The sequence below is a fragment of the Geotrypetes seraphini genome, chromosome 4 (genome assembly GCF_902459505.1).
Source record: "Geotrypetes seraphini chromosome 4, aGeoSer1.1, whole genome shotgun sequence".
NCBI lineage: Eukaryota > Metazoa > Chordata > Amphibia > Gymnophiona > Dermophiidae > Geotrypetes > Geotrypetes seraphini.
The window spans coordinates 87680051-87821366 of record NC_047087.1 but is presented as its reverse complement, the minus strand read 5'-3'; the positions used below and the strand labels follow the sequence as shown (position 1 = coordinate 87821366).

Below are 141316 nucleotides of genomic sequence, written 5' to 3'. Positions count from 1 at the left end.
TTAAACCCCAATATCGTACTCTGCCCTATTACGTCCTCTGGAAGCGCATTCCAGGTGTCTACCACACGGTGGGTAAAGAAGAACTTCCTAGCATTTGTTTTGAATCTGTCCCCTTTCAGATTTTCCGAATGCCCTCTTGTTCTTTTATTTTTTTGAAAGTTGGAAAAATCTGTCCCTCTCTATGCCCCTCATGATCTTATAAGTCTCTATTATATTCCCTCTAAGTCTCCTCTTCTCCAGGGAAAAGAGACCCAGTTTCTCCAATCTCTCAGCGTATGAAAGGTTTTCCATCCCTTTTATCAGACGTGTCGCTCTCCTCTGAACCCTCTCGAGTAACGCCATATCTTTCTTAAGGTACGGCGACCAATATTGGACGCAGTATTCCAGATGCGGGCACACTATCGCCCGATACAACTGCAGGATAACTTCTTTCGTCCTGGTTGTAATACCCTTCTTGATTATACCTAGCATTCTATTCACTCTCTTAGCAGCCGCTGCGCACTGTGCCGTCGGCTTCATTGTCATGTCCACCATTACCCCCAAGTCCCTTTCTTGGTTACTCTCATTCACTCCCATTTTATAGTTGTACCTCGGGTTTCTGCTTCCCAGGTGCAATACTTTACATTTCTCAACGTTGAACTTCATCTGCCATCTCGTCGCCCATTCCCCTAGTTTGTTCAAGTCCCTTTGCAATTCTTCGCAGTCCTCTTTAGTCCGAGCTCCACTAAATAGTTTGGTGTCATCTGCAAATTTTATTATCTCACACTTTGTCCCTGTTTCTAGATCATTTATGAACATATTAAATAGCAGTAGCCCGAGCACCGAGCCCTGCGGAACACCACTCGTGACTCTCCTCCAGTCCGAATAGTGACCCTTCACCCCTACCCTCTGTTTCCTACCCGCCAACCAGTTTCTGATCCATCTACGTACGTCTCTGTCCACCCCATGGTTCTTCAATTTCCGGAGTAGACGCTCGTGAGGCACCTTGTCAAAGGCTTTTTGGAAATCCAGGTATATGTCTATGAGGTCTCCTCTGTCCATCTTTTTGTTAATTCCTTCGAAGAAGTGCAATAAGTTAGTTAGGCACGATCTCCCCCTGCAGAAACCATGTTGGCTTGTTTTCAGAAGTTCGTTTCTTTCCAAATGTTCATCGATGTTTTCTTTTATCAGTGCTTCCGCCATTTTCCCCGGAACCGAGGTGAGACTCACCGGTCTGTAGTTTCCCGGGTCACCTCTTGATCCCTTTTTAAAGATGGGCGTGATGTTGGCTATCTTCCAATCCTCCGGAATCACTCCTGTTTTCAGGGATAGGTTGCAAATTTGCTGCAGTAGTTCCGCTGTCTCCTCCTTTAAGCTCAGTAGGAACACTATCAACCAAGATCATTCTACAAATGTTTCAAAATGATTAGGTGCTAAACACAAACCACTTCTCCCTGGGTAAAGTAAATGCACTTGCTCAAAATTAGGGGTACCCAGCAGCCACAGAGCCAACATCTATGAATTTCAAAATCATTCCTTTCATTGACTTAAGGGGGAGTCACACTTAACTACCAACGCGATTTAATTCCTGAAAACAAACGGTTAGTTTTGCAAATATCTGCTATTCTTCATCCTTGAGAATTCATCCTTTATTTCAAGAGCCCAGTCATAGATATTTACGGAAAGAAACCCCGCATTCGATAAAGAGGAGAAAGCTACAGACCATAGCAATCAACCCCCCCTCCCCAAAGAGCTACACACGAAAGCTCAATAAAAATGAACTACATCCCGGCTCCCCACCGCCTACAGACGTCCTTTTTCTGTACCCAAATTTCCCACCTGGTCCCTCCACAACCTACCATTGTTGTCTCCCTCCCTCCGTGCTGTGCCTTGCCTTCTGGCTTACCCCTGGCATTGTCTTCGGGCCGACTCCCTCTTCCTGAGTGCTGCAATGCACAAAGCTATGGGCAGCGGCTCCTCACGCGTCCCGCTCCTCATCTGGAAGCCTTCCCTCTGATGTCGCGATGCAGGACGCGCGTAGGCACCTCTTCCCACGGCTTTGTGCACTGCAGCACTCAGGAAGAGGGAGCCGGCCCAAAGACAACCCCGTGATGATCGCATCGTGGACCGGTGGCTGAAGAGCACTGAATGGGGATCAATGCACGTGCCGGCCCTTGCGGACTGGCGGTTGAAGAACACTGATTCAGTGGCGTACCAAGGGGGGGGGCGGGGGGGGCAGTCCTCCCCGGGTGCACAGCTGGCCACCCACTGGGGAATAGGCTGCCGCCAGGGAAAGGCTTCCACTGCCGTCATCGGGAACAAGCCGGCCGAGTTCTCCCTTCTTTTCATCCCTGCAGGTCTGACCAACTCTCGCTGCCCGACATCAATTCTGACGTCGGAGAGGACGTTATGGGCCAGCCAATCGCTGCCTGGCTGGCCCGGAACGTCCTCTCTGACATTAGAATTGACGTCGGGCGACGAGAGTTGGTCGGCCCCACAGGGAAGAGAAGCAGGGCGAACTCGGAGCCAGCCTGTTCCCGATTGCGGCAGTGGCAGCCTATTCCCCAGCGGCGGTGGCAGCATTTTCCCAAAGGCGGTGGCATGGGGGAGGTGAGGGGAGGGGAGGGAGAAAGAAAGAAACGGGGAGGGGGTACAAGGAGCCAGAAAGAAAGGGGGCAGGGTGAAACAAAGAAAAAGAAAAAAATGGGGCACGGAGTGAGAGAGAGAAAGACAGACAGAGAGAAAGAAAGAGGGCATGGAGAGAGAAAGAAAGAAGGGGGCAGGGTGAAACAAAGAAAGAAATGGGGCACGAAGAGAGAGAGAGAAAGACAGACATACATACAGAAAGAAAGGGGGCATGGGGAGAGAAAGAAAGAAGGGGGCAGGGTGAAATAAAGAAAAAGTTTGGGGAGGGAATGAGGTCTGGAGGAGAGGAAGCATACAGGAGGCTGAAAGAAGGGAAGAAATATTGGCTGCACAGTCAGAAGAATAAAGTCCAACCAGAGCCTGATGAAATTACCAAATTGAGTGATCAAAATGTGTCCATTTTGAGAATTTATATCTGCTGTCTATATTTTGCACTATGGCCCCCTGTTACTAAACCGCAATAGCGGTTATTAGCGCAGGGAGCCTATGAGCGTTGAGAGCAGCATGGGACATTCAGCCCAGCTCCCTGTGCTAAAAACCGCTATTGCGGTTTAGTAAAAAGGGAGGGGGTATATTTGTCTATTTTTGTATAGTTGTTACTGAGGTGACTGCATAAAGTCATCTGCCTTGACCTCTTTGAAAACCCGCGGAATATAAATGATAATTAACATTTTCTCTGCGTACAGTGTGCTTTGTGTTTTTACAATTTTATTGTTGGTAGATCATTTTGACTTGGCCACAAAGGTAAGGGGGAGGGAGGGAGGGAAGCTGCTGAAAGACATCTAGTAATCCTTGCAGGCTTGACTGTGCAGGGAATTATTTTTGTAAAATCATGTTTTGTTATGTGACTGGCATTATTTAGACTTTAATTTCTATGAATGAATAGAATGAAAATGATATAAAATTACTTGCTTGTTTTTATGTGCATGCGCTGAAGGAAAGTGGAGAGAGAGAGTGGACTGAGGACGCTGAAGGGAAATGGGGAAGAGAGAGTGGGGAGAAGACGCTGATATAAATTGACAATTGTACAGAATATTGTTTCTTTTTATATTTTAATATAATAAGTTCAATATAAAACAATTCAAGGCTTGTGTGGATGGAATCAGGTGGTTTGCGGGGATGTGGACCTAGCTTACGGGGATTAATCCAATAAAATGGTATTTTCTTATTTCTCATTATTTGTTTTATTTTTATTTGTTAATTTGTAAAGTGGTGATTGTTATGTATCAGTTTTTTCAAATTTACATCTACTGTCTTTATATTTTGCACAGTATTAGAGGACATGTATTACTGTTTTTGTGGTGTTGTAGTGTTGCATTGTATGCAGAGTCTGGTTTCTTGGCGGTTCAGTTTAACTTTTGTCTACATATTTCTATTTTTAGTTTGTGATTACCGGTATTCCATATTGGCCGAGGGTGTATCTGTCTGTGTGTATGAAAGGGACATGGATTTCTGATAGCATCGACTGAACAGGATCAATTAACTGTGCAGGATCTGGCTTGTTTAGTTTTACAATGTATGTGTTGGTGTTCTAGTGCTCACTGCAGTGTTTAAGATGCTGCCTTTTCCTAGGTACACTCTTGTTGTGCGATATGTGGATTGTTACTAAAAATCATATTTTTCATATAGATGGGGGGGGGGTCAAAAAATGATGGGCCCCGAGTGTCACATATGCTAGGTACGCCACTGCATTGATTTAGAGTGCAATTTGTCATCAATTTTTGTATGGTACAATTCCAGAGTATTTCAAAGATAGGATGACTGTTTATCACCCCAAAAGATCTTTGCACTCTGAAAATTCAGTTTTGCTAAGGGGCAAAATTAATCTGAAATATGTAGAAACTTGTGTAATGACCTTTTGTTGTGTTGGGGTAAAGCTATGGAATTCGCTGGTAGGACAGTTAAGGACATGTGCCAACAGAGGAACTTTTAGAAAATTCTTAAAAACACAATTGTTCGTTACTGCTTTTTTATAAGGTCTTGACTCACCTTGATTGAAGCTTTACTGAGAATTTAATCCTAATGTTTTGTCTATTTCTTTGCATTGTTTTTAAGCATGTATGTTTATGTATGTTTAATTTTATGTAAACCGCCTAGAGCTAGACGGTATAGAAATTTTAAAAATAAATAAATAAATATTATTAATCACTCCAAATAAAATCATCATAGCAATATAAAATATATTATAACCCTCCACCTCCCCCCTCCCACCCCAAAAGATAAGCTTTGTCTAAATGGGAGAAAGTCTGAAGAGTTTTTCTTTCACACTGCCCTCCATAAGTTATATTGTATTCATTAGGTGCCATTATGGCGTTTGTGCCTGTTTCATCCAAGCTGATGTGTGTGTGATGTGAGGCAGGGGAGGACATACAGACTTTAAAAAGTTTATATGTTAGAGGTGAGCATTCTCTCAACAGTTTATTACAAAGGTTTATTTGTTTGTTTAACACTTGAGCAGAGATAAACCTATGTTCCTGGCACTGTGTTTGTATTTTCATATTTTGTACATGCTGTTAAATAAAGACCTCTATAAAAAAAGGAGCCTAACCATGTTGAGAGACAGATGAAAGCAGTGTGCAAATTTAAGGCCTGATTTACAAAACCCTTTCCCATTCTGTGTCTTTGGGAAGAGAGCTTGGTATATTTTAGCATTAAAATATTTGCCTTGGCCAGCCTGGTGGCTTAGAGTGAGTGACCTAAGTTGGCTCTCTCTCTTTCTGGATCAGCTGGAGTTGCTGCACAGGTGATGCTCACAGTCTCCACAGGGGATGGACTCATAGGGCTAAATGCACTAAAGTCTCAAATCGCCTAATGGTCGTCGCTACACTAGTTTGACTGGTTTAGTGACCAATCGTATTTGCCAACCTGATGCATAAAATGGCTCACCGCATGGTTTTCCACATGATTGCTCATTCTCCAACTCAGCCATGCAAACTAGCCAACTGATGTGATTCACACATCCACCGACTCAAAAAACTGACAGATCTGCCTGGTTATTTTCATTTTTTTTTCTATGGGTACAGATGTAACACACACAATATTTGACCCATAAAAAAAAAATGTTGTGCTGGTTTTGGCTGGTGCAGGGGGAGTTCTGGGTAGTAAGGCTAGAATTTTTAAGTGTTTTGTAAAGTCCAATGACTGTAGTTTTATCTAATAATATTATGAATGTGAGTTTGTGAGTTGCTTAGTTCAGTGTTCTTCAACCTTTTGACACCTATGAACCAGTGGAAATAAAATAATTATTTTGTGGACTGGCACCGGTCTGCGGACCGGCAGTTGAAGAACACTGGGCTAAGTCATGCCCATCTCCACCCAATCTCCGCCCCAGACCCCGCCCCCATAATAGTACTCACATTTTTTCCATTCATTTTTCATATACACACACACACACAATATAATCGTATTAACAACACATAATGATTAACTACAAAATTAAAATACACAAAGCACACTGTATGCTTTTCAACATTCATTTCTACCAGAAAACAGATAATCCCATGCAAATGCAGGACCAAAAACTAAAAGTACTAATATTTACAAACAAACCCTAAGATGCAAGACTCTGCAAGCAGTACAACCCCAGAGGAAAAGAAACAAATGCATTTCTTCCTGAACAGACAGTTTCCGGTTCAGGCGCAGGATATGTGTAGGAGCCTTTTCACAAGGCTTTGTGCACTCTAGCACTCAGGGAGCCGGTCCAAAGACGTCGCATTGATCGCACCATGAACCTGCGGCTGAACACTATCTTGGGCCCAATGGAGGTGCCAGCCCTGTGGACCAGCAGAAAATTTCTGCGGACCAGCACCAATCCACGAACCAGCGGTTGAAGAACACTGACTTAGTTTATTAAGTGGATTAATGTATATATATTTTAAACTAGTATTTAAGCCCGTTACATTAACGGGTGCTAGAATAGATGTGTCTGTCTGTCTTTCTTTGTTTCTGTCTCTCTCCTTGGCTGCTATCTGTCTGCTGTCTCTCTTCCTGCCCCCTGCCTGTCTTTTTATCGTGCCCCTTCTCCCACTTAACTGTCTTTCTGTGTGTGTGTCTTTATTTCTGTCTGTCTGTCTATCTCTGTGCCCCCTGCCTGTCTTTTTATCATGGCCCTTCTCCACGTACCTTTTTTTTGTTTAAAGTGCAAAGGGCAACTGGCGCACAGAAACCGCCACTGGCTCAGCTGTAGGAAGTATAGGAAAGCGCTGAAAACTGCCACCCGCACCGCTACTACCATGTCTCTGTCTACTGTGCCACAGAGCGACGGATCACGGAGGCAGAGATCACAGAGATTGGAGTGCACATGCACGCTTAGGGTTTTAGTATTATTGATAAGTAAAATAAAAAAATAGCAGTATTCAAATCTAAGCTAAAAGCCCATTTTTTTGAGGCTGCTATCAATCCTAACTCACACTCACCATATATGTCCATCCTATCAGTCTCTCTGTGAGAAACTCCCTAACCCCTATCTGTCCCATTTGTTCTGTCTAATCTAATTAGATTGTAAGCTCTTCTGAGCAGTGACCATCTATTACATGTTAAATGTACAGTGCTGCGTCCACCTTTCAGCGCTTCAGAAATGATACATAGTAGGAGTAGTAATAATAGGAAACAACTTAAGGAACAGCAAATCACTGAAAAGGAAGACAAAGAGATACTCTGAAAAGAAATTTGCCTCAGAGGGAAAAACATATAGGGGTACTTTTACGAAGGTGCGCGCACAAAATTACCGCGCACTATAGTGTGCGGTAGCCGAAAATCTACCGCCTCCTTTTTAGCGCACTCGGAAATTTAATGCGTGCTATTGCGTGCATTAAGGCCCTAGCGCACCTTTGTAAAAGGAGCCCATAATCACAGGTATATTTATATTACATTACATTACAGATTTCTATTCTGCCTTTACCTTTCGGTTCAAAGCGGATTACAATAAGAGTTGTGGAGGGAAGGGTTACAAAGTTAGATCAGAGGTAGTTTCTGAGAGAGGGAAAGATAGGATCAGGGGTAGGGGAGGTGTTCATGGTATTAGGCTTTACTCAGGAATTTCTTGAAGTGTATAGTTTTTATATCCTTTCTGAACCTCTTGTAGTCAGGGGTAGATGTCAGTAGGATGGAGATTTGGTTATCTAGTCTTGCTGCTTGAGTGGCTAGTAGGCCGTCGTAAAGTTTTTTCTGTTTTACTTCTTTGATTGTGGGGTGAGTGAAAGGGGTGTGTGTTTTTCTATGCCTGGTAGAGGTAGTTTGGATAAAGCGGTTGTTTAGGTAGGATGGGCTTATTTGAAGCAAGTAGCCGGTAAACAGAGAAACTTGATACAGCCTAAGGAAGGGAGAGGACTGTCATGCTCTAACATAGGGGTAGGGAATTCCGGTCCTCGAGAGCCGTATTCCAGTCTGGTTTCCAGGATTTCCCCAATGAATATGCATGAGATCTATGTGCAAGCATATTCATTGGGGAAATCCTGAAAACCAGACTGGAATACGGCTCTCGAGGACTGGAGTTCTCTACTCCTGCTCTAACACATAGATATGGCCAGTGAGTAGGGAAAGGAGTAAAGGAGAGGACAGTTTCTTTAATCAGGGCAACCATGACCAGTTAATAGACAGGGAAAAAAATTTCTCTTAACTGATAAATCCCATGAAACCGGCAGACTTAGAGGGGCTAGTTACCTTTAACCTAGTAGTGAAAACAATGCTCAAGAACTCTAGTGTACCAAGGGTAAGGGGGGTCCACCCTGGATGCAGGGAGCTAGGGATGCATGGAGTGGTCATGGGATCATGGTCCACATGCGTGCGGCTATTGGCTCCCCTGGCCTCTGCCCACTCTGATGACAACTTCCTGTTCTGGAGCAGGAGTATGGCAGAGCCAATGGCCATGTGCAACTGCTCCATGCATCTCCTATTGCCTAGAGGAGGAAGAGTGCTCAAGAATCCTGGGAGTTGGAGTCCATAACCCTGTCCTCCAGTCTAGGTACATTAGATAGTGGGAGCATGCCAGGACAGTTAGGGAATAAAGCTTGAGTACCTGAATAATTTGTAATCTGCATAGATTTGTAGGATATGTGGAATTTAAATTATTCAAAAATAAAATAATGGGAAGGGCTGAACCAATCAAAAGGTCTAGAGTGGTACTCTGGAAACCTAGGAGCCTTCCTAGCTTATTAAAAAAGAAAGCCAAACAAACACCTTCCTTAAAGAAAAAGGATGAAAGGAAAAATAGATAAAGTGACATCCAAGGCTAGAAGCCGCTGAAGCACCTGCACACTAGAAACCTCAGCCAGGTTAGAGGCTGGAATTCCCAGGAAGAGGGTCCCTGAAAGAAAAGGAACTAAAGGAAATGGAAGCATTTCTTGAAAAGCTCCAGCGCTGAAACCATCTTAAGTCAAGGAGACTGAGCAACTGCATCTGCACATTACTTCTCCTGTATTCTCATTGCCTGTATCTTATGATTATGCCTTCGTTCTGTAACTTGACCCAAATCTCCTCGCCCCACATTACTTCTCCTGTATTCTCTTTGCCTGTATCTTCTTGCAACCGCCCATTCAGTTGTCCCTTTCATATGTACCCTGTTCCAAGCCTATGTATCTGAGATATCTTATTCCAAAGATTATGTATCCAAGTCTTCTGACTCCAAAGCTTGTATCCTATTTCTAGCTCCAAACATATGTATCTTGTTGTAAACATATGCCTCCTTTTGTAAACACTGCTTGCTCTCTCAGCAATGCTCTCATTGTAAACCGCTTTGAACTTAGGGTATAGCGGTATATAAGAAATAAAATTATTATTATTATTATTAGTATGAGGTCTGATAAAACAATGCACAATGTGGAATTGTCTGGAGCTAGCACTGCTCTTCTTGAGAGAGTCAAGACAAAAGTAGCCAACGAGTGGGGTCTTCTCTATGAGTCAGTCTGGAACCCAATTGGTGAAAAGGGCTCAGAAGTGAAATGAAATGTCTTGATTTATACTGCTAAGAAGCCATATACCACAGATGATATTTTATTTTGTATGTGACTAGTGTTATTATTTTATTTTAAACCTTTGGAGTTGCCAGTTGGAGCTGTGTAAGAGAAAATAATAAAAGACCTTTTATTGTGGTTGAATGGAAATTCTGACCCGGAATATTCTATTGCTATGCACTGAACTTAAGGCCCCTTTTTACTAAGCTGATTACTGCAGTGATCTGTAGTAATCGCTCCGAAGCCCATTGGGAATTAATGGGCTTCGGTGCTGTTGCTGTGCAGCTTTGTAAAAGGGGGGAAAGTCTTTCTAATCTGTGGGAATATAAAGCTTTTAAGGTGGAAAAGGTTCCAGATCATCATAAATGTTGATAAGGATCATCACAAGATCTATTTATTATTCATTTATAACCTATATTTAAAATCAAGTGTGGTACCTGAAGATTGGAGGGTAGCCACCAACAAAACACCTGGGGTTTTGTTTTTTTGTTGTTTTTTTAAAAAAAAAGGTTTCAGAAATTATAGTGAGCCTAATAATAACTTTATTCTTCTATACCACCATAGTCAGATGACTTCTAGGCGGTTCACATCGAAGAGGGCTGGACAATCAGCGAATTACAAAATACAAGAAGTAAGGGTACAACTTATTACACAAGAAATAGATAAGAGTTAAATATGGATCTCAAATATGCAACCCAGGGAATAAAGCTGGGCAATCAGCGAATTACAGAATGCAAAAAGTGAGGAACAGGGCAAAATGGTACAGACTATAGGGGGTGCTGAAAAGTGCTCAGTCCAACTAAGAAGAGAATGGCGTGGATATAGTTCAAACAATGTCAAAATATAGAATTTTGTTTCTGCAAAAAACGCACTTAACGAAATACACTGGCAAAATAATGCTCAGAATTTAGGAAGTTGGTAGTTGGGCTGAGCACTTTTCAGCACCCCCCACCCCTCTTATTATACGAACAAAATTACTAAGCATATGCAGTACATAGACATAGATTAATGGAACAAAACCAACATGGATTTAGTCCAGGGAAATCTTGCCTCACCAATCTGTAATTTATTTTTTTTTTTTTTTGAAGGAGTGAATAAATATGCGGATAAAGGTAAGCCAGTTGATATTGTGTTCCAGAATGCATTTTACAAAGTACCTCTTGAAAGACCCATGAGGAAATTAAAATGTCATTGGATAAGAAGAAATGTCCTAATTTGGATTATTAACTGGATAAAAGATTTTTTAAAAAAGGAGATTAAGGTTAAAAGATCATAATTCTCAATGGAGGAGGATGAAGAGTGAGGTTTCCAGGGATCTGTGCTGGGACTACTGCTTTTTAACATATTTATAAATGACCTGGAAAACAGGAATAACAAGTGAGATAATCAAATTTGCTGATAACACAAAGATATTCAAAGTTGTTAAATTTACGAGAGAAATGTAGGAAACTGCAAGAGGACCTTAGGCGACTGGGTATCCAAATGGCAGATAAAATTTAATGTGAGAAAGGCCAAAGTGATACAGGTTGGGAAGAGCAGTTCAAACTATAGCTACATGATGCAAGGTTCCACATCAGGATTCACCACCCAGGAAAAGGATTTAAGGGCTAGATTTATTAACCTGCCCAATCACATCCGATCCGTGGCAGGCCGACCAATTCAATACAGGTCCATATTCAAATGGGGGCAATCAGAGGAACGCCCCCCCACCGACGACACAGATCACTGAAGAGCGATCCTGACGCTTGCGGAGACCATCTTTGCCTGTAGATGGTCTGAGCATGTTTGCCCTCCGTAGCAATTTTTATTTTTTAACTTCTATTTTTGTGCTTTTTTTTTTTTTTTTGCTTTGACACTACTGTACCTGGACAGGACAGTACGAGCTCATCCTACCCCTCCTTGAGCTTTGGAGGCCTTGGAACCTTCCCCAGGTTGTGTTTCCCGACGTTCAGCCTGGCACCCCCTCCTCCAGCATGGGAGCATGCAGCCCATGGCAGCCAGCAAAAAGTGCAGTGACAGTCGTGAAGAGGACCATGCCTCACCTGGGCCTAGAGATTCACCCTGAGTCTCCTGCAAATGCCGCCCATGCAATTGCGGCATGTTCTGTAGTGCACCCCCGCTTTAAACCCGCAGGTTAAAACCACAGGCTCGCACTGAAGTCGGGGCAGCAAGAGCAGGAGAGCTGTCAGCAGTGTTGTTCTGACCCTCCGATCCGTGTCCGATCCTTGGGCGATTGGAGGCAGGCCGACCGATTTGCCAACCATCTGCATGCAAATGGGGGCAATTGGAGGCATGCCCCCAACTGAGCCCTGACAGTAGTGACAGGGGAAGCAGCCTCCTGTCACTGCAGTCAGGCCTCTGCCGGGTTTTTTTTTTTTTCTTCTTTTTTTAATAGGCCACAAAATATCAGGACTATTTAAAAAAAAGCCTTCCCTGTGCTGAACACCCCATGTATGCCCAAACCGGCACACACACCTAAGGAAGTCTGATTGGCTGTGGCGCCCCAGGCCCCTCCCAAGGGAGAAGCCCGAGGCGGCCTCAGCCAATCAGGGCCTTAGGCCCCACCCTGTGCATCACGCACTGGGGCATGGCCTAAGGCCTCACACTCATCGAGGGAGGCATTGGAGCAGGAGGGGTTTAGCACCCCTCCTGCTCCATGAAAGGTACGGGGAGGGGACTTGGAAAGGGAAGGGGGCATCCGGGGGGGTTGGCAGAAGGAAGTTGGCATTCATCCTGCTGTTAGTTTTTGGGTGGGTGGGACTGATGGCAGGAGGAAGTGGGAACCCTCCTGCCATAATTTTTTTAAACGCGGCAGCGGGTCAATTTGGGGGGGGGGGGGTTCGGGGAGGGAGGGGAGTTAGGGACACTTGTTGGGAGGGGGTGTTAGTAGTAGTAGATATGGCAGGGGGGAGTGAGAACCCTCCTGCCATAATTTTAAGAGCCTGGAGTAAGGTATAGAGAGGGGTGGTCCAGGCCCGGCCGATGGCGGTTTTGTGATGGCAGGAGGGAGTTGGCATCCCTCCTACCATATTTGCGGGGACGGGGAGGGTAGCATCAGACCTGATGGCAGCGGCAAAGGCAGATTTTGGGTTAAAACCACGGGCTTGCTCTGCTAAAAAGCATTGCGAGCCCGTGGTTTTAAAGGGCAGAAGAGGGTAGGAGGGTTGGCCAGGATAGAAGCGACTGGTCTTCAGCAGTCACTTCTTTTCTGATCGGCAGGCCCAATCGGTGTTAGCTAAAGTGTTTAGTGAATCGCTGCCCTCCCCAATTTGCATGCCATTTTCCTCATTTGCATGCACAGATCGGTAGGGTATCGCTAAACACTTTAGTGAATCGGGTCGGAGGGAAATCGGGTCGCAAAGGGCTCGCAAACCAATTGGTATACGATCGGTTTGCTTTGTGAATCTAGCACTTAGTCATTACAAAAAGAATGCAAATAAAGTCTGCAGCCGCTCACTGGAAGCTCAGAGAGTTAATATATAGAAAGCAGCCAGACAGGAAGATCAAGGGAGGTTGGGTTACGTTTCAGGGTGAATCAGTAACCATGGCCTCCTGTATTCTCAGCAGGCATATTAACATTTTTTTACATCTTATACACCTTTTTCCCAACCTTGATTAGTGTGCAAGCTGTGCCAGCCACTCCTTTTACAGGAACGCTGTACTACCTACCAACGTCAGCATTGTAGGGAAGGCACTGTATCTGTATGTAAATAAACCAGATGCTCAGGATATCAGGAAACAGTGCTGCCATTCCCTACTCAAAAGTTAATTCCACAGTCAATAAGATTACCACCTAGAGAAGACTGTGCTGTTGGGTTGTGTAATGGTGGAAGAAAAGACCAGCGCAGACGGATGGCAGACCATGGAGCTGACAGAACATGGAGAGAGATCAGAGGTTGAAATTGTTGTCAGTGAGCCTTTACTCAATACTACTGAGGAGGTAAGATTCTAAGAAATTGTGTTCCCTATACTGAGTATGTAATAGAAACATTTCTAATATCATCTTTCTATCAAGAAAGAACTTAATTCTAGAAAATATGTATTGAAAGATCAGTTAAATGTATCAAAGGTTTTCTCTTCAGCATTGCGATAGTTAACAAAGTCTGGGGGAGGACAGAAACAGGGCATATGAAAAATCTTGGCACTCAATAAATATGTAATTCTGTGTCTAGAAAAATTCACACTTGAATTAGCCTACCGTCTGATTCAGAGAGTTTTCATGTGTCTCAAGATAAGTTCAGAGAGTTGAACTAACTAACTAGTTGGACTGTTTCAGTAAGGGAACCCTATAAATCCAATATAAGAGGCCAACAAGGGTTTCATCCTCATTTCTAAATCCGTAAAAGAAACATTTTTATTACTAGAGCCTTTGATTTCTCTGGCCAACTGTAAACTTTCTATAAGCAAGGGCACTGCCTTCACTTCCTGTTTTCAGACACCCTGAAATGAAAAGGAGCAAAACAGAAAGGTCATTCCAGTTACATCGCAGACAAAAGCAAAATCCTTCTAGGAATGTGTGTCCATGGAAAATATAAACCTCTCTCCCAAAGGTCTTTTTTTTCTCATGCTTCCGTGATCTCTACAGCTTTTTGTCCCCTCCCTCTGTACCTCTCACTTGTTCACAGTATTTATGAAGGTCTCTTTTTCTTTATCCGTAACTCATTTCTCTCTCTCTTCTCTCTACCCCCAACCCAAATTCTACAAGTTTTCTCACTGACTTTTTTTATAGCTGTCCAAATTTCTTTCTGATGGCTGAACTGAATGCATGTGAATGTACTTGTGGATAAATTAAGACTAGAATTAATTCATTAATTGATTTCCTTTGTACAATCATATGTATGAAGTGGAGGCACAAAAAAACACTTCTGCATCAGGGTGATAGTGATGTGATTTTGATACCAAGAGAACACTAAAAACATATAAATTCTAAACTTCAGCATTTTGCTATAAGTTACTTTTGTACTGTGCATATTAAGAGATTCCTCATGGTCCTGGGTGTAGAACAGAAGTACTTACAGAAATTGTTTACGAGTTGGCTCTGTGGCTCAATTCTAGTGATGTGCACAGCCATGTGGAAAGATTTGGGTTCACCTCCCAGATCAAGTCTTCCACTTTCCAGGTTGGACAAGAGAGCTCCAGTCAATGAACAAGTGACATCTTGAAAACAGAATTAAGGCCCATTATTAGATTCTTTATATACCACTTTTCTGTTGTACAACCAAAGCAATTTAAATAATATTGTATCTCGCAAACTTTGTGATTCGCGGCGGGCTAGAGAGCACCTGAAAGTGTGCAGACATCGATGCGATGACATCACATGCATGCATGATATCATCCCATTGACGTCCGCGCATGTGCGGAGGCCTTCCAGATGGGGCACTGAGCCGCCAGTGCGGGATGCAGAAAAAGAAGAGGCCTGGAGAGTAGGAGAGTTGCCAGAGAGGAGGAGAGGCACTGACTGACAGGCTACAGGATGTGCCTTTCGCCGTGAGAGGCATATCCTGTAGGCAGTCAGCAGGCGCCTCTCCTGCTCCCCAGCATTTGGCGGCACACCTGAAATCTCGTTCGACACACAGTTTGTGAAACACTGAAATAATACATACAGATACCATTTCTGACCCTAGTGGGTTCACAATCTAAGTTTTGTACCTGGGGGGAAAGGGGGAGTTGGGTGTCGCCCAGGGTTACAAGGAGCCACAGTGGGAACTGAACCCAGTTCCCCCAATTATCAACCCACTGTACTAACCATTAGACTGCTCCTAATTGAAGAAGCCCAGGTGTACAGCCTCAGCCCAGGACAATCATTGATGACTAGACCAAGAAAGCTAGGAAGAGATAAATCCCTGAGCAATTGGGAGTGAAGGTTCATGTCCATGTCTCACCCTATTTCTGACTGATCTGGATGATGGGCTCCAAAAAACAGCTCAAACAATAAATTGTTCTCTTTTATTTTGAAAGAAGAAGAAAATGACTTGGAGAGACTCGTGCACGCAAATTGTTGTCTGGAAGTGCCAGCTGTGGATGGTCATAGTATCCATTTTTTTATTTATTATCATATTAACCACAATTAGTTTAGTTCTGTATTCAGGTATGTACTGTTCAATTTTGATTTACTTTATGCATTAAATATACACCAAGATAAACCCCCCTCTTTTACTAAGGTGCGTTAACCAATTAGCGCGCGCTAATCGAATTAGCACGCGCTAAACGCTAATGCATCCAGACCAACATGCACACGTTAGCGTTTAGCGCACACTAAATTGATTAGCGCACCATAGTAAAAGAGGGCCAAAGTGTTTCCTTCTATGCTACAATTCATGTTTATATACCATCAATGAAGCAATTTCTAGGCGCTAGGAATTCTTTTTATATCTAAGAAACAAACTCCTACAGTTTGTTTCTTTTCTCTAGATCACTGTATATCAATAACTGCTGCCTCTTTCAAGCATAAGAACATAAGAAATGCCCTCACCGAATCAGACCTTTGGTCCATCCAGTCCGGTGACCCGCACACGCGGAGGCCAATCTAGGTGTTCCTTGATGGAGACCTAGGTGTTCCCTTATGATGACCATATTTAGCCGTATCCCTCAATGTGATTTGCAAGGAGGTGTGCATCCAACTTGCACTTGAATCCCAGGAGGAGTGTGTGGCGCAGTGGTTGGAGCTACAGCCTCAGCACCCTGGGGTTGTGGGTTCAAATCCAGCGCTGCTACTTGTGACCCTGGGCAAGTCACTTAATCCTCCATAGCCCCAGGTACATGTTCTCTGTTATTGCTCCTCAGTCTTGGAATCTCTTACCGCAACACATTAGGGAATTAAAAGATTTATCCATTTTTAAAAAAACACTAAAAACATTCTTCTTTAAAGATGCATATGATTCTTAATAGTTTATCATGCTTTTTTATTTATCTATAAACTTACTTCCCCTTCCTATTTGTTTTTTCCTTTGTTATTACTCTTCCTTTCCTATCCAATTATTGTAATTTCTTTCCTATTTATCCTCACAATTCAAGTATGTCTCTATACCCTAACTAACATTTTAATATACGTATGTAATTAAGTATGTTTAGTATTTAAAAATTTTTTATTTTATATTGCCAATAATATTTAATTTGTAAGTGTTAAGGTATTAATCTGTATGTATTAAGGCTTTGTACATCGCTTAGTGATTTAAAATAGGTGATTCATTAAGAATAATTAAACTTGAAACTTGTACATTAGATAGATTGTGAGTCCACCGGGACAGATAGGGAAAATGCTTGAGTACCTGATTGCAAAACTGCTTAGATAACCTTGATAGGCGGTACATAAAAAAAACCTAATAATAATAATGGAGGTTTCCATCAAACCTCCTCCGGGAGAGCATTCCAAACGTCCACCACTCACTGTGTGAAACAGAACTTCCTGACATTCGTCCTGGGCCTGTCACCCCTCAATTTCAGCCCGTGCCCTCTTGTCCAAGTCTCATTTGACAACGTGAATAACGATTCTTCCTGTTCTATTTTGTCGAGTCCTTTTAGTATTTTGAAAGTCTCTATCATATCCCCTCACAGTCTTCTCACTCTTATTTTTTGTTCACTTTCCTGTTAACATCTGTAAGATGTATTTTAGCTCTGATTACTTTTATGACCATTAGTTGATAAATACGAATAAACTATGCCTTCCACTGGCCTGAAAATAAATTATATGGCATATTTTTGCCACAGTTCCACAATGGTCAAATGCACACTGCCTGATGGTATGTTGAAAATCGCGGTGCAGATTGAGAAATCAATTCTCAGCGGAGGAAAAAGCCTCAGACAAGGGCCCCCTCCCCCCACCTCCACAATGATGGAATAGCGGTGGTAGGGCGTTCACCTCACCGGCTAAAAAACCTTCTTTAATTAAAAAGACACTGCACTGCTTTAAACAAAAATGAATATACTGTATGATAGATGAAAAAATTCAACTTATCTTGACTGATTGATCGGTCAAGATCAGTCAAGATAAGTTGAATTTTTTCATCTATCATAGAGTATATTCATTTTTGTTTATACCTTAAAGCAGAGCAGTGTCTTTTTAATTAAAGGAGGTTTTTTAGCCTGTGAGGTGAACGCCCTACCACCGCTATTCCACCATTGTGGAGGTGGGGGGGGGCCCTTGTCTGAGGCTTTTTCCTCTGCTGAGAATTGATTTCTCAATCTGCACCGCGATTTTCAACATACCATCAGGCAGTGTGCATTCGACCATTGTGGAAGTGTTATTTACTATAGTTGGTTTTTCACAGTATCCAAGTCTTTTTGGATATTTTTGCCACAGTACCACAATGTAATCACTGCCTATGGCATGACATTTTAAGCAGCACTAAAAAACCACCATCATTCATGTGCCTCAATCAGAGCTTGTCACTATAAAATGACCAGCTCTACCCTGCTGAAGAATTTCTACAAAGAAAATTCAGCATAGGCTTGCAAGTTCTTGTGCCCTGGAAGACCCTGAAGTTCTCTGTCCCAACTGCAAATTTTTGATTTATTTATTTGGATTAATTAACCGCCTTTTTTTCATGAAGAGATTCACCCAAAGTGGTTTACAATACATTGAATACAATGCATTGAATAGTAATCAGGTACTCTTTAAAATATTGTCCCTATCTGTCCTGGCAGGCTCACAATCTAACTGTGGTACCTGGGGTAGAGAATGTGGTAAAACGCAGTTAATCCATGAGAATGGGAAAAATTGCAGCTGGTTAACAGTGAGAACAGGAGCAAGGCCTTTTATTGCCCCATGGGAGCAGTAAAAAGTATTTAAAAATTGCATCTCTAAACCTTCCTCCCCAGCTCCCTTCTCATCCAGCACCTATTTTACTTTCAGGAGCCTCAGCCATGCCATGAAGAAGAATCTTCAGAAGCCTGATCTGAGGCCTTCCTTCTGCCGTGTCCCAAGGGACTTGGCAGATGGAAAGCCCCAGAGCAGGCCTCTGAAGATTCTTTTCCGTGGTATTACTGAGGCTCCTGAAGGTAAAATAGGCACTCAGCGAAAGGGGAGCAAGGCATAGAGATGCCAACCCTTGTGAGGGGTTACCACTGCTGATGTACCTGCATGGGGGGGGGCAATTAGACTCGTGAGGGAGGAAATTCTGCTGCTATGACCCATAGGGGCGGGAGGGGGTACTGGCTGTCTGGCTGGTTACAGAGCTAAAGGGAAGGGGAGAGAGAGGTGCTTGACATGGGCTGGAGGGAAAGGGAGATAGGGGTTGTAGCTGGAGAGAAGAGACAAAGAGGATGTTGAACCTGCAAGGGGGGGGTGGCTAGAGCTAAAAAGAATGCAGAGTTGCTGGACATGTGGGGGGAAGGGTGTAGGGCTGGACCTGCAGGGGGGGGTGACAAGCTGAAGGGAAGGGAGAGAGGTGCTGGACCTGCAGGGAGGAGAAGAGAGAAGGGAAGAGAAAGAGAGTTGCTGAACCTAGGGGATGAAGGAAGAGGAAGTGAAATACTGAACACAGTGAAGGGAAGAAGGAGAGAGGGCAAGGGACACATTGGTGTAAGTAGGGTTACCAGTTGCTCGGATTTCCCCGGACATGTCCTCCTTTTGAGGACATGTCTGGGGTCCGGACGGCTTTTCAAAACCCAGCATTTTGTCTGGGTTTTGAAAAGCCTCCTATCAATTGCGTTGGACAGGAGGCAATCCGCGCTTGCGAGGATTGCCTCCTGCCCAATCAAAGCAGGCTGCAGGGGTTAGAGATGGACAGGCCTGGGGGTGGGTCCAGGGCAGTGGTCACTAGTGCTGCCTGATTCATGATTCGAATCGATTCAAAACAAAAAACAATCGGCTTCCCGATTCGCCTGACCCTCCCCCCTCGCCCCCTAAAGCAGAAGCAGCAGCGCTGCTCTTGCTGGCCGGCAGCTGCCGCACCTGCTTTAGAGTGGAGAGGGGAGGGTCAGTCAGGAAGTGCTGTTGTCGGCTCCCCCCACCCCAGCATCTGGATTCCACCCCCCTGGCCTCCCCGCACTGTTTACCTTCGAGGAACAGCCTGCAAACAAGATCGCGGTGCTAACGATCTTTGTTCTGCTTCAGAGTTGTGTCCTCTGTCGCGGTCCCACCCCTCCTCTGACATCAGATGAGGGGCGGGACCGCGACAGAGGAAATAGCTCTGAAGCAGTACAAAGATTGCTAGCACCGCAATCTTGTTTGCAGGCTGTTCCTCGAAGGTAAACAGTGCAGGGAGGCCGAGGGGGGTGAGAGGCCAGGGGGAACACGCAGGCCTTCTGGGGGGGAGTAAGCAGTCCTTCGGGGTGGGACAGGCAGGCAGGCCTTCAGGGGGAACAGGCAAACAGGTCTTCAAGGGGGGGACAGGCCTTTAGGGGGGGACAGGCAGGCCTTCAAGGGAAGGGACAGACCTTCAAGGGGGTAAGGCAGGCCTTCAAAAGTGGTGGAGAGGAAAACGGTGACTGAGTTCAAAGAAGCGTGGGATGAACAGAGGATGTAGAATCAGAAAATAAAATTAAATATTGAACTAAGGCCAGTACTGGGCAGATTTGCACGGTCTGTGTCTGTATATGGCTGTTTGGGGGAGGATGGGCTGGAGAGGGCTTCAATGGCTGGGAGGGTGTAGATGGGCTGGAGTAGGTTTTGACGGAGATTTCAGCAGTTGGAACCCAAGCACAGTACCGGGTAGAGCTTTGGATTGTTGCCCAGAAATAGCTAAGAAGAAAAAATTTAAAAAAATTAAATTGAATCAGGTTGGGCAGACTGGATGGACCATTCGGGTCTTTATCTGCCGTCATCTATTATGTTACTATGTTACTAAAGAAAGTAAACAGACACAAGAGGAGGCCTAGGTTACAATGTAAATAGAGTAAAAAGAGTAAATAGAGTAAAAAGTAAAACGAAGTTAATGTAATACACAACTTTTTCTTGATAAATCATATATTATGATAGGATAGAGTAGGGAGAGAGAGAATGCAATGTAAATAAGTCTATGGTAATTTAAAGCATAGGAAGCTGCTAGCAGGGTTGCTGGAACTAAGCAAGGTAATGCTTCAAAAGCATTGAAGAGAAGAATTTGGCCTTGGTCTGACCATGCTGTCCCACTAATGGACCTCTCTTTTTCTTTTCTTTACAGCGGTTTACATAGATGAAGATGAAATATTAACTCTTGATTCACCATTCAGTCAAAATTACACAGGAACAATAAGAGTAATTAATCTGTGTATTCCATCCGAAATACTCTTATCTGAACCAGAGGAAAATAACTCAGTGTCTGACAAAATAAATGAAAGGGTAAGAGCCGATGTCACTTGCTGGTTTCCTATGCAAAATAGATTGTATTCACTGAGGACTCACAGGAACAACATGGGCTGTAATACCACCAACACTGTACAGCAGAAAATCAATGAAGATGGTAACAAGCATACATACAATATGAGGTACAAAAAATATCTTATGAATTCACTGCCAAAAATGCATTTTTTCCCTTATAATCAACCAGAAAAACATACCAACAAATGTTATCTTACTGTAAATCTATGAAAGAAGTATTTCTCCATAAGAGATCTTTATATGGCAAAAACATGACTCAACAATAAGATTATGCAGTGACCAATGGATTCAATAATAAGATTATACAGTGACCAATGGAGAAAAGCCTGATGAATCTCTATCTTCAATAAAAAATTGTAAATCCATCTGGTACCATGATGAAATCCAAGAAGTTTCTAACTCTCACATCCAAAGAATAGTCCCCATAAACTGAATGAAAACAAAATGCTTTCCTCCAATTACTCCTTCTGCAGGGTCAAAGATAAATATCTTAAATCCTAATGAAGAAGGGAAGAGTTACCCAAATTGTACAACATGGATTCACGTAACTAGAGGCAGGTTTTGTCAGACAAATCTGATCAATTTCTTTGACTGGGTGACCAGAGAATTGAATAGAGAGTGCGCTAGGTGTGGTGTATTTAGATTTTAGCAAAGCCTTTGATAGTATTCACATGTGTCTAATAAATAAACTGAGTGCCCTTGGTATGGACCCAAAAATGACGAACTGGGTCAGAAACTGGTTCAGTGGAAGGCGACAGTGGGTAGTGGTCAATGAAGATTGCTCTGAGGAAAGGGATGTTACCAGTGGTGTGCCTCAAGGTTCAGTTCTGTATAAGACTGATGAGACCTCATCTACTATAATAAAATGCTAAGCGCGCATGCGCACTCTTACCGGCCGTGTTCCCTGATCCATGATCTATAGGTCCTTGGTCGGCAGAGTGCGTATGCGCGCTTAGCTTTCCAGTGGCCGCCAGATAAATTGGAAAGCGCTGGCTTTCCTGCTCGCACAGACCTCAGGAAAAACTGCACTCCAGTTTATTTTTAAGTTAAAGGCTTCCGACACAGGCGGCGATCGTGAGAGGAGCCGCCGCGGCACCTTTACACTTAAAAATAACCTTCGCTAGAGAGAACCCTGGAGCTGGCAGGAGGGGGAAGAGGCACATGTGGCCTACACCATTACCCGGGCGCCCTGGATCACCATCTCGGCGGTGGCTTTTTTTTTGTTTCCGCCTTGACTCCTTCCCGGCGAATGGAGGGCTGTTCCACAGCATGGATGGAGGAGCAAGCGAGGCTGGGGTGGGAGGGGGAGCGGCGAACGGAGAGTTCAAATCCGCCCCTTCTATCGTCCGGACTCGGAGGACGCCTCTGAAGGTAATTTCCAGCTGGGGAGGGGAAGCGGATGGTTGGGGCTCAGGCTGCTCGGTCCGTGCGGCCACCGTCAGGCATGGGAAGGGAAAGGAGCTGCCAGCGGGTACCCATCGCCTCCGGACCCATGGAAACTGGACGAGACTTTTCCATAACTTAATTTATTTCATATACTGTATATCTATGTGGGTTTTGAGTAGGGGGTTTTCATAAATACAAAGACACATACAGAAAGAAAGACAGGGGGCCAGGAAAATAGAAGGGGCAAGGGAGAGAAACAGACTGAAAAAAAGACAAACAGACAGGGTGCCAGAGAGACAGACAGAAAAAAAACACATAGCCAGCAGCCAAGGAGAGAGAGGCAAAAAAACCCCAAAACATCCAGTGGCCAAGGAGAGAGAGAAAAAGAAAGAATGACAAATAGATAGGGGGCCAAGGAGACAGACAGAAAGAGACAGACAGACAGCCAGCGTCCAAAGAGAGAGAGAGAGAGAGAAAAAAAAAAGACAGACAGAGCCAAATGAGAGAGAGAAAAAAAACCCCCAGATAGAAAGACAGCGGCCAAGGAGAAAGAGATAAAGAAAACAGACAGCGTACAAGGAGAGAGAGAAAGGAAAAAAAACAAAACAACCAGACAGCGGCCAAGGAGAGAGACAGACAGACGGACAGACAGAAAGACATACAGACAGACATCTATTCTAGCACTCGTTAATGTAACGGGCTTAAAAACTAGTTTAGAATATTGTATACGATTCTGGAGACCATACCTTCAAAAAGATATGAAACCCCACCTTTTTCAAAACCTTAACACGGTTTTTAGCGCCGGCCGCGGTAGTAACAGTTCCAATGCTCATAGGAATTGAGATCTGCAAGTGAAGTCTTTTAAGAATAGTATGTCCTTGAATACAGTGTTATTATTTAAATTACTATAAGGAGTATTCTACTTGATTGCTACCATTTACTTTGTTTTTATATTTATGTCAGTCACTTTGGATCTTTATAGGGAGTAAATGATTTATATTACTACTATTATTTATCATTTCTATAGTGATAAATACTGAGATAAAATTAGCCCCCACTAGCGTTTTTTTAGTGCCGGGAGCCGCACTGAATGCTGCGCGCTGCTCCCGTTACTCATAGGAACTCTATTAGCATCGGGAGCAGCACAGAGCATTCAGCGCAGTTCCATGCACCAGAAACTGCTAGTGTAAATTAGATAGAAAATAAAAGCAGTGGGTGACCATTTTCTTTGCTCAGTATAGAAATAGATTACCGTATATACTAGAGGTCTGCACAGGAATGGGGATCGTGGGAATCCCGCGGGTCCCGTGGGGGTCCCGCAGGAATCCCCCCCTAACCCATGGGACTCCCATGGGGACCCCCCTCTAGCCCACGGGACTCCCACGGGACTCCCCTTTAGCCAACGGGACTCCCACGGGGCTGGAAGGCTTTGGAAGCAGGGTTCATCCATATAATATAATGGACATATCAGCCTTAGTAAAAGAAGGGGTTTATAAGTTAATTACCTGAACAGAAAACAAAAAAAGGGTTCCACCAAAGAGATTCTACAAGGAAAACAGCAGCGCAAACACAAAAGAAACTGTGGAATTGATGATCCTGTCAGAAGTAATTGCTGCTTTTTATGGGAACGGGCGGGGATTAAGGTAATTCCTTGTGGGGATAGGTGGGGACGGAGAGGATCCTGACGGGGACAGGTGGGGACGGAGAGGATCCTGGCGGGGATGGGTGGGATTTCTATCCCCATGCAACTCTCTAGTATATACTTGAATATAAACCAGGATTTGGGGGCCAAAAAAATGGGGGTCCGTTTATATTTGGACCAGCACCCCTCTCCCCCTCCCAGACTTATTGCAGGCCTCCACTGGGCCGCCAGGCCCTGAATGCTGTCCCCCCTCCCTGCCCTGCCTATCGTACCTCCTCTGCTGCTGGAATCCCTGGTGGTCCAGAGGTGTAACAGGCAGGAGCAAACTTTCCACGCTCCTGCCCTACTGCTAACCTGGTCGGTCGCTGCTGTGAGTTCTAGCTTCAGCCGCTGAGCAGTACCAAACAGGAGCACGCTTAGGTGCTGCTGCTTGGTGTAAAGCGGCTTCCTGAATGGTGCCTCCGAATTGTTGCGAAAATTCATGGGAGCCATTCAGGAAGTTGCTCAGCGCCGAGCAGCAGCACCAAAACGCGCTCCTGCTCGGTAGTGCTCAGCGGCTGAAGCCAGAACTCACAGCAGCGACCGACCAGGTTAGTAGTAGGGCAGGAGCGTGGAAAGTTTGCTCCTACCTATTACACCTCTGGACCACCAGGGATTCCAGCAGCAGAGGAGGTATGATGGACAGGGCAGGGAGGGGGGACAGGGAGGGAGGGAAGGGAAGAGGGCTGTGTGCATGACAGGGAGGGGCCCGACAGGGCAGGGCATTTGAATATTAAGCCGCCCAACTTATATTCGAGTCAACCATTTTTCCTCCTTTTGGAGGGAAAATGGGCAGGGCCGCCCTCAGGGCAGTACTACCAGTCCTGCATTCAGGGGCCCGGAGCTGACAGGGGGCCTGGGCTCCCCCAGGGTCCTAGGCAGTGTTCTAAGACAGGGGCGCCAGTAGCTTGCCAAGGCAAAGTGAGTCGATCATCCAGGACTCACTTTGTCTTGGCGATCTAATCTATCAGGCCGATCAGTCTTCCTATCCCCGACGTCAATTCTGCAGTCGGAGAGGAAGTTCGGGCCAGCTAATCGCTGCCTGGCTGGGCGGAACTTCCTCTCCGACGGCAGAATTGACGTCGGGGAGAGGAATGTTGGTCGGCCCGAAGCAGGGAGAGCATGCGTCGGCGTCGCTTTGGGGCCTGTTATCCATTGGTGGGTCCTGTTCCCCGATGGCAGCGGCAGTGGCAGTGGCTTGGGGAACGGCAGGGAGAAAGAAAAAAAGGGGGCAGGCAGGAAAACAGAAGGAAAGAAGAGAAACAGAAAAAAAATAAAGGGGGCATGAAGAGAGGAAGAAAAAGTTGGGGAAGGGAATGAGGTGTTGAGGAGAGGAAGCATACAGGCTGAAAGAAGGGAAGAAAGATTGGATGCACAGTCAGAAGAAGAAAGTGCAACCAGAGACTCATGAAATCACCAAAGATAGGAAAAATGATTTTATTTTAAATTTAGCAAAGTGGAGGCAGTATTACCACAGTTTTCAAAGGAATTTGCCCAAATAACTTAATAGTTAACTGGGTAAATTCCCAGAGATGAAAACTTCCCTTCACTTACTATGCACAGTTCTGAATTTATATCTGCTGTCTATATTTTACAATATGGTCACCTTTTACTAAACCGCAATAGTGGTTTTTAGCGCAGGGAGCCTATGAGCGTCAAGAGCAGCGCTGGGCATTCAGCGCAGCTCCCTGCGCTAAAAACTGCTATTGTGGTTTAATAAAAAGGATGGAGGGTATATTTGTCTATTTTTGTATGGTTGTTACTGAGGTGACAATGCATAGAGTCATCTGCCTTGACCTCTTTAAAAAAACCAGAAAAGGAATGATAATTAACATTTTCTCAGCGTATAGTGTGCTTTGTGTTTTTTAATTTTATTGTTGGTAGATCATTTTGACTTGGTCATTTTAAAGTAGCTCACAAGCTCAAAAAGTTTGGGCAACTCTGAGCTAGAGCGTTGAAACTGTGTATTTCTATTTTATCCCCCCTTTTACAAAACTGCGGAGCGTATTTTAGCGCCAGCCGTGGTGGTAGCAGCTCTGATGCTCAGAATTCTATGAGCATCAGGGCTGTTACCACTGTGGCTAAAATCCACACTACAGTTTTGTAAAAGAGTGACGGGTTAGTTTGTGATGACATATTCCATACTAGGCGAAGGTGTTTTCTGTGTTCTATGTGTTCGAAAGACATGGTTTTCTGTTAGGATTGACGGTGTAGAATTGATCTGTGCTGGTCTGGCTTGTTTAGTTTTACAATGGGTGTATTGATGTATTGCTCACTGCAATATGTAAGATGCTGCCTTTTCCTAGGTACTCATGTGTGACGTGTGGTTTGTTACTAAAAATCATGTTTTTCTTACAGATGGGGGGGTGCCAAAAAATGATGGGCCCCGGGTGTTACATATGCTACGTACGCCACTGTATGTAAAGCAGTGGCGTACCTAGGGTATGTGGCACCCGGGGCCCATCATTTTTTGACACCCCCCCCCCCCCCCCCCCCCATGTAAAAATTTTTTTTTTTTTTTTTTTTTGCAATAACCATGAAATGGAATAAATGGTCAGAATAGAAACAGGCAGTGAAAATTTTCTTTTATTGAACCTCATATATGTAACCATTATTCCAAACATAACAAAACATAAATTATGTCTAAATTGTCATGACATTAGAAGTACATATGGAGTAGTTGCAGGCAGTGGCGTACTTAGGGTATGTGGCACCCAGGGCCCATCATTTTTTGACACCCCCCCCATCTATATGAAAAATATGATTTTTAGTACCAATCTACATATCGCACCACAAGAGTGTACCTAGGAAAAGGCTGCATCTTAAACACTGCAGTGAGCACTAGAACACCAACACATACATTGTAAAACTAAACAAGCCAGATCCCGCACAGTCAATTGGTCCTGTAGTCAATGCCAACTGAAAACTATGTCTTTTTCATACACACAGAACAGAGATACACCCTCGCCCAAAATGGAATAATCACAAACTAAAAATAGAAATATGTAGACAAAAGTTAAACTGATCCGCCAAGAAACCAGACCCTGGATACAATGCAACACCACAAAAAACAGTAACACATGTCCTCTAATACAGTGCAAAATATAAAGACAGTAGATGTAAATTTGAAAAAACTGATACATAACAATCACCACTTTATAAATTAACAAATAAAAATAAAACAAATAATGAGATATAAAAAAATACAATTTTATTGGACTAATCCCCGTAAGCTCGGTCCCCATCCCCGCAAACCACCTGATTCCATCCACACAAGCCTTGAATTGTTTATATTAAAGTATAAAAAGAAACAATATTCTGTACAATTGTCAATTTATAAATCAGCGTCTTCTCCCCACTCTCTTCCCCATTTCCCTTCAGCATCCTCAGCCCACTCTCTCTCCACTTTCCTTCAGCGCACGCACATAAAAACAAGCAAGTAATTTTATATCATTTTCATTCTATTCATTCATAGAAATTAAAGTCTAGATAATGCCAGTCACATAACAAAACATGATTTTACAAAAATAATTCCCTGCAGTCAAGCCTGCAAGGATTATTAGATGTCTTTCAGCAGTTCCCCTCCCTCCCTCCCCCTTACCTTTGTGGCCAAGTCAAAATGATCTACCAACAATAAAATTTTAAAAACACAAAGCACGCTGTACGCAGAGAAAATGTTAATTATCATTTATATTCCGCGGGTTTTCAAAGAGGTCAAGGCAGATGACTTTATGCAATGTCACCTCAGTAACAACTATACAAAAATAGACAAATATTCCCCCTCCCTTTTTACTAAACTGCGATAGCGGTTTTTAGCGTAGGGAGCTGCGCTGAATGCCCCACGCTGCTCTCGACGCTCATAGGCTCCCTGCGCTAAAAAACTCTATTGCGGTTTAGTAAAAGGGGGCCATAGTGCAAAATATAGACAGCAGATATAAATTTTCAAAACGGACACATTTTGATCACTAAGTTGAAAATAAAATCATTTTTCCTACTTTTTTGTCTGGTGATTTCATGAGTCTCTGGTCCTTCTTCTGATCCTTCTTCTTTCTCTCTCCCCCTGGCTCCCCTCTTTATTTCTGCCTTTCTTTCTCTCTCCTCCTGGCCCCCCTCTTTCTTTCTGCCTTTCTTTCTCTCCCCCTTGACCCCCCTCTTTATTTCTGCCTTTCTTTCTCTCCCCTTGGTCCCCCTCTTTCTTTCTGCCTTTCTTTCTCTCTCCCCCTGGCCCTCCTCTTTCTTTCTGCCTTTCTTTCTCTCCCCCTTGACCCCCTCTTTATTTCTGCCTTTCTTTCTCTCCCCTTGGTCCCCCTCTTTATTTCTGCCTTTCTTTCTCTCCCCTTGGTCCCCCTCTTTCTTTCTGCCTTTCTTTCTCTCTCCCCCTGGCCCCCCCTCTTTATTTTTTCCTTTCTTTCTCTCTCCCCCTAGCCTGCACAAAGCCATCGTGCCGATTTCTCCACTTCCACGATTCTTTCCCTACCCTCACCCCCAAGCCAGCAGCCGATTTCTCCCTGCTCCTTCCCCGATGTCCTGAACTTCATCGGGCAGCAGCAGCATTCACAATTCACTGATGTTGCCCGCTTCAGGCCTTCCTCTCTGTCGGGTCCTGTCTTCATGAAAACTGGAAGTAGGCAGGACCCGGCAGAGAACAAGGCCTGAAGCCGGCAACAGCAGCGAATTGTAAACGCTGCTGCTGCCCGAAGAAGGTAATGGAGCACCGAGGCAGTCCGCTTCTCCCCCCTCCCAGCCGAACCCCCGCTGACCCTCCTATCTCCCCCCCCCCTCCCGTGAACCTTTCCGACCTTCCCAGCGAGAGCAGCAAACCTCCTTCGCGGCTTTCTCCTCCCTCTGCCGCGTTACTGATGACGTCATCAGTGATGCGGCAGAGGGAGGATAAAGCCGACGCTACTGGAGGGAGGTTTGCTGCTTTCGCTGGGAGGGTCAGAAAGGTTCACTTGGGGGGGGGGAGAGAGATAGGATGGTCAGCGGGGTTTCGGCTGGGAGGGGGGAGAATCGGTCTGCCTTGGTGCTCCAAGGCCTGGCGCCATTACCTTTTTCGATAATGGCGCCGATGCTGCTTTCGCTGGGAGGGTAGGAGCGCGATAGGGACCGGGCCAGCTGTGCACCCCCCCCTAAGGCGGCACCCGGGATGGACCTCCCCCTCGCCCCCCTTGGTACGCTACTGCCCTGGGGAAACAGCCTGCAACAAGATCGCGCGATGCCAGAGATTTTTGCCTGCTTCGGCTGTTTCCTCCGCCGCGGTCCCGCCCCTCCTCTGACATCAGAAGAGGGGCAGGACCGTGGCGGAGGAAACAGTCGAAGCATGCAAAGATCTCTGGCATCGCGATCTTGCTGCAGGCTGTTTCCAGACGCGACACCCGGCGCAGGGGGGGGGTAACTGGACCGGACCGGGAGCACCCCCTCAGGGCTTGGTACCCGGGGCGGACCGCCCCCCCCGCCCCCCCCTTGGTACGCCACTGATGTAAAGATACCAGAAAGCTGGCGTAGCAAAAACTTTAAGTAAATTGTTATTCTTCTAAGTTTTGAGTATTTAACCCTCCCACAATCTCACGGGCACTCGTTTCAAGTTTCAAGTTTATTGAGATTTTGATTTAAACGCAATATCAAATATTTTCAATGCATATGACAAAAATAAATTTTGGGAAATAAATAAAACCATTTGAACAATAAACATACAAACATATCCATAGATGATTAAAATTACATAAGGAGTAAAAGGATAAACTACATTTGTTTAAAAATACGTTCTCCGCACCTGCTCATAAATTTGTTGACGAAGGATCCAACAATGTGGCCAGATGTCATTCAGGCAAAGACAGAGAAAGAATTGTGCAATTTGGATTAATGATGGAAGATGATTTAAAGCAAATGGCACAGTCTATGAGTAAAGATCTTGACGGACAATTCTTTTTATGAATATCTCCTCTATGCCAAATCACCCAATGGACGTGAGAAGATTTTAAGGGACTGGCTTAGGTGGAGCATTAGCAGAAAAGTATGTGTGTATTCGGCCCATGGAAGAAGGGGGGGGGGGAAAGGGTGCATGGGGGGCCCAATAGGATTGCTCAGTAAGGGGCCCAGAAATTTCTGATGGCGGCCCTGAAAATGGGGGTCTTGACTTATATTCGAGTATACTGTATATGGTAATAAACATTCATGTTTCTTCATGAAGAAAACATTTAATCTTTTTCTTTGTCAGATTACAGAAGTCTACAAATCCTCCCCAGCCCTGAAACACTACTTCAAATCTGCCAATGTGATTTCTTTCAGGTAAGAATCAATAGCATGACATGCATAAGAATTAGGTTAATTCTTGCTAAAATCACAGAGCAGGTTATCTTGGCAAGGCCATCCTCTTTCTTTGGAGATCAAGGGGTGGTTTGGACATTTTCCATTCTAAAGTTCATAGCAATCATAGTACTGAAACATTGTTGATTTCACTGACGGATAATGTGTTTCATCAAATGAATGGTGTAGATTTGCCATTGCTGGCGTTTCTTGCCTTTTCTGCTCCCTTTATTATAATAGATCATTCTATTTTTGTGAAAAGGGCAAAAGTGCCTGGCTTGAATGAGGTAGATGCTGATTGGATTTTATTTTTTCTTACTGACCATTATCAGTAATTAAAAACAGGTAATGAATTATTCTAATCCAGATTACATCCCTGGAGTGTTTATTATTTTACAACATTTTATATATGTCACATCTCTTATTCCAAAATCCATCCAGCACAGTTTAGACATCAAACAAGTCTACAAAATGTTTTTCAGAAATTACTAAAAGAGAAGGAAAGTCAGAGGTGGAATCATAATGCTGAAAAATGCCAAAGACTAGTATGTGGTAAGTGATGAGGAAAAGGTAGAACTGCTAAACAAATATTTAATATTTAGTGTAGGTAGAAGAAAACCTTGAATAACGTAAGAGCATAAAAATATAAGAATAGCCATAGTGGGTCAGACCAATGGTCTATCTAGCTTAGTATCCTGCTTCCAGCAATGGCCAATGCTCACGTGTGCCTTATAAGCAATGTGTGTAAGTCACATGTGAACAATCCTTCAGGTGACACTGCTAATGAAGTCCTGTTGTATTGCATTATGATAGTTCCACACTGAGCACTCTTTTCTGAATTTTGAAGTTACCCTAATTTCATGCCTTGGTTATTGCAATACCATTTATTCTGGCCTCACACAAATGCTTTATGCCACTTGCAATCAGTCCAAAACACAGCTTTAGGGATTTTTTTTCTCATGCCAGAAAGTTTGATCACATTACCCCCTTTTTCATTCAGCATCAACATAAAATTCTCACTCTTCCTCACAAAACTTTACACATAGGTATCCCTTCCTATCTGTTTTCTGTCGTTGTGCCATACATTCTGTCCAGACCACCACCTGCACATCCCATCAGTGTTTTCTGCAAAACTAGATTCGACAAGACACACTGCCTTTTACTGTGTGGCTCCTGCTTTAAGAGCGCGCTTCCAGTGACCCTTCGCCTTGAGCTTTCCATCCCTAAATTCAAGGCTGCCACTTGCATAATCCCCTTGCAATTTTTAGCAAGCTTGCATGATTTTGAAGCTTAGCATAAGTTTTTGGTGGATATGGATTTTGGACAGGTATTAGTGACCTGAATTGGCCACCGTGAGAATGGGCTACTGGGCATGATCATGTGACCCACTACTGAAAAAGTTTAGATACCCTTGCTCTACTGTACTTTATACTGAATTTCCCCCTCCAAAATTAAAAAAGGGACTCCTGCCTGTCTATGCCTGAGAGGTAAATCCACAGATTTTTCTACAAATGCTGCAATATTTGGCAGCAATTTTAATATTCACTATTCAGTTAAGAAATGTGACCAAACAGAAAGAAGAAAATGATCTGGCTGTGCTTTTGCTAATGACACTATTGTGGCTGTTTCTTTCAGTGAAGAAAATACAACTGCTTCTTATAGATTAGAGTTTTCAGTACCCACAGAAGATAGTTTTCTGAAGTACACCATGAGTGAAGAGTTTGTGAGTGGGGTTTTGCGCCAAGATATCTATGATCAAGAAGAATCTGACTGCAAATCAGTGATGCTTGATGCATCCTCCCTGACGCTCTCTTGTAAGTATGTTCTGCATGCATCATCTTTAAATTTTTAAGTTTCATTTAAACTTTGTTCTGCATGCATCATCTTTAAATTTTTAAGTTTTATTTAAAATTTGATATAATGCCTTAAATAAATTGTCTAAGCGGTGTACAATGTTAAGACTATTAAAATCCAGGGGAAGACATTAGACAATAAGGGGCTCATAATTTAAAAAAAAAAAAACCCGTCTACAAAGTGGCAACCAAAGCTGGTTTTAGATGTATCTAAAACCAACTTAGGTCTTTCCTCTGCCTCTAAACGCATAGAGCGAAAAGAGGTGTTTTTAGAGGAGGGGAAAGGGCGGGAGGTGGGCCAATCTAGACATAGTGGTACAGCAGGTATAACCAAAACATTTGACAGGTTGCCTAGTTGGCACTTATACGTTTTGACTTAGACCAAGTCAAAATAGGTATAAGTGCCGAAAAAGGAGCCGCTGAGCTGATCGCAGCTGCCGTGATCAGCTCAGCAGCCCCAGCAACCTGCACACCCTCCACCACAACCATCGCAGCAGGAGAGATGGCTCATCTCCCCTGCCGCGATAATGATCCTGAAGTGCCGCCAACTGCGGCACTTGGGATCACTATCGCAGCAAGAGAGATAGCCAATCTCTCCTGCTGTAATCCACCCCCCCTCCTTGATTGGGCAGGAGGGAGCCCAGGCCATTCTGACCCGGCGAGCCACCCCCCCCCCCCCCGACAACATTGGGGCAGGAGGGAGCCCAAGCCCTCCTGCACCAGCAAAACCCCCTACCCCCTCTAAGATATGGGCAGGAGGAATCCCAGGCCCTCCTCGCATCCCCCCACAATCGCCCCCGAACCCTCGCTCGATCCCTCGAACCCTATGGACCCCCTCGGTACCTTAAGAAAGTTGGACGGACGGATGGGTCCCAAGCCCATCCGTCCAGCAAGTCCACCATCCTCAGAATGTGGGCGGGGCCTTAGGTACATGGGCCCAACCCAAGCAGGGGTTTGGGGGCAATCATGGGGGGGGGGCACGACGAGGGCAGGAGGGCCTGGGATCCCTCCTGCCTGTATCTTAGAGGGGGTGGAGGGTAGGGGGTATCACCGGGGCAGGAGGGCAGGAATGCAGGAACCAGCAGTTGCGGTTTTGTGAAGAGAAGTGCCACTGGGAAGAGAGAGCTGGCCAGAGAAGGTAAACACCAGCAGGAGACATGAAGGGTCAGGCTGCCAGATCAGCCATGTGCAGGAACCGCGGCTACGACTTTGCAAAGAGAACTGCGATGGAAAGGGGGAGCTGGCCAGAGAAGGTAAACAACCGCAGGAGGCATGAATTTGGTACGCATAACGGAGGGAAAGATGATGAGGGGCATGTTGGGACATGGAAGGTAGGCGGAGGGTCACGTTTGGACAGGAAGGGAGCAAGAAGAGTCATGGTGCCACAGGAAGGGAGATGCAGTCCCTGGTTTAAGAACGCCCAACGTCAAACTCGTACTTATGAACCAGGGTCCTGCCTCTCCCTTCCTGTGGCAACGTGACTCTTCTTCTTCCCTTCCTGTCCAAACGCAACCCTCCTCCTCCCTTCCATGTCCCAATGTGCCCCTCATCATCTGTATATTTATAGCTACACACCTCCTAAAGAGGTTTGCCATTTCAACTAAATATAATCTATTTACACGCATCCCTGATAGTTCTAGTTTCCTCTCTCTGTCAACTTCATAATTTCAGTTGAAGTAGTCTTAGAAAAGGAAAAGAACCTTTTTGGAAATAGATGTGCATTCCATTTCTGAAATTTGGACTGAACGCTGATTTTTTGGCCTGACCCAAGTCCTGTTCAGACCACACATCCTTGACATATGCACATGCTTGAGATTTAGGCACATATATCCTGGCATTGAAAAATCAGGATTTACAAATGTATGCCATATATACATCTAAAGTTTCAAGTTTCAAGTTTCAAGTTTATTTAACTCTTGATATATCGCCTATTTAAATATTCTAAGCGATGTACATAATATCGTAAAACATAGAAACATTAATAAACATTTAAAAACAGTGAATTTCAATTTTCAATAATGACTAACAGGAAAGCGAGGGAAAGGGGGCAAAGTTACAATAAGGGTTTAAGAAAAAAGGGAAAAAAACGAAAGGTTGGGTAATTTGTTACAAGGCACTCAAAGAGAAAATTAATTTTAACAAAGTAAATCCATTAGGGCTTTAAAGATCGTAGGCATCCCTAAACAAATAGGATTTTAAAAGTTTTTTAAAAGCTGAGATGTCGTGTTCCATTCTGATGTACTGAGGAAGGGAGTTCCACGCTTGTGGACCCGCTACAGTAAAGATGTCTGCTCTCCGTGTACCGATGATTTTTAGAGATGGGATAGTTAGTAAGTTTGATTCTGATGAACGTAAGGATCGTTGTGGTTTGTAAGGAATCAGAGATTTTGAAATGAATTGTGGCTCGCTAGATGTTAAAGTCTTAAAAATTAGAAATATAATTTTGTACAATATCCTATGATTTATTGGTAGCCAGTGTGCGTCAATCATCAGAGGGGATACGTGGTCAAATTTTTTAGCATTATAGATAAGTTTGATAGCCGTATTCTGAATGATTTGGAGTCGCCTTCTTTCCTTCTGAGTGATATTGATGAATAGAGCGTTGCAATAATCGATTTTTGCAATGATAAATGAGTGTATTAAGATTTTTATGGATGAAGGGTTTAGAAATTTTGAGATGGCTCTTATCTGACGAAGTTTGAAAAAACAGTTTTTGACTATGGAAGAGATATGATCATGGTAGGATAAACTGTCGTCAAGTATAACCCCAAGAATTTTAATTGATGCTTCAGTACTAATAGGAAGATTGTTAAGAAGAAATGATTTTGCAAGGCGTATGTCTTTTTTCCAGTTGAATAATATGGATTTGGTTTTGTTAATATTTAATGACAATTTGTTTGAGTTCAACCAATTGTGTACTTGTTCTAATTTATGGTTTATGGAGGCAATGTCTGTGACATTTTCGGGATCTAGAGGATGGATTAATTGGATATCGTCAGCGTAAGCATATGGAATAAAACCTATGGCCTGACAAGTTTCTAATAAAGGCGATAAAAAGATGTTAAATAAAAGTGGAGATAAAATGGATCCTTGAGGGATTCCAAATGTTGAAGTAAAAGTAGTAGAGTCTTCATTGTTAAAATTTACAGAAGAAGTACGATTATTAAGATAAGACTTAAACCAATCTAAAACTGCGCCGCTTAAACCTTTTTCTTCTAGTCTATTTAAAAGTAAGTCGTGGGTTGTGGATTTCTAAAATGTGTATAGAGCTTCTAAGATAAGTACCCAAATGTCTACATTTCTTTCTTAATTATAATACATTTTTTGAACCAAGAAACTGAGAAGATAAAGTGAGCATGTCAAAACACAAATAAGTGTAGAATTTCCCACACATCGCTCCTTGGTGTTCATAGATTAAAATAACAAAGTTACCCTAACCATTAAATTATTGGATTTTTATTGCAGCTTTATGAAGAGAAGATGAACACCGATTTTTCAGCCACTTCAAAAATAAAGTAAATTTTACATACGAGTATGACAGAGCTTATAGTTGTGTGCAAAGTTTAGGCACCTTTGGTAAATTGTTTGTTTCACTGAATCCCAAAGTGAACAGAAATTGACACAGTCTGTACATGATAGGCGCCTTTATAGATGGGACTTGAATGGTGTTCTTTGTAGGCACCTACATTTTTTTAAAATTACTTTTTAATTGGTTTTTATCAACATGGTCAATTACCACGCTGTTTATCACCAATTAAGTAGGGCACCTACCACTGCAGTTTTGAGAAGCAAGCCCAGAGGATCCCTATATAACAAGAGGATGGAATTAAGAGAAAACAAATGATTTTCACACATCAAAAAAGGCATAGATGAATGTAACCTGCAAGGAGCTGCAGGCACAATCCTAAGCAAAGGTAAAGAGGAGGCAAAATGCATGTTTTACACAGGCAGCAGGTACAACTCTAACCACCTTACAGGGCAGATCAGATGGACCATGCTGGTTTTTATCTGTCATCTGTTACTATGATACTATAATCTATGAAATTATAGACTGTAGAGCATAAAGTCAGTACAGATACAAAATTATGTTAAAAAAACAGTTTTGTTTTGTTTTTAAAGAAGCATTCGGACAAGATTTGAATCAATCTGATATTACTCATATCTTCTAAATGTTCTGGATCCTCAGTCAGCAATCCTGTGAAATCTTAATATTATTATTTTATTTAGGAGTGAATGTTTTCTGGTATGTTTGCTGTTTGTATGGGTTAGGTCTATCCTATTTAACAATGGAGTTCCTTCATATATATATATATAATTTTTTTAAAAAAATATTTAATAGTACTTTGTAAACCGCTTGGACCAGTAAAATGAACGAGCGGTATGACAAGATTAATAAACCATAACTATACAAGATCTTTTGTACAAAATTCTGAAAACCAAAATTTGACACTTCATTTCTGTTTGAAGGTATTGCTCCAGTCCCAATAGTTTGGAATATGCTTGTGTTTGAAGTGCTTTAAGTGTTTAATGTTTGCCTTGTTTTGAAATAAAAAAAAAAGTCTGGTGGCAATTTTACAGTCTGTCTTTTTCTAACTTAACATTATTATTCCAAAATCTGAAAAATTCCAAAAACCAAAATATGCCTGGTCCTAAGGATTTTGAATAAAGGATCTTGTACCTGTGAAAGGCAAAAAGTGGAAACTTCACTATTATAAAGCACAAAATTACTGAACATATTGATACTCATAGGGCTCCTTTTAGAAAGGTGCGCTAGTGTTTTTAGCGCATGCACCGGATTAGCGCACGCTAGCTGTAAAACTACCGCCTGCTCAAAAGGAGGTGGTGGCAGCTAGCGTGCGGGGCATTTTAGCGCGCGTTATTCCACACATTAGGGCCCTTACGCGTCTTCGTAAAAGGAGCCCATAGTCTACTAAGACAAACCCCCTCTTTTACAAACGCATAGCGTAGGTTTTAGTGCTGGCAGTGGCGGAAACTGCTCCGACACTCATAGAATCCCTATGAGCGTCGGAGCAGTTACCGCCACTGCCGACGCTAAAACCCGTACTATGCGATTGTAAAAGAGGGTGGTAAGTCAGTATGCATTTAGCCAAGGTCTCTTTTCACCAATCCACTACTACATTTTTTTGAAGGTGTGAATCAGGTGACATGGAAGGGCATTTTCAAAGGATGTCTGACTTTCGACATTTTGAGAAAAACGTCCAAAAATTGGATGGAGAAAATGTCCATTTTCAAACTCACAAGACTTCTTTTTTTCCTCAAAATGGCCCAGCTAGATGTTTTGTCCAGCTAGACATCCAATTCTTTTTTTTGCCATTATTGAAAAATAAAGTCCAAATTAAAAACATCCAAAACAAGCCATTTGCATGTAGGAGGGGGGTCTTCCTTTTTAATGGACTGGCCACACAGACATGTCAGCAGAGCAGTAGGACACTCTAGGGGGCATTGCTGTGAACTTCACATTAAGGGTGCCAGGTACAAACATCACCATAAGCCCCCCCCCTGTATATTATATGGTGAGCCCTCCGAAACTCACCCAAAACCTGCTGTACCCATTTGTCTCCCACTCCAATAGCCCTTATGCCTGCAGGTGTCACCTGTATAGCAATACAGTGGGGTTTTGGTGGGCTCACACTTTTCACCAAAAGTGTACTAATTAGGGTGGCACATGGACCTGGGTCCCCTTATCTGCAGTTCACTGCACTGCCCACCAGGCTACTCCAGAGACCAGCTTGCAGCTCTACTAGGACTGGCCATAGTATTTGCAGTTGTCATAGAGACAGATATATACTGTTTCATGCAGATATTTAAGGGGTGGGAAGGGGTCAGTGACCACTATGGGAATGTATGGAGCCATATTTTCATCCCTCCAGTGGCCATCTGTTCAGTTCGGGTACCTTTTTGGCCCTTGTTTTAAAAACAGGTCTAGCCGAAAACATCCAAATTGTGCCCTGGAAGTTTTGCAAAATGTTTTATTACTGTAAAACGTCCAAATGTTAATCCCACCCAAAACACACCTCAAGATTTAGACGCACTGGAGACAAAATGACCAGAAAGACATCTAAAAAATCAGTTTCAAAAATGCCCACATGGATGTTTTGACTATGCAGTCTTTTGGATGTCTATCTTTTTTGACAATAAGCCCCATAGGATATCTAGATTTTCAGTAAGTGTTTGACAAAACCCCTCATAAGAAGATCTTCAAGAAATTAAAAAGCCACGGGATATGAAACAATGCCCTATTGTAGACTGGAAACTGGTTAAAATACGTATATAAAACTGAAAGGCTAAATACCTGTAGTCAGTTTTCTCACTGGAAAAGGTGAATAGTTGGGTACCGCAGGAATATGTACAGGGACCAGTGCTTTGCATCATATTTATTAAATGATCTGGGAATGGGAATAACAAGTGAGGTGATCAGATTTACAGATGATACAAAAGTAATCACTTAAGCAAGTCACTTAATCCTCCATAGCCCCAGGTACGTTAGATAGATTGTGAGCCCACCGGGACAGAGAGGGAAAAATGCTTGAGTACCTGATTGTAACAACCGCTTAGATAACCTTGATAGGCGGTATATAAAAATCCTAATAATAATAATAATCAGCTATTAAATCACTAGTGAGAAATTGCAGGACCTTGTGAGACTGGGCATCCAATGCCAAATGAAACTGAATGTGAATAAGTGCAAAGTAATGCGTGTAGGGAAGAGAAATCCAAACTAAAACTTGCTCGGTCTGTGTCTGTATATGGCCGTTTGGTGGAGGATGGGCTGGGGAGGGCTTCAATGGCTGAGAGGGTGTAGATGGACTGGAGTGAGTTTTGATGTAGACTTCAGTAGTTGGAACCTAAGAACAGTAGCGGGCAGAGCTATGGATTCTTGCCCAGAAATAGCTAAGAAAATTTTTGGATTGAATCAGGTTGGGCAGACTAGATGGACCATTCAGGTCTTTATCTGCCGTCATCTACTATGTACAGGGTTTCACGTTACAAGTCAGCACCCAAGAAAAGGTCTAGGTGACACTATGGATATGCTAAAATCCTCTGCTCAATGAGCAGCAGCAACCAAAAAAGCAAACAGAATTTGCGCTAAAGAATGACACGGGGACAAATTTGTCCCCATCCACACCCCATTTCTGTAAGCTCTGTCTTAACCACACAAGCCTTGATTTTAAAGTGTTTGAGGCTTGTGCAGATGAGTACAGAGCTTGTAGGGATGGGACAGGGGCAGGAAAAGAACTCATGGGGACGGGATGGGAAAATGAGTTCTAGATGGGACAGGGAAAAAACTTGTCCCCGTGTCATTCTCTAGTTTGTGCACCCTGAGCCAAATTCTATAAACGACCATGATGTATGATGTGGAAAGGGGGAGAAGTGAAGTTGCAGACAGTGCCCTGAGTGCCCCAAAGGACCTCTATTGATGCCTAATAGTCTACGCTCAAATTGCTGATTAAGTCAAGGAAGTGAGTTATGTGCTGAGGGCCTGGAACCCTGAGCTCCACAAATCTTCAGCAGGCTGGCTATACAGATCCCGGAGGGATATACCTGCTAGCTACAAACTAGAGAATGACACGGTGAAAAAATTGGTCCCCGTCACCGCCCCGTCCCCGTCTCACCATCCTCTGCACCGCCCCGTCACCGCCATTCCCTTCACCGCCCCGTCACCGCCACTGCCACCCCATTCACCGCCCCGTCACCGCCACTGCAACCCCATTCACCGCCCCGTCACCGTCACCGCTGCATACATAAAAGCCTCAAACGGGTACGATTTTATATACTTTTCTTTATTTACGTATAAAGGAAACATTCTTTAAAACTTTAAAACTTAGTTAAATATTAGTTAATAACTATACAAAAACAAAACACGCAGAGAAAAAATTAATTAATATAAATTCTCAAAACTGACACATTTTGATCACTAAATTTAAAATAGTTATTTTTCATACAGTTTTTCAATCACTAATCTTCCACCACCCCTGGGGCTAGCAATGCAAAAACAAACACGACATGTACTTTAAATGCTTACAATGTTAGCCTACATGGTAAGTAGACGCGGCCGCTGTACCTAATCGCGGCAAAGATCTCCCTGCCGTGATTAGCATAGTGACCGCGGCTACGGCTGCAAGTCTCCCCTCCCCCCAGCGATCACGGCAGGAGGGCACCCAACCCCTCCTGTAGACCCCCCCCCAACGGCCCTCCCGACAATCGCAGCAGAAGGGTACCCAACCCCTCCTGCCGGTCCTCCCAATGGCCTCCCCTAAGATCGCCGGCAGGAGGGTACCCAACCCCTCCTGCTGGACCCCCCCCCAACGAACCCTCCCACCCCGGAACCCCCTTAGTCTTACTTTCCAAGTTGGACCGGACGGCTCCTCACACGTATGGCCAGCAGGCTTGCCTCCGTCCAAATGAGGCGGGCCCGCCCCTACCCTGCCCAACCCACAGGATCCTAGGGCCTGATTGGTCTAGGCACCTAAAGCCACTCCCGCTATAGGAGGGGCCTTAGGTGCTTGGGCCAATCAGGCCCTAGGATCCTGTGGGTTAGGCAGGGGAGGGGAGGGGCGGGCCCGCCTCATTTGGACGGAGGCAGGCCTGCTGGCCAGACGAGCGAGGAGCTGTCCGGTCCAACTTGGAAAGTAAGACTAAGGGTGGTGTTTCGGGATGGCGGGGTTTGTTGGGGGAGGGTCCGGCAGGAGGGGTTGGGCACCCTCCTATTGGCGATATAGGGGGCCGTTGGGGGTGCCGGCAGGAGGGGTTGGGCACCCTCCTACCAGTGATCATAGGGGGGCTGTTGGGGAGCTGGCAGGAGGGGTTGGATATCCTCCTGCTGCGATCGTCGGGGGGGCTGTTGGGGTAGGCAGGAGGGAATGGGTACCCTCCTGCCGCGATCGTTGGGGAGGGCTGGTTCTGTCGGCATGAAGGGCTGAGGGCGATCGTCGGGGGGGGGGGGGCGGGTTCTATTGGCAGGAAGGGTTGATCTGACAAATGAGGAGCACGGTGAAACACAGGTAAATAGCGGTTCCTAGAAGGGGGGACATTGGCCTGCGGGGACAAATCTATTCACCGTTTTTGCGGTCGGTGAAAGGATTTGTCCCCGCGTCTGCGGCGATTTGCTAATGAGGTCACCATAACCCGCAGCCAAACCGCAGCCACGCAGCGGTTCGCTGCGGGGATCGCTCCCCGTGTCATTCTCTACTACAAACTTAAACGTCTGCTCCTCTCCGAACAGGCAGAGCAGTCCCTTTCAACCAGGATATCCGGTCGGGTGCCAAATATCCTAGGTATGCTACTACATACAATTTCAGTATTTGCTTCTTATTTGGCGTAAAATATTTTTGATTTAAAAAAATGTCTGGTAAAACAAGAGCTGCCAAACTTTAACCAATTCCATATAAACCACCAATGGAACAACTCGCAAACCCTTGACAGTCTTACTACACAGATGTTGGCTGTGAGTGCCCAGCACCTGCCCAGGGAGAGTAGTTTGTATTCAGTTCCATTCAGCACCCCCAAATTGAAAGTCTGCGCTTCTATTCTGTGTCCTCCTTATTAAGAAAACAAAACAAAAAAAAAAAGCAAAGTCTGATTTCTACTGTGTTTCCCCGAAAATAAGCCCTAGCATGATTTTCGGGGTAGGTCTTAATATAAGCCCTACCCCCGAAAATAAGCCCTAGTCGTAGGCAGCCGCACTTCCCTCCGCGTGCAACTGAACCACCTGACCTTCCATCCTTCCCAACCAACCGATTTCCACCGACCGTGACCATAAATACCTTCCGGCAGAAGAGCGTCAGGCTAGCAGCACTCACAGGCTGCTTCGGGCCTTCTCGCTGGCGGCCTTCTGTGTACTGATGACATCATCAGTAATGTGGCCCAAACGAGAAGGCCGCGCAACAGCCTGTGAGTGCTGCTGGCCTGATGCTCCTCTGCCGAAAGGTATATACGGTTGTGGTTGGGCATCGGTTGGGAGGAAAGGATGAAGGGTCAGCAGCGGTTCGGCTGCGCAACAGCAGTTGCTCAAGGGTTCTGCTGCACGAGGGATGGGAAGGATGGAAGATGGGCAAAGATTCTGCTGATAATAAAGACCAACGATTTCCCACTACTATGAAAAAGTGCATAAACAATACACTATATAACTGGAAAGGCCTCAGTCACGGAGCCTACGCAAGTCATAGACACTGACTACAAAAGTCCGCGTAGTTTTCCAGCTCCTTAGCTCCAATCATTGGCCATATTCCAGTCACTAAACTATTTATTACAGTCACTTATATTTTTATTTTATTTAATCTTTTTTTCTTTTTAAATAATTTAGCACCTATCAATAACTTATTCTAAAAGAATTGCTAGCTAAAAATTTTTTATCTTACAATCTTATACATATCATGCACTAATTCAACGTTATGAGACTTTGTTTCAGCATTCTTAATTATAATGATTTCGTTTATATTTTTCAATAAAATTACTTAACTTTGCATTGAATTGATATTCGTGGTATATGCACTCAGCGCTATGTTTCAAATCATGCCAACGTGGCCAGCGTTTCATGGAGTATTATTCATAACCACTGCCTCAGGGCCAACTTATGAAACAAGCTGCTGAAAATAAAATACAAAATCAGTAAAGTGTATTCCTTACCATATTACAAATTATCTATTAAGAAATTTCCTTACTTACTATGTAGTGCAAATTCTACAACAGTCTCCAAACAGCAGACAAAATGGCGACAGCCTCATTTTAAAGAGTTTTAGCAGCGTACTGACGTCAGTACATATATCAAATTTCGTTAAAGGTACAGATAACCAAAAGCCCTAAAGGATACTACAACTCCCCATATATCCTAATCAGCAAACTCTTAGAAGGACATAGTCATAAAAACCAAATCCAGCTGGATTTTTTAGTAAGGTATTTTAGTAGAAATGTTGCCACTCCATGTGCTTATTCAAGCCGCTTGGATACAAAGTCTGCAAACGACTGATCCAACGTTGCTCATGTTGTGCTAAGATGTGTGGCAGTTGTCAAATGTGCACCCTGATGGAGTGCACTAGGACATTCAAGAACCCAAAAGATGACAAAGAATACACTCTAAATCATAAATCCAACTGTAAAACGCAGGGTGTTGTATATGTATTAAGGTGCCCTTGTGCTCTCATTTATGTAGGGCAAACTTCACGTAAACTTAATGTCCGTCTGACCGAACATAAAAGTAACATCAAGAACCATAATATGGGTGCCCCTTTGGCTAAACACTGTATTGAGAAGAAACATGATTTTGACTCTCTACGGGCTGTTATTATAGAAATAGTTAAACCAGATAAAAGGGGTGGTAATTTTCGTCGGATCTTAGCACAACATGAGCAACGTTGGATCAGTCGTTTGCAGACTTTGTATCCAAGCGGCTTGAATAAGCACATGGAGTGGCAACATTTCTACTAAAATACCTTACTAAAAAATCCAGCTGGATTTGGTTTTTATGACTATGTCCTTCTAAGAGTTTGCTGATTAGGATATATGGGGAGTTGTAGTATCCTTTAGGGCTTTTGGTTATCTGTACCTTTAACGAAATTTGATATATGTACTGACGTCAGTACGCTGCTAAAACTCTTTAAAATGAGGCTGTCGCCATTTTGTCTGCTGTTTGGAGACTGTTGTAGAATTTGCACTACATAGTAAGTAAGGAAATTTCTTAATAGATAATTTATAATATGGTAAGGAATACACTTTACTGATTTTGTATTTTATTTTCAGCAGCTTGTTTCATAAGTTGGCCCTGAGGCAGTGGTTATGAATAATACTCCATGAAACGCTGGCCACGTTGGCATGATTTGAAACATAGCGCTGAGTGCATATACCACGAATATCAATTCAATGCAAAGTTAAGTAATTTTATTGAAAAATATAAACGAAATCATTATAATTAAGAATGCTGAAACAAAGTCTCATAACGTTGAATTAGTGCATGATATGTATAAGATTGTAAGATAAAAAATTTTTAGCTAGCAATTCTTTTAGAATAAGTTATTGATAGGTGCTAAATTATTTAAAAAGAAAAAAAGATTAAATAAAATAAAAATATAAGTGACTGTAATAAATAATTTAGTGACTGGAATATGGCCAATGATTGGAGCTAAGGAGCTGGAAAACTACGCGGACTTTTGTAGTCAGTGTCTATGACTTGCGTAGGCTCCGTGACTGAGGCCTTTCCAGTTATATAGTGTATTGTTTATGCACTTTTTCATAGTAGTGGGAAATCGTTGGTCTTTATTATTTGTAGTATCTTCCCACTAAGGGAGTCTAGTGTAGTGTGTTAACAAAGATTCTGCTGCACAGGGGGATGGGAGGGATAGAAAGATGCTATAGAGGGAAGGCACAAGGGGATGGGCGAAAGGGGAGGAAAGATGTTGCACATGTGGGGGAAAGGAAAGAGGGAGAGATGATCATGTACATGAAAAAAATAAGCCCTACCCGAAAATAAGACCTAGTGCCTTTTCTGGGCCCCAAATGAATTTAAGACAGTCTTATTTTAGGGGAAACATGGTATTGTACCGCTGATCCCCTAATACTATAATTAAGAGTAGAACTATCGCTGAAGGGAATTTATTCTTTTTACAGCAGTTCTGGAAACAAGATAGAAAATAGATCCCATGAGATCCTGCTACATCTATATATATAAAAAAGGAGGTATGTATGTGTGTGTGTATGTGCCGCGATCACGCAAAAACGGCTTGACCGATTTGAACGAAACTTGGTATGCAGATCCCTCACTACCTGGGGTGATATGTTCTGGGGGTCTCGCGGCCCACCTGCACACGTGGGCGGAGCTACAAACATAAAATCAGATTTCACCCATTCATGTCAATGGAAAAAATGTAAAAAGCTGCCATTCTCACAGTAATTCAAAAACGGCTTGACCGATTTGAACGAAACTTGGTATGCAGATCCCTCACTACCTGGGGTGATATGTTCTGGGGGTCTCGCGGCCCACCTGCACACGTGGGCGGAGCTTCAAACAGTAAATCAGATTTCACCCATTCATGTCAATGGAAAAAATGTAAAAAGCTGCCATTCTCACAGTAATTCAAAAACGGCTTGACTGATTTGAACGAAACTTGGTATGCAGATCCCTCACTACCTGGGGTGATATGTTCTGGGGGTCTCGCGGCCCACCTGCACACGTGGGCGGAGCTACAAACATAAATTCAGATTTCACCCATTCATGTCAATGGAAAAAATGTAAAAAGCTGCCATTCTCACAGTTATTCAAAAACGGCTTGACCGATTTGAACGAAACTTGGTATGCAGATCCCTCACTACCTGGGGTGATATGTTCTGGGGGTCTCGCGGCCCACCTGCACACATGGGCGGAGCTACAAACATAAAATCGGATTTCACCCATTCATGTCAATGGAAAAAATGTAAAAAGCTGCCATTCTCACATTAATTCAAAAACGGCTTGACCGATTTGAACGAAACTTGGTATGCAGATCCCTCACTACCTGGGGTGATATGTTCTGGGGGTCTCGCGGCCCACAACTCGATGTTGCTTGCTCAAGGGTGGGTTCACCCAAGAATTTATATGTTCTTGCTCCAGGCGGTGAAACTAAAAATTTTGTATTGTATTCATTTTGTCAAATATTTCACATTATAATTTGAATATTGTACTTTTTATTAAGCTGTAAAAAAATAATTTCATTCACCACTATAAAGTATCTTTATTTGAATCAATTTACAGTGTTATTGCTATAATTAAATACCCGTGCAACGCCGGGCCATCAGCTAGTTACAATATAAATTTTCGTTTGAGGTCATCTTTATCTATCCAAACCAGAATTCTATCCTCTACTTCTATCCTCTACTTCAGCAATAAAGTGTCCGTTTCCAGTTCACTTCAGCCTCGGTCATTTGCATAGTAAAAACCACACACACAACAAAACAACATAACCGCCACCCACGATGACAGCTTTGGGCCTTTGTAGCACCCACAGCGTGCGAAAGTTTCAAACCTGGCCAAGACCGCCGCTTCCGCATCACTCAGGAAACGCTTTCTTGGGAGATGTAGTTCACCTGTTTTTCCTGACACCGAACGAGTGAGGTCTGTGAACTACCACTCCCAGAATGCCTTGAATACAGAGCCCCACCTACAGGCTTCTCTGAGAGAGGAAACTGTGCTAGACTTTAGAGTCAGTTAGCTTTGCACAGTTGAGGTTATGTGGGTTCGGGTTGACGGCGCGTTACTAGAGTGTCAGTGACTTGTTAGTGCTCTGTTTATTACCGGGCACATGTCGCTGCTTGTTTTCCCCGGTGATTCTGTGCATATACCTTGTCTGTTTGTCATCTGTACTACTGATTATTGTTGTGCGTGTAGTCCCTCTTGCTGTGCGCGTGAGTTCTGTCCCTAGTCGCGCGTCTACGTGAGCTACCCTCGCGCTCAGTTTTGGGTCTGCGCGCGCGTGTAATCATCCCTGCTTCTGCCCCCCCTTCGCCGCGGCACGTCTTCTCGCAGCCGCCGCTATGTCCCTGCTGCTGAGGTGTGGGTTGCGGAAGGGCTGCAGCCGGGCTCTTCAAATGCTCTCTTCCTCCTCCTGTCTTCCTTCCGCAGTGCCTGGTGCCCGGCCCCTTCACTGGCTCTCTATGGCTGGGGGTCGGCGGGACGGGAGAAAGCAACGAAGGCTGCGGGGGAAAGTGTTGCCCTGGGCGGCCGCAGGGGCGGCGCTGCTGGCCGCTGGCCTGAGCCACTTGCAGCGGGCGGAGGCTGCCCGGAGGGTGCCGCAAGTGGAGGAGAAGACGGAGCTGGCGCTGCGATGCCAGGGCTTCATGGCGCGCCCAGTAAGCCCACTGGCCGAGCTGGACCTGGAGCTGAGTCGCGGCAGTATGAGAGCCCGCATGGAGCTGCTCATCCTGGACACCCAGGCGCGGGTCTGCCGAGCGCTGGCAGCGGCTGACGGTGGTGCTGTTTTCACGGTGGACCGATGGGAGAGGAGCGAAGGTGAGGAATTGGACGGAGGTCAAAACGTATGATCCAAAGCCCTGGAGGCCCCAGAGTTTTAATTTAATGGGCAGTAACACAGAGTTGACCTAAAAATTAAAAGTTATGTTCTAGTTAGGGGCAGACTTGCTTATAGGCAGTGCTGTATAGTAACTAAGTAAAAGTTTTGTCACTACTACTATTATTTATCATTTCTATAGCGCTGAAAGGTGGAATGTAATAGACTGTCCCTGTTCAGAAGCGTACAGTTTAACATTTGTTAGTTTTACTGAAGCAATAATCTCATCAATTTTTAATACGTTTACTCAGTTACATCTATCTGATGTTTGCAGTTAAAAGTGGAAGTGAGCAGGGCTGGCATAGCCTATATATCAGACGAAGGCTCTGCACCAAATGCCCAGTGCTGCGATGTCACCAGCCCATAAGTTAACCTATGAGATGGCTTGAACACTCTCCATTGGGAAGGGGTAAAATGTGGACCTTACGGACCTCGCAGATCTAAAACCGTACGTCCTTAAAAATCTGAAGTCCGCGCCACTTTTAGTCTCTGGCTCTGACAGACCTCTATGACATTTTAGTCGCTGACAGATCCTAATGCTTTTCCCTCCCTATGCTGAGACTAGCGGCAAAACTTTTGCCCTGAGGTCGATGCCACTTTTAATCTCAGCATAGGGAGGGAAAAGCATTAGGATCCGTCAGCGACTAAAATGTCATAGAGGTCTGTCGGAGCCAGAGACTAAGACTAAAAGTGGCGCGGACCTCAGATTTTTAAGGACATGCGGTTTTAGATCCGTGAGGCCCGCGTTTTACCCCTTCCCCTCTCCAATTCCTCTCTCCTCTGATGCTGCTGCTGGTTTTGACAAGATGTGGCCAGCTGCCACAAGGGGGGAGAGCCCTCCTCCCTCCTGATGCTGCTGCTTGATACTGACCCAGGTCTTCTGTCCTCGAGGCAGCTGGACAATGAAGCCGCATCTTGGGACTAGACGGCAGCATCAGAGCTATGAGGCGGGAACTGAAAGTTAGATATAAATGACAATCCCTCAACAAACCAAATGAAACGGCAACACTGGGAACAGGATTTAGGTATTGCAAAACCTCATAATGCAAGCAGTGAATTATCTCATCTTAAATTTTGCTGTTCAGTGAATGGACTATAAGAACACTGGAGTTGCTTGTTCATGTGGAATTGATTACTGATCTCCAGACAATCCAAACATTGATGAGTTGGGTCACTTTACAAATGAGATAAAACTGAAGCTTTTAACAATTCTTGGGAAGCAGACACATGTCTCTATCAGAACAGACTGCCGATCATCCCATGAAAATTTTATATTGGGTGACTGCCAACTGGACTGATAGGTCTAGATTCACAAAAAATAGCGACTCAATTGCTATTGGCCGATTCTCTGGCCAATTTTCAAACAGCAATTGATTCACTATTAATTTTGCATGCAAATGATTTGCACAGAGGTGCAAATCATTTGCATGTAAACTCCTGACTCAATTGCTCAGTGAGCGATTGATTGAGGCAGAGCCCTGACAGTAGTGACAAGAAGCTGTCAGGGCTCCCTTCCTCCTCCCACCGCTTAAAAAAAATGGCAGGTGGGGGGGTTTCTAGAGGAGCCGGGCACGATGGCAGGAGGGAGTCGTCATCCCTCCTGCCATATTTTGGGGGGGGAGCGCTGATAGCAGGAGGGAGTCGGTATCTCTCCTGCCTTTTTTTTCGGGGGGGGGGGGCTTTTTTTCATTTTTTTAAATTGGCCAGATATTTTGCGTGTATAATACACGTAAAATATCAGTGCCATTAAAAAAAATGAACAAAAAACAGGGAGACCTGTTGGTAACTGTGTTATCAACAGGTCTGCAGCAGTCAGGTTTCAGGATAGTAAAACCCGATTCAAAATAGCCAAGCAATTGTTAGTGAATCAATCGCTTGGCTATTTTGCATGGGGTTTTACTAATTTGCATAGGTGGATCAGAGAGGAGATTAATCGGGCAGCAGTTTAGTGAATTGGGTCGGGGGCAGGGAACGATCGCAAAACCAGTACTGCTATCCTGCCACCCCCAAAATGACTCATGCCGTTGCCCTCTATGTGCACCCCCTTCCCCCCAGCCGACATCATGCTTACCCATCAGCACTGGAAGAAAAAAGCTGCCTCCACCATTGCTCTGTGTTGTTCCGATGCGGGGCCTTGAGCATCTGTGCATGCTCAAAGCCTGCTAGTTCCTGACCCTTCTAAGATGCTCAGAGCTTCTCAGAGGGGGCGGGAGCTGGCAGGCCTTGAGTATCCGCAGATGATCAAGGCCCTGAACCGGATCAACACCTAGCATTAGCAGCGGCAACCTTTTTCTTCAAGAGCTGATGAATAAGTGAGATGTCGGCTTTGGGGGGGGGGGGTGCGCAGGGAAGGCAACGGCATGGGTTATCTTAGGGGTGGAAGGATAGCGGCGCCCGTGTTCTTCGAGGAGGGAGGGCGTGTGACAGCACTGGTGGGGGTGCACATGGAGGGCAATGGCACGGGTCATTTTGGGGGTGGTAGGATAGCAGTATTGGTGTTCTTGTTCTTTGGTGGGGGGGTAGGTGTGTGACTACAGCACTGGTTGTGGTTATCAGGGATTGAAGAGAGGACAGCAGCACCAGTGGTTGGGTGGTGGCTCGAATATAAACCAAAATCATTATTTTTGGGCCATTTTGTTGGCCCAAAAATCTCAGTTTATATTTGTGTATATACGGCATTTGTAATTCATAGTCAGTTTGTTCCTATGTGCCTTTATAAGGTATGATTTTCTCTGTCTTGGTAACCTAAAGGTCATGGCTTGTTTTCGGGAGCTACTCTCTAGCAGGTCAGACCAAAAGGAGCAGATTAGAGGAAAACATGATGCTGTTGAGTATCAGGTATACAATGGCATGAAGTACTCCTGGCAGGATTCTGCACAAAAATTTGAAAATTCTGCGCACAATATTTAAAAAATCTGCAAAGTTTATTTGTAGTATTTGTGCATAGAATTATCTTATCCTGAGGCCTCAAATTCCTTCCTGCCTTTTCTTTTCGCCGGTTCCAGCCTCCTCCGTTCCTGCTCTCACTCCAACTGCAGTTCTTTCTTCCTCTAAATCCCACTTGTCTCTCACTTGCACCAGAGCAGCAGTAGTGGCGGCAGGTAGCCAGCAGAGGCAGCACTGTGAAAGGGCTGTTTGCGGCCGGCCCCACCAGGGCCTTTTCTCTGCGACATCATCCACCTACAGAAAGGAAGGTGGGAGACCGGATGGGGACAGGGGCGGAACGGAAGGTTTGCGCAGAATTCTGAACAGCATGAGCAGAATTCTGCCAGGAGTAATGAAGGGGGAATAAGAAGTGTGAGATAAAGCCAGAGAGAAAGAGAGTGACACTGTGTCTGATAGTTTAAAAAAATGTAATTCTGTTTGTGTCTGGCTTGTTTAATTCTGTAAGGGCTCCATTTGCAAAGGTGCGCTAGCATTTTTAGCGCACGCACTGGATTAGCGCGTGCTAGCTGAAAAACTACCGCCTGCTCAAGAGGAGGTGGTAGCGGCTAGCGCACGTGGCATTTTAGCGCGCGCTATTCCGCGCGTTAAGGCCCTAACGCACCTTTGTAAAAGGAGCCCTGAATGTTTTAAGGATGTTGCATAAAGCATAGAGTTTATTTTAAACTAGGAATTCCTTTTGTTGCCATTATTGATGGGTCCAGAATCAGGGTGGATTTGATTAAAATCACAATTTAAATTACTAGTCAGAAAGACTTGATTTAAATCATACCAGTGACATTATGAATGGATTAATGGAATTCATTTACCAGAAAATTTAAACATTGCATGAATATACAGCCTCTTGCTAAATAATTACAAACTAATCCTTATTTTATGATGAATAACTTTTGGACTATAATGTGTCTTAATCTTTAGATAGATTTTTCCTCAAAAAAAAGCATTTTATGTTAAAAAAAAACAACAAAACACCCTGATTTAAATTTTTTTTTAAATCAATTTTTTTAAATATTTTTTTTAAATCATTGATTTTTATCCACCCTGTCCAGAATCCTTAAGTGCAAACTAAGGAGCATAGGTGGTAATTGTCTTCCTGCTTCTGAGGAAAGGGGGAGAGACAAAAAGTGAGGAAGTCATATTGGCAGTAGGGGGTGGAGGAACAATTTAACATTAGTACCCACAACTTCCCCTCATGCCCACCCAAAACTACTCCTATCCCATGGAACATATATGCTAAGCATTTTTCTCATAGAAACAAACTAAAAATACCTTTGGTATATGGCCCATGATCTTGCCTGGGCTAAAGGATTCTAGGACTGTATTTCATATTCAAAAGAAAAAAAACACTGTTACTACAAATGTGTCTAAAGTTCAAATTAGATTGCATTTTTTAATTTGAGTACACTTCTCCCTCGTTATTCACGGGGGATAGGGGCAGATCCGGACTGCAAATGGTGAAAAACCGCGAATATCCGGCTTTGACCCACCCCCGCCTCCCTTCCGCCTTCCCCCGGCATCCCAGCCTTACCTGGTGGTCTAGCTGGTTTTCGGGGCAGGAGCGATTTTCCTACGCTCCTGCCCCGTGCAGATAGCCATTAAGAAATGGCTGTGGGGAGTTCCCGTAGTCTCTCTCGAGGTTTCCCTCTCCCCCCAAAAAAAAAAATCGCGATTATGTGAAACCGCGAGTAGGGAAACCGCGAATGGGGAGGGGGAAGTGTATGTTTAATTCACAGATCGGTTGTGAGCAAATTTCATCTCACTTTTAACTAGCAACCTTCATTCAGAGTTAGAAATAGATATACAGTATGTTGTGTGGGTGACTTTTCTTTCATTGACTATGACCAGCTGATAGAGGAAGATATTTTATAATGGAGGATCACTTCCCCATCTTAAGTCTTGCTGCTGAAAGGATCGCGTTCCCAGGCCACTAGTTAAATGATCAACTTTTGAAAAGTGACATTTTTTCTGTCTCCTAATAATCTGGTCCTCGGTCTGAAAAGAATGCATTTGTGTATTAATTTTAAGCTTGCTCTGAGCTTTTGCTGTATCCAGACATTTCTATACAACTTTTTATATTTGATATGAAATATATACCCAGCAAGGACTGGATATCTCTACTTATGATGTAGTTGGTTCTAAAGTTTTGCACAGAGCTGGTCTTCCAGATGTCTGTCTTTTCTATTTTTTTCAAGGTGGGGGTGGCATTAGCTGTGTACTCCAGGATGGTAACATCTTCGAGAAAGCAGGAGTGAATATCTCTGTGGTACATGGTTCCCTTTCTGAGCAAGCCATAAAGCAGATGAACAGCCGAGGCAAATCACTGGAGGTCAAGGATGGTAAAGCGCCTCATTAATAAACCTTCACCCCACCCTAAGACAGCGTTATGTACTATATTTAGGCAGTCCAGTGTCAAGTCTTCCTGTCATTTTGTCTATCTGTCTTAATCCCCTCAATGTTGCACATCACGATTCAGTTTTATTTTAAAATCACAGGCATGTGTTCAACAATATTAATCTTGTTTTGTGCATATGGGATTACTGTTTTAGTGCATCTGACCCTTTACATAGGATTTGCAAAGGATTTTTAAGATGTTTATGACCAGTGAAACACCTCCTTCTATGAAAATAGGAAGGCATGTGATAATTCCTTTCTCCATGGACAAGCAGTCTAAGTCAGCCACACTTTGGTGACGTCATCTACGTTCCCAATTCGGAATTGCTCTCCCAGAGCTCAAGTGAGGCTTTTGGGAGCCTCATCTGAGCATGTGCAGGTAGCCCTATATATACCTGTGCTGGCCCTCACTAATCCAGTTTAGTTCATCCGCTCTCCCAAACGGATGGATCACGCTCTTAGGAAGGCATGTGATAATTCCTGATTTGTAGGTTGGTCCATGATGAGCATTATTTTTTATTTAACATTTTTAACTTTCTGCTTGGCTCAGTGCATACAGTCTTCCCTGCAAGCTGTCTCTTAGATGTGACTGGGGATGATTCTGAGGTCGGTATGATTGAGTTTTCTGCCACTGTGGCCAATGTAAAAAGTTTGTGTTAGAACTATGTTGCAAGTGTAATGCCTGATTTCTGCCTTCTGATTCATTACATTATATGCAAATAGAATGTGCTTAATTTGCGCACTAGTTTCTACTCTTAAGGGTACCTAGCGCTGTGCACATGAAATGTTTGTTTGCAGTGTTGATATTTATGCTCAAAATAGCATTCCAGCACCTCCACAGATTTGGGCTGATATAATTTTTTTTTTTTTTTTTTTTTTCGGCTTTTACCTACAGCTGCACTTAGCAAAGAACTGTCACCTTCCGTTCTTTTATTCTTTAACCTATGCTATTCATGGAGGCCATGAAAAAAGTTAGCAGGAGAGGAAGTGACGTCATCGTGGCTGATGGCAGCCTAGAGCGATAGCTCCGCGGACCCCCGGGCTAAATTTGGCGATCTTCGCGCGATCTCGAGTGCCTGCACTGTCTGCCTTCCTCAACTTGTCTGTGAATCTACACTGCTGCGTCTCGATGGCGACGCGGAAAAAACAGACAGATATAAAAACGTTCTCCTCCCCAATCCCGAATGGGCCTCCTAAATCTGGTCCGAAAATGGCGCCCGATCCGACCGCGGCTGCGGAGGGCCCACCTGATGCTGCAACGTTGCCGAATCTGCAACTGGAAATGCGTGGCTGGTTCCAGGAATTAAAAACTGAGATTACAGCAGTTCGAGCTGATATACATGCAGTAGTTGCAGAACTAAAACGAGAGGTGGGTGACCTCGGGAGTCGGGTGGGGGAGACGGAAGCTGTAGTGGAGACACATGGCTCTGAATTAACACAGCTGAGAAACAAAATTGCAGCGCTGGAGGAAAAAGCTGATGTGAGCACCCTAAAACTGGAGGATCTGGAGAACCGCTCCAGACGGTGCAACCTTCGCTTTCGGGGAGTGCCTGACACTGTTTCTGACCCACGATGTATGGAGGTGATTGATCATATATGTATACTGGCACTAGAGACTGCTGGCTTGCCTGTGGAAGTGGGTAAACCATTGCTGGATAGGGCTCACCGCATCCCTGGCCCTCGTGATGTGAACCGTCCTCGTGATGTTGTGGCTTGCTTCCATCGATATATGGATAAGGAGCATGTGCTTAGGGCGGTGAGGCGCTCGGGGGGTACCGTTAAATGGGAAGAAGCGGACATTGATGTCTATCCTGATATAGCCCCAGCAACCCTGGCCCGCCGTCGCACGTATAGAGACTGCACCCGTATACTGCAGGAGCGCAGTATTCGCTATAGATGGATTTATCCCATCGGACTGGCTTTTACACATGCAGGCAAGACCTACACTGCAATAACGGTGGCGGATGTTCAGGCTCGAATGGTGGAAGCAGGTTTGATGGCAGCTTCAGAATTGGCTCCACTTCCTCAGAGGTCCCCTGTGCCCAAATCAGGAAGAGGGCTGGGATGGCAGAGAGTGGCTAGATCGGCTGCAGCTCGTCGCCCTTTGGAGGCGGCTACAACCTCACCCACTTGAACATTTGTATTAGTGCACTGTGATTCAGACATTTTGTGCTGTGACTGTTTTTTCTTTTCTTTTCTTCTCTTTGCTGAGCGGTATATGTCGCGAAGATTGTTTATTGGGCTTGTTCTGGGGGTCCCTTTGTGAACTGTTTCTCTACACTTCCTGTACCATGGTTACCAGGTGCTTTGGTGGCTGGACCATGTGGGGTATGGTTGGGGGGTTGGGGGGAGGGGGGGGTGTTGGTGCTGGGGAAAGTAATGACCGAGTGCTTTCTTGTATGATTGTATGGAAGGGTGTTTGTATACTGTTTCTCTTAAGGTTACGATTGCAGGGGTTGGTTGATTTGACTGCTTTGGAACTGATGGTTGATTTGGTAATGATGTGCTTTTTCTTTTCTGGTACAAATGGATAAACTCACTTTGCTATCTTATAATGTACATGGACTGAATTCTCCACAAAAACGACGCTTGTTATTTAAAGAAATGAGCCGCCTGAATAGTGCGGTTGGATTTATTCAGGAGACCCATTTTCAATCTCATTATGAGAAATTGCTTACACACCACAACTACCCACACGTTTTTCTTTCATCTAATAAGGTCCGGAAAAAGACCCAGGGGGTGGGCATCTTAATACATAAACGTGTCCAGGTGGTATTGAGAGAGGTGGTGCGGGATGTTGAGGGCCGCTACATATTGGTCAAGGCTGAGCTGGATGGAACCTTGTATAGTTTGCTGAATGTCTATGCCCCAAACGCTGGTCAGGGGGCCTTCTTTACACTGCTAGAACGTGTACTGTTGGATCATGTAGAAGGTACTCTCCTTGTGGGTGGGGATTTTAACCTTACTTGCTATCCTCAGGAGGATAATTCAAATTCTTCCATCCGCTACGCTAGAAGCGACAGAAAAGCTTTGCTGCGCTTCCTGCGTAGGCATGATTTAATAGATGTGTGGCGCTATTTACATCCAGGCACGCGAGACTACACATTTTACTCATCGAAACATAATTCATATACTAGAATTGATATGTGGATGCTCCCTCGCATTGTTTTGCCTCGAGTCCTGGCCTCCAGTATTGAGCCCCGGGTGTGGTCAGATCATGCTCCTTTGACTCTGGAGTTACAGATTGGACAGGTTAGAGGCGGCCGTCGCTTGTGGCGTTTGAATGACTCTTTGTTAAAAGATCCCAATACCTTGACTCTTTAGAGACTGATGTCGAGGAATTTTTTGCATTCAATGACATAGCTGGCATTAATGTTGCAATTCTTTGGGAAAGCTTTAAAGCTACCCTTCGGGGTTGTTGTATCTCGAGGGGGTCGTACAGAAATCAGTGTCGAGTGGCACGCAGATTAGAATTAGTGTCTCGCCTTCGACGCCTAGAGAATGCTCACAAGAGAGCCCCGTCGGTGGCTGGGGGGGTTGCGTTGACGGAGTGCAGGAGAGATCTACAAGAACTTGATTTAGAGGGCATGGCTTGGGCCCTGCAGAGGCGGAAACAACGGTATTTTGAATGGGGTGGTAGGGCAGGTCGCTTGTTAGCTGCACAGATCAAGCAAACTCAAGCACAACATTCCATAACTCGGATTCGTAATGATTCGGGTCAGATTTGTGCAGATGATGGGGACATCCATCAGGCTTTTTTATCCTTCTATCAGACTCTGTACACTCCGGAAATTGAAGCCACAGAGGGGGAGATAGATGCTTTTCTATCTAATGTCACCTTGCCTTGTTTGGCGGAAGTTGATGCGGAGTGGCTATCTTCCCCTATTCAACCCGCTGAGGTGGTGGCGGCTATACGTCATCTGGCTGCTTCCAAGGCACCGGGTGTTGATGGCTTTTCCCCCCCTGTTTTATAAGAAAATGGAGGCCCATATAGTCAATCCTCTGACTAGGTTGTTTAATTCTTTTTTGGAGGGGGATTGTCTGCCGTATTCGTTTCGTCAGGCAGCGGTCTCCCTTCTGCTTAAACCTGGGAAGGACCCCCTCCTTTGTGGATCTTACCGCCCTATCTCATTGTTAGGAGTTGACTATAAGCTGTTTACCCGTATTTTAGCAGTCCGGTTGCAACGTTTTCTGCCTTACCTAGTTCATGGAGATCAATGTGGCTTTATTTCAGGGAGGCAACCTGGTGATAATATCCGAAGAGTGTTGGATCTCATTGGAGTGGCCCATCAAACTTCTGTTCCGGCAGTCCTGTTATCAGTTGACGCTGAAAAAGCCTTTGATAGGGTTTATTGGCCGTTTATGTTAGCGGCCTTGAAGAAAATGGGCATTTCGGGTGCTTTTCTACACTGGGTGACTTTATTATATGCGGCCCCGGAGGCTTGTTTAAGAGTTAATGGAAGATATACTGCTAATTTTATGATCCATAGAGGAACTAGGCAAGGGTGCCCTTTATCACCGCTGATTTTCGCGCTGGTCATGGAACCTTTAGCAGCCTCTATACGTGCGAATGCTGACATTCAGGGAATTGTGGTGGGTGGTGAAGAGCATAAAATTTTATTATATGCTGATGATATTTTGTTTACCTTGTCCCACCCCCTTCGTTCTCTGACGGAGGCGCTTCGTGATTTGACTACATTTGGTGTGGTGGCTGGCTTTAAAATTAACATCGAAAAATCTGAATTGCTTAACGTTTCCCTTCCGGACTTGTTGGTGACGGACTTACGTGCTAGGTTTTCGTTTCGTTGGGCGGCTAAATCCATTAAATACCTTGGTGTGCGTATATCTCGAAGACTTCCTGACCTTTTTGAACTGAATTACCCTCCGTTGCTAAGAACTGTATTTGCTGATCTGGACCGATGGGAGGGATTGAGATTGTCTTGGATGGGTAGGATTAGTGCTTTGCGTATGAATGTGTTGCCTCGTTTTTTGTATCTGTTCTCCTGCCTACCTCTCTCAATTCCTAAACGGTTCTTGCTTAGGCTACAAAGGCGGGCCTTTGCATATATCTGGACACGCAAGCCCCCTAGGGTGCGGAGGGAACGTATGTACTGGGACAGATTACATGGGGGAATGGGTGTTCCTGATTTTTCTACATATTACTATGCATCCCAACTGCAGGGATTGTTTCATTGGGCATATCCCTCCCAGCGCTGGGTCTCTCTAGAACAGGCCTTACAACCTACTTACCCTTTAGCAGCAGTGCCCTGGCTGTCTTTTGATATCCTTCGGGATCTGCAGATTGGGACATCTTATGGGATGGAATGTACTTTGAATGCGTGGAGCCGGGTTCGACGAGCTTGGTTCCCACGTCAGCGCTATTTTTATGCTACTCCCATTAGATTTGCCCCTGATTTTCTTCCTGCTAAAGATACTGGGATTTTTCGGCGTTGGGAAATGGAGGGTCTTAGGGTCCTAGGTCAGCTGGTGGTGGGTGGACAACTGGTACCCTTTGCTGCCTTACAATCTATGTATGATCTCCCTCCGACTGATTTTTTCGCCTATGTCCAACTTCGAGATTTTATGGTGAAGAGGGTGATCCCGGAGTGGGAAGGGGCAGACTCTGCTTTCTTACAAGTTTTTAGGATGGGATCTGGGGTGGGCCTTATTTCCCGTCTTTATAGGGCCCTTTTATACACTCGACCACAGGCCCACACATATGAACATCGTTGGGAACTCTTGCTGGGGAGGGCTTTGGATTATCGACAATGGGACTGTCTTTATGGTACACTGCTGAGAGTCTCTTTGGCATCTCCCTTAGTGGAGCAGGGGTATAAAATGCTATTTCAGTGGTACCTCACGCCAGAAAAGGTGCATCGTTTCTATCACTGTGGGAACGGGCACTGTTGGCGCAATTGTGGGTCTCTGGGCTCCTTTGGGCATGTGTGGTGGGATTGTGTTAAGATTGTACCTTTTTGGAAGATGGTTCAACGACTGCTGATTGATGTGTTACGCTTACCCATCCTATTGCGTATGGAAACATTTTTACTTAACTATCCTTTGGGAAGTTTGGATGTGGATCAGAATCATTTTGTGGCCCTGGTAGCTACGGCAGCCAGACTTTTAGTGGCTACATATTGGAAGCGGGACTCTTTGCCTTCTCGTACTGAACTGTTGCATAAGGTTGACCAAATTTACTTGATGTCCAAATTGACTGCTTTAAATAATGATTCCTGTGGAACGTTTCATCGACAGTGGTCTCGTTATAGCTCCTGGCGAGGTCTACTTTGACACTTTTCTTAATTTTCTTTTGCATCTTCCTTTGTTCTAGGCTTACAATGTATCACTCGGTGGGGGGGGTGGGGGGGTTCTGTTGTTTCCTATGGGCGATGTACTTTTGCTGTTGGCACACTGCCTGTGTACTGTTTTCATTTTGTTTAATAAAAAACTTTTAAACTTCAAAAAAAAAAAAAAAAAAAAAAAGTTAGCAGGTCTCATATACTTACAGGAAAAAGAAAATGCATTAAATTTATATATTTTTAAAATTTCTATACCATCTAATTCCTAGGCAGTTCACAGTATATCCTCACAGATGCTACTAGTAAGCGAACCAACTTCCCAATAGCATAGCCAGACTTGCTATTTTGAATGGGCCCAGACTCAGAATTAACTTGGATGGGTCCTTCCTAAATCCCTGCCTCTCCAATAGATACATCAAGTACAGGAATGTTTAGGTGTTTTTTTTTTTTAACCTTCCATTCCGCTGCTGCATCCAACAACTCTCCTTCTCTGTTCTCTCCCATGTACTCTGATCCCAATATGGCTGCATCTCTCCATCCTCCCCAGTGTACCTTGGTTTTGTTAGTGGCAGCACAATTCATGTTTTCCACTTGCCCTGACTCCACAGACTTCTCTTTTTCTATTTCCTCACTAGTGGAATGTAGTAGAGAGAAAGCCTGCCCGGCTGGCACAGACAGTGGATGTGAATCGCTGCTGCCAGTGACGCTTCAGAAGTACACCAGAGAGGGATGAGGAGGAGGAGGTTCTGTACAGTGGCATTATGACTTCAGGTTTACGGCTGACGAAGCTTCTATTGATACATCCCATCATCCGCCTTGCCTTGGATGAGGCCTTCTCTACTTGTTTGGCAGCCTTCATGTCCGCACTGATGATTACTCCCAAGTCCCGTTCTTCTGAGGTCGTAGCTAGTGTTTCTCCATTCAAGGTGTATGTTCTGCATCACCTTACACTTCTTTGCGTTGAAGCCCAGCTGCCATGTCGAGGACCAGTTTTCCAACTTGATCAGATCCTGCGCCATAGCATCCGTGAGATCGCTTTCACCTACTATATTACACAGTTTGGCGTCGTCGGCGAACAGCGCTACTTTTCCCTGAAGCCCTCGGGTCAAGTTCTTTATGAATATGTTAAAAAGGGATGGTCCCAGGACTGAGCCCTGCGGCACTCCGTGAGTCACCTCCGATGTTTTAGAGAGGAGGTATATGCTGGGCCACTGGTAAAGGAGGAGAGAGGTGCTGTCATTGAGTGGGCTTGTGCCCAGCCATAGCTATGCCAGTCTACACCTCCTCAAACTTGGTGGTAAAGTCCAATGTTTTGTTCAGCATTTTTTTTTCGGCCCACTTCTCAGCAACAGCCCAGAACAATTAATTAGTATATTAGCATGCTTTAAAATATGTGTGCTTTAGTGTTCAAAGCCAGGCTTTACACATAGGTAGCTTGTGCACCAAAGCTGCACACTTTATTATATTAGCCCTACAGTATGAATGGATAGTTAACTTTTCTGGACTCCAGTGGATTGCAGGACCCAAGGCAATATGATCAGATTCGTCCGACAAGACCTGCCTTTAGTGAATTCAATTTATTTGACTGGGTGACCAAGAGAATTGGATAGAGGGAGTGCACTAGATGCAATGTATTTAGATTTTAGCAAAACCTTTGGCAGTTCCACACAGGCATCTAATAAATTGGTATGAGCCCTAAAATGACAGACACTGTGAGGAACTGGTTAAGTGGAAAGGGATGTTACCAGTGGTGTATCTCAAGGTTCAGTTCTTGGGCCTGTTCTTTTTAACATTAACATTTTCGTAAGCGGTATTGCTGAAGAGCTGTCTGGTAAGATTTGCCTCTTTGCAGATGATACCAAAATCCACAAAACAGTAGACACACCTGATGGTGTGAATAATATGAGGAAGGATCCAGCAAAGCTTGAAGAATGGTCTGAAATTTGACAACTAATGATAATAGCTTTATTTATATCCTGTCATACCTTTTAATTTCAAATGCAAGCTCATTCATTTGGGCTGCAAAAACTTGGGAGAACTTTGTGCACAAAAAAGGAGCAGGACTTGGATGTGATAGTATATGATGATCGTAAAGTGGCCATACGGGTTGAAAAGGTGATGATGAAAGCTAGAAAGATACTTGGGTGCATAGGGAGAGGTATGGCCAGTAGAAAAAAAGGTATTGATGCCCCTGTATAAGACTGGTGAGACCTCATTTAGAATATTGTTTACAATTCTGGAGACTGCATCTTCAAAAAGATATAAACAGTATGGAGTCAGTCCAAAGGAAGGCTACAAAAATGGTTAATGGTTTTTGTCATAAGGCGTATAGGGATAGACTTAAAGATCTCAATATGTATACTTTGGTGGAAAGATGGGAGAGGGGAGATATGATAGAGATGTTTAAATACCTACATGGCATAAATGCACATGAGGTGAGTCTCTTTCAATTGAAAGGAAACATAGAATATGACGGCAGAAAAGGGCCACTGGCCCAACAAGTCTGCCCACTCTAAGGACCCTCCCCCCTAAGCACTTCCACAAATTGAACCCACATGCTTATCCCATTTTTTCTTAAAATCGAGCACGTTGCTTGCCTCGATTACCTGAAGTGGAAGATCATTCCAACGATCAACCACCCTTTCAGTGAAGAAATACTTCCTAGTGTTGCTATGAAATCTCCCACCCCTGAGTTTCAACGGATGCCCTCTTGTTGCCGTTGGTCCCGTAAGGAAAAAGATATCTTCCTCTACCTCAATACGGCCAGTTACATATTTGAACATCTATCATATCTCCCCTCTCTCTGCGTTCCTCGAGAGAGTATAGCTGCAACTTACCTAGACGTTCCTCATATCCTTGAATCCTGAGACCATCCTGGTGGCCATTCGCTGAACCGACTCCACTCAAAATTGAACACAATATTCCAGATGAGGTCTCACCATGGACCTGTACAATGGCATTACAACTTCGGGCTTCCGGCTGACAAAACTTCTTCGGATGCATCCCAGCATTTGCCTAGCCTTGGATGAAGCTTTCGCTCCAGAATGAAGTTAAGAGGTGATAGATTCAGATGTAATCTAAGGAAATACTTTTTTATGGAAAGATTGGTAGTTGAGTAGAATAATCTTATGGTGGAGGCAAAGTCTATGTCTGAATTCAAGAAAGCATGGGACAGACATATGGGATCTTTTTGGGAGAGGAGGAGATAGAGAATGCTGAGGATGGGCCATTTGGCCTTTATCTGCTATCATGTTTCTGTGTTACTAATTCATTCACATAATCTTAAAATACACCAATGCTCTGTGGATTTAAAAGTCTGGTGATTGAGAGGGCTGAAGATGATGGAAGGAGGGGATACACTTTAATAGTACAGAATGTTAACTGAGATTGGGATTACAGAATAAGAATGTGGGTATAAAGCTGGTATGATGCTGCTTTGAATCAATTTTCTTATTGCCCCTTGGGTAATTTTTGCTTTTTCATTTTTATTTCTTGCTGATGCTGATTTTTATTTTTTTATTATTGTAGCATTGCTCTCTGGTTTTATTAAATCTCTCAGATTCAAACCACTCGGTGAATAATTCAAAGTCCCTAAGGTCTTCTTTTCCTTTGGTTTTTGTTGCCCAGGTAAATTGCCATTTTGCGCAATGGGAGTGAGCTCTGTTATCCATCCCAAGAACCCACATATCCCCACCATCCACTTCAACTATAGATACTTTGAAATAGAGGAAGCAGATGGTAAGTAAAGTGTCTGTTGAGGACTAAAGATTATAATTTGGGTTTTCCTAAAACATTCATCCAAACATGTTTCAGAAGAGAGACCTTGTAAACCGTTTCTACAACCTCCAGTGAGCTGAATGGTCTGGCTGCACATTTCCAGACTGGAAGCCACTATAGAAGCACTTATAATAGAAATGTTTTTTGTTTTCACCACCTGGACCTTTCTTTTAAGCTTCTTAGTTTGCACAAGGAAGAATTCCATTACTTATACAAATGTATTAGTAATTAATACATACCTTAATGTTTGTATTTCTGATGCCTTCCTTTCTGATTTTGGCTTTATTTTTTATTTTATGGCACAGCAAATGTTTCTCCTCTTGAAACTATCATTTATAAAGTTCTAGGTTGTAGGAATGCAGGAACGTAGCCAGGTGCAACCCATTACAGGACCAAAAAATAAACCACCCAAAATATATTAAATGGAGAAATTTTCAAAGTTTCAGAACTGATGAATAATTTTGGCAGATGATCCTATAAAGCATGTGGTGTTCTCAGGAAGAAAGTAATTAATATCCTTTATTTTTCAGGGAATAAGAGGTGGTGGTTTGGGGGTGGCACCGACCTTACACCCACGTACCTAAATGAGGACGATGCTGTCCATTTCCACAAAACTTTAAAGGAGGCCTGTGATAAGCATGACCCCAAGCTCTATCCAAAGTTTAAGAAGTGGTATGTGGACAAGTGCCATGCTTTTGGGGAAACAAAGCTGTAAAGCTGGGCAGGTTTACAGCATGCTACAGTTGCAGTGTTTTCTGGAGCAAAAGATGCAGCCACCTCTGTGATCTTTATCTTTCTTTATATTAGAAGCTTCTGTACCACTACTAATGACTAGAGTGTCAATTCAGAGCGGTTTTCAAAGACATCTGTAATGGATTTTAAATACAGATTCAGATACTGTGATTATTGTCGGCCTCCTACCTGCTTGGCTAGGGTATCATGTTTGCATTTGCATTATAAGCCAAAGAAAAACACCAAAATCTTCCACAGTGAAACAGGGGAAGCCAAGCAAAAGAATCAGGACTGTAGAATCGATGATCTTGATTAAGACTTTATTGAAAGTCTTCAGAATAATGTGATGCAGATCAGTGGATCATTCCATATATATCACAGTACAGATATGTGGTGTGGACCCGACACGGTCCGTGTTTCAGAAATGACAGCTATCTTCGGGAGTCCAATCTGATGATGCCGTGAAGAAAGATATGCTGAGAAGCATCCAAAAATATAACTGAGCTAAAATCTGGAGCGCTGGCAAAGCGTAAGATACTCTGCGTGAGAGCGAGCAGTGGTTTTTAGCGGCAGTAATGGTTCTGACACTCATAGAATTCCTATGAGCGTTGAAGCTGTTACCGCTGTGGCCGGCGCTAAAGACCACGCTACGGTTTTGTAAAAGGGAGATTAATGTAGTTTATGATTAGCTTTGAAAGCTAAACTGCATTGTTAGTCCTTATATTTTTCCTTTTTGTTTTATTTCTACATAATTACCTTGTTTCTCTTGAAAACCACATACAGTGATGCAGTTTAAAGGGGAGCAATTTTATTTTGTGTGGTAGCAGATTTTTCTTTCCCACATGTTTGGTTGTGCATGGAATGGAGCCCATCCCTTTTTTTGTATCTCCTGTATTTCTGAGAAGGGTTCATGGGTATTTTTCCATGTACATTCAGCTACACTTTTCTTGTACGCTCACACATAATTGCAGTTTCTGGCTGTTGATTTTAAGAGAACAGTTGAATTGGTCTCTTCAGGAAAAGAGGAAGACCTGTATAATGGATTTTGTTGGTGCTGCCTGTTGGCTGGTTTATCTTGGGCTAGCCATTGTGTCCTGACCATCAAAGGATAACGTTTCTGGAACAGAATTCCAGCTGCTCACTTAGACCTTTTTTCTGCGTGTAGGAGATAAAAAGGGTGGTGTGCAGTAGCCTGGGACAGAAAGGGCTTGCCTTTTTTTGTGTTATCTAGGGGAGCACATTTCTTTTGTCCTGACAAGAGAAATTTTGCAAGCTATATTCTGCCTTTAAGTACTTTGTGACCAAGCAATTCAAGCACATAACCATCTCAAGCCCTTGGTTTAAAATGTGTTATTTAGGAGTTGCGAGTTAGTTACCATGGTGAGCTAGTTGTGAAACTCCTCTTCTGTGCTGTAATGTAGATTTATAAAATTATTACGCTGGGAATGAATCAGGAATCTGCTTTGATGGCCTGGGGAGCTGTGATGATGAGCAGGATTGGACATCGTAGTCCTTTTTCCTAAGGGCTCCTTTACAAAGCTAGCAGTTTAATGCGCTAGCGCTAGCGGTTTAATGCGAGTAATAGCGTGCGCTAAACCGTCGGCTGCGCTAGCCGCTACCACCTCCTCTTAAGTAGGCGGTAGTTTTTTGGCCAGCATGGGGGTTAGCGGGTGATGAAAAGTCACGTGCGTTAAATCCGCTAGCGTGGCTTTGTAAAAGGAGCCCTAAGGTGTGGTAGCCGATTTAGCATGCATTAAAAATTAGCGCATGCTAACGTGCGCTAACGTGTCCATAGGATGTAATGGACGCGTTAGCGGTTAGGGCGCGTTAAAATGGCTAGCGCATCTTAGTAAAAGGACCCCACAGTGAGCATGTGGCTGGGATACTCTAAGAAGAGAGGGTGCTACAGGTAGTAGTGCTGAAGAGCCTTATTGAAATGGTACCTTTAGTGTCGGTAATGATAGGGGTAGTATGTTGCTGAGAGTGGTTTATTTTTTTGGATGAAAAGTATTAAACCAAGATCTCATGTGTTTTGTTGGCATGATCTGGTATGCTGATCTCAATGTCCTGGGTAGATCCAAACCAGTATACAGTTTGGCCTGCTTGAACTTTCTTCTGTAGAAGAACCTAATTTAAGGACATGAGTCCCTTTCATAGTATCTGCATTTCTCAGTGAAAACCTTACTGGGCCTTGGATAAATAAACGTAGAAGAGGTTATAAGTCAGGTAGCAAGGATAGTTTTCTTTCATGGAAATTATTTGCTCTCCTTTTTCTGTTGTCTAGTGTACTAGGTGAAATCACCAGATATTTGGCCAAATGTTGGACTTCTCCTGGCCTTCTTCCCCATTCCCTACCTTGATCTTGTATCTCTTTCATTTCTGATTAGAAAGCTAGCATCGTAGTTCAGCACAGGGTGTCTGTCCGATACTTTCCACAACGCTAGACAAGAAAGACAGTGGGTGTGGCCAAAGAGCTTACCACAAGAGCCAGCCGGGTGAAGTCAAAGATATTTATTTCAGTCTTATTACTGTGTACTTTCGGAAGAGTCCTTATTACTGTGGACTGAAATAAACATTTTTGACTTTATCCGGCTGGCTCTTGTGGAAAGCTGTTTGTCCACACTTACTGTCCTCCTTGTCTACATTGCACTTGTGGGTTTTCTCTTCTGTGGACTTCGTGTGGTACTTTCCACATCACTGCCATCCTTTTGACCTAATCGTAAGAGAGTTTTTCACATTCCTCTCATCATGTTCTGGTTTCTGGTACGCTGGGATCTCTTTTAAGAGGCAATTTTATCTGGTTAATGTCCTCTTGTATCCTTTTCGCTTTGCCTACAGGTTTGGAGGGGGAGAACTGTAATTGAAACCTCAGTACGCTCCCAAAGGGTAATGCTTAGGAGCAGTAATAGTTTTAAATCTGTGCCTGTGTGCTGCCTCTCTGCAGATAAGTTTGCTTCCAGAGGGAATAGAACATGTGGTGCAGAAATGGTATTACAGAGTGATTTTCATTAGGAGCCCCTTAAGGTCACAGTCGGATTTGCAAAAGGCAGGCATGTTAGTAATAGGTCTGTGGCAGGAAGTTTTAAGTATAATTTAGTTCAGCTAACTTTTCTCCTTGTTTCTTCTAATTTTTAAAGGCATGAGAGAACAGAAATGATTTTTATTGGTGCAGTGCAAACCTTTGCTTCATTTTCCCTAAGATTAGTTTTTCATGATTCCTTTTGAGTTTGACACTTGCACTCAGATGTTTGTAATTCAGATGGGAGAACTAAACCCCTCTTTTACTAAGGTGCGCTAACCTTAGCATGCGCTAAATGCTAACGTGTCTATAGACTAACATGCACGCATTAGCGTTTATCGGGCACTAACACATCTTAGTAAAAGAGGGCCTAAGGTCCTGTATAGTAATTATTTAACAGAAAGTATGTGAGTTTCTTGCTCCATGAAAGAGAATTTCTTCCCTGCTGAAAAGGGTGGAGTGGAGAAGAAGGGCTAAATGACCTCTAATCTGATTGTACTGTCCTCTTACTGTGGATACTCTACGCAGGTGTGATGACTACTTCTTCATTCAGCACCGTGGAGAACGCCGGGGTGTTGGTGGAATATTCTTTGATGACCTTGACTCGCCCTCTAAAGAAGAAGCGTTCCAGTTTGTGCAGAGCTGTACCCAAGCGATTGTGCCCTGCTATCTTCCTATCATAGAGAAACACCGCAATGATCCATTCACGCCCGAGGAGAAACTGTGGCAGCAGCTGCGAAGAGGCAGGTGAGAGGTCCTCAGACATGTTCACAATACAGTGGCATGTTCATGTCTAGGTTATTCCCTTGTGATGGGCCATTCATACTACAGGAGAAAGAGAAGGGAGGTGAATGTCCTGACATGTGGATCCTGGTGGAATTTAGGTCAGGCACAGTTCAGCTTTAGAGATTTCATATTTTTAGTTAGGTGACTGAACGTGGGTGAGAAATTTATCATACTTATTAATGTGGAACTGTGGTTGAATTCTGCTTGCAGTTGGTTAGTCATGGTTTGGATGAAGATCTTGACAGTTTTGAGCTAGATCAGCTAGAGATGGTATTCTGAAGCTTTTGAGAGGGGGAGGCTGAAAGAGATGATGTGGTGGAAATGGAATGTCACTCTAAACAGAACTGAGCTACAAGGGAGCATCACTGTGACATGTTCTTGAAAGAACTCTAGACAAATGCAGAGTGATGCATCTAGAGAAGAATAACTTAATTTATAGCTATATAATGCTAGGTTCTACATTAGGAGTCCCAGCTGGGAAAAGGATCTAGATGTCATTGTGGACAGCACATTGAAATCTTCTCAGTGTGTGACAATGGCCATAAAATTAAATAGAATATTAGGAAAGGAATAGAAAATACATTTCAAAATAGTATAATGCCATGGTGAGATTGCATTTTGAGTATTGTGCACATTTCTGGTCACCGTGTGGAGTCTTCCTGGTTCACTGGCTTTGTATTTCAGCCTAACCCCCCCCTGTACCTTGCCCCGGTCCCCCCCTTAAAAGATTTGCTGCCTCTGCACTGCTAGGCCTGCCAAAATAAAGGTGCGCTCCTGCACTTCCACCTGGCCTGGACCCTCTCAATCGCAAATGCATGGCTTTCAGCACATGCGCCTCCAATACTTCCCTGTGCCTCTTTCCCTGGTGGCTGGCTCACAGCGCTACGAAGTGCCACTGTTGCCAAGTAAACATTTGCCTGGTCCTCCCCTGCTGGATCCCACCTGTGTTTCCGGTAGGACCTGCGATTCTGCTTCAGCCTGCACCTGCAGATCCCAGCATCAGAGCCCTGTCCAATCAGACTCCAGCACCACAGATCACTGCTGACCCACTCCGGTCACAACTGTATCTGAAAAAAAGATATAATGTCACTGGAAAAAGTACAGAGAATGGCTACCAATATGATTGATGGGATGGAATGATTCTCATATGAGGAAAGGTTAAAAAGGTTATATCTCTTCAGCTTGAGATAGAGACATTTGAGGGACAACAGATATGTACAAAATACTGAGTGGAGTGGATTGAGTAAATGCAAGTTGATTATTTTTTCAAAAAGTGCAAAGACTAGGCAACATGACAAGAAATTAAAAAGTATTACAATTAAAAAAAAAAGTGAAAAAATATTTTCTTCTAAAGCATAGGTTCTGGAATTCCTTTTCAGATGATGTAAAAAGCAGTTAGCAGAGCTGGGTATAAAAAGGGTTTGGACAAATTCCTCGAGGAAAAGGCCATAAACTGTTAAGGTAGAACTGATGAAAGCAGCTTGGAAAATGTAAGAGTAAATAGGGTGTAATTAGTGTGCAGGGTCAGTCTACAAGTAGCTACTTCTGATTGGAGACAGTGCAGGGAAACAAATGTGTGTGTAAATGTGAGGAAACAGGAAGTATGTCAGAGAGGTGGGCCATGGTAGACAGAAGAGGCCAGGGCTAGCGGGAAGGCATCATTTGGGAATCGCTGTTGCCACCGACTTTTGGAAAGCCAAAAGGGAGGTTAGATTTGGGGAAAGCTGTTGAAGATGGAAGAGGGAGATGCCAGACTATGGTCAGGGGTAGGGAAGTGGAGAAAGAGAGTGTGTGTGTGAGTGAGGAGAACTGGAGGCAGAAGGAAGAGATTTTGGACTGTGGATGAGAGCTAGAAAGAAGGGAGGGAGGGAGAAATGTCATTGGGGATAGGGTAATGGAAGAGGAGGAGGGGGAGTTGTCAGATTAGGGGAGGATAGGATGAAATGAATTGAGGAGCAGAAGGAAGAGAGGGAGAGGGTTTGGCTGCTCTAGGGGCAGAGCCATAGATAGTGATCCTTCTGCAAAGATTGCCCTGCATGAATACCGGTACATTTTTTCCTACAAAAAATACACAGAGCTACAAAATTCAGAAACACAGTGAATGTATTTATTATTACTATGAAGATTGATAGATTTTATTTTATTTTTGGAGGAGGATAATAACTACCCCTTCCCAATGCATGTTTGTTTTGTTAGTCTGACTTGCATGAATTGTTAGGTGCTAAAATTTACTGTTACAAGACTGTTTTCCACTTTTCTTTTTTAAACTTTTTATATATATTTATTCCACAGTAAATTACAAAACAGTGAATTACAAAACAGGAGAAATTATAGTCCCTATGAAAAATAAAATTCATTCATCCACAATTATAAGGAAATACTGATCCAAGAAACCCAGCAAATCTTTAGGGAAAAAAATAAAATTCAAAGCCTAAACAGCAAAATTATAGGATTATACTTGGACACTCAATTCTTCTCTTGCATTTAAAAAATCATCAGCTGTTTTAGGTCCAAAAATTGAAACAACTTAATCTCATAGGAAATTAAACATACATATGGAAATCTTAACAAAAAGGTAGAACCCAGGGCCAAAACCCTAAAAATTCCTGGCGCCGTTTTTGAGGCAATCAGGAAAATTTTTGATCCTCAAAACATTTCATTGATATGGTGGAAATAAAGTTGAAGAACAGTATTTATGATTAGGTTCCAAAGCAAATGTGACAATCAGAATGACTCTCTGAGTAATGAGTTCTAAAGAAGTTTTCCAAAAATTCTGTTACATTCATGACATCATCTTCTCCCAAGACATAGAAAGCCTTACCAGAGGCAGAGATTCTGATGGTATTTTCTGTACATCAACCAAGTACTTTTCAACCATGTCAACTGGGCTATCTGAGAAGATTTTGGGAAATTGAGGAATCTTACACTTCCTCACATGATTTTCCAAATATTCCAACTTTTTATGCAAGTAACTACTATCTTTATAACAACTGCTAGTCCAAGATTTTGGACCTCCAAACCCTAATGCTAAGAGCTTCAATCCTGTCAACCGGTTGGTCCAATGCCTGGGCATGAACGACACTGCTTGAGAAATATTAGTCAACAGAAACCCCTGCAGTGATTTCTTTCGCTGACTCCATAATCACAATGGCAGGCACTTTCACTGCATAGAAACGACTGTCTGTCTGCATTTATAAATTGTATCACTCAGTTTGAAGCACTGGAGAGGCTAGGGCAGGATTCCAAGTCTGACCTCGATCAGGGAGATGAAACAGTTGCAGGAGTTCCCTCCAAAGTACCTGAAGCTGACATTCAGGACTCTGCAGACACTGTTTCTCTGTTGATGAAACATTTCTGGTTTGGGGAAGCACCATCCTTTTGATGGGTCTCAGTGCTGCTACCCGATGAAGATTCAGTGGGAATGGCTGAAGTACAAGCCATGCCTTTTCCTGATTTTGTCTGTTAATAGATATTCATCTGCCAGATTGCTATGAGGCTCCAGGTACTGAGGGATTCCCCTGGACTTTCGCTCTCCTTTTCCCCATACTGGATAAGAGAAGCACTTGCCAGCAGTTGCCAAAAACCAGTGGTCTGACAAGTGATCTTTTTTTTTTTTTTTAATATCCATTTTATTAGAGTCAACTAGAGAAACAGATGCCAATAGAAACAGCTGGTAATAGTGCCATACAATCAATAACAGCAGATAAGACAGTTGGCACCTAGCATAATCAGAATTATTTTTAATCTCATCTGTTGATTTACCAGATTTGAACAGCAGGTGGCGATGTATGGTACCTTGCAACAAGTTTTCTGTAGTGCTTTTGCTAATCCCCCTTTTCCATAGCAAAGCAGCAGATGAATCCAGAGACTAGTGGGTATAGCTCACATCGACTAGCAGGTGGAGATAGAGAACTGATTAACAGTTGGCCTTAAAGCCTGGTGTTCTTTCTGTTGATTCAGTTTTGCTCTATCTCCCAGCAGGGTTGGAGCTATACTTCTAGCTCCTGGTCTCTGCCTGCTGCAGGATAGATTGAAGTGGTGTTCCGGTAGGATTCCTCTGTTGAGACTAGTTCTCTTCAGTAGGTGGGGGTGCCTGGCTGTTTGGTGCCGGCTTTGGGAGGTACACCTGGGCCCTCCCAGGTCCCTACTCCACCCTCCCCTCCGTTGGATAGAGGGGTTCCTTTCCAGGTGCAGGAGTGGCTGGCTTCTTCATTCCAGTTTAAAAAAAAAAAAAAAAAAGGGAGGCCTTCCTGCTTGTACTGAGCCGTGCTGTGCTTCACTCGGCATACAGTACACTTACCAATGATTGCCTGGCTTCGGGGGTAAGCGGCTGACCGGGTGAGTGTTTTCTTTTCTTCTCAAGTGGGGTCGCGTTTTCCCGTGTGCCGGGCGTCTTGGGGGGCGGAGTCGTCATTCGGCGGCGTTCGCCGCGTGTGTAAAAAAAAAAAAAAGTAAAACCGCGTCGGAGCTGTTTGATTCGGCCGAGGGGGGATGGCTGCAGAAGTTAGTCAGCTGTGTTCGCGCTGTGGGAAGCGCCGAACACGGGCGGGTCTTTGCTCTGCCGGGTGCTTGGAAGCACAGGCAGACGACCCGTTTTTGGCGGCTTGCGAGGCGGCCATGTCCCGGGTGCGGGAGTCTTGCGCAATGTCCCCGCCGCTCGGAGCCGATGCAGGGTTGCTGCAGGACTCGGCCACGGAGGACAAGAGTGAGGCGGCGGGGGAACAGGCGTCAGCGCTGGAGGCCGGCACGGCCCCTCCCCTCGGCTCGGAGCAGGGCGGGGGAGTGCCTCTTAGTTGGGGGGCATTTTCGCCCGACTTTGTGCTGTTGCTCCATCAGGCCTTTCAGTTACAGCGCGCGCAGCCTACCCAGCCGGGGCTGGGGGCCGTGCGGTCCCTTCCGGTGCCCTCTACCTCTACGGGGGGGGAGGGGACAGCGGCTAGACCCACGGCAGGGGCAGCAGGCTCCCCGGGGCAGTCGCAGGGGGCTAAGAAGCGCAGGCTAGTGGCTGCGGAGGCAGTGGATATTTTGCCCAGATCTCCTTTCTCCCTGCCTGAGTCATTGGAGGAAGGGGAGCTATTGGAGTGGGACACGGAGAGTATCCCGGGTAGGGAGGGGGATGACCCTACGGCTATCCGGTTGTTCCATAGAGAGGAGCTTTCTTCTTTTATTTCAAACGCTTTGCAGAGTTTGAACATTGCTCAGGAAGATGCCACGGGGTCCGGTAACCCCTTGATGGCAGGTACCCGTAGGCCGTCTAAGGCCTTTCCGGTACATGAGGCCATGCAGGAGCTGATCTCGGCGCAATGGGAGGCGCCGGAGGCCAGTTTGCGGGTGGCAAGGGCCATGAGGCTCTTGTATCCGGTCGAACCGTCCGAACTGGACAGGTTTAAATTGCCTAAGGTAGACGCGCTGGTGGCGGCGGTGACTAAGAGAACTACCTTGCCGGTAGAAGGGGGCGTGACACTCAAAGATGCACAGGATAGAAAGATTGAAGCGTCCCTAAAGATGAACTTTGAAGTGGCTGCAGTTACCTTACAGGCCGCAATCTGCAGTTCTTACGCGGCGCGGGCGTGTCTGCAGTGGTCACAAGGGATGACCGATTTATTGCTGGAGTCTGGAGGTACTATCCCTTCGGAACTGGCTAATTTGGAGTCCGGCTTGGCTTATTTGGCGGACTCCTTGTATGATATTGTTCGGGCGTCGGCGAAACAGATGTCTCTGTCTGTGGTTTCCCGCAGGTCCTTGTGGCTCCGTCATTGGGCGGCCGATGCAGCGTCCAAGCTCCGGCTGGTGAGGCTCCCGTTTAGAGGGGGTTTATTGTTTGGAGCGGAGTTGGATAAACTGGTAAAAGATTTTGGGGATACCAAAACGCAGCGTTTACCGGAGGACAGGGCTAGACCCCCGGTAAGGGCCGCGTCGTCTAGACCGCGTTTCCGGGATGTTAGGCGGGCCAGGGCTGGTAAACCTTTTTCCAGGTCTGCATCTGGCCCGTTCTCTGCTTCGAGACCTCGGTTTCAGCAGAGAAGTTCCTTTCGGGCGGCGAGACCCTCTGCAGGGCAGTCAGCCCGTACCCCAGCCAGTCGCCCTCCACAATGACGGGGGCTTGGCTCCCTCCGCCCTTCCCTTAGGGGGTCGGCTTTCGGCATTCCGGGCGGAGTGGGCCACTGTTACGTCCGACCAATGGGTATTGGACATTGTTCACGAAGGGTACAAATTAGAGTTCGCCGCTCCCGTCGTAGATTCTTTCTTGGTGTCCCCGTGCCGTGGCAGGGCCAAGGGATCCGAGGTCCGCAGGACTCTTCAGGGGCTGCTCGATCTGGGGGCGGTGGTACCGGTGCCCCCGGAGGAGGTAGGCCGCGGGATCTATTCCCTATACTTCATTGTACCAAAGAAGGGGGGGTCCTTCAGACCAGTGCTGGATCTCAAAGGGGTCAACAGATTCCTCAGTGTGCGCCATTTCCGAATGGAAACGGTGCGCTCAGTTATTGCGGCGGTAAGACCAGGAGAGTTCCTCACGTCTCTCGATCTCAAGGAGGCGTACCTCCATATTCCGATATGGCCTCCGCACCAGCGGTATCTGCGGTTTGCGATTCTGGGCCAACATTTTCAGTTTCGGGCAATGCCCTTTGGCCTGGCGACGGCTCCCCGCACGTTTTCCAAAGTCATGGTGGTGGTAGCCGCTTTTCTCCGCAAGGAAGGGATTCGGGTACACCCTTACTTGGACGATTGGTTGATCCGCGCCTCGTCCCGGCAGGAGAGTTTGTCGGTGACGCAAAGAGTGATCTCTCTCCTTCAGTCGTTGGGGTGGATTGTCAACTTTCCCAAGAGTGTTTTGTCCCCATCGCAGTCTTTGGTGCATCTGGGGGTGCGGTTCGATACGGCTCTGGGGAAGGTGTTTCTACCCCGAGATCGGGGGGAGAAATTGCAGGCGCAAATTCGCCTCCTTCTCGGGTCGCCCAGACCTCGAGTTTGGGATTATGTGCAGGTGCTGGGCTCCATGGTGGCGACTCTGGAGGTGGTTCCCTGGGCCCGGAGCCACATGAGACCCTTACAGCAGTCTCTGCTCTCTCGCTGGTCTCCAGCTTCTCTGAACTACAATGTGCGTCTCCAGTGGAGTCCTCGTGCGGCTCAAAGCATGCGCTGGTGGCTCCAGGACGGGCATCTTTGGAGGGGCATGCCGTTGGCCACACCGGATTGGGTGGTGGTTACAACGGATGCCAGCCTGCAGGGTTGGGGAGCCCAGTGCATGCACACGTCGGTGCAGGGAAGGTGGTCTTCCCTGGAAGCTCAATGGCCCATAAACTTACTGGAATTAAGAGCGATCCGGTTGGCGCTGCGGGCTTTTCAGACCCTGGTTCAAGACAGACCGACCAGGATCTTTTCGGACAGTGTCACGGTGGTCGCGTATGTCAATCGTCAGGGGGGTACCCGGAGCCCGCAGTTAGCCGAAGAGGCAAGACTTTTGTTTCGGTGGGCAGAGGGGCAGATTCCGCTTCTGTCGGCGGCCCACATTGCAGGGCACGAAAACGTGCAAGCGGACTTCCTCAGCAGAACTCTTCTCGATCCGGGAGAATGGGAGTTGTCGGCTCGAGCGTTCAGCCTGCTAGTCCGTCGATGGGGGTTGCCAGAGATGGATCTCATGGCCTCTTCCCGCAATGCGAAGGTGCCTCGGTTCTTCAGCAGACGCAAGGAACAGGGATCGGAAGGGGTGGACGCGTTAGCTCTCCCGTGGCCTCCGAATTCCCTTCTGTATGTATTCCCGCCGTGGCCCATGATAGGGCGGGTGTTGCAACGCATCGCTCGCTTTCGAGGCAGAGTAATCCTGGTGGCTCCGGATTGGCCACGGCGGCCATGGTACGCGGATCTGATGCTGCTGTCGGTAGGCGAGCAGGTAGCGTTCCAGGTAACTCCGGACTTGCTAACTCAGGGTCCAATATTAATGGAAGATCCGGGCCGCTTTGGTCTTACGGCCTGGCTATTGAAAGGTCACGGCTGAAAAAGAAGGGTTATTCAGAACGGGTGATTTCCACCCTGCTTAAGGCTAAGAGGATTTCAACGTCAGCCTCCTATGCGAGGGTCTGGAGGATCTTTGAGGCATGGTGCGGAAGACACGGAATTGCGCCTTTCCATGCTTCTCTGCCGGCTATTCTGGCGTTCCTGCAGGAGGGCGTAGAGAAAGGGTTAGCATATAACTCTTTAAAGGTCCAGGTATCGGCCATTGCCTGTTACAGGGGCCGGGTGGCTCGCTCGGCTCTCGCATCACAGCCGGACGTGGTACGTTTCCTCAAGGGGGTTCAACATATCCGGCCGCCGGTTCAGCGAATTTGTCCAACTTGGAACCTTAAACTCGTCCTTGGGAAATTGCAGGGGGCACCTTTTGAGCCCCTATCAGCGGCCACTTTGAAAGATGTCACACTAAAAACAGTTTTTTTTGGTGGCGATGGCTTCAGCAAGGCGAGTATCAGAGCTGCAAGCGTTTTCTTGCAGGGAACCCTTTTTGCGTTTCTCGGAGGCTGGGGTGACGGTGCGTACGGTACCGTCCTTCCTGCCTAAGGTTATTTCGTCCTTTCATGTGAACCAGAGTCTGTTTCTGCCATCCTTCAGGAAGGAGGATTGGGGGAAGCGTTTTTTGTCGGTACGGCTCCTGGATGTCCGCCGTATGCTTCTCCATTATTTGGAGGTGACGAATGCTTTTCGCCGGTCGGACCATCTCTTTGTCGCGTTCGCGGGTAAAAACAAAGGGATGGCGGCGTCTAAAGCGTCCATTGTGCGTTGGGTCAAGGACGCTATTGCTTCGGCATATGTGTTGTCAGGGAAGAAGGTACCGGAGCACCTTCATGCTCATTCCACTCGGGCTTTGGCTACATCTTGGGCGGAGTCCGGGGGGATGTCATTAGAGGAGATTTGCCGGGCGGCCACTTGGTCGTCAGGGAATACTTTTTCAAAGCATTATCGGTTAGATGTAGCAGCCCGTTCAGAGGCGAGTTTTGGCGCGGCAGTGCTGGCAGAGGCGGCATTGGCGTCCCACCCAGTTTGAGTTTGCTTTGCTACATCCCACTAGTCTCTGGATTCATCTGCTGCTTTGCTATGGAAGGTAAAATTATGGTCATACCTGTTAATTTTCTTTCCTTTAGAAGCAGCAGATGAATCCAGAGCCCCTCCCCAAGTGCACGGGCTGTGTGTAGGGTGTTTAGGTCATTAGGTTAGCCGGGGCTATGGTTGGTAAGTGTATTATTTCATGTCTGAAAAAAAAAAAAAAAACAACAACAAACACAAGAAACGTCAAACGAGAAAATATCAATGGGATTCAGAAGAGAAAGACACATTTTTTACTGGAATGGAGTTTGTGGCTGCTCATTCTCCTTTCGGGATGCTTGGGCAAAGTGCATAACTGAATCAACAGAAAGAACACCAGGCTTTAAGGCCAACTGTTAATCAGTTCTCTATCTCCACCTGCTGGTCGATGTGAGCTATACCCACTAGTCTCTGGATTCATCTGCTGCTTCTAAAGGAAAGAAAATTAACAGGTATGACCATAATTTTACCATTTTGGTTTCAGTTCTTTAGGTTATTATGGGGCAAATAATTATTTCTTACTACCCCACAGCATTACGAGTGATCACACACTTACAATTAGAGGAAGGCTGAATGCTTGAAGTCTCATGAGGAATGGTTGGCATGAAAGTTAGATTGTGGCCTACCACACAGCTGCCAACAAGGAAGTTAATTCCGTAAGACAATGTGGGTATTATTTCTCCTCTTTTCTTCACAGATATGTGGAGTTCAATTTGGTATATGACAGAGGCACAAAGTTTGGCCTTGCAACACCAGGCTCGAGGATTGAGAGCATTCTCATGTCCCTTCCCTTGACTGCTAGGTAAGAATTTACTGTTGCCCGACACTGAAACTAATACGTATCTGGTTGAAGTGAATGATATGAACTCTCTTGAGTGTAAAGATGTCCTGGTCATAACAACTTTATTCAAAATTTCCTGACCCCCCAAACAACAGTTTAAAATGAACATTGGAGAATTTGGAAGTGGGCTGCTTTTGGAAGATGTCTCAGATCAGTGCTCCCTGAGAAGCTGATGGAAATGCAGGGTCAAATTGCTGGATACCAGCTTTCAAAATCCCTTACGCTGTGGTTCAAGACCTCTTTGTCAGTCCTATCCTGCAATGTTACACTTTAATATTTCAGTCTCATGGCTTCCACTTGCAAAACTGGGAGTCTAACACTAAAGGATCAGTTCTCTTGGCTGCACTAATGAAAAAAAAAATCTAATTTTCCACCAATAATTCACTGCAGTGAAATATTAATCAGAGAGAGAGAAAGAGAAGTTCCACTGTACAGAATGTACCAGTTTTCCAGTGCTGATTAAAGACCAGATATGCGCGTAGACTGCCTTTGCAGTGCAGCTTTTCCGTGTGTCCAGGCTAAAGAGTTGCACTGAGACAGAAATTTCACCCATACCTGCAGGAGTTGACGCTAGTATTTACTTGCTCACAGCCCTCTGTTTCCTCACAACCTATGTTCCCTCTAAGCGGAGCACATGAGCAATCGCTCATACATTTCCATGGTCACTTACAAAAATACAGACCTGACTTCCAAACAAAGTATACTGTGAACGTTCTCTTGTAACCCATTCTGGACTCCTTTGGGAGGACGGGCTAAATAAATGAATAAATAAGCTATAAAAAAAATTACTTAAACTAAATCAATTACCATATGTGTGATGGCCTTTTATCCTATATACAGAAATTTCCTCCAGGAACATGTGGAAACCCTTTTTAAACTCTACGTTAATGTAATGTAATGTAATTTATTTCTTATATACCGCTACATCCGTTAGGTTCTAAGCGGTTTACAGAAAATATACATTAAGATTAGAAATAAGAAAGGTACTTGAAAAATTCCCTTACTGTCCCGAAGGCTCACAATCTAACTAAAGTACCTGGAGGGTAATAGAGAAGAGAGGAGAGAAAGGAATAGAAGCAGAAGGGGGAGCCGTTGAACAGTAGAATTCTGGAGAAATTTAAATGATAGAAATAGAACAAAACAAAGACAAAAGGCAAAACAATAGATAAGATTAAAGATAAATCATAAGCTGGAAAGAAAAATAAAATAAAACTTTGTCTTCAATCCACGGTTTCAGCGTCAGTGATGAAGTGGAGCAAGTAAGTTTAGGAGGAGCGATTGACGTTTCCAGAAAGGGCTTCTTCAGGGAAGAGACTTGGCAGACAGTCCCAGGATGCCTATGTCTCCTCCCCTGCGATGTTCTCCCATCCATGCATTCCCTCCCAGACACACTGCCCGTGCCCCAGCTGTTATCACATCCTCTGGTAACGTGTTCCAGAGCTTAACTATTCTTTGAGTGAAAAAATATTTCCTCCTAATGGTTTTAAAAGTATTTCCCTGTAACTTCATTGAATGTCCCCTAGTCTTTTTGTAACTTTTGATGGAGTAAAAAATCGATTCACTTGTACCTTTTTTATACCATTCAAGATTTTATAGACTTCAATCATATCTCCTCTCAGCTGTCTCTTTTCTGGGCTGAAGATCCCTAACCTCTTTAGTGTTTCCTCATATGAAAGGAGTTCCATCCCCTCTATCATCTTAGTCGATCTTCTTTGAACCTTTTCTAATTCTGCTATATCTTTTTTGAGATATGGCGACCTTTTCTAATAGTTCCTAGCATCTTGTTTGCTTTTTTGGCTGCCACCATACATTAGACAGAAGGGTTCAGTGTATTGTTTGCAATGATACCTAGATCTTTGTCCTGGGCACTGACCCCTAAGGTGGTCCCTAGCACCTGGTAATTATGATTTGGATTATTCTTCCCAATGTGCATCACTTGATTTTGTTCAGATTAAATTCCATCTGCCATTTAGATGCCTAGTCCTAAGGTCTGCCTGTAATTTTTCACAGTCTGCAAGTGTTTTAACAACTTTGAACAGTTTAATTTAATCTGTAAATTTAATCACCTCACCCATCATTCCAATTTCCTTGTTCTCTAAACCTCACCAATTGTAAAACTCCAAAAAATAACAAGATCAGAGGCCAGTGGGTTCTTATACCCTCTGAATTAATAGAAAGACAATGATCCCATCCCACCCTAGATCAATACAAAAACCAGGCATCACAGAGTATCAGGAATTGAGTAAGGAAAAAAAAGAAAAGAAATCCACCCAAAGTCATGGGGTATATTCATAATAAAACTCCTACCCTTTGGGGTCATATGTTGCAAATAGATATCACAAATACTCCCTGCGTGAGCGGAGTGCTGGGCATGATGGACCGCTGGTCTGACCCAGCAGCAGCAGCAATTCTTATGTTCTTAAATTAACCCAGAAACTTTGTGCATACTGAAGTGCAAGTATAAATGTGTGAAAATTATCCCAGGAAATGTATGTGCTAATTGGAAGTATGTGCGTACAATCACTTTGAAAATTCAGGAAAGACAGAAAACAAGTATTCACATACGCTTTATGAATATGTTGTTTTAAAACTATTCCCTTAGTCTAGGGATAGGGAACTCCGGTCCTCGAGAGCTGTATTCCAGTCGGGTTTTCAGGATTTCCCCAATGAATATGCATTGAAAGCAGTGCATGCACATAGATCTCATGCATATTCATTGGGGAAATCCTGAAAACCCGACTGGACTAAGGCTCTCGAGGACCAGAGTTCCCTACCCCTGCCTTAGTCCCATATTCTATAAACGACGCCAGTAGGTACTGTACCAGTGCCTATGTTAAGTGAAAAACGCTGTTTAAAACACCTTTTAAAATGATTTTCAAGGCACCTAAAAAATGCCGCTGGAATCACACCTAGGTAAGTGCTTTATGGCAGTGGTATTCAACTGAGTCCTCAGGGACCACCTGGCCAGTCGGGTTTTCAGGATATCCACAATGAATGTGGCTGACAGAGACTTTGAAACCCCAACTGGCCAGGTGGTACCTGATGACTGGGTTGAGTACCACTTAATGCCATTGTAGACGTGGCTTAATGCCAGAAGTAGTGTTAGGCACTGTAAAGCACTTACGTAGGTGTGATTCATGTCAAAAGTAAGCACCCTGATAACCCTGGTCTACATTCCTGCCTTTCCCAAAGGTCTGATTCTTTAAATGGCATCATTGCATGATTGACACGCAATTGGCAGCCACTGAAAAGCGCCGTTTAGAGATTCCAGGCCTTAATGCCTGGTCTGCCTCCTACCAACAGGGCTGCCATTAGATGCCTTGCGCATAGGCGTAAACAAATTTTGGTTAAGCAAGTGTTAAGTTCACTTCATACAAGTAATTCCAAACTGTATGTAGTAGTGATCAATATTCTCTTTGTTCAGGTGGGAGTATATGCACACACCGTCAAGAAATTCCAAGGAAGCAGAGATCCTGGAAGTCCTACGGCACCCCAAGGACTGGGTGCATTGATGTGCTACAACCAAAGCACCTTGGAAATTTTGAACCTTGCTGCTCGATGTCCATGCAAGGTCCTTTCTTCTGTGAGCCAACTATATGTACCTTGCAAGTTTGCCCCAAGCTGTGAATGTACCCTTTTTCAGTGGTGTTGGGACTCTGAATTTTATTGAAGGCTGACCTCTTCATTTACCGGATCCACTAATCAGGCTATCACTGCCCATGACTGGTGTGTTTTGTATTTAGGGACTGATTCATGAATAATCAAGAAAATAATTTTATTATTTCAGGTGAGATCTCCATGTATAATGTGACAACTAGAAATCAGGGATTTTCCTTTTTTAAAAATAAATAAATCTTCTAAACAATGTGAATCAATACTGAAAGTTCTCTGGTTTTAGGAAACTTAAGAGCAGGTATCACTGAATGACGCCCCGTTCCAATGGCTTGTTTTTTTCTTTTCATTCTAAGATCAATATTACTGTGTAGAACAGTTTTGATGACATATTATTTCTGTGCTATATGCCATTTGTTTTGCATGTGCAAATTGATTCTTTGCAGGTTAGGGTGCCCTTTAATTAGTTTGAGATATCTGTTTATTGACAGTTCACATTGGGTCAGACCTCCAAAGCTGGTGCATTTACAATTTCAGAATCATTCTTAGTTTATATCCCATATAAGGCATTGAAACCTGTGAAGAATTGCTTGGCAGTGGCGTACCTAGCATGTGTGAAACCCGGGGCCCATCATTTTTTTGGAAACCCCCCCCCCCCAATCTGTACGAAAAACATGATTTTTAGTGACAAGCCACACATCACACATGAGTACCTAGGAAAAGGCAGCATCTTACATACTGCAGTGAGCAGTACAACAGCAATACACCCATTGTAAAACTAAACAAGCCAGACTAGTACAGATCAATCCTACACCGTCAATCCTAACAGAAAACCATGTCCTTCGAACACAGAAAACACCTTCGCCTAGTATGGAATGTCATCACAAACTAACCCCTCCCCTTTTATAAAACTGTAGTGTAGATTTTAGCCACGGAGGTAACAGCTCTGACGCTCATAGCACCACGGCTGGTGCTAAAAAACGCTCCACAGTTTTGTAAAAGGGGGGAAAATAGAAATACATAGACAAAGGTTAAATTAAACCAGCAAGAAGCTGGGCTCTGCATACAATGCAACACCACAGAAACAGTGACACATGTCTCCTAAAGCAATAAATAAATAGAAAATTTTTTTCTACCTTTGTCTTCTCTGGTTTCTGCTTTCCTCATCTTCTTGTTACTCTCTTCCATCCACTGTCTGCCATCTCTCTGTCCCTATATGGCATCTGCTCTCCTTCTATGCCCCTTCCAGAAACTGTATGTGTCCCCCTTCCTTCTCTCCTTTCACCCCCCATTGGTCTGGTATCTGTCTCCTCTCCTTCCCCCCTGCTCTGGCATCTCTCTCTCTGCTCCCTTCCTCCTGTTCTTCCCTGGTCTTCCTTCTCAATTTGTTTTCTGCCTCTGTCTAAATTCTTTTTTACTATTCAGTCCTCAATTTCCCTCTTTCACTGTGTCTACCTATAGCTTGCCACCTCTTTCCCTCACCCCTTCCAGCAACTAACTCTATCCTCTTCCCTCAATCCTGCATGTGCCCTTTTTTCTCTCTCCTCCCCACTTCCTTCCAGCATCTGCTCCCCCTTTCCCTCACACTTCCATTCAGCAGCTGTCCCTCCCCTCCCGCACACTTCCATTCGGTGTCTGTTTCCCTCTCTCTACCCCTTCCATCTACTGTTCACCCTCTATCTCGCCCCTTCCATTCACTGCCCTCTGTGCTCTTTCCATCCAGTGCCCACCCTCTCTCTCTCTCTTCCATATGGCATCTTCCCTCTTTCTATGCTCCTTCCATAAACTATCCCGTGCCCCTTCTCTTCTTTGTCCATGATTGATTTCAACTCTGTCACCTCTCTGATTTTCTCTCTCTGTCACCACCCCCTCCCCTATGCTCTGGCATCTCTCTCTTCTCCTTTCTTTTCTTCCCACCCCACGGTCTAGCATCATCCCTTCCCTGAATCCCGGCATCTCTCTCCATTCCTTTTCTTTCATCTCTACCTCCCCCTCCATGCTCTGACATCTCCTCCTTCCTTTCCCCCTTCCTTTTCCCTTGGTCTGGCATACCTTCCTCCTTCCCTCCATGCCCTGGCATCTCTTCTTCCCTCCAAGCCCTGGCATCTCCTTTCATTCCCTCCCTCATCTTCCTATTCCCTCCAGTTGGGTACAGCAACACTCTCCCCAATTCTCTCCCCCTCTGCTCCCTTTCCTCTTGTCATCCAAGGCCTGGTGTCCTGAACTTCATCGGGCAGCAGCAGCAGCATTCACAATTCACTGCTGTTGCTGGCTTCAGGCCTTCCTCTCTGTCGGGTCCTGTCTTCATGAAAACAGGAAGTAGGCAGGACCTGCCAGAGAGCAAGGCCTGAAGCTGGCAACGGCAACGAACTGTAAACGCTGCTGCTGCCCGAAGAAGGTAATGGCGCCAGGCCTTGGAGCACCGAGGCAGACCGCTTCTCCCGCCTCCCAGACGAACCCCTGCTGACCCTCCTATCTCTCCCCCCAAGTGAACCCTTCTGACCCTCCCAACGACATGACCGAGCAGCAAACCTCCCTCCAGTAACGTCGGCAGCCACAGCACACTAAACAGGCTGCTTCGCGGCTTTCTCCAGCCGGTGAAGCGTCACTGATGACGTCATCAGTGACGCAGCAGAAGGACTCACCGGCAGGAGAAAGCCGCGAAGCAGCCTGTTTAGTGTGCTGCGGCTGCCGACGCTACTGGAGGGAGGTTTGCTGCTCGGTCATCTCGCTGGTCACCTTAAGTAAGGAGGGAGGGAGCGCGATAGGGACCGGGCCGGGGCGGACTGCCCCCCCCCCTTGGTACGCCACTGTTGCTTGGCCAGTAGAATTTCAAAGTACACAATGTAAGTGGGAAGAATTTGGTTTTATTACTAAATATTGTAATCGAAATTGAAAAGCACCTGTGTGGTCAGCCAGTGCTGACTGTGTAAATGGAGGTTGGTTTGTTTTTTTTTAATACTGGGCCACCAAGCAAACCCCTTTTACAAAACCGTAGCACATTGAAGCTGTTACCGCCGCGACTAGTGCTAAAAACTGAGGTACAGTTTTGCAAAAGGGGGGAGGGGGGAGTTTGTCAGATGAGTCGATATACAGTATAGCCAAAATTTGCCTAAACAGTTCAGGATGTTCTGTGCATTATGGACCCAGATTCTGTAAATGTTGCTATTTGGAGCATGGTTGTCAATCAAAAAAATGGTGCCATTTATAGAATAATCACGGCAGACTTAGGCATCCTAGACATAGGTGTCCCTCCGTCAGGCCTGCTTTTCACTTGCCTAATTTGACGGCACCTATGTCGGACGCCTAACAGCACTGAAGTCAACCATGCCTGTTCTCTGCCCATAACCATGCCTGTTTTTTAACATAGGTGTCCCTAAGCGTTGGATGGCGCCTCCACTTAGGTGTTACTAAGTGTCTGAACTCTTGAATTGCTTAATTTTTATATTTTTTTATTGGCTGAAAAGTGACATGGTTGATTAACATGCCAATTAAAAAAAAATTTAACTTTGCTGCAGATCCCGAATTTAAGCGTCACTCAGTGGCTGTGATTAGGGTGCCGTTATAGAATATGGCCGTATCTGTATAACTGCAATATTCAGCTGCTGTACAATTAAATTTATCCATATAAAAGGACTGTAAAAATAACTTGTCTGTACAGTAGAGTCTCGATTATATGATTTAATTGGGACTGACAGGTTGCTGGATAATACAAGACCCACTGCATCCACCTGACAGCCATACTCAGAAACTTTGCCCCTCCTTTCAAATTGCCTCTATTTGGCTACCTGACTAAAGGTAGCTGTTCCTTCTCCCCTGTCCCCAGTCTACCATTAGAAACCCTAGTAGTCCTACGGTTAGTTAAGAACAGGAGCGTTGGCTTTTGCTAATGCCCGTACAGACTCTTTTTTGAAAATGGCTGCTGCAAACTCTGGCAGTCATTTCAAAATGAAACCTATGCAGGCAGGAGCAAAAGGGACCACTAGAGCTTCTAAAGGTAAACTCCATGATGGAAGAAGCTAATTTTGTCAAATTACCAGGGGGAGGTCTGAGATCAAGGAGGTGGAGTGAGGCAGCTGATGTTCAGGGATAAATAGGCAGAGAAAGAGGTACCTTGAGGAAGAGAGTGGGTGGAGCCTAGTGAACCGCCAGTCAGTTAATCTGGAGCATCGAAACCGATGTTCAATTAACCAGGACTTTACTGTAACCCGTTCTAAGCTCTTTGGGGAAGACAGGATAGAAAATGAATTAAATAAAGTTAAGACCATATGTTCAGCCGTCTGGCTTATATTCATAAGAGAGTTGAATATCTGAATAAAGATATAGGGATAACTTTATATCTTTGCAGATAGACCTCAGCAACATCGGCCCATTTAGTGGCCTCTTGAAATGATGGAAACTATGAATGAATATCCTACTGATTTTGGTTATGCATCCAATAACTGTACAAAGCTCAAAGGCTTAGGAGTCCTTTTATCAAGGCACGGTAGGGGTTTATATATATATCTCCCTGTACTGTAGTTCTCTTTACTTTGTTCCTTTTTTCCGATCTAGCAGCAATCCAGACAGGCAGCTTGGGCAGCATAAAGGTTCTTTCCTCTGTTGCAGACACAGGAAGTTGTATGACAGAGGTGGAGCACGCTGGAGGAAAGATCTGCTGATGCCACCCAAGTTGTGTCTGGATTGCAGAGGACGGTGGGAAAACTATGCAAGCCTCAGAAATGTAGTTGAGTCCTTAGGGCAAGTGGAAAGCTTTACAGGATATAGACAATGCTGAACCCGATCCAGCAGGTCAACGAGGATACCTGCAGCGTGGGAGAGGGCTGGTGAAATTTCTTCAGGAATAAGCAGGAGTAGTGGTCTGTGGGGAAGTGGGGGAGAGGAGGAAAGTCCTCTGTAGATGTTCACTTATATATTACACTTGATATATTTGTGGGCATATGAAGATGGTTGGTTGTGGGAGGTTTTGTTTTGGGGGTTTTTATTTTTTTTTGGGGGGGGGATTATATCACTTGGCAGTTTCTGCGCGTTATGGGTGAAAATATAATAATAACAATAATAGTTTATTTTTATATACCGCCATACCCGGGAGTTCTAGGCGGTTCACATCAATCAATCATTATACATACAGTACAAATAGATATTTAAAATTGAAATCATCAAAAATTTTGACAAAGTTAAAAGCTTATAGTGGGAAGATACAAACAATTTTAAATGAGATAAAAGTTATTAAGTAAGTAAGGTTGCCAGTCTATTGAATAATTGAGTTTTTATCTGTTTTCTAAAATCAAGATAAGAGGAAGCTTGTAACGCAATTTTGGCAAGCCATGTATTCAGTGTGGCCGCCTGAAAAGAAAAGGTTCTGTCAAGGAACCTTTTGTAATGACAGGATTTTATTGAGGGATATGCAAACAAGTGTACTCTTCGAGAGCTCTTATTAATTTAACCCAGGATAAAATGAGGGGTAGCATGTCAAACACTGCTTTGTAGCAGATACATGAGAACTTAAATAAGACTATGGATTCCAATGGTAGCCAACGAAGCTTTTGATAGAATGGAGTAATATGCTCCCATTTTTTTAAACCAAAAATAAGACGAACAACCGTATTCTGAACTACTCTAAACTTTTTGATACACACAAGCCACATCCCTAAATGTGGGTCTCAGCATGCCTTTTCATCCAATAGAGGAGTAGCCTTACAGTTAGTGCAGAGAACCAGGGGAACTGGATTCAATTCCTCCTGCAGCGCCTTGTGATTCTGGGCAAGTCACTTAACCCTCTATTGCCCAGGTACAAAATAAGTACCTGTATATTATATGTATTCTGCTTTAATTGCAACCACAAAAAAGCAGTATCCAATCTCATCCCCTTAAACCAAGAAATGATGTAAGAGATTTGTGGTGTATCTTGCTTTTAACCATGCTGTGGATGTTTTATAGTAAAAATTAAGACAAAACGTTGAAGGCACATCAATAAATATATTTTGCTACCAAGAATAATTCCTGTTTAGAATATTTCAAAAGTAATTTAAATAGAAATATTATCTTTTCAATCTGTTATTAGATTGTACAGATTTGCTATATCAAAATTGAATTTTAAAAAATTATTTTTATATAGCTATTTATTCTAAGCACATGGCTGTATTAAGATTCTTATGAATAAAGATATGACATTATAAATCTTACAGATGTTTTGTACACTATTCTATTATTTTTTTTCTCTTCAGCTCAGTAGTTCCTTCTTTGTCCTTTTCCTTCTAACTTGGTCAGAAGCAGTACTTTTCCTGTTTAATAAATCCTCCATATCATAGTTACGGGCTCATTGCGGCAGCAACAGCAGTCCTGAAGCCAAAGCCCAGGGCCAGTGCAACAGTATTAGATGTCCAAGGTGAATCTTCAGCCTTTTGAACCCCTCATTAAATTTCAGGTCTTTAGTCTGCCCCACACCCCACTACATCATGTTCTAAAACATTAAATTTTGTTTCGTATGTATGTACTGGGACCGGTGCTATTTAACTTATTTATAAATGATTTGGAAATTGGAACGACAAGTGAGATGATTAAATTTGCAGATGACACTAAATTGTTCAAAGTTGTTAAAACGCATGTGGATTGTGAAATATTGCAGGCGGACCTTAGGAAATTGGAAGGCTGGGCGTCCAAATGGCAGATGAAATTTAATATGGACAAATGCAAAGTGATGTATTTGGGAAGAATAACCTGAATCACAGTTAGCGGATGCTAGGGTTCACCTTGGGGGTTAGTGCTGAAAAAAATTATCTGGGTATCATCGTAGATAATGCGATGAAACCTTCTGCCCAATGTGTGGCAACGGCTAAAAAAGCAAACAGGATACTAGGAATTATTTAAAAAGGGATGGTTAACAAGTCTAAGAATGTTATAATGCCCCTGTAGCGCTTCATGGTGTATTGCGTTCAATTCTAGTGTCCTTATCTCAAGAAAGATATAGTGGTTTTAGAAAAGGTTCAAAGATCAGCGAACAAGATGATAAAGGGGATGGAATGCCTCTCATATGAAGAAAGACTAAAACGATTAGGACTCCAGCTTGGAAAAGATCTGAGGGAAGATATGATTGAAGTCTACAAAATTCTGAGTGGAGTAGAATGGGTACAAGTGGATTGATTTTTCATCCTGTCAAAAATTACAAAGACTAGGGAACACTCGATGAAGTTACAGGAAAATACTTTTAAAACCAATAGGAGGAAAAAATTTTTCACTCAGAATAGTTAAGCTCTGGAATGCATTGCAAGAGGTTGTGGTAAGAGTGGATAGCGTAGCTGGTTTTAAGAAAGGTTTGGACAAGTTCCTGGAGGAAAATTCCATAGTCTATTATTGAGAAATACATGGGGGAAGCCACTGCTTGCCCTGGATCGGTAGCATGGAATATTGCTACTCCTTAGGTTTTGGCCAGATACTAGTGACCTGGATTGGCCACCATGAGAACAGGCTACTGAGCTTGATGGACCATTGGTCTGACCCAGTAAGGCTATTCTTATGTATGTACAAATAAGGGCAATTTTCAAACGTCATTTTATTCAGTATGGATTATTTGAAAATTGCCCACTTTTCTTGCAATTTGTTTATTTATTTATATCCCACCCTTACCCAGGGCGGGTTACAAACTTGCATACAAAATGATAACATAACATCAAAAATACATACATCATCAACAATACTCCAACCATACAAAACAAAAATACAACCATAAAATGCACAGGCGACTAGCACCTTATTATCATTTTTGCCTTTTCATTAATTAACAGTCTCAGACCTTATATTTCATCTGGCAGAAAATATACCACTTCAACAGTTTTTCGAAGTTTTGTATATTCTGTTGCCATTTAATATACTCGGGAAGATTATTCCATTCAGTTAAATTAGTCAATTTTTTTTTTTAAAGTTTGTAGCTATCAGGACCTATTTGCTTTGACTGTAGCTGCTTTTTACTGGCCCCCAGAAGCTGCTGCATTACACAACTGCTTGTTTTTGCCTAATGATGGGACCCTGCCAAAGCATACCTTCTAGAATATTATCTAATGAGATCTAAATCCAATTAGTAGGCCTTTCACCCTTTGACTGCCTCATTCTTTTAGATCTTGTGACCATCACCTTTATTCAGCATGTTAATCCACTCTGAGAATAACACTGTGCCCCCTCTGAATACCACCCAGGTTTTACCATTAATTTTGAGCAAAGTATTAATCTTTAACTTGTGAGTCCACTTAAGGCCTCTTCTATCAAACTGTGCTAGCAGTTTTTAGCGCAGAGAGCCACGCTGAATGGCCCGCACTGCTCCTGATGTTCATAAGAACTCTATGAGTGTTGGGAACAGCACGGCCATTCAGTGCAGCTCACCACACTACAAACTGCTAGCGCAGTTTGATAGAAGAGGCCCTTAAATACAGAAAGAGAGTCAACAAATATACTCGGATCTTTTTTTAATCAATTTTCAAATAAAGACAATTCTTGAATACAGATTGAAAAATAATAATCCCCAGAAAATTATGTGGTGACAAAATTCACCAATTTTAAGAAATAATATTAATTATTTAGTCCACAACTTATAGGACCCAAGAAAGGAAAAATTATTGAAAGAATTAAAATATAACTAAGAGGACAAAGTCAGCAGCTGGTTCGTTTTAAACTGTGGGTAGAGCTGTCATTCCTATCATTACTCTCCCCCCCTTCTTTAGCCACAATAAAGTCCAACAATTGCTTTGGTTCAAAAAAGAAAAAAAAATTCCTCCTAGTGATACCTAACATTTTGCAGGAGATTTCAAAATAAAAAATGCACCTAAAGCTTGAACTCATGGCCTATATGCCAAAAAGTCCTTTTCTTCTTTTCTGTGTCACTTGATATATATCAGGAAACAAATGCACTAGTAAACCAAGAAATTGTTCATTCATGTCTGAAATAAGTCTGAAGAATTAAATCCCTATCAAATTCCAAGGCAAACGTCATTATGAGAGTAGTTCTCTCTGTAATTACTTCCAATGAATTTTCCAGAAAATTAGTTAGATTCATCTCACCACCATTCACTCCTACAATTTCAGTAGGAGTAGAATTAGCTAATTTATTCCTTATAGAGATATATTGAGCTCTCAATATTGGTGGTAGGTTCTCAGTTGGAATTAACAAAATCTCTTTCAAATATCTCTGTACTATTTCAACTGCTGACACAATTGGAGATTTGGGAAAATGTAACATTCTCAAATTATTTTTCCTGTTTGTTTCATAAATTCTAACTTTTTCTGACTATAAGATCTCTCTTTAATAAGTTTCACTTTTAAGATCTTAATTTGATTAATATGTTCTTCTTGTGTTTTTATACTCTCACCTTGTTCTTGTAGCACTTTACCTTGAGTGTTTACCAGGGAATTGATAGAGCCACAGTCATTTCATAACATTGTCATTGCTTTTCTGAGATTGGAGTCCATGATTTTGATAGCCCTCCACAATTCGTCCATATTGACAATAGCAGGCTTTACCATCTCTCCAAACTGCATGTTCTCTCTCCCAGAGGAAAGAAATCTCTCCAGTCTCCATGCACAGTGCTGATATCAGGGCTCCAGCAGGATCCACTTCAACTGTCTGTTTCCCTCCTGCTGCTCCTCCATGGCTAGACACCTTCCTTTCCCCTTGGGAGGACTGTGCCACCTCTTTCTCCGCAGGACTTTCCCTTCTGGGTTGAAGAGGAGCCTGCCCATGATTCGGGCTCAGTGAGACCCACCAAAACTAAGGTTCGCCGTTGAGTTCAACTTAGGCGTCCCTCCTGAAGTTGACGTTGCCTCCGTCACTTGATGCGTCTGCATTCTTACAATAGTGGTTTAGATTAAACGTCTTGAGTTCCCAGCCATTGGAGGACCAGGCCGGGTACTTCCCTTTTGCTTCCCCATCACAAAGAAACCAGCCAGGTAGAAAAAAGAAGAGATATTATTGGGTCAATGATTATGAATCTAGGGAGATCTTTTTTTAATTAGACTAACAACAGATTTATGACTAATTTTAATAAGTTTCAAACTTTTACTAGGCTGAGTTCCAAAAGTGTATGAATTCAACTATTTGGTTTAGAAAGTTGCAAACAGTCAATACAAAAATATATTTATTTTTAATTATATTGTGGGTGCTTAAATCCCTGTTTGGCCCTGTGTATAATGGAAATTAACATACATAACATCTGGATCTGAAACAGATTGCGAGACACCATCCTTACCTCTCCCACCTATTTTCTTGACATACAAGTCTTCTGCCTTGGAGCAACTATTATCTGCTATAAATTTGCCTAAAATCTCAGCTGTTGCATAAGAAATCAGACTCCATTTTGGGCAAAATGAATATGGTATTAGATGTCTCTATTCCATTGTCTTATGTTGTGGTTTTATTTGGGGCATTGTTGAAACTTAAGAGTCCAATTGATACCCATAAAAATAGACTTATTATTATTATGTTGGGGGTGGCCATGCAATTAATAACTAGAAATTGGAAGAATTGGGATGGGTTGAACTTTTCTTTTTGGTGGGAAACACTTTGGGCTCCTTTTACAAAGGCACGCTAGGGCCTTAGCGCACGGAATAGCGCACGCTAAATTGCCGCGTGCGCTAGCCACTACCACCTCCTTTTAAGCAGGCGGTAGATTTTCAGCTAGCACGCGCTAATCCGGTGTATGCGTTAAAAAAGCTAGCGCACCTTTGTAAAAGGAGCCCTTGGTCTGTACTATAGATATGAAAAGATGATTGTAGAACAATCTGGCAATAGTAAGAGGTTTAAAGAGATTTGGAGTCCATTGGAGGCATTTGTCAGGCAACAAAATGATTGAATCTTTAAATTCTGGATTTTCTTAGATTTCTACACACATCCAAGTAGGGAGGGAGGGAAAGGGGGGGGATAGGTTGGGTTAATGTGTTTCAGTTGTTTGCAAGAATACAAGTGCTGTAACTTGATATTGTTGATTGAATATTTGTTGCACTTTGTATAAGTTTTGAAAATCAATACAGATTTTAAAAAAAGAAATCAGACTCCATTAAAATGTTTTATGATCTGCTCAAGTTATTTGCAGTTTTTCTGTATTCGCGGGCCTGTTAATCCACTATCACAGTGAATATGGAGGGAGAAGTGTACAGTATTTTATCTTGCTTTGAATAAACAGTCTATTGTTTTCATGGCTTGGTGCTCTTGGTCTATTTGCTCTATATCTGCAGATCAACATCTCTCATCGTTTCTGCAGCTTTGGGAAACATACATCTCTGATATCTTGGTATTTTGCATGTCTTTTTTTTTTTTTTTTTTTTAACAATTCACTTCTTCAGCAGAGTTGTTGCTTCCTGTCTCAGCTCTACATTAGTTGTAGATTCATAGTGATGATCTCAGCAGCTAGGTAACCTCATTTCTTACCAAGAGTTGAAAATCTAGGTCCACAAAATTTTAACAAGGGGTTACATCTCCTGTTTCCAGCCCCCACACCTTAAAATCACCTACAGGCACTTATAGGCAGCCTGCACCGGAACTTTCTCTTGGACCCATCCCACCCCTTCTGGCACACTGCTGGAGGTGATCTAAGGGTGGCAAGGAAAGGGAGAAATGCCAGACTGTGCACAGAAGGGAAGGTAATGCAGATCGACTGACAGGGGTGTGTAGCCAACATGTACCCTTGAATGGCTACGTGACTGCAGCTTCATCTTTTACTTAGGAGCTGAAGTCACTTGTTAAAAAACTGTTTAAAGATCAATTCATCCCTGGATTGTTTAAGTAATCCTTCTAAGTGCGCTTTGTGTTATAAAAAGTCATCATGAGCCTGACCTTTAAAGTTTAAATGAGAAAATTATGACAGGTTTCCTCAGGAGACTGCTTTTTAGGGGTATTGTTAAAGTGAATATATCCTTAGTCCATGCTTGAGTAATCTAGTCTTTAAATAGAACTTTATTCAGAATCAAACATGTAAAGATCAACTAAGTGGACAAATATCAAGATGAATATCATTCATTTCTACCTGACAGCATGATCCAGTAGTAAAATGGGGCTTAAAATACATTTAAGTACTGATCATTTAGTTGATTGTAATACCAACCAAACATCTATTCTGTAATCTAGTGTGTATTAGTTTGTTTTCACATCTAGCAAAAGAGTGCATTTAAAATCTCTGGCTGTATCCTTTCAAATGTAATTTCATTGCAAGCATAAATGTTTGGTAGCTCTTTTCAGTTTAATAGTGTATTTTACAAAAGGCCTAGCCTGTCAACTTCCAAACTCTGCTTTAAAAATTATATATATCTAACAACAATTAAACCCATAGCTATGTATGAAGGAACCACACACACACACACACTCTCTCTTTTTTAATGGATCTGAGTTCAAGCCATCAGCCCTCACAAGCAGTTGTGCGAGAAGCTATTGGACCGCCAAAATAAGGGTTGGAACGCTTTGAAAAGGCTATTATAGCACCAGACTGAGGCTTGGAACGCACATTGGTTGACTAGTACACGTCGGCTGAAAAACCGCACACTCTGCAAGAAAGTAGTCCATTAACCCACAAGTCCCCAAACGTAGTTTAAAAAATATCAGGCGGGAACGCCGCAAATCAGCTATCTGCAGCAACATTTCAACAAGCGATAGCTCCTCCACACTTATCTGGGAATTCCCTCCCTGTCAATGACGCAAGGGGGAGTCGCCTGGACTTTCCGGTGGACTGTACCAAATCAAAAGAGGGGCATACCTTCACTTGTAAGGGTTACAGTAACAGGACATATCGACAACAGAGTGATTTGGAGTTCTAACACATGAGAATTTTCGTAAAACATTCGTGCTCTTACAGGCCGCTATGGATAAATACTGCCATCTCTGCCTCCTCACTCCCGATATCTACACATGCAAGGAGGAGATGGTTCGCCCCACGTTCACGATGACACCCATCGAGTGAGTGATACCACTCCAGTAATAGGGGAGAAATTAAAAAAAATAGCGAATTAAAAGTAGACCAAAGAATAGGTAAAACAAAAAGCACAACCAATAAATCGGTTTTAAACATTTAAAAAAAATCAAGGGATCGGAAGGATCGAACGTGGGGTCTTGCGCTTCTGCCTGATTTCCACCCATTTCAAAGGTGCAGTGGAAGGTCTCTGAACGGGGGAGGGGCCGGAAAGTGCTCCGCTCTGTGGTGTGAGACTAGAGCAGGAACGGTGGATCAAAAAATTGGAGCGTGAGAGCCACGGAAGGTGAAGCGGGGTTGTGATTGTTTGGGTACGTTCTCTGGTACTTCCATTTGGCTTGAGAGTAATAATTTGTAGACTAAAGGCTGAGCGAGGCCCTGAAGGGGAAGAGGTATCCGCTCCACTGCCCTGTCTCTGTATATAGTAGCTTTCAAGCCAGGATGTTATGTAGATTCAATAGAGTGGCTGTTTAGAGGTGGTCCGAAGAGTAAAGAGAAAGGGATTGATTTTTTTTAGGGGGGGGGTTGAACGTCCCTGTTTTTGTACTTTGCGTTATATTTTGGATTCAAGCTTGTTTTTATTTTGGATTCAAGCTTGTTTTTATAGTGTGGCTTTAATTTGCGCGCTTATGCTTCTTGGTTATTATGTTTGTGTGGGAACCAGTGCTGGAGTGTGATGAGGCAAAGAGACGAGATAGGAAGTGACACTGTTCGTAGTTGGTTGTTTCTATGTGCAATGATTATTATTATTTTTTTTTTTTAGGAAGTTCTTACATTTTTAACACGTGTATTCTTTTTTAACACGTGTTTTCTTGTGTTCTTACACGGGTGCTTGGGAAGGAAGATATCTGGCCGTACTGTATCTGGGCCCAAAATTTTCTCCTTGCCCTTCCCCCACCCCGTCATGAAATGCAAATACCTGAGTTGTTGAAACCTGTCCCTCCAGCTGCCAGAACTCTTTAAACTCAATAGCTGATAGCAATGTGTCTGAGCCTGGAAAGTGGGTATTACTTCTGCCTCACAACTTTGGGCTTGAGGGAGGGTATTGGGTGGTTCACATAGATTTCCAGGATATTTTTGGTAGGGCTGGGACTGTAGGGATATTTCCGTATTAACACCTGAGGTTAGGCCTCCATGATGTCATCAAGCCTGAACCATTGTTTCAAGAATCTCTCTGCAAGCAACTTTCCAGCATGAATTTTGCAAGAAGTAAGAAGAATGATGCATTATGGGGATGTACCCGAATGTTGCTATTCAAGGGCATTCATCTGTGCTTTAATAATGGGACAGTGTGAATCTTGAAGAAATTATTCTGTTCTTATCTGTCTAACAGCCCTGGGTCTTCCAGCATATATGATACTTTATACAGAAAGGCTATTCATCAAGTTCTGTTTCTGGATTGGTCCGAGGAAGTCATCTGATGAGATTCAAGAAAAGAAAGGTGCTAATTAATTAATAATTAGTTAGTCTGTGATAAGGTCCGGGGAAGCTCAGATCTGCTCACAGATGTTCTAATTGTAAACTTTTTCTTTCAATAATTAGACCTGTAAGTTACCTTGTGTGATTCTCTGCCTGAGAGATAGAAATTCGGACATTTAAAAACTGTTCTGAACTTAGCACAGATAAACGGAACTTATTGCTGATGATTTATAGCCTCATCAAGGATCTTCAACACGTGTAACTTTTACAACGGTATTCCTGACGTCTTCCAGCTGACAAAAAGTTTTCTCTTCCACCTAATCGTGCCGGAGAGGCTAATTAAGGGTGAGCATACGGAAATTACTTTTATTAGCTTGGGAATTAGATAGGAATCATTTGATAAAGGTAAAGGGTTGAAAAGTTACCTGGGTGATAATATAATCATTTGCTAATCAGGGATTATTATTATAAGGAATAGTGTGTGTGTGTAACAAGAAGTTTTACTTAGTTGTCTAACCATTAGATTGTGATAATCATGTACTGAGTTTCATTTGTGTAATTAGATATTTTGAACAATACTTAGATTCTGCAGCTGGCTTGTGAATTATATTTTTCTATTTTCATAATAAAGATATTTCTCATTAGCCTGGGTTTGTGTCGTATAATTAGACCATGATATTTGAACTTGATTAAAAGGTTATGGTTTTCTCTAGACCACTTAACAGAAACGTAACGTGTTTATAATACTGCTAAGTGAACCATAAATCCTTCTACAGATTTTGGGGGCTCGTCCGGGATATCTAGGTTTCTAATTTACGACTGTAGCTATGTCTGTGGACACTGAGACTCAGATTTCGTGGCATGCTCTTGAAAAAGATGTTTTTCAGAAATTAGCTGTGCAAGTTTTAAAACAGACAGATTCTGATGTGTATTTTTCTGACCTTGTTCGTTTATTACATGCAGATATAGAGGACTCTAATCAGGCGTACTGTTCAGTATTGCAGCGTCTCCTACATGCTCGTACTAAACCTACAGGAGAAAATTATTCAGAGCTTATCTGTGCGTTGTTGGCTTTTAAAACTTCTATCTCTTCTGGTTTATCTCACCAACGTCAGCTTCAGAGTGATTTATATGAGCAATTAGAGGATTGTAAAAATTCTTTGCAAGCAGAACGGACTCGTAATGATTCCCTTGAACTGTTAGTTTCTAATTGTGAAGATCAACATTCCGACTTTGATCAGGTGATGTCTGAGTTACGACATCAATGTTCTGAGTTGAATGCTGAACTTGAAAGTCAGAAAAAAAGTACAGTGGATATTTCTTGTGTTAAGTGTACATCTTTAGTGACGCAACTTAATACTGTCCGGGCTCAGAAGGCAGATTTACAGCTTTCTTTAGCTACTTGTCATAAAGATCATGATAAGAGTGCCGAGCTTGTTTCCAAGTTGCAGAATGAACTTGCAGACGTAACTTCTGCTTATGTTTGTCTGGGTGAAAAGTTAGACGCTACCGAACGTCTGTCTAATGATAAGGCAGCCCGTGCTGACAGGCAATTATGTGCCTTACAAGCGGACTTTGTTGAGTCTCAGAACCGACTCACCGATAGCGAGTTACAGGTCACAAAGCTAACTGACTCGTTATGTCAGGCAGATGCCGATAATTTGGCTCTGCGCCAGAATGTTCAAGATATATCCTGCCAGAGAACTGCGTTAGTTTCTGATGTGAAAGTTTTACAAGACAAAGTTGCTGCTATTTGTAGTGAGAGGGATATTAAAACTGTCTCTCCCCCTGTGTCACCTCTTCATTCTCCTAAACCGGCTCCTAGGACCGTCTTTCGTTCTTTTTACAGCTCTAGGGAGGAAGGTGGGTACAGGAATTCGCAGGAGTGTTCTGATTCTACTGCAGATGACTTGTTGCCTAGTAACAAACCCTGCCCTGAGAAATTAGTGCAGCAACCACGCCCATTGCAGCAACCACGCCCTGTAAGGTCTATCTCAAATTCCTGTGACGTCACTGAACCTTCTGACTCTAAACCACGCCCGGTAAGGTCAGTTTACAGTGAGCCTAAACAACCACCAGATGGCACCAAAGCACCAGACATTTCACAACATACTCCACAAAGGTCACAGCACAATAATGAAACAGGGAAAGAAACTCAAAAGAAAGGAGGTAGTTATACTATACCACCCTATCACGTACAGATAATGAAGATGTTTAAACAAATGATAGAACCTTTTAGAGAGGGAACTAAGCTAACTATTGAAGCACATTTGGCCTCAATACATGAGTTCTTTGAGACTTATGCAGTGACAGAGGACAGTGATAAGCTTCGTTTACTCCGTTGGTCCTTTGCTTCTGAGTGTTCTGAGACGTTGCGATCCATCATCACTGGTACTTCGGATGTGTTAGAGGTGGAACAACAACTCAAAAGACGTTATGGTACATACGCTGATTCCATTGAATCTCGCAAAGCTGCATTCCATTTGCGTTGTGGACTCCAAGAAAATCCCCGTGAATTTGCTTTCCGTCTGAAACGACATTTCTTTCCAGACAGGACTCCTTCTGACTACTGGAGGCATGTTTGGGATGGGAGCGTCAGGGGCCTGTCACCACCTGAACCAATGGATTTTTTTGTAGGGTCTCGCTTATTGGGGTGGGGAGCTGAGACTGAGGCCCACTGAGAACTGGACTGAGGAGGGAGGTCTGGAGAGGCCAGCCTAGAAACAGAAATATGGCAGATAAAGACCATATGGCCTGTGCTGTCTGTCTCTCTATACCAGGGTATCAAAGTCCCTTCTTGATGGCCGCAATCCAGTCGGGTTTTCAGGATTTCCCCAATGAATATGCATGAAATCTATTTGTGTGCACTGCTTTCATTGTATGTTAATAGATCTCATGCATATTCATTGGGGAAATCCTGAAAACCCGACTGGATTGCGGCCCTCGAGGAGGGACTTTGACACCCCAGCTCTATACCATCTATTATCCTTTCCTAGCCCTTAAAGATCCTATGTACTTGTTCCAAATTCAAATAGTCTTTGTCTCCCACCTCCACTGGAAGGCCATTGCACACATCCAGCACCCTTTCCATAGGAAAAAAAAACGTATTTCCCTAGATTATTCCTGAGACCTCTTTAACCTTCATCCTATATCCCCTCATTTTTGAGCTTCCATCCTACTTAAAGAGGCTCATTCCATGTATTTATGCTGCGAGGGATTTAAATTTCTCTATCATATCAACTCTCTCCTGCCTTTCTTCCAAAGTAAACACATTGATATCTTTATACCTTGTAGTGACCACTGACAGTTTTAGTTGTTGACAGATTCTATCCTGTTTATATCTTTGAAGACGTGGTCTTCAGAATTGTACACAGTAGAGGTTTCTATGCAGCCAAGCATTCTTCTGGATTTTGCTGTCACCTTTTCTATAGATCAGGGAATTGTTTTGTTCTCTTTGCCGGTGTCATGATTGTTGAAGTTGTCCTGAAGAAAGCCACAACATGATGGTTGAAATATCAGTTCCACTTATTCAGAAGCGGCAAGATCCTGTCAACTACAACAATTATACTAATTTCATTTAACAAACTTGGGGGGGAGAGAACTTATTTATATACTGATTACTTCTGAGGGAAATTCTGCACTACTTCACAATGCAAAATTTATGTGGAATTCTGTACAATTTGCTGTTGTGAAACATGGCCCAGGATATGCTCCATGTCAGGCTGGCTGGCTACTCCCTTTCTTCCTTCACACATACCACTCCAGTGTGGCAAGAGGAAGAGCTGCACAACTACACATCAAACTGCTTACATCTTCTCTGCTGCCTTGGGTCCCAGTGGTTCCTTTAAGCTGCAAAGCTATATGGAAGTCCACACAGCTCAAAGGGACAATCGGGCCAGGAGGGCAGAGGAGGAAGAAGCAGCTCAATGTGTGTGGCTGTGTAGCTCCTCTCTGGTGTATATGCAGGTAGGCAGAGGGAGAGGGGTGAATGGGAAGTGCACATGTGCATGCAAGTGTCATGGGAAGGGGATGGAGGGCTGCAGGAAGGTAGATAGGGGGCAATGAAGAAAAGTGGGTGATGTACGTGTGATGGAATAGAGGGCTAGAAAAAGGGGTTTGGAGAAGATGTGTGCATCTTGGGAGAGGGGAAAAGTGGAGGGAGTATGTGTGCTATGGAGACTGAGATAGAGAAAAATAAATGGGGGTTTCCTGGGAGGGGGGGTTGGAAAGGTCAGGGGACTTGCTGGGAGTTAGGGGAAAGCATAGGAAGGATAGTAAAGGTTAAAGAATGGAGAGAGAGAGAGAGCTCTACCCTCTAGCAGCATTCTGCCTTCTAGAGAACATGTGAACAGAAAGGGGGTAGAGGATGGGGAGAAAACTGGGGTTATTCAACTTGAAGAAGGGATAGAAAAAGCTGGGGACTGAACTTAACCAGGGGAAGAGATACAAGCCAAGAGAAATGCAGAAGGTGGAACCTAAGGAGGAAAGAGCTGGTGATGGGAGATATTTCATGCCTGGGGAGAGGTGCCAGTCCTTAAAATGAGGGAGTGCTGCACAAGAAAATTACAAATATATATATATTTTTTTACATAGACTTGCCCTAAGAGTAACTAGTGGCTCAGTTAACTTGTTCTCTGGGAGCGTGGGCTCATGTGTTAATAATCTAATGTTCCTAGGGGGACAGTAACAACACATTTTGAGATTTTCATTGAAGTTAACGATGCATTTTTGTGCAGTGTAATTCATTTTGCATATGTTTGCATGCTCCACAGTTAATTATTCAACATGCATTGCAAAAGAAAATTGGTTTTAGTTGCAATAATTCAACTTGGTAAATTGACCTTTGAGCGGCTAGGACTCTTCAATCTGGAGAAGAGACGGCTCAGGGGAGATACGATAGAGGTCTATAAAATACTGAATGGATTGGAACGGGTAGATGTAAATTGCTTGTTTACTCATTCAAAAAATACTAGGACTAGGTGGCATGCAATGAAGTGTAATTAAATTCTGGAATTCATTGCCAGAGAATGTATTGAAAACAGTTAGCTTAGTAGGGTTTAAAAAGTTTTTGAACAATTTCCTAAAAGTCCATAAGCCGTTATTAAGATGCACTTCGGGAAATCTACTGCTTATTCCTAGGATAAGCAGCATAAAATCTGTTCTAGTGGAATAGATGTAATTCTGGAAAGTAGGGTATTCTCTGCATGCTTGTGAGCCATGCAAAAGGAATCCCTTCCAGGTTTTCAACTCCTTTTCCTTCTGCACATGAGATGAACAGTATCTTTCTCATCTGCTCTGTATTTCTTTATTATTTTCAGTATTTTTCACATTTTTTTGCAGCTGTCGGTGCACCAGAGCTCCCCAGTGCGGGGGAATCTGCCTGGTGACAGGTGACAGGCTGCCCTCTTTCGCTGGAAGCGGCGCTCTCAGCTGGCTAGTAGGCCTTGGCCATCTTCCTCCTCCCCGCCGCCCCCTGTGCATACCTTTTTTTTTTTACTTCTGCTCGCGGCAAGGTTGGCTGCTGCCTGGTTCCCGCCGCTTCCTGCCAGAACTGCCGGCTGATGCGGCTGCCTCCTCTTCCGTTCTCTCGCGGCATAGTGGCGCACCAGGTTGCCTGCCTGGTCCCGTGCCACTTTCCTCACCCTAATTTCCACCCACTTTTGGGAGGAAAAAAGTGTGTCCAATGGAGCGAAAAATACGGTAAATCATGTACAGACAGATATAAATATAGCCTTACTAAGAGATATTGTAAATATACATGAATTAATCAAACACAAAATACTGGGAAACAATAAAGCCAAAACCAAGCTTCAAACATAAATTTAAACTATGAATTGTTTAAATATACATGTCATGAAAGACATATAACCAGTATTGTTCCAAAAAGAACAGACAAAACAACAACAAACCCCCCCCCCCAACACACACACACGTACACACACACGTACACACACACACACACACACGTCTGGCTTCAGTTCAACTGGCAGCCCGAAGATCTCGGTGTTTGGAGCACTGGCTGATTGATTGAGGCAGGGTTTCTTCTCCTAGATCCATCTACTGCTTAGAGCTGAGGCAGGCTACAGCACCTTCAGAGCACATATCACAATGAGTAAGGCTAAAAGGTTAGGACTGTAAACCAGGCATGGATGTTATTTAAAAATACCATTGTGGAAGCCCAGACCAGATGTATTCCACGTATCAGCAAAGGTGGAAAGACAAGGAAACGAGAGCCGGCATAGTTAAAAGGTGAAGTGAAAGAGGCTATTAGAGTAAAAATAAATCTTTTAAAGAATGGAAAAAGGATCTTGCCAAGTACTTGTGACCTGGCTTGGAAGCAGAATATTGGACTTGAGTGATCTTTGTTCTGTCCCAGTATGGCAACTTCTCCTGAGATCATAAGGAGTGTTGTTGTGGGAGATATGAGATTTGAACCCTGGTCTCTTAGGGTGTCAGCCCATTGCTCTAACAGCGCTATACTGCTGCTCAGCTCCAAGGTGAGCTGACAAATCTGTATCACAATCTTGTCTTTATGAAAATTTAGAAATTAAATTTCAGGCATTTTGTCCCAGCAAGTAGATTTTGATATTCTTCCTTTGAATGGATGTTTTATTTGCCCTCCAACATTTTCCATCATAGTTAAAGTTCTTCTCCTTTATGTATTTTCACTTTGCAGGAGCACTATGATGGAAGAAGAGCAGTTTGTTAATATTGACTTGAATGATGATGATGTTTGCAGTATCTGTAAACTGGGTACCGACATAGACACACTGTCCTTTTGCCATATCTGTTTTCAGCTACATATTGAAGGTAAGGCTGCATTTTTTTTTGTGTGTTGGGGGAGGGGGAGAGCTGGGGGAGGGAAGAAGAGGCTATTATAGTAAAACTTGTTGAAGGGCTGGTATTGCTGCTCTTTCTGTTTTCTATAAGATGTATGTACTATTTAGTCTCAAAAGGAAAAAATAAAGCCTTTATTTAGGTTTAATAGTTTTTATTGATGATTACAAGGTACAGCAAATACGAAAGAACAATATAACATTTGTCACCCATATGTAGTAGTCCAAAAAGAAACAAACCCCCTCAACTCCCCACCTAAATACAATACTAGTGGAACAATCTCAGTAAGATCAGAAATAGAAATAACATCCAAACCAGACCAACATGGTCCATAGTATGAGAAACATGGCAAACCTTCTCCTTCCAAGGAGAGCAAATACCGTGGAAACAAACATACCGTATTTTTCGCTACATTAGATACACCTGACCATAAGACGCACCCTAAATTTAGAGGAGGAAAACAAGAAAAAAAACATTCTGAACCAAATTCTCCCTGCCAGGCTCTGCACCCAACCCCACATTCCTTGTCAAGCTCTGTACCCTGTCCCCCTCCCTGCCAGGCTCTGTACCCTGTCCCCCCCCCCTCTGGTGGTCTAGTGGTAGGCCAGGGCAGGCAGGGACAGGGAAGTAGGTAGGCAGGCAGGCAGGTAGCAGGCAGGCCCCGGCCTCTCCCTCCTCCCTCCCTATTTTTAATTTGGCATGGAAAGCAGGCCCTGGCCTCTCCCTCCCTACACCCCAGGCAGGCAGGCCCCAGCCTCTCCCTCCTCCCTTCATATTTTTAATTTGGCAAGGAGGGCAGGCAGGCAGGTCCCGGCCTCTCCATCCTCTCTCCCTACCCCTCAGCCAGGCAGCAGCCAGGCCCGGGCCTCTTCTTCCTCACTCCCCAGGCAGGTGACAGGCTGCCCTCTCTCGCTGGAAGCGGCGCCCTCAGCTGGCTAGTAGGCCCTGGCCCTCTTCCTCCTCCCCGCCGCCCCCTGTGCATACCTTTTTTTTTTTTTTACTTCTGTTCGCAGCAAGGTTGACTACTGCCTGGTTCCCGCCGCTTCCTGCCAGAACTGCCGGCTGACGCGGCTGCCTCCTCTTCCATTCTCTCGCGGCATAGTGGAGCACCAGGTTGCCTGCCTGGTCCCAAGCCGCTTCCCGCACCCTAATTTCCACCCATTTTTGGGGGAAAAAGTGCGTCTAATGGAGCGAAAAATACGGTAAATCATGTACAGACAGATATAAATATAGCCTTACTAAGAAATATTGTAAATATACATGAACTAATCAAACACAAAATACTGGGAAACAATATAGCCAAAACCAAGCTTCAAACATAAATTTAAACTATGAATTGTTTAAATATACATGAACAACATATAACCAGTATTGCTCCCCCCCAAAGTACCCATCCCACAATCCAAAAAGAACAGACAAAACAATCCCCCCCCCCACACACACACAGAAGTAGAGGATATGGCAGCTACAGTAAGTATAGAGATTTACAGCAAGATTAAGGGGATCCCAAACAATCCATCAGTGGTCAAAATAAGATTGCAAGCTTTATGGGGCAAAGAATCCACATATAAACCCCAGGTCTGGAGAAAAATAATTTTCTGCCTGAAGGAATCCTGCACCCGACCTCTTTCCAAAAGCATGAGATTGTGGAGAAGGTTATGCCACCTCCAAAATGATGGAGGGAGTCAGACGTCCACACCCCCAATATCACTTTCTTAGCCAATAGACCAGCCTTTCTGACAAAAAGTCTATGAGAGCGAGCAGGCAACCGGAAAGCTTCAACTTTGTCCAGCAAGAATCCCAAAGGAATAAGGGGAATAGACCCCAATAGATGTTCCAAATACCGAAGCGCTCGCCTCCAAATGTCTCTTACCCCTGGACAGCTCCAAAATGCATGAAAGAAGGACTTATCCCCATGGAGACAGCGTTCACATTGAGAAGACTCCGACAATCCCAACTTAAAAACAATTGTGTCTAAGTGAAATACCCCTGATGCAGTACATGAAATTCACATTCACGAAGCTCAGCAGAAGTCAACAGACACAGGATACAATTGAGACATCCCACATCTAAATCTTCAGGGGGAATACCCAGGTATGGTGCCCAGCGAGCACAGAGTCTCATGATTTACTAGAAGAAAGAAAATACAAGGCCCCTTGTAGTAGAGTAATGGACAGGCCCTCCTCTGCAAATCTATCAAAGAAAACTTTAAGCTTAGTGCCCAAGCCCACCCTAAGTCCCACTACATTCAAGGAACGCACATAATGTTGTAGTTGCAGATAGACAAAATAATCCCGGGTCTCAATGCCCCACTTCTGCTGAAAATCTTCCCAAGGCACCAAAGAACCATCCTCACGCAGAACATGTGATAGCAGAGAGAGCCCTAAATAATCCCATCTCCTGTAAGTGGCATTATTACACCGGCTACAAATTGAAGATTCCTCCGAAGAGGTAATTGATCAGATACTCCTAACATCTCCCTCAATAAAGGAACTATTGCATTCCAAGCATCACGCAATGAAGAAAGCAGGAGAATCGAATGTAAATGAGAAGGAAGACAGGATCACAGTGCCTGGAGGAGAGAACCCAGATGCCAGAGGTGGTACCGTTCTAGCTCATAATCAAAGCAAGTATATCTGTTTTGATCTAATATCCAATCACCAAGATACCGGAGCAAGCAAGCTAGATTGTATTTATGCATATCTGGAACTCTCATTCCTCCCCAAGACCATGAACTAGGAAAAAATGAAAAGCTATTCTCTGCTTTTACCACCCCCCCAAAAACCAAGATAAAAGGCTATACAAGGCTCACAAATCTTTTTTTAATAAACGGAGTGGCAAGAGCTGTAATACATATAGCCACTTGGGGAATATGATCATATTAAAAAGTTGAATTCTCCCGTGGAATGAAATAGGAAAGAGTAAAGCCTTTATTTAATTTAAAATATGTTTCCTTCTTTCCACCACCACCCCAGTAAATCTGTTAGGTCTCTCCAGGACAGAGATTTTTAACAAGTACTGCCTATACCCCCAGGGGTGTAGGAAGAAGTCAAGCGGGGTAGAGAGGAAGACCTTGAAATCTGAGGCAGTTAATCAAAACTTTGTAGACTGCGTGAAGGCAGTTATTAGAACAGTTATTGGAGGAATAACTGTGAATTACAGCAACATATATGGAGTCGTTACATAAAACCTTTAACTCGGACTCTGACCCCCCTGAAGGGGGACATCCAGGAAAAATAGTGGGCAGGGATTGCTGTAAGTGTTGCTGTGCTTGCTTAATACATTGGGAGCAGGGTGTGAATTATGGAGTTAAGCAGTTAGTATGGATGGGTGGGCTAGGGCATAAGGGTTTATTTGGGTTCATTTTTCTGTTAATATCATCCTGTTTTACAGTTTGATACTGCTTCTTACCTTCAAGCTCATGTAGCCACTAGGGAACTTTTATGGGCAGACCCCAAAAATACATTTTTCTCAAAGGCTTCTCAAGCTACAAGGGGATGTAGAAACAAAAAAAACCAAATCAGAAGAACTGTTTAAATTGCTGTTATTATAAATGTTGTGTGGTTTGGGGCTAATAAAAATATTTAAAGTTAAAACTTATGACAAGAATGTCTAATCTTTGTAGATTTTCTCACCAGGATCACTCAAATTTCTAATCTCAGTTTATACTCGAGTCAACCTTTTTTCCTCATTTTTGGGGGGAAAAAGGTCACCTTTGTTTATATTTGAGTATATATGGTATATTGTAAACACGTGACCATCAGTTGCTTTTCTCTGGAGTGTTACTAGAGCTCAAGGCTGGTTTCTTCTACTTGTTCTTTAAAACCTCATCAGCTGAACATTTTCAGCAAGAATGCTCATATGAAAACCATTTTCTAACTTTTAAACCTTTATTCCAAAACTGCTGCCTTAAATGTATGAGAAGTTGTATTGCTATCTGTCTTGTGTAATTATGGATATCTAATCATTTATTTGAGTGCTACTTGTCAATTAAGATTACTTACTTGATAAGTATAGGGAGCTCTTTGATATTCTTTGCACTGAACTTCAAACTAACTTGTTTCCTATATTTGTGTTGCTGAACAGTTTTATCTAAAGGAAATCATCTGACCTTTTAACAGCTGTCCTGTACAGAAGTGACTAGCCTTGCTACGATTTTGAGCTTTATTTTTTTTCCCTTCTAAAATGTTGCTATGAGTTAAGTAAACTTGGAATTGTGGCCCTTCTATCCTAGGGCTGAAGTAATCCAGAAGTGCAGGTATATAATACTGTTTCCAATGTGCAGTTTGTCCCTTGTCCAAAATATAGTATGCTGAGACATTCTCAAAAAAAAAAAATAGAGGAAATGAAACTTTTAAAAACAGATTACATCGTCTCATCTCGGTTTTCACATCTTAAACTGCACTATTTCTGTGCTGGCTTAGTTTTAGATTTTATACTGTGTTTTTTTTTTTCTACAAGTTGTATTTCAAATGGAAAATTTCAATATAGCCACCTCTGGGGTAGAATCAAGGCAGCTATTGAGCCTTTTCCTGAAAAAGAGTGAGTGTGATGAAGTGGTTAGAGCTACAGCCTCAGCATCCTGAGGTTGTGGGTTCAAACCCTGCTCTGCGCCCTGTGACCCTGGGAAAGTCACTTAATCCTCCACTGCCCCAGGTACATTAAACAGATTGTGAGCCCACCGGTACAGATAGGGAAAACACCTGAAGTACCTGTATGTAAACCGCTTTGAATGTGGTTGTAAAACTGCAAAAAGGTGGTATACAAGTCCCAGTCCCTTTCCCCTTTCACATAAAGGTTGGAGATTTAATCTAAGGATGTGGAGTGACTTTTCTAGAGCCATATAGTAAGCTGGAGAGGATCAGTATCATAAGAACAGCCATACTGGGTCATACCAATGGTCCATCTAGCACAGCTTCCTGTTTCCAACAGTGGCCAATCCAGGTCACAATAGCTGACAGTCCCCAAATAGTAGCATCCAAAACAAGCAGTGGCTTCCCCCATGTCTGTCTAAATAGCGACTATGTACTTTTCCTTCAGGAACTTGTCTAAGCTGTTCTTAATCCCAGCTATGCTAATCGCTGTAACCACATCTTCTGGCAATGAATTCTAGGGCTTAACTATTCTTTGAATAAAAAATTTCCTCCTATTTGTTTTAAAAGCATTTCCATGTAATTTTATTGAGTGTCCCCTGGTTGTTGTACTGTTTGAAAGGGTGAACAATCGATTCACTCTTACCTGTTCTATACCACTCAGGATTTTGTAGCCTTCAATCATAGCCCTCCTCAGCCATCTCTTTTCAAAGCTGAAGAGCCCCCAACCTCTTTAGTCTTTCCTCATATAAGAGGAATTCCATCCCCTTTATCATTTTGGTCTCTCTTCTTTGAGCCTTTTCTAATTCTGCTCAATCTTTTTGAGATACCGTGACCAGAACTGTGTGCAATAATCGAGGTGAGGATGCACCATGGAGCGTTGGAGCCATTATAATATTCTCAGTCTTATTTACCATCCCTTCCCTAATAGATCTAGCATCCTATTTGCTTTCTTTGTCCCAGCTGCACACTGGGCAGAATATTTCAGCATAGTATCTGCAATAACATTCAGATCTTTTTCTTGGGTGCTGACTCCTAAGGTAGGCCCTAGCATATGAGTTGGATTATTCTTCCTGATGTGCATTACTTTGCATTTGTCCACATTAAATTTCATCTGCCATTTGGATGACCAGTCCTCCAATTTCCTACGGTCTTCTTGCAATTTTTCACAGACAAAGTTAGACAAGTTCCTGCTGAACCAGAACGTACGCAGGTAAGGCTAGACTCAGTTAGGGCACTGGTCTTTGACCTAAGGCCCGCCGTGTGAGCGGACTGCTGGGCACGATGGACCACTGGTCTGACCCAGCAGCAGCAATTCTTTTGTTCTTAGATAACTCTGAATACCGTATTTTCACTCATATACCGTGCACCCGTGTAAAACGCGCACACGGGTATAGCGCGCGGGGAACACAAATTTATGTAAAGAAATTTTTATATACCGCGCACACCCGTATACCGCGCATGCCGCCCCGACTCTCCTGACGTCAGAGAAAGAGCGGGACCGCCGGAAGAGGAAGCAGCAGACACAGGGCTCATAGAAGGGCCGGGACCACCGGAAGAGGAAGCAGCAGACGCAGGGCTCACAGAAGGGCGGGGACCGCCGGCAGAGGAAGCAGCAGGACAACGGTAGGAGCTTCTCCATGATGGGGGGGAGGCTGTTGGGGTGCGAGTGGTCCTTTGGGGTGCGAGTGCGAGCGGTCCTTTGGGGTGGGGGTGCGAGCGGTCCTGCGGGGTGAATCGGACGTCGGGGGGGGGGGTGAACTATGTAAAAAAAATGTTGTAAAACGTGCTCATGCCTATAACGCGCATGGTTATGCACGGTTTGTAAAATCGTGTATAACGCGCGCATTATATGCGTGAAAATAGGGTCGTTTTGTGTCATCTGCAAATTTAATCACCTCACTTGTAATTTCAATTTCCAAGTAATTTATAAGTATGTTAAATAGCACCAGCCCCAGTACAGATCTCTGTGGCATTCCACTATTTATCCTGCTGCATCCATTTAACCCTACCTTCTGTTTTCTGTCCAATAACTAATTCCTAATCAAGGAGACTTATTTTGCTGAAACACAAATTGCTTGAGCTGCCTGGCTTGTGTTAAGTATTTTGAGGATACGTGTGGCATGCTTCCTCTCCCCGATGCTGCTAGTTTGAGGTAATTTGGTTCTTAAAATAGCCTAATGGTTTGGTTAATGCACTCACCTGTGAGCCTGGGGAACCGAGTTTAAGTCCCACTGCAGCTTCTTGTGACTCTGAGCAAGTCGTTTAATCCTCCATTGCCCCAGGTACAAAATAAGTACCCGTGTCTACAGTAATATATAAACCGCCTTGCTTTGTAACCACAGAGGCAGTATATCAGATATCATCCCCATCCCCTTTTCCTTAGACTAAATGTCAGAGAACCAAATTAATATGCATGAACCAGACCTGTAAGGGGGTCATAATAATTAGAGCTGAAAACTAGGTGTCAGGTCAAAAGCGCGCCGGGACAAAGGCGCGCCCAGACAATTGAGTGCAGCGCGGGGGTGCGCGCTACAGAAAATTACTGTTTTTAGGGCTCCGACGGGGGGGGCGTGGGGGGGAACCCCCCCACTTTACTAATAGAGATCGCGCCGCGTTGTGGGGGATTTGGGGGGTTGTAACCCCCCACATTTTACTGAAAACTTCACTTTTTCCCTGTTTTTAGGGAAAAAGTTAAGTTTACAGTAAAATGTGGGGGGTTACAACCCCCCATAACGCCGGCACGATCTCTATTAAGTAAACTGGGGGGGCTCCCCAACAAAAACCCCCGTCAGATCCCCTAAAAACTGTAATTTTCTTCAGCGCGCGCCTCCGTCTTGCGCTCAGTTGTCGGCGCGCGCCCTTGTCTTTTGCGGGGTTGTCTATGAACCGAAAACTATTGCTCTGGTCCTAATTGTATCTTTTGCGTGTAATAGGAAGATAAATATTTTGAAGTCAGTTATTCTAATTTAGGGCACATTCTAGCAACTGCTGCAAGATCTTTCCCTGAAGTGCTGTCTGCACAAGTTTCCATTTGACTTGCATATTGTGTAAATTGAGCTCTGAGCTCTGCCTTGTAAATCTTTGGCACTTGGTATGTTTGTTGTGCTCATTCTGTTCACTACACAAATGTTAGCCCACATGTGAACTGAGGGAATAGGTTGCCCTGTGAAAATTAATTCCAGAAACAAAGCTAGACTTCAGTTTTATTTGTTCAAAATACCTTTTGAAAAGGGTGACAAAAAACCTGCAATCTTGCTCCTTTCGTGATCAAATATTTTCTACCCCTTTTTATTGGGGCATTTCTCAAAGTGTAGTGCTGCACAGCACGAGACTCTACTCTTTCTAAGCCAACAGAATGTTGGAAAGAAATTATACATGTAAAGGGCTCCTTTTACAAAGCTGCGATACCAGTTTTAGCGCACGCTTGGCACACGCTAAATTGCCCTGCGCTAGACGCTAACGCCAGCATTGAGCTGGCGTTGGTTCTAGCCGCATAGCGCGGGTTTAGCGCACGCTAAAATTCTGCGTGCGCTAAAAACGCTATGGCAGCTTTGTAAAAGGAGCCCAAAGTGTCAGTAATGGGATGAGCTAAAGTGGCAGGGGTGGGGAGAAACCAGTAAAAAGACATAAAACTCAAAAGTAGATGAGATGTGACCAGGGATTCCAGTTCTCTAAAGATCCAATGTAGTTTTATTGGAGAAGTATGCACTGTGTTATACATTTGATATTGTAAATATTGTAAAGATTAATTGAAATTGTTTCCCTTATATTTATCAATTTAAGGTGTAGGGAGGGGTACAGATAAGAGTAGAGGTAGATTATAGGGACAGGATTAGAGGTAAGTTATAAAATTAGTCAGGGACCACTGTTCAGGCAATAGGCCTGATGGGCCACCGCGGGAGCGGACCGCTGGGCAAGATGGACCTCTGATCTGCCTCAGCGGAGGCAACTCTTATGTTCTTATATGATAATGGAATATATGGGTGGGAGGGATGGGAAAGGGGTAGGGATAAGAATTTATGTAATGTACCAATGATTGTTTGTAAGTGATGTACTTATTGTTAATGTGAATGAAAATATTTAACACTTAATGTAAGTTTGAAAATGAATAAAGATTAAAAAAAAAAAAAAACTTGAAAAAAGAAAAAAAAGAAACATTTGATGCCCTAAAACATGGCAGGTAAGAGAATTGTTCTTTGAAACCGCTGTTCTTCTCTTCTCTACACTTCTAGTCAAACTTGTTTCCCCACTCCTGGCATACTCCTATTCCTATCGGGCTGACTTTTGATGAATCAGATGCATATTTCATTTTCTGTTTGTAAATTCTGTTCTGAATCTAGACACTGTAGTTTGCTACTGGTTGCAGTGGGGGATGGGGGAAGCACATTAATACCAATGGCTGGGGTACAGCGGCATCCTGTGTTTAAGCTGTAAAATCTATCCTTTCAAATCTGTTGATGGTGACATCTAATGGTTTGCTATCACATTTGGGGCTCCTTTTACTAAGCTGCGATAGCCTTTTTAGTCCACGCAGCATTTTAGTGCGCGCTAAACCCACGCTACGCGGCTAGAACTAACGCCAGCACAATGCTGGCATTAGCATCTAGCGCACGCGGCATTTTAGCTTGCGCTATTCCACGCGTTAATGCCCTAACGTAGCTTAGTAAAAGGAGCCCTTAGTTTTGTTTTTATTCTTTCCAAACAAATGGAATGTTTGGGCACCACTTCATTCAAATCACCCTACCCCTCTTCAATCCAGTACAGAGGTACAGTATATGTGTACATACACAACACACAGAGGTTGGAAAGATCTCCAGGAGCCAAACTGTATGCCTTCCCCATGGAAACATGCTGTGAAGCAGGCAAAAATCTATTTACTTCCTATCAAAGGACATCCTACAAATGGCAAAAATCTGCTTACTACACGAGCTGATCATCTTTCATACGTCTAAAAAATCTTGAAATTTTATTTTTGCTTCTAACGTCTACAATTTATGTATGTGACTTCCTTAAATCTTCAAAAAAAAAAGTGGGAGCATGCAGTTACATGGGAAGAATGATTTTACAGTGGCAGTTCAGAGAAGCTGTTTTACAGTAAGTGTTGTTTGTAGTGACAAAGTGATAAAAAAGATAAAAGAAAACTTTCGGAGCTTATGGGAGATTATTTCTGATCAAGAAGGAAAAACAACTAGGATTAGCCTAAATTTCAAGGTAATAAACTTACTGTATCATAGCACACATTATTGGGGAGTGATCGGTAGAAATCAAAATAAGTATGTTTTGTTTTGGGGTTTTTTTATATTCACTATTTCTTTTTAAATACAAGGAAGTGTCTTAAACATATAACTATAGACATGGTAAAAGAAAAAAATATAAAATTTCTGAAATATAATCAGCTCTTGTAGTAAGCAGATTTTGCTGTTTGAGGAGTCTGGAATTAGAGAATGACACGGGGAAATAATTTGTCCCCGTGAGCTCAGTCCCTGTCCCCATCCCGTCCCCGCGAAAGCGTAGCACGGGTTTAGTGCACGCTAAAATTCTGCATGCGCTAAAAACGCTATGGCAGCTTTGTAAAAGAAGCCCAAAGTGTCAGTAATGGGATGAGCTAAAGTGGCAGGGGTGGGGAGAAACCAGTAAAAAGACATAAAAGTAGAAGAGACGTGACCAGGGATTCCAGTTCTCTAAAGATCCAATGTAGTTTTATTGGAGAAGTATGCACTATTTTCTGCTGCATAGAAACATTTGATGCACTAAAACATGGCAGGTAAGAGAATTGTTCTTTGAAACCCCGCAAACCGTCCCCGCAAACCATCTGATCCCAGCCACACAAGCCTTGAATAGTTTTATACTGAACTTATTTTCTTAAAGTATAAAAAGAAACAATATTCTGTACAATTGTCATTTTATAAATCAAAGTTCTGGCTGCTGAACTAGAGAGAGAGATGTACAGCTGGCAGGGTTTTGTTTATAAATTTTTATCAACACAACTAATATACTACTTTATCCTAAAGCAAAAAAGAAAAGAAATATAAATTTTTATTTCTTCCTTTGGTTTCTGCTTTCCTCATCTTCTCATTCAATTCCTTCAATCCACTGTATGCCTTCACTCTGCCTCTTCCATTTGCTCTGATACTTTGCCTCTCCCCCCCCTCATTGGTCTGGCATCCATCTTCTTCCCTCTGCCCCCCCTATAGTATGGCATCTCTGTCTTCTTCCCTTCAGCGTCTTCTGCCCACTCTGTGTTCCCCATTTCCATTCAGCGTCTTCTCCCCTCTCTCTGTTCCTCGTTTCCCTTCAGCGTCTGTTCCTTTCCACCCCCTTCCCTCTCTCCACCCCCCTTCAGCACCCCTCGTGCAGTCTGTGCATCTCCCTCCCTTCCCCTTACCTTCATGGCGCATTTTAATTAATTTTGTTCAAGCAGCCCGAACCTGAAGTCGCGTGCGTCTGCAAAAGCGTCTCCTCTGACGGAACCGGAAGTTGCTTCAGGAGAAGCTTCCGCAGATGCACGCAACTTCAGGCTCGGGGTGCTTGAACAAATTAAATTAAAACATGCCATTAAGGTAAGGGGAAGGGAGGAGGGAGGGGGCTGCATGCGATTGGTGACTGCGCGTGTTCTCTCCCTTATCTGCGGAGACACGGCCATTCACCGCTTCACGTATCCACGGTGAGCACTTTATTTCCCCACCGTGTCATTCTCTATCTGAGATCTCTCTCTCCTCTCTGTCTTTCTCTTTCCCCAAGAAAATAAATTTGCTCTTCTACAAGGGGGTGCGTCTGGTGCTAAGCTGCCTGAAGCAGCCCGCCCGCAGCCCACAGCTGCCTACCTGTAGCCCGAAGCCACCTGCACTCGAAGCAGTCAAGCCACAGCCAGAATCTGCCTGCACCTGAAGCTGCCCGCAGCAATGGAGCCCTCCCGACGACACCTTAACCTGAAGCCTCCCACCTGCAGCCCAGTCAGAACCCATTGCATCGAAGAAGCCACCTGCACCCGAAGCCGCCAGCCCGAAGCCGCCACAGTACCTTTTTAAAGTTGTGGTGCTCTCCTGGGCCGTCTTTGGAAGTAGAGCGGTGCAAGGCAGAAGCGTGACCTTTGCGCTTCCTGCCTGGTCCCGCACCACTCAGTGATTGGCTGATGTCAGTTCTTAATGAGAACTGACCTCAGCCAATCACTGAGCGGCGCAGGACCAGTCAAGAAGTGCAAAGGTCTCGCTCCTGCGTCGCATTGCTCTGCTCTACTTCCAAAGACAGCTGTCCGGCAGGAGAGCACAGTAACTTTTAAAAAGGTACCCGGGGGGTGGGGGAAGGTGTATTCTCTCCATAAAACGCACCTACTTTTCCACCCCCTTTTTGGGGGTGGAAAAAGTGCGTCTTATGGAGCGAAAAATACGGTAAATATACAAAGAAAATACATTAAAACATAGAGATATGATAAACAATATATAAAACTCAGAAAAAGTTAAATTTAAAAAAACCCATTAAAAATGTAAACAATTCCATAAGAACCAACACAATATAAAATAGGATAGTTCATGAAGTAAAGCATGCAGTGCCTGGGAGTCAAAGAAGGAATGAAGAGAGCGGGCCCTCCAAAGTACAGTATGTGGCATCCTGATTTGATCAGATTAGAGATGTGCAAATGAAAAGAGAGTAAAGAGTCTCAAATTATTATATTGGGAGGAGGAGACAGATATTGTATAGTGGTGAAAGTTGGGGGGTGGGAGGGAAGGAGTCCCAGCCTATATTGTATAATGCGCTCTAGAATAATGCAGTTGCAAATGTGCAGGTACTTGTCGAGGCTTGTCTACATTTTATGCTGACAGCAAACTTTCTCAACAGGAACATGTAGTTTTCCTTTCTCACTGCAAGAACCTGTATTTAAAGCAGCTCCTTTCATGATGTGTAATTTTTTTTTTCTAGGTTTTGGGGGTGTGGTGTTTTTAATACATTTTTCGTAAAGGACAATGTGATATTGATATTCCATCATTTTTGAAGAACTGACTTTATTCAGAGGAAGTGGGGTAGTTGAGAGTTGGTAGGTTTTGTTTTTTGTTTGTTTTGTTTTTAGTTGAAATGTTTAGAAAGCATCTGGGAGCTAAGCCACCCAAGGAGAGTGGTCCTCATGGCTCTGGACTGGCCGCACAATCTGTGCTTTTTTATGGCCCTACTGTCCAGAATGACACAACTATTGTACTAGAAAAAGAGATTAAGTTCTTACCTTGCTAATATCTTTGACTGTTGTGTCATTCTGAAGTCCTTGATGACTCCTTAATAAAGATGATTACAAAAGAAAAAAAATTTCTGGAGTCCTGTCCTGTTTAGTTATTTCGCCGCCTGCCTACTCTTTCAGTCAGACAGTTCATTTTTTGATGTTAGTGTATTGCCATAGCACATTAGGGAATGTTTGAACTCCATAAATGTTTCTGATTGGTATGGTTATTCCAAAGTTTGGATTGTTCTATTGCAATGTTTAACATATTTATTATACTTTCAGAGCAGGTCCAGAACAAACAACAAAAGGAAAATCAACAAAGTCTGCAGTAAAAAATACAAGAGCAAAACAAAGAGACTGCAGACAAACGTACAATGATGCAGGCTAAATTTATTATATCAAATAAGTGAGTGCGGTTAGCATTACCACCGTAGAACAAACCAAAAGACCGGACATGGTCCGTGTTTCGGTTAACACGCCTTCATCAGGGGTCCCAGGTTGATAAGGTATCAAATGAAACCGCAAACAAAAAAAACTTTAGCCTGTGCAAAAAACGATCACCGAAGAACGGTCTCTGTGTGAACTCCTACGTAGCAAAAAACAACCAAAACCACACACACAGAACGTTCTTCGGTGATCATTTTTGCACAGGCTAAAGTTGTTTGTTTTTTTTTGTTTGCAGTTTCATTTGATACCTTATCAACCTGGGACCCCTGATGAAGACGTGTTAACCGAAACACGAACCGTGTCGAGTCCTTTGGTTTGTTCTAAGGTGGTAATGCTAACCGCACTCACTCATTTATTTATTTAGATTTTTATCCCGTCCTCCCAGTAGCTCAGAATGGTCTACAAGCAAACATTCACAGTGGAGTACATTTGGACAGTACAAAGACTATACAGTAGTTTAAATACAAGGACTATACGGTAATTTAAGTACAGGTTAAGAATGGACTGTACAGCAATTTAAGTAGAAGTTTCGAATGGAGAAGAGAGGTTAGAGGGGAGGGGGGGTTTAAGGCGGGTGAGGCATAGACTGTGGTTGAATTTTAGTTGAAGAGGAGGGTCTTTACTGCTTTCCGGAAGGTCATCAATGAGTTCTGTAGTCTGATTTGTGGGGGGAGTTAGTTCCAGAGTTGGGGGATGAAGTGGCTGTAGGAGCGTTTACGGGCAGTTTCTGACAGGAGGGACCTTCCTGGGGGGGGTGTAGGCGTTTCTCCATTTCTGAGCGGAGGGGGCAGGTGGGGGTGTACAGGGTTAGCTTAGATTTTATTTAGGTAGGGGTGGTGGCGTAAATTCTTTTATGCGCTATTACCAGGGCCTTGAATGCACAGCGCCTGGATATAAATTTTGCCTGCATCATTGTACGTTTGTCTGCAGTCTTTCTTTGTTTTATACTTTCAGAGCAGAACAGCACTGTATTTTAGGGAGTCTCCCCATCCCTCTCCTTATGTACTGTATATCTATATAGGGCTGTCGCCTGCTTTGATACAAACTGAAGGAGGGAGCAGAGCCCTCAGGAGGAGGAGTTGAAAACCTGGAGTGGATTCCTTCTACATGGCTTGTGAGCATGGGGAGAATACCCTACCGTCTAGAATGACACCTATATCTATTAGAAAAGATATTAACAAGGTAAAAACAATCTCTTTTTATGCTGTGCTGTAAAAATACTGTTATCGGGGGGGTTTTCTTGGTCCATGTCCATGCCAGGGGTAGGCAATTCTGGTCCTCGAGAGCCACAGGCAGGTCAGGTTTTCAGGATATCCACAATTAATATGCATGAGATGGATTTGCAAATTTCTTTCAGGCATATTTTTTGTGGATATCCTGAAAACCTGACCTGCCTGTGGCTCTTGACCGGAATTGCCTACCCCTGGTCCATGCTATATGAGAGGGGTTATGGATCTATACAGATCTGCTCAAGTGTTTAATCAAATAAAATCTTCATGCTATCACTTTCTGCTGTCTGATAGAGCTTAATTTTTTCAAGATTAAATGACAAGAAAATGAGTTTGGGTACTGGAAAACAGGATCTGTACATATTCTGAGTGCATGTGCAGCATACTGCATGTTATAAAGATGAGATCTATAAGTGGCTTTATCTAACTTGAGCTGTGTGGTTTTTTCCTAGTTTTAAATTTTTCTTAGATTTTATTAAATTGAGCCTTGAGACCTTCCTTCAGTCTGTTGGACATAATTGCATTTCTGCTTCAGGGTATATAGCAAAAGGAATTAGCAGATGGATGTTATGTAACCAGTAGAGTAGAATGATGAGGTCTGGATTTAAGATTAGCATGAGCTGTGAGCCCAAACGCATGACTAATGGTTTTACCCTAGTGATACACAGGCCATGTAGCACGTGAGGATGCAATGGTTTAAGATTTATTGAGACTTGATCAACTGCCTTTCATTTAAAACAACAAAGTGGCTTACAAGCATTGTAAATATATATATTTTTTTAATGACAATCATGTAAAACAGTGGTCTCAAACCCTTTGCAGGGCCACATTTTGGATTTGTAGGTACTTGGAGGGCCTCAGAAAAAAATAGTTAATGTCTTATTAAAGAAATGGCAATTTTGCATGAGGTAAAATCTTTCCTTTTGGCTAAGTCTTAATAATAATATTGTCATTTATAGCTAAAGAGACATATGATCAAGAAACTGTTTATTTTATTTTACTATTGTGATTATGATAAACATACCAAGGGCCTCAAAATAGTACCTGGCGGGCCGCATGTGGCCCCCGGGCCACAAGTTTGAGACCACTGATGTAAAAGAAGGGAGATGCAAGGAAAAACCAATACAAAACAAACTCCTCAGGCAGAGACAGAAGTAACCACAAGTTTTTGAAATAAACAAGCTTCTGCTCTATACAAGAGCACCACCCAGTTAAATTCACAACCAGTGATCTAGCAGGAAGTGGAAGGCTCAAAAATAGAATTTAAGGATGAATGGCGGGGGGGGGCTTCTTTGTTTTTAAGAGCTGCCTTAAATTTGAATGGACTCTGATCTTAGGTGCTTGTATAACAATGTCTTCACATAAGTTCAAAACAGATTGCCATAGGTGAAGGAAGGCACAGATGGTAAGTTTGTATAAATTGAGTGATGGGCTTACATGTGTGGTGGCTTAGTCTTGAGTACCCATACAAAAGTGTGTGATCTAAGAATCTTAAACTAAATCTGAAAAAGTATTGGTGCCATTCATAAAAGGGACGTAATATGATCAAACTTCCTTTAAACCTGAGACTGTCATAACAGCTGTATTTTCAATAGTTTGGAGCCTCTTCAGAAAAGAGACCCCCGCTGTTGATAGATATTACCTGGCTATTCTTTCTTCCTGTCTTCATGCTGGCTATGACAATCCATGAAATTTTTTTCATGTGCATGTATTGCATGGCTGCCTTATTTTCCATTTTGAAGCTCCCTGGTCTGAACTTTTTATTCATTCACTTCTATTGCCAAAGACACAAAATTAGCACATTCTCCCCCCCCCTCCCCCCAATAGTCTGTCTTGATTCCAATATGTAGATTTATTAGATAAGTTTCATTAAAATGTTATTCTTCTTTTCTTGGATTCCACATTTCTCCTTTGCCTCCTTTGGACTTGAGGTTCTACTGGAACCAGGGCTGAAATCTGGCACCCTGAACTTCATTCACAAGAGAATTTTTACCTTCGAGGTTATCTTCCAGCTCATATAGCCCAGCCCTTGGTCAGGGATCACATAGCAGAGCTCCCCACAGGAACCTGAATTTAGGCCCCTATCTTTTTTTTTTTTTAATTTTGAGATGACACAAGTCTCTTCAGAATATTCCTGCTCATTATCTTTAGGTAATTCTTGCATTTAGTCCAATAAAATTGACCAAGGCTTGGGAGATAATACAGTGATGCTCTTCCAGAGGGAATAGAACTTGGCACTTTAAAAAAAACATTTTCTAGTGTTAGTTAAATTGGCCACTTGGCCAATTTAAATATTTCCAAAGGTGTGTGTTATGTTTGGAGGGGTGTGGGGTTGTGTTCAATAGTATTTTCATCCTGAAGCCTGAACTTGGAATCTGCTTTTGATGGCCCATGCCAATATATAAAGTAATTTGATGATTTCACAGTACAGTCAAACCTTGGTTTATGAGCATAATTCGTTCCAGAAGCATGCTGTTCTTGTCTTGCCAAACACTTGCAAACCAAGTTACTTGCAATCCAAGGTTTTATTGTATTTTAATTATTATTTTTTTATTTCAGGTCTCCCAAGGTCCAGTCTTCTGCATAGTAGGTCATTAAGAGGTCACAAAGACTGCTTTGAGAAGTACCATCTGATAGCAAAGCAGCAGTGCCCACGATCAAAACTCTCCAAAAGTACTTATGAAGAAGTCAAAACTCTTCTCAGCAAAAAAATTAACTGGATTGTGCAGTATGCTCAAAACAAGGACTTGTATTCAGGCTCTGAATGTTCAAAAATTTCCCAGCATCGGACAGATTGTATGCTGCTGCCCCAGTTTGACTCCCAGGTCCCACGGTATTCTGCAAAGTGGATTGACGGGAGCAGTAGGAATGCGGCCGACTGTTCACAGGGTATTCTGGAACAACGGGGTGCCACAGGATTTAAATTGGGCATGTTGCAAGGGGCAGGTGCCACCTTCTGCCCCAGTAGCGTTTTGTGGTCTAGTCAGAGTCAAGCCCAGAAGATGGATTCACTAACTCATGATGTCAAGACTAGTGCTCAGAAGTCGCCTTGTTACAGCACAGAGGAATGTAAGTATAGATTTGAGAGAGTAAGGATAGTTTTATATTCCTGCAGTTTTAACCCAGTGTTTTCTCTGTTTCTCAGCAGAGGTTCTGACACTTAGTAGAATGATGTTTTATGTACCTTCTGACTAGGGCTATGGAATCAGTACACCAAACTTTCAACTCGCTTTGACTTTCCTTTTCTACTGTCCAACTCCATAAGAACATAAGCAATGCCTCAACTGGGTCAGACCCGAGGTCTATCGTGCCCAGCAGTCTGCTCAACAGGTCCAGGACCTGTGCAGTAGCCCTCTATCCCCTTTTCCAGTAGGAAATTGTCCAATCCTTTCTTGAACTCCAGTACCATACTCTGTCCTATTATGCCCTCTGGAAGCGCATTCCAGGTGTCCACCACACAGCTTCAACTCCTACTAGTATTAGGCTTAACATTTTTAGTTCTGAATCTAAAGTATTGGTAAATATAACTTTTTACTTAACCAGTACTTTAGATCTAGGAAAAAGAAAATATATATGTGTTTATTTTGAAACTGGATGAATCGGTATATTTTTGTCAAGTCCAGCTCCACCTAAAATTGCTTTTGACTTGGACTCCACAGCCCTGCTGCTAACTTAACTCACTCCTCCCCCCCCTCACACACACTTTCATGAAGCTTCTTAGGCTTTTTTTCTCACTGGCCATGGAGATAAAAGCTCCAACTCCTCATAGAATTCAGAGCTTTTACCGCTGTGGCCAGTGATTAAAAAAGCCTAACACGTTTTCATAAAAGGCGGGGGGGGGGGGTTTAATATGGAATAAAATGTTTGAATATATAATAAAGTATAATAAAATTGAACTTAGCTTCTGATATCATTGCACCACCTCACACCTGTGTAGGGTGTGGGTTGGTGCAACGATATCAAAAGCTAAGTTTAATTTAACTATATTCACAAATGCAAAACAATATAAAAAATAAATGGAATGAATTTAGGCAATATGTTCAATTATACACGTTGATACTTGGTTCTATGAGGAGTGCTGCATGCTGAGTCTCAAGACTTGGGTGGCGTTCTGATGACCCTTACAACGTAAGAATTTGATGTCAGTATTTTTCAGCGCTACAGTGATATTTAGTTACTGAATTGTAGTATTTAATATCAGTGCCATTCAGTTTTGTATATTTGTTAAGGGCATATACATTTCCCAAAACTATACAATGTCCCCAAATTTCTCTGGCTAAAAGGATGTATTTGCTGTCTGGATCTTGCAATTGTTTATGTACATGAAAAGGGATTCTCTTATGAATTAATGTGACAGCTTCCCTTTGGCAGGAGTTGAATGCAGAAAATTCTACTTATCCCACCCAGTCTCTCTAAAGTTTGGCATGCTCTGTGTAATTTAAACAAGTCTCTTGAATATAAGCTATGTCTGTGCCCTCCCTTTTTTAAGTATGTCAAACTTTTTTTTCTTTTAATTGAGGAATGTATTCATCTACATTTAACATTTTCCACTTTTACATTACTGTTGTACTAATCACCTTTGTTTTACTTCAAGCACTAATTTCAACACAAGGCAGCCTTGTGTTGAAATTAGTGCTTGAAGTAAAACAAAGGTGATTAGTACAACAGTGATTTATAAGCATCACCTTGGATAAATATATTCCCTTGCTGTTTTTTGACCACTTTTACATTAGCCATAATCAGAAATGAAATATATGATTTGTATGAATATCAAGTTCTTTTCAGTAATGGGTTAGAGAGCTCCCAGCATATTTCTCTCCTATGAATATCAGTGTGAACAAAAAACAACCACCTTCCAAGGAATAATTTGTTCAACCCAAGCACTCATCTCATTCCAACTCATTCATTTCTCTCAAATTTTCTTCTTCACGCACACCCATCTCTCAATCCCCCCTTCCCCTCTTTAGACTAGTTAGTCTCCCCATTCCCAGGTAGTCAGTTCTAAGGCACTAAGCTGCCATTTTGCAGATTAAACCATTAACACTGTCCATTTAAGAACAGGATGGGACAACTATAAAGATTAACTACAGAGTAACATATTCACAAAAACTTGCCTATATTGTTCAAATGTCCAGCTGAAGAACAATTGGGAGAGAAACATAAGAACCCCAACTCTTGATCTAGATGAGTACCAGAATGAGCAATAGCATGTGTAATCTTTAATCTACCTGCTGAACCCGAACACCATCTCAGTCCGTGCAATCAGGGTAATTCAAGACTTCTCTGCTGTTGCACACATGCTACCCACTTCCCTGTTTGCCGTTTGTAGGAGATCTTCCACTTGATAAGTTATTCACAAAGCTTCCAGCTCTCTTGCAGTATCGATATATAGAACGTGATTCTAATGTTCCTTTTATAAAGTTTATTACAGTTGGTGCCATAGCCCTTTGTTGAGCAGAAACCTGCACTGAAGATCTTGTTGCTTCCTATATTGGGTCAATATCTTTTCCTTAATGGCATAACAAGCTATGAATGTTTGGGGCTTTATTTATTTAAAAACTTAATATACCGCCTGAAGTCACAGCGGTTTCCAAGTAAACATACAAAAAACAAAGATAATACAAATCATTCTTCATGATAATATCAACACATATGAAAATCAAATTCTTCAATGACATATTTGAAAACATAAGAACATAAGAATTGCCATCTCCGGATCAGACCCTGGGTCCATCAAGTCCGGTGATCCGCACATGCGGAGGCCCCGCCAGGTGTACCCTGGCATAGTTTTAGTCACCATATCACTGTATGCTTCTCAAGGGAGATGTGCACCTAATTTACCCTTAGTTGATGATACCAAAATACCCAAACAACCTTGGGAAGAACAGATCAAAAATATGCGTCTACAAACAGCTTAGTTTTCAACATCCTACCTATGGCCTAATCTGTGCACTCTTTCTAAAATTATTTGCGCAGCTGGCCATTGCAAATCCCAGGGCTTTTGGGCGCCAGCTTTCAAGGGTAGTGTGTATTTCAGAGTCCTTGAACATTTCAGGATTCCTAACAAAACATAAGTTTTCTCCTGCCTCTGTTATCTTGGTCTTCCACATGATCTTGTAGTATCTTAGCAGTGGATTCCAGGGTGCAAATGCACTCTTCAAAATCATTGACTGTTTGCATGTTGGGCTAGGCGCTCTTCTGCTTTCTGTCTCTGCAGACGAGTATTTTGTGTATTGATACTATCTTTCAGCTCTTCAATAGTGGTGTGAATTTTAGGGTTTCTCCTCCATTACTTCAGTCAAGGATTGAGTGAGTTCTTTCACCACCGCTTCCTGTGAGGTGAATACAGGCACCGCTGGCTCTTCGCCACCATTTTGAGATCTGTTATGCGAGTCCTCTCTCTCTCTCTTTCTCTGGTTTCACTGGGTTTTCACTGATATATAGTCTCCAGTTCCCCTATGAAATTGGACCCTCTGCTCTTCGTTGATTAAGCAGGTATTTACGAGTAAGTATAGTTATGTTGTGAATGGCGGTCAGTAAACTTGAAAAAAGATGTGCCTTGGAGCTCTGCAGCAGGATGTCGGTTCAGCCCCCACTATCGCCTCTTGCTGATCCAATAGAAGTACTACATGATGTTTAAAGAAATACTGTCCTTAAATGTCACATTTTGTCTCTTTTGGGAGAATTTAAGCTTTTTACACTAAAGGTAACAATAGACAAATTGGCACACATCCTAGTACATTTTCCCCTCCTAACTCTATCTGTTCCCATTATGTCCCAACGCAGTGTCCCTTCTCAGCAACCTGCAAGCATTATCCACAAATAACCTTCTCTTTTACCACCCTTCCTATATCCCCAACCCAATACCAAGAAACATCAGATGGGTCTACCAATGTCCTGAACCTATCCCTCCAACTATGTGCCACCCGCGTCCTGTCTTGACTGCACAGTACTCTTATCCTATGCTCATTCCTAAATGTCAAATGTTCAAGTCTCTAAGAACTTGTTTTGTTCCAGGTGTTCAAGCTGCAGCTTCAAGACAGTTTGCAGTGTGATCTTTTCTGATTTTTGCGCTGAACCTGCTACAGCTGTTGCAGTTATTGTCGGCCCTACTTCATTCAGATACTTCCATGTTTTGGCCAAAGAAAAAAAACACAGCAGTAGTCTGTTTTTTTTTGGGGGGGGGATTTCTTAGCTTTACCAAAAACTTTCAAACTAGGCCTCATATTTTTCACTGAAGTAGGATGAACGCAGAGACAGCCTGGCAAGCCCTCACTACGGTCTCATTAAATGACAAGTATGGAGTCTGCCAGACTTGCCTTAGATTGCCTTAGATAGAAGTTTTATGTCGGCATACTTTAAAAAAAGACAATTATCTCTTGGCTTTTTATTGACTAGTGAGCCCAGCAATCTGAAAGAATGCTCCAATATCAAGGTAGCCCATTCATGTTCTAGGCCTAGGAGCTGTTTTATCTTGCATCCAAATGTTGAGAGATGAAATACAATAACTCCAGAGCAGGCATGGACAATTTGCGGCCCCTGAGTCCATGGGAAGTATACAAAGAAAGTGTCATTAATCAGAATTTTAGAGATTTTTAAATTTCGTATTTTACAAATAGTTTCAGATTAGCCTCTCTAGCAGTTTTGTTTTTATCATTTTTAGTTAAACTTTTACTTATTTATCACAGTCTATAGAGCTCCGTGTATTTCCATTTCAACATTACATAATGTTGTGGCCATCTGTATATAGACGTTGCCCACTCCTGCTCTAGAGTATGTCAGCTACCATAAGCCCAGGATATTTTTGTGTGGTTTTGGACTGGTATAGATGATGCATCCTAGTAAAATTATTTTTATCTAGGCAGCTTCTTCCTTGTGTTGTGGGCTGACTCACTGAATTGAAGGGGGGGTTGTCTGGAATGTGGGAGCCTATTATCCTATATAATAAAAGGTTACCGGCGCATGCGCTGTTAAAACAGCATGTTCCCTGCCGCTGTGGTGTGTGATCCGTGGCCGTGTTCCATTTTAGAACCCGGCGGCAGGGAACATTCTGGCCACTCCTCTCCTCCCGCCCTCACTCACCAACTGCTGTATATTTTTCTTCTTACTAATCTGCACCATGTAATCACAGGCCGCTCTGTGACCTCTTCTCCATCTGTATGTTGTAATCGCTGATTGTACAGCTATTCTTCACTGTGAACCACCTAGAAGTCGCAAGATTATGGCGGTATAGAAAAATAAAGTTATTATTATTCCCTGCCGCTGTGGTGTGAGATCCGTGGCCGTGTTCCATTTTAGAACCCGGCGGCAAGGAACATTCTGGCCACTCCCCTCCTCCCGCCCTCACTCACCAACTGCTGCTGGGAGGAAGCGCAGGCAAGCTCTCTCCCTGCCGGGATGAGTCGGACCCCTGAGACATGAGCGCCTGCAGGAGGAGGAGGCCCCCGCCGCTGCCCACCCGCCAACACCTTCTCAGTCTCCTGAGCTGCGTCCTCGCCCCCCCCCCTCGATTGCCGACCTCGGTGGCCACTGACAAGTGCTGTGTCCCTCCTGCCGAATTAAAACACAGAGAGACACAGCACAGCCAGCGACTCCCCCCTCCCGCCCTCACTCACTGCCAAAACCAGCTACTGTACTTTAAAGCCTCCTCCTTCTCCCCGGCTCACCCGCATTTAAAATTCAGAGAAAAGCGCTGCACCGCGGTACTGCTGGCCTCGCCGTCTTCTGTCCACTGCGGCCCGCCCTCTCTGACTACTTCCTGTTTCCGCTAGGGTTGGCCGCAGTGGATAGAAGACGCTGAAGCCAGCTGTAGCGCGGTGCAGCGCTTTTATCTGAATTTAAATGCGGCGGCTGGGAAGGAAGCGCGGGAAATGCTGCTGCTGCACAGGGAAAGCTGGGAAATGCTGCTGCTGCACAGGAAAGGCTGGGAAATACTGCTGCTGCACAGGAAAGGCTGGGAAATACTGCTGCTGCACAGGAAAGGCTGGGAAATACTGCTGCTGCACAGGGAAGGCTGGGAAATACTGCTGCTGCACAGGGAAGGGGGTGGGGGGAATGCTGCTTCTGTACAGGGAAGACTGAGAATGCTACTGCAGCATAGGGAAGTGTGTGTGTGGGGGTGGGGTATGGGAATGCTGCTTCTGCACAGGGAAGGCCGGGAAATGCTGCTGCTGCTGCACAAAGAAGGGTGGGAAATGCTGCTGCTGCACAGGGAAGAGTGTGTGGGGGGAAATGCTGCTTCTGCATAGGGAAGGGTGGGAAATGCTGCTGCTGCACAGGGCAGTGTGGGGGTGGGAAATGCTGCTTCTGCACAGGGAAGGCCGGGAAATGCTGCTGCTGCACTGGGAAGGGTGGGAGGGAAATGCTGCTGCTGCACAGGGAAGTGGAGGGGACGGAGAGGGAAAGGGGGCTTGGGAGCAATCTTGGTTTGCTTTGGGTGAGGGGAGACAGAAGGGGGCCATGAAGAGACAGAAAGACAGGCAGGCAAGCAGCGCATTAGAATGAAAGACAGACACACAAAAAGACAGTGGGCAGGGAGAGAGACAGAAAGAAAGACAGACAGACAGGGTGCCAGAGAGAGAACCAAAAAGAAAGAAGGACAGACAGCGGGGGGAGAAAGATAGAAAGAAAGGAAGAGAGAGACAGGGGCAGGGAGAGACACGGAAAGAAAGAAAGACAGACAGACATATATTCTAGTACCCGTTAATGTAACGGGCTTAAACACTAGTAGTTATATATAAGCATAACTTGTGCTGCGCGAAGGGTAACATTTTATTCTTGTCCATCAGTGATGTCATCTGTATCCTCCAGAATGGAGCTGCCTCATCCTTAGTCTGTTAATTCTTAGCCAGCCATTGTGTTGGCTCTATTTTCTTGAGTTAAGCTTAAGCTTCATCAGCATTACTACCACAGCTTCCCTGAATCCTTGAAAGCTGCCAGGTTTGAAGGTGAATCACAGCTTACATCACACATACTCACTCGTAACACACAGGTGTCTGATTAATGCAGTATGCAAGTGCCTGTGCATGTGGAGTTAAGTCTTTGTGCTATCATAGTCTCCGTGACTCAAACTTGGATCTGATGAATCAGTTCGGATGCTCTTCCAAACATTTTCTGCTTAGGAAGAGTTTGGAGCAGTGGGCCGAGAGCTAGGGAAACTAGGGTTCAAATTTCAGTTCTCCCACTGACAGTTTTATTAACTCTTGGCATTTTGTTGCCTTAAATACTTGTGTCTCCCTGCCCCTGAAAGTTAAGATTCATCAACGATACCCAAATTTGTAACTCATCTATAGCCGAGATTTGAAGAGGTAAAGAGTTTAGAAATAAATGATCTTTAAGGCTATCTAATGCTTAAAGAGAGGTTGGTGATGGGATTTAAGTAGTCCCTTTTATCAGCTCTACTCAGATACTTAAACAGTGTGACATAAAAATTTTTATAAGAAAAATAATTTCACAATAAAGGTAATATGTATCTTTTTTTTTTTCTTTGAAAAATTATTGACGGAAATCAGGTAGCTAAATGTTGAGGGTGATTGAGAGAAAAATATTGGAAAAGAGTGAATAGGATACTGCTATACTTGAAGGAAGATGCCAATTGAGCTGTGTGACTCCCCCCCCCCCCCACCTTTTTGGTTTCAATATTTGGTTTTGAAGGACTTTTTTCAGTTTTTGCAAACCTGGCCACAGACAGATTGTTGTGAACACTCCCTTGGACCATAATGTAAAGATTGCTATTAAGCAGTTAAAAGAAGGGTGGAGGTGATGGACCTCTGGTCCTCTTAAACTTGCTGTGTAGCAATGTATTTTATTCAAATGATAAAAGTGGTAATTGCTTTCTTTTTTCAGTGAGGCACATGACAAGGATAGAGCTTGAGCAGCTGAATGAAGAACTCCTCCGGCAGATTCAGGGTAAGGAATATGCAGATGCCAGAAATGACCTTTGAATGAAAGCTGTCAAAGAGCAGCTTTGTTGCTTGGGGAAACCTTATTTTCACATTTATGTTTTCACAAAATAGGGATAAAAGATCATTTAAGGCAGGGGTGTCCACACTTTTTGGGCTTGTGAGCTTCTTTTAAAATGACCAAGTCAAAATGATCTACCAACAATAACATTTTTTAAAAAACACAAAGCACACTGTACGCAGAGAAAATGTTAATTATCATTTATATTCCGGGTTTTTTCAAAGAGGTCAAGGCAGATGACTCTATGCACTGTCACCTCAGTAACAACCATAGTAACAAAAATAGACAAATATACCCACTCCCTTTTTACTAAACCGCAATAGCAGTTTTTAGCGCAGGGAGCTGCGCTGAATGCCCCGCGCTGCTCTCAACACTCATAGGCTCCCTGCGCTAAAAACCACTATTGCAGTTTAGTAAAAGGGGGGCCATAGTGCAAAATATAGACAGCAGATATAAGTTCTCAAAACAGACACATTTTGATTACTAAATTGAAAATAAAATCATTTTTCCTACCTTTGTTATCTGGTGATTTCATGAGTCTCTGATTGCACTTTCTTCTTCTGACTGTGCATCCGATATTTCTTCCCTTCTTTCAGCCTGTATGCTTTCAGCCTGTATGCTTCCTCTCCTCCAGACCTCATTCTCTCCCCCAACTGTTTCTTCCTCTCTCCCTGCCCTTTCTTTCTCCCTGCCTCTCTTTCATTTTTTCTCTCTTCATGCCCCCTTTCTTTCTTTCTGTTTCCCTTCTTTCCTTCTGTCTCTCTGCTTGCCCTTTTCTTTCTTTCCTTCTGTCTCTCTGCTTGCCTCTTTTCTTTCTTTCTTTCTTTCTCCCTGCCCTCCCCCAAGCCTCTGCTGCCGCCATCGGAGAACAGGCCCCAAAGCCACCGCCGCCCCAAGCTCTCTCTGCTTCTGGCTGACCAGCATTCCTCTCCCCGACGTCAATTCTGCCGTTGGAGAGGAAGTTCCGGGCCAGCCAGGCAGCAATTGGCTGGCCCGGAACTTACTCTCCCATCGGGGATAGGAAGGCTGATCAGCCCGGTAGACTGTGAAGGCAATGTGAGTCTATCACGGAGCCCGGGATGGGCTCCGCGATCGACTCACTTTGCCTTCGTGATCTAACGGTCAATTGCGATCAACGTATTGGGTACCCCTGATTTAAAATATGGCCTTGTGTCCCCAGTGACCACAGTGGAAAGTATTTTGCTTCTGAGAGAGATGCCTGGGTACTATTTAGTGTTAGATTTCTTTTTTTAACTGTCCCCTCATTTTTATTTTTTCCCTCTGTGGTTTTTATTTATAGTTTTCCCTTAGTGGAAATAGGAACTAAAAACGCCTACAGTCCTGTTCTTTACATATACTGTTGTTTGCCAAAGTTTAGTTCTGTTAGTCAGTGTGTGCTTACTGAATCCCTAAGATATAACATAACCTTATACAAGCTCTTCATGGCACAAAGTTAAATAACAGCATGTCTGAGTAAATTGTAATGCATAATTACTATTCATTTGATGATTCGATCAGATTGAAATAATTTAAAAACATGCACATGGCAGGTGCAAAAGTGTTCTACTGTTAGTGAAGAAATTGAAGCTAAAGAGGTTGGATATTTAGTCCTTCAATCACTGCAGAACAAGTTGGAGAGTTACTTTGCCACCAGACAGACCTTCTCAATTTCTGTGTATAATTCTTTCCAGCTTCTCTTGGGTTGGAAAGAATAAATAAATGCCTTGCATTTATTTATTCAATTTTCTATACTGTTCTCCCTTCCAATTATTCTGAAAGCATCTGAAAACTTGGCTGTTCTCAAAAATGTAAATCTCGCTACCCTCTTTATAATCACTAATTCTTATTATGTTTTTCCTTCCTTATATTAAAGTTCTTGTAACCGTGCCGAGCTCTATCTTTATGGAGAGGATGCAGTATATAAAACTTAAGGTTTAGTTTAGGGGAGCTCAGAACGATTTACATGAATTTATTCAGGTACTCGAGCATTTTTCCATGTCCGTCCCGGTGGGCTCACAGTCTGTCTAATGTAACTGGGGCAATGGAGGTCTGGCGACCTGCCCAGGATCACACGGAGCAGTGTGGGCTAGAATCTACAACCCGCAGTTCTAACCACTGTGTCACATTTTTAGACATAGTATTGTAAAAGATGGCATGGCAAAGATGACAAACCAAAGTTAAAGCATGGTAAAAATATAATATGACTAAACATGCTCTAGTGAGACATATTTCACCAAAATATAGCACGGTAAACATAGTATTACAGGCATAGCTACGATAGTATTATTTTTGTCAATCTGCTTTGATATGAATGTCAAGCAGTACTTTACATTAAAAATCATGCCGTATGTATGCGTTACAATATAAGTATAAGACATGTGCAATAAACTAGGTCAGACTGCCAGTGTAAGTAGAGAGCTTAGGAATACTTAATAGCATTTGAATTTGATGACTATTTTTCTACTATCTGACTCCAGCTCCAATTTCTACTTATATTAGGCTTTAAATTTTTCATTCTGGATCTAAAGTACTGGTAAATATAAGTTTTATATTTAGAGGACTTAAAAGTATACATAGATTTACCATATGGGAGTGTGTGGCGCAGTGGTTAAAGCTACAGCCTCAGCACCCTGGGGTTGTGGGTTCAAACCCACGCTGCTCCTTGTGACCCTGGGCAAGTCACTTAATCCCCCCTATTGCCTCAGGTACATTAGGTAGATTGTGAGCCAGCCAGGACAGTCAGGGAAAAATGCTTGAGTACCTGAATAAATTAATGTAAACTGTTCTGAACTCCCCTGGGAGAACGGTATAGAAAATTGAATAAATTTAAAAAAAAAAAATTATATAAACTTTTTATTATTATTTTGAAGCTGGACTCTGAGTCAGTACATTTTTGCCGACTGACTCCAGCCAAAATTGACTCTGACTCCACAGCCTGTTTAATGCACACACAAACTTGCTGCTGTTAAACTTTTTGACAGATATCAAAGCCAGAAATGTAGAGCTTGTCTGTCACCAGAGATATCTAACAAATAGCAATGTGGTCCAAATCTCAAGGAAAAGAATATATGACTTAAAGCCCAATTGCATAGGCCTTTGTCCACATGGATATGGAATAGAAGAAAAGCGTTAGTGAAATGAGCCCTGTAGCAGACTGAGGTCCTAATTCTTCTGAGGATCTCCAGAGGAAAAAGAAGACGATTAGCCTCTCAAACTGCAGGCCTCAATATACAAAGCTTGTCTACCGTATTTTCGCGGATATAACGCGCACCATTGTAAAACGCGCACAGGGGTATAGCGCGCAGAAATCACGATGATATGTACAAAAACTTTTCTATACCGCGCTCAGGCATATAACGCGCATGCTGCCCGACTCTCCTCTGGCCACCCCGACTCTCCTTTCGCTCTCCCCGACTCTCCTCTGGCCACCCCGACTCTCCTTTCGCCCTCCCCGACTCTCATCTGGTTGCCCCGACTCACCCTGACTTTCGGTGCACTGCCCCGACTCTCCTCTGGTTGCCCCGACTCACCCTGACTTTCGGTGCACTGCCCCGACTCTCCTCTGGTTGCCCCGACTCACCGTTCACCCGCCCTGACTTTCGGTGCACTGCCCCGCCTCTCCGTGCCTGTCCCCCTTGAAGTCCTGTCCCCCCTTGAAGGTCTGCCTGTCCCCCCTTGAAGGTCTGCCTGTCCCCCTTGAAGGTCTGCCTGTCCCCCTTGAAGATCTGCCTGTCCCCCCTTGAAGTCCTGTCCCCATCCTGAAAGCCTGATGCCCCCCCTCGACGTCCGATTCTTCTCCCCCCTCGGCAGGACCACTCGCACCCCCACCCCGAAGGACCGCCGACTCCCCGATAATATTGGGCCAGGAGGGAGCCCAAATCCTCCTGGCCACGGCGACCCCCTAACCCCACCCCGCACTACATTACGGGCAGGAGGGATCCCAGGCCCTCCTGCCCTCGACGCAAACCCCCCTCCCCCCCAGCCGACCCGCGACCCCCCTGGCCGACCCCCACGACCCCCCCACCCCCCTTCCCCGTACCTTTGGAAGTTGGCCGGACAGACGGGAGCCAAACCCGCCTGTCCGGCAGGCAGCCAACGAAGGAATGAGGCCGGATTGGCCCATCCGTCCTAAAGCTCCGCCTACTGGTGGGGCCTAAGGCGCGTGGGCCAATCAGAATAGGCCCTGGAGCCTTAGGTCCCACCTGGGGGCGCGGCCTGAGACACATGGTCGGGTTTGGCCCATGTGCCTCAGGCCGCGCCCCCAGGTGGGACCTAAGGCTCCAGGGCCTATTCTGATTGGCCCACGCGCCTTAGGCCCCACCAGTAGGCGGAGCTTTAGGACGGATGGGCCAATCCGGCCTCATTCCTTCGTTGGCTGCCTGCCGGACAGGCGGGTTTGGCTCCCGTCTGTCCGGCCAACTTCCAAAGGTACGGGGAAGGGGGGTGGGGGGGTCGTGGGGGTCGGCCAGGGGGGTCGCGGGTCGGCTGGGGGACGGGCGGAGGTTCTTGGGGGGGGGGCGGTCGTTGGGGGGAGGGGGTTTGCGTCGAGGGCAGGAGGGCCTGGGATCCCTCCTGCCCGTAATGTAGTGCGGGGTGGGGTTAGGGGGTCGCCGTGGCCAGGAGGGTTTGGGCTCCCTCCTGGCCCGATATTGTTGGGGAGTCGGCGGTCCTTCGGGGTGAGGGTGCGAGTGGTCCTGCCGTGGGGGGGATGTATCGGACGTCGGGGAGTCGGCCGGGCAAGAGGGCTTGGGCTCCCTCTTGCTCCGATCGTGGATGCGGGTGCGGGTGGGAGCGCGTGCGAGCGGTCGTTCGGGGTGGGGGTGCGAGCGGTCCTGCTGGGGGGGTGAATCGGGCGTCGGGCGGGGGGGGAACTATGTTTAAAAACTTTTGTATACCGCACTCAGGCATATAACGCGCGAGGGGTATGCGCGGTACGTAAAATCACGTATAACGCGCGCGTTATATCCGCGAAAATACGGTACTCTTGCAATTGGAATACCTTTCCACTATCTAATTTAAATCTCCCAGCTGTAACTCTCTCCAGTGGAAAAAGGGGATGATGATCAGGTGTTCAAATCATCCCAATTCTTTTAGTTTGAATAAACAGAACTCCCTTCATTTCAGTAGACTATTTTACCTTATTACTTACTTTTTTTATTTTCCTCCTCCGACCTGTTCTCCATGTCTTTATAAAGGTTTTGGGGTACAAAACTGGTCATCGTTCTCCAACAAAAGTGATTTCTGATTGGCAGGAATACACAAGAATTTCTGATTCCTTCTATAATGAAAACCTTTTTCTGTTGGTATAGAAGATTGGGGGAGGGGGGTAACAGGTGCCATCTTGTATGCACTCCTGCAACTCTGAGCTTGAGAAGACTCAATAGCCAGTTCAGAGTAGTGGATTTTAATAATAATAACAGTTTCTATATCGCAGGACCATGAAGTTCTATGCGGTTTACAATGATTAAAAGATGCTACAAATTGAGTGGAATTAACAAAGTTAAAAGCTAGTGATTAACATCTCTAGGGATCAGTTATTGTGGAATAAGATTGTGCAGGTTAGTTGCCTAAATATTTGAGGAACAGATATGTTTTTAGGCGTTTCCTAAATTCCCCATAAGTAGTAGACGTAAGGAATTGTTCCAGATCTTTACCCCATAATGCTGCCTGATGTAAGAAAAGATGTTGATGATGTATTTTAAATTTGCATCCTCTAACCGGAGGGGAAACAAAATTCAAGTGTGAGCTTCTCTTATGTCTGTTGGCTGAGAGAGAGAAAAGGTCAGATATATATATTTAGGGGCTAAACCGAATAGTACCTTAAAACAAAAACAACCAAACTTAAACGTCACACATGCCTCCATCTGCAGCCAGTGCAGAAATCGGTAGGAAGGTGTTACATAATTGAACTTCTTCAACCTGAAAATCAGTTTGACCGCTGCATTTTGCACCAGTTGTAGTCGCCGCATATTCTTCAGGGAAATTGCCAAGTAGGCGATACTGCAGTAATCAAGTTGACTCAGTTTGAGAGATTGTACCAGAATTCTGAATGATGACACATCAAAATGTGCTCTAATGGACCGAAGCTTCCAGAGAGTGAAAAAACCCTTCCTGACTATGGAGCATTTTCAACTTGATGGGGTCAAAGCAAACAAGTTGTGTATATTACGCTAAGACAACTTTCTGAAAGAGCTTTAAAAGATGAGATCAGTATTTGTTCAAATTTAACATACTCTTTAACCTGAGCATCTCCAGCTAAAGGCTGATCTTTCTCTTTCTTTTTTTTTTTCTCTCAGAAGTGTTTGAGGAACTGGCATGTGTTGTGCAGGAGAAGGACTCGCTGTCCTCGGAACTTCATGTGCGGAACGTGGCAATCGAGCAACTGCTGAAGAACTCTTCTAAGTTGCCATGCCTGCAGGTGGGGCGAGCTGGGACGAAGGCCAGCATCACCCTCAATCACTAGTTGTGGTTCAGTGTCGCCAAGGCACATCCTTCTCAGTCACACACTGTAATGTACATTGTCATGGACTATGCCAGGGGCTTAAATACAAACGCACAAAATTCGTAAACCCTTCTGGTGAGAAGAACCTGACTATGATTTATATCAAAAGCCTTAAATATATTAAACAAGCAACACATTAAAGGTGGAGATTTGGCATTTTGGGGAGAGAATTTGTATTGTTTGTGAGAGTTTAGCGACACTGGGGGGTTCATACTTTTGCAGAAAGGTGAATTATTCGCCTGACTTCTGCCCATTTCCTGCTTGGTGAGCATCCTCAGGAGGGTGAGGGTTGGAGTGGTGCTAAGTAGAGGTGGGAGTGTGTTCTTTTTATATAAGATTTAGGGATTTATTTTTTAAATACTTTGCTGTACACCATGGCAGCAGATCTTAATGCAGCTGAGAACATTCAACTATGGCAAATAGTGAGTTTTAATATGTGCAGTAACAATCTGCTTGCTCGCAAGCAGTATTTTCAACTTGATGGGGGGTCAAAGCAAACAAGTTGTGTATATTACGCTAAGACAACTTTCTGAAAGAGCTTTAAAAGATTAAATCAGTATTTGTTCAAATTCACTTTTCCCTATTTATTACAAACTATATTTTATTATGAGATGTTTTATACTAAGAGCAAAGACCCACCTTACTATTTTTGGTACTTTTTCAAGTTTTTCTTACCAAATAAATATAAAAATGCATTCGATATTGTTTGTAGCTTTTGTGTGCTGTTTTGGGTTTTAAGCCACTGGGAATTTATTTGCTTACTGGATGATGTCTTGGTTTCCAGTAGCAGGTTTTACTTGTGCTGACTAGTGATAGAAATATATTATGTGTGTATACGAGTAAATATATATATTGAATTATGTTTTGAAATGTGGAATTTCAGGAAGGCTTGAGATTTTCTGCTGAACAAACAAGGGTTCTACACTGTTAAAAGTGCCCAGGTTTTGTCATTCTAAATGCAGATGTGCTGGAAGTAGTTTTGACAGCTTGGTAATATATATATATTATTTTTTTTTTAAACCTGTAAATGAAACAAACCTATTGTATCTTGGTTTCCTTTGAAGTGTTTTATATCTTGTAAATGCAAAAGCAAGCACAGTATTTGAGATACACAAGTCTGAATATGCAAACTTTGGAAGCAAAAGTTTTACAGTACACCATTCTCAAGTGTTTACAAGCTGTGTTTATGGATGGTGGTGTGCATTAAAAAAAAAAAAAAAAAAAGAGGTGGGGTAGACTGGAGAATGCTTCAAATGAATGCTGTAAATTTACCAGTGCTCTTAGTTATGAAAATGGACTGGTCGTCATTTTTGTAAACCAAATATTCCTATGCAACAATCACACCCTCCCTCATTTAAAGAACTGTCAGATGCAGTAAGAACAGCTTTACTTTTGATCACCCATTTTTCAGGTATCTGCTGCTGGACTACCAGCTTTGTGTGCAACTTCTTAAACTGAATTGCGCCAATAAATGTAGGGGCAAAATGCCACCATTTTGTTGGCTGTGCACTGTGCTGCTCAGTGACAGAGGCAGGAGATGTGTGGGAGAAATGTTACAAACAGAAATGTTTTTATTAATATGCCACAGTCTAGGGCCCTCAACATGATATTTTTGCATCCTGTACTTGACCAGGAGGTGGTGCTATTGTACAATATTTGGGATTCTAAACCATTTTAGTAAAGAGCCCAATCTAGTGAATAAGTTAGATCAACGGCTGGGCCGATCCTTTACGTAATCATTTTTTGTACACCATTTGTTTTGTTGTTCAGTAACCATCTAGCAGTTAAACTGAACTGTTCTATTTCTGTATATTTTTTATATACAAGGGATCTTTAAAATGTTTCTGCAATTTTATTAATTTTAAACACTATTTATTAAATATCTTAAAAGCAAATTACATTACTTTTCCACATAATCACCCTGTTGCTTGAGTGGTTAGACACATGACATTCTATGACTTGCCCACTTACCATTTCTCTCACCTCAACCATTTCCTGTGAAAATATGAAAGTACAGAAACTTTTTGAAGAAGCCTCGTATTACCATTGAGGGGAAGATTCTCAAAACTTCATAGTAAAATCTGACGGGTTACTACTGAGGTCACTATTGTAACGATTTCAAAAAGGCAAGTCCATTCTCAAAAGACAAATGAGCTTCGTGGATGTTCATGTAGGCTCACTAAATTTACTTGAGATGAGTTGCTGGTGGAAGCGATCAGCATATGCACAGAATACACCCATATATTTTTTAATAAAAACAAACAAATTGAACATCACAGCGGGAAAGATGCCCGCTCTCTAGCTGCACTCATACAACCTCTAGACACCCACCCATCACAGTGGGAGAGATGACCACTCTCTCCCGCCACGCTCGCACAATCCCCCAACTCTACCCCACGCCCACAGCAGGAGGGATGCCCATTCCCTTCCAACAAACTCCTACCCCCACCCCTCCTTACCTTATTCAGGAAGTTCAGCCGGAGGGACACTTACCTCACTCCGGAAGGCAAGCTCACATCTTACAAAATGGTGGACCTTCCCCTTCCCGGTGCATCCAAGACTCTTAAGGCCCCTCTCATAGAAGGGGCCAATCAGAGCCTTAGGCCCCTCCACAGCGTATCCCAGGATGTACCAGGATTGGGAAGGCTTGTCATTTTGTAAGAGACTGGCCTGCCAGCTGGAGCAACGTAGGTGTCCTTAGGGTTGAACTTCCTGAATAAGATAGGGAGGGGGGGCTTGGGTGATGGCGGAAGGGAGTGGACATCCCTCCTGCTACTGGAGGGGGAGGGTAGAGTTGGGGGATTATGCGAGCACAACGGGAGATAATGGGCATCTCCCGCTGCCAGGGGTGGGTGTCTGGTGGTGTGTGAACGCAGCGGGAGAGAGTGGGCATCTCCCCTGCCAATCTTTGATTTGAGGTCTGAGCTGTCAAACCTTACTCTCTTGTGAGTGCCTGAGCCAATCAGCACTCAAGCACTGATCAGAAAGTAAGGCTATGACAGCTCAGACCTGTCGGTAAAATTTGGCTGCAAATGTGGTAAAGTGAGGTTAGGGAATCACTTGGTGATTATAGAGAATCGCTCGGAGTGCTCATATGACCTCATTGTATTACATTTGCATGGCAATATGGGAGACTGCTATAAAACTCGGGAAAGACCATGCTAAGCCGTTTTGATAATCCACCGCTAAAATACATGCACGCTAAACTGGTTGGAACTGGTTTGGTGAGCACATTAAAGGCATATTTTAGTTTTGAGAATCTTCCCCTGAGTGATTTGAACTTTGTAATTTTTCTTTGTATTTGTGATACATACCATATATACTCGAATATAAGTTGAGACCCCCCCATTTCTCCCCCAAAAGGAGGAAAAATGGTTGACTCGAATATAAGTCGGGAGCTTAATATTCAAGTACCATGCCCTGCCAGGATCTGCACCCAGTGTCCTCTCTGTCACGCCCTCCCCTGCAAGGTTCTGCACTCAGCCCCCCTCCCTGCCAAGTTCTGAGCCCAGCCCCCTTCCCTCCCTGCCCTGCACTCAGTCCCATTCCTTACCAGGCTGTGAACCAAGCCCCCTTCCCTGCCAGGGTCTGAATACTGTCCCCCCCCCTCCCTGCCAGGCTCTGAACACTGTTCCACCTTCCTTCCCTGTACCCTCTGCCCCCTAAAAAGAGCCAACCTCATCAGTGATGTCACAATGGCTTGATTGTCCCTTACTCCCCTCTGCCCTCTAACCCAGCCAGCAGATTAACCGTTCCCCTTAACTTTAGACTGGGATAGGAGGGATCCCTCCCGTCTCCTGCCCCGGCCGACACTAACAATTACCACCCTCCCTCCTTCCCTCCCTCACGTACCTGTTGGTTCCCTGGTGGTCCAGCATGTATCCCACGCTGAAATCCTCTAGAAGATTGTAAATGTAAGTAGCCAGCGGTGTACCCAGGCCGGCACGCAGCAGCAAACTTTTCATGCTGTCAGCCGTCCCTGCACCGCTCCTCTTGATAGGCTGTGGCGAGAACCGCAAATCCCGTGAGAACTTGCGGCAGCCTATCAAGGACCCGGTGCAGGGCTGGCCAGCAGCACGAAAAGCTTGCTGCTGCATGCTGGCCTGGGTGTGCTGCTGGCTACTTACCTTTACAATCTTCTGGAGGATTTCAGCGCGGGATACACGCTGGACCACCAGGGAACCAACAGGTACGTGAAGGAGGGAAGGAGGGAGGGTGGTAATTGTTAGTGTTGGCCGGGGCAGGAGACAGGAGGGATCCCTTCTGTCCCGGCCTAAGGCAGGCCTGCAGGAAGTCCAAGAGGGTTTCGGGTGGTCACTGAGGGATGATCCGAATATAAACCTGGACCCCCATTTTTGGGCCAGTTTTTTGGCCCAAAAATCCCGGTTTATATTCGAGTATATAGGGTACTTCTAGTTCAGGATTTCTTTACAGTCCTTGCTTATTTGATTTACTTCATGCTTACACAGTGAGGGCTTCAGAAGATGTTGCTGTGTTGGGGCATGATGTGACTAGTGTTGGGACAAAGGGTGGACAAAGAACTAGAACACAGAATGGCCCCATAGCATAGATGAAACTGGGGAGATTTTGGAAAATAAAGTATTAAGCTCAGAAGGCTGCTCTGGCTGCGGCTGCACTATAATAAACATAAATCAAGTATTTTCTATGCAGTACTGTACCAAGGCACAAGAAAAACCAAAGGAATATGAAAACCCCTACATATAACAAGGCCAAAGAACGCTCAAAAATAGACTTTGCTCTTTGGCGTCTCTTGACATAATAACACATCTGACAGAGTATTTGTGACCCTTGAAGCAGGCGGTTTATCTGCTGAAACACCCATGTTGGGTCTTTTTATCTGTTGGTGCTTTGCTAATAAGATTGTTTTGTATTCTATGCTTATGTGCAACAAAGTTCTTAGTCCACCCCTCCTTTTTTATGGTGTTTGAATTATACAGAGGCACGTAAGGGACAGACCCTGTTCCTTGGACCTTAGGTGACTTGCCCACAGTTACAAGGAGCTGCAGTGGGACTTGAAACCAGTTCCCTAGGTTCTCAGCCCACTGCACTAACTATTAGGCTAGTCCTCTACCCTGGAGGTTAACTTACGGATGGAATGCATCATTCTGCACCTCCAGGGGATCATACAGTTTTATTTGGCTACCATCATGGGGTCACAGCCACAAAAAGATTGAGAAGTACTGATGTACAGGCAGACACAACAAACATTAAATAAGAAGCTTTGAGAAAAGACAATAAGGCCATGACTAAGATTTTAAGGTTAATTTGTAACAATACAAATGGCTCTTGTTTAGTTTGCTTAGCATTCTGACAGATCTTGGTGCAGTGAGAGAGTAAGATCAAGGAATGAAAAAGCAAAGTGTGTGTTTGGGTAGGAAACAGACAGACCTTGGGGCCCCATTGTGACCCTGGAAGCCTGTCTAGGGCCCTACAACAGACAGAACAAATGTTCTAGGGACACAATTGCATTTGCTGTGGTGACAAATAGATGATGGGCTTAGTGGTGCTTAGTGATGGATTATAGAATTAACTTTGCCTTTTTTTTTTGTCTTTGAGATAATTATACTTACAGAATCTGTTTGTTAAAGTCTGTTTTTATTTACACTTGTCACTGGAACAAAAATTGAGTCAGCTTCATGGAAGCTAGAAGAGAATCTTTAAAAACTGCAATAACGTTGCTTTTGGACTTCTTGATTTATGTATGTATCTTTTTAAAAATGTCAATAAAAATTATTTTATTACTTTTGTGGTGGTCAGGTACTTCTAACTTATTTTGTTTAGAGCTTTTATGCAGTCTCTCGATTCTTAATCCTCTATTACAGCTGTCCACTGTAACCTTGTAATGGTTGCCTTTTCCTTAATAAAATATTACTTTATACTTTCTGAAATGTTCTCTCCTTCCCTCACTCAAATTGATGCAGTACCACCATGTTGGATTTAATGATCCTGAGGACATAACACCATTACATTGCACCTAGTGTATGCAAAGATTAGACTGTACAAAAAAGCCACTATAGTTTCAAAATGCTTTTCTTCTCTGTGTTTGGTAAAGGAAATTGTACATGGAGGTAAACATGGCAGATATATATTGTATATAGAGGCCGACAAACTGCTTTTTTCAGTTTTGGTTAAAATCAAAGCTGCAGGCAAAACTCATCACCTGGTTTTGGCCAAAACCAAAAATTCAAAGTTTGGTTGTGGGAATGTGAACCAATGAGGGACGCGTAGGGGTTGTCAGAGCTTGCAATCAGTATCCTTATGCTAAATGCACAGTATACCAGTCAGAATATAATTTAATGAAAGACTGGAGACTGTTTTGCTTGGAGGTAAAATATAAACACTCCGGCTAATGAAAACTAAAAGCCACGGTGCTATTACAGTGGCTGACTTTGCACTACACTAGGAGTGACGGCTAACATCATAACTTTTAAGAGACACTAATTCCTAACATTCCAGTTTCAATCTCAAAATGGCTGCTGCAACCTCCAGTGTCAATTTCACAGCAGCTGATTTCCTACAAAGATTGCATAAGCAAGACCATATGGGACCGTTTCTCCCCCAACTCACTACTGGACCACCAAGGCTGTATGGTAGGCCCAGGTGGGAGAGGCCTATGGGTGGATGCAGAAGGGGGAGATATCATCTGTTTAGGAGGAAGAAGTAGGAACAGGAGCTCTTCTCTTTCAAGAGTTTGCAGCAGTGATGGAGGAGGAGGGGGGACACGATAGGGACGGAAGGAGAGAATACTTGATTTTATATTTGAGAACATCCCCCCCTTTTTTGGTGGGGGGAAATGTTATCTTGGGTAATATTTAATTATATATGGTAAATTCATGCTAAAAATTTGTATGAAAAGCATTTATTTTGGATCATTTTATTTAACATATGAAGTAATTTTTCCAAGTTTATTTTACACTTTATATACCACAGTCGGAAAACATCTATGTGGTTTACATAAAAATATTTTATCCCAGGACAAGTAGGCAGCCTATTCTCACATATGGGTGATGTCATCAGCGGAAGCTTGCAAGAAGACTTGCTTTAAGAAACTAGAAGTTTTGAGTCGACCGCACCACGCATGTGCGAGTGCCCTCCCGCCCAGCGTAGGGCGCGTCTCCTCAGTTCTCAGTTTTCCGCGGAGCCGAGATGTCCGCCTTTGACTCTGCATTTAACTTTTTCACTTTGTGCCTTCTCTACACCGCGGTTTGTGTTTTTTTTCTTCACGAATCGCTGTTTTTTCCTAAATTATTTCTTTTATTTCTTTAAAAAAAAAATTTTTTTTTGTTTCTTCTGTTCGGCTGCTGGGGCAGACCGCTCGGCCGCAGCCCAGAGGCTTCAATTTTGCGGCGGCTATTTTTTCTCCTATGTCCCGGCCAGCAACGGGCTTCAGGAAGTGTAGCCAGTGCCAGCATGCGATTTCCCTCACGGTCCCACACCGTTGGTGCTTCAAGTGCCTTGGGCCGGACCATCAACCATAGTCGTGCGAGCGCTGTGCTACTCTTCAACCTCGAGCCCTTAAACGT

General features: G+C 43.7%; 3 protein-coding genes across 7 annotated transcripts; all 3 read left to right on the top strand.

The window, feature by feature from the left end:
- Nucleotides 1–13235: 13235 nt before the first annotated feature.
- Nucleotides 13236–36664, top strand: C4H3orf52 (chromosome 4 C3orf52 homolog). 2 transcript variants are annotated; one of them, XM_033943757.1, is made up of 6 exons: nucleotides 13236–13515; nucleotides 15537–15663; nucleotides 20678–20835; nucleotides 30159–30229; nucleotides 31883–32061; nucleotides 35566–36664. In XM_033943757.1, exons 1-6 carry the CDS (start codon nucleotides 13399–13401, stop codon nucleotides 35571–35573), a joined length of 660 nt encoding a protein of 219 aa, XP_033799648.1. In that variant the 5' UTR covers nucleotides 13236–13398; the 3' UTR covers nucleotides 35574–36664. The 2 variants fall into 2 exon arrangements, with proteins under 2 accessions (XP_033799648.1, XP_033799647.1); XM_033943756.1 differs by having other exon boundaries at nucleotides 13240–13515; nucleotides 15534–15663.
- A 9588-nt stretch (nucleotides 36665–46252) lies between these two features.
- On the top strand, nucleotides 46253–80887 carry CPOX (coproporphyrinogen oxidase). 2 transcript variants are annotated; one of them, XM_033943010.1, is made up of 7 exons: nucleotides 46255–47095; nucleotides 52289–52432; nucleotides 62414–62524; nucleotides 63094–63235; nucleotides 66843–67061; nucleotides 76873–76977; nucleotides 80441–80887. In XM_033943010.1, exons 1-7 carry the CDS (start codon nucleotides 46621–46623, stop codon nucleotides 80526–80528), a joined length of 1284 nt encoding a protein of 427 aa, XP_033798901.1. In that variant the 5' UTR covers nucleotides 46255–46620; the 3' UTR covers nucleotides 80529–80887. The 2 variants fall into 2 exon arrangements, with proteins under 2 accessions (XP_033798902.1, XP_033798901.1); XM_033943011.1 differs by lacking the exon at nucleotides 76873–76977 and having other exon boundaries at nucleotides 46253–47095.
- A 12532-nt stretch (nucleotides 80888–93419) lies between these two features.
- C4H21orf91 (chromosome 4 C21orf91 homolog) lies at nucleotides 93420–134472 on the top strand. 3 transcript variants are annotated; one of them, XM_033943481.1, is made up of 5 exons: nucleotides 93420–93559; nucleotides 101668–101801; nucleotides 118868–119377; nucleotides 127154–127216; nucleotides 133567–134472. In XM_033943481.1, the coding sequence occupies exons 1-5, from the start codon at nucleotides 93465–93467 to the stop codon at nucleotides 133731–133733; spliced, it is 969 nt and encodes a 322-aa protein (XP_033799372.1). In that variant the 5' UTR covers nucleotides 93420–93464; the 3' UTR covers nucleotides 133734–134472. The 3 variants fall into 3 exon arrangements, with proteins under 3 accessions (XP_033799372.1, XP_033799373.1, XP_033799374.1); XM_033943482.1 differs by lacking the exon at nucleotides 93420–93559 and adding an exon at nucleotides 93711–93883; XM_033943483.1 differs by lacking the exon at nucleotides 93420–93559 and adding an exon at nucleotides 93715–93858.
- The last annotated feature ends 6844 nt before the right edge of the window (nucleotides 134473–141316 follow it).

Coding starts and splice junctions, on each gene's coding strand:
- C4H3orf52 (XM_033943756.1), top strand. CDS start 13,399: ATGGTGGAAGAAAAGACCAGCGCAGACGGATGGCAGACCATGGAGCTG. Junction 15,664..20,677: donor TAGTTTAGTTCTGTATTCAG/GTATGTACTGTT, acceptor TTTTCTTTACAG/CGGTTTACATAGATGAAGAT. Junction 20,836..30,158: donor CTGACAAAATAAATGAAAGG/GTAAGAGCCGAT, acceptor TTTCTTTGTCAG/ATTACAGAAGTCTACAAATC.
- CPOX (XM_033943010.1), top strand. CDS start 46,621: ATGTCCCTGCTGCTGAGGTGTGGGTTGCGGAAGGGCTGCAGCCGGGCT. Junction 52,433..62,413: donor ATCACTGGAGGTCAAGGATG/GTAAAGCGCCTC, acceptor TTTGTTGCCCAG/GTAAATTGCCATTTTGCGCA. Junction 76,978..80,440: donor TCCCTTCCCTTGACTGCTAG/GTAAGAATTTAC, acceptor CTCTTTGTTCAG/GTGGGAGTATATGCACACAC.
- C4H21orf91 (XM_033943481.1), top strand. CDS start 93,465: ATGGATAAATACTGCCATCTCTGCCTCCTCACTCCCGATATCTACACA. Junction 93,560..101,667: donor TTCACGATGACACCCATCGA/GTGAGTGATACC, acceptor TTCACTTTGCAG/GAGCACTATGATGGAAGAAG. Junction 101,802..118,867: donor TTTTCAGCTACATATTGAAG/GTAAGGCTGCAT, acceptor TTTTTATTTCAG/GTCTCCCAAGGTCCAGTCTT.